The sequence below is a fragment of the Sapajus apella genome, unplaced genomic scaffold, assembly GCF_009761245.1.
Source record: "Sapajus apella isolate SASKATOON/1434 unplaced genomic scaffold, GSC_monkey_1.0 scaffold50, whole genome shotgun sequence".
In the NCBI taxonomy this organism is placed as follows: domain Eukaryota; kingdom Metazoa; phylum Chordata; class Mammalia; order Primates; family Cebidae; genus Sapajus; species Sapajus apella.
In genome coordinates, this window is record NW_022436990.1 from 14,237,374 (window position 1) to 14,381,552 (window position 144,179).

Here is a 144,179-nt window from a genome sequence, read left to right on the forward strand (position 1 = left end):
AGGATAATTGTTGAAGTTATTTTAGAGTAGAATAATCAACTGCTGACCCCAATACACACTTATTTTCAATGTTAGTGCTTAGGTAATCTGCAGAAAGCATTAAAACACCCACAAATGCTTTCTGTAGTTTAGTAGGAAGAATAATATATAAGAAAAAACTCATAGTTATATAATCTACCTATCTATATTCTTTCATTTATTTTTTCGTATTACATCTGAGTTACATTTAATGCTCCTAATTCCCAACCCATACCTAAATGTGGAAGAGAAAGACATGGGAAATAATATTTTTTGAATTCTCTCTTTTTCTCTTTCCTTTCCATAGCAATGTTCTACCATAAGCTCATTAAGGTGACTAATCCAGGGTATTCAAGGAACACTACTTGTTCATGACATCTACAGAGTCGTTAGCGTAAAGTATATGACAAGGGCAGCTTGTGGAGGGTTCTACTTAGAGCACTTCAAAATGTCTTCTATGAGCCTTGAAATTAGTGTGAAGGAAATTAACAGATTTAGGAATGATTTTGAGGCCTTACTTCCATGACTGATGACTTTTCAGTTATATTTTACATCTATCCTTATCATAAATCCTTTTTGTGTTTCTGCTAGCTTGAATCTCTATACCTTGTAACTATGTTATGTTAAGAAAACAAACCTAGCTGTGTGTGGTGGCTCATGCCTGTAATCTTTGGACTTTGGAAGGCTGAAGTGGGAAGATCACTTTAAGAGTTCAAGACCAGCCCGAGCAACATGGAAACCCTGTCCGTACAAGAAACAAAAATTAATTAGCTGATGTGGTGGCACTTGCCTATAGTCTCAGCTACTCAGAAAACTGAGGTGGGAGGATTACTTGAGCCTGGAAAGTTGGGGCTGTGGTGAGCAGTGACTGCACTACTGCACTCCAGCCTGAACAACAAAGGGAAACCCTGCCTCCAAAACATAAATAAATAAGAGAAAAGGACTCAAAAGGAAAACAAACCTAACATTATTGTGGTTTAACATTTAAGAGTTAATTTCTGTCTTACATAGGATCTGCTGCTATCTAAAATGGCTCCCTTCTAAAGGCAAACCTAGAGCTGAAGGCTGTTTTAGTTTTGTGACTTTGCCTTCTCAATAAATGTATTCCAATGTTGTCACAGCAGTGAAAAAGAGAGCAGAAGGGCTATACATTAGCTTTTAAATGCTTCAGTCTGGAATGGACACACATCATTTCTGTGCACAGTCTGTTGTCCAGAGTTAATCCAATAGTATTGCCAAACTTCAGAAGGGCTCTGAAATGTGGGAAGTGCTTAGATAGGCCACGTGTAGTAAATGTTTCTGCCACACAACTGAATGAGCCTAAATGAAACAACCCTATTAACACAGATTATAATTAGCATAAACTGTGCAATATGGAGATGGATTATAGTCCTTTGTCAATTGTGTTGAAAGATTCTGGCTCCTGATGTTGGTCAGGTTGAACATTCTTATAGAAATATAATCTCTTCCTCTAACTATGACTTGAGGTAATGAAGGGAAGATTACTTGTAGATATGGGTAAAAAATTAAAGAAATTTTCTCTTATACAGGAAGTGACATGATAACAGTTCGAGTAATAAAGGTGAAATAAGCGGTTAAGCAACATGAAATGGATGAATTAAGAGAGGATCAGTCTTATAGATTTAATTGTCTATTTACTCATAAATTTATTTTCTTCTACTAGGAGCATACCAGTGAACACTATAATTTCATACTCAATACATTTGTGTATTTACGTTCTGCTTTTTCTTTTCGCAAAGGAATTGAAGGATGTTTGTTATAATTGCTATCATAAATATTTCATTCACTGGATGTGCATCCCTGATCTAAATAAAAATTCAGAATGTTTAAAGTACTTAGATTAATATATTGGAAGATACAGTAAATAAGTGAATGTTTCAAATAATTTTTATAAAAGTAAGCATTTGGGTTATTAAAACTCTTAGTGAGGCTGGATGCAGTGGCTCATGCCTGTAATCCCAGCACTTTGGGAGGCCAAGGTGGGTGGATCACCTGAGGTCAGGAGTTTGAGACCAGCCTGACCAACACAGCAAAACCCTGTCTCTAACTAAAAATACAGAATTAGCCAGGCATGGTGGCACATGCCTGTGATCCAGCTACTCAGGAGGCTGATGCAGGAGAATTGCTTGAACCTGGGAAGCAGAGGTTGCAATGAACTGAGATCACACCATTGCCCTCCAGCCTGGGCAACAAGAGCAAAACTCCATCTCAAAACAACAACAACAAGAACAACAAACCAAACAACAACAACAAAACTCTTAATGATGTAACACTAATAGTGAAGATGACGGAGATGGTGACAGTGATGCTGATGATGAGGATGATGTTAATGATCACAGCCAACATTGACTAAGTGCTTGTTATATGCCAAATATTGTTCCAAGCACTTTCTACCTATTATCTCTTAATTTTACACTAATCCTTCTAGTCAAGTTGGTTAGTGTTTTAAAGATAAAGAACTTGAGGCACAGCCATGTTAAGTGACTTGTCCAGATAACTTGACAAATATTTTATGTCTGGAAGGGAACTAAAGTTACCTGTTCTTTTGCTGCTTCTTCTTTCCCCTTAGAGACAAGACCCAAATCAGCTCAGATTTCTAAACTGGGAATCCAGAGTTATGACATAGGTCTCCTGACTCCTAGATCAGCATAAAAATAAGCATGCTTTAAAGCCAAAAAGCTGTTATTTAATCTATCTAAAGTGTTTAAATTCCCTTTTCATCTTTGGATGTAAACCTATTGTTTTCTGGTGTTACGGTACTGCTACGGAATAAGGAGTATATAAGGAGTATATATAGGGTAAGGTAGGATTTGGTGATGCGTGGGCGCTGAAGGCAAATTGTCAGCCAAAAGGTATGCTGACTTCAGTGCAGCATTTTATTTAGAAATAATGGAGGAATAAAAGAAACCTATGATAGCCTAAACTGTTGTGAAGGCATATTTTTGAAGATAAAATAATATGTCAAATATTGCTTTATTGGTTCTCTATGTAAATGCTTTGTGCATCATATAGAGTGTCTTAAATAGAAATGTAAGTAGTGTGTTAATGTAAGTGCTAGAGAAGAGTTTCTATAAATGAGCTTATTAAAATTTCTATCACCTGTTAACATTCCTTAAGGCAGTGCCTTGGAAATATATTAGTTGGTATTAGTAGCTGGTAATTTGAATGGGTACACCAAACAGTCATTTTTTTTTAATAGTCCCATTTGCTTTCAAAATTATCTTATCATATTTTAAAAAGTTAGATATTTAAAAAATACAGAAATATACAAGAAAAAATATAACCCATACCTCTTTACTATCAGTGAGAATTAATGCAGGTAATGTCTCCATTATTTTTTTCTTAATTTATAAAACTTTACTGACAGATATGAAGTTCTCTTCAATATTATATTTTTTATGTCCTTCTGAGAGTCAATGTCTATTATAAATTTGGAGTTAGGTTCCTCCATTCTTTGATATTAAACCTTAACATCTTATGTTTGTACACATAAACAATATACATTTAAAAATGTATAAATGGAAACATACGTTTCTCCAACCTACTTTTCCCACTTATGTTTTACATCTCTTTGCTTTAATACATTTAGATATAGTTCATTCATTTTAATTGATATTTCTTTGTATTTGTCTCCCTGGAAGAAATGGAATTATGGGGTTGTAGGATTATGCTTTTAAAAAACTTTATTAGATAATGCTAAATTGTTCTTTAAAGTGGCTGTAAAAATACATATTTTCCACCAGCATATGGAGAGGTCTTATGATTTTCCCACATTCTTAGCAATATTTGATAGCAATAGATTTAAAAAATTTCTACTTCCCCCAATTTTTAATTGCTCTTCATTTTAAAAAATCAAATTACTGTAAGTCTTTAATTTTCTTGGTAACCATATAACATTGTCTACTTATTGGGCAGTATTTCTGTTACGATAAATGTACATCAAATATGTTGAAGAAAACTATTTTAAACATGCTATATTATCAGTTAATAGGATTTACAGTTGACAACTATTTCATAAATAAAATCACTATATCTGCTTAGAGTAACATACTCAAATTAATTCAATGACCTGCATTCAGTCCCAGATATAGTCTAAATAAATTATATGATTGTATATTATAAATAAGCATATAAATATGTTATTTTTATACTTACACATATTATCTATCTGTCTTTAATTTATAGTGAAAAACATAAAAGCAACACAAGCAGGTCTCACCTCCAGAGTATCTACTTCGTCCTGCTTGTACACTTTGTCACTCACAGCCGCTCTTCAAATCATTGCATTTAGCCCTGAAGATAAGTTCACAGCTTGAACTTTTCATTTAGCTAATTGGCACTTGTTTTTTACCACTGAGTTGTTCTCATTCAACTGGGTAATGGAACTGGAAATTACTTCCTCTAAGAATCTCATTTAAATGAAGACAAACCATAAACATAGAAACACTTTGCTTGAAAGCAGCAACACAAATATAAGATAGCCCTTGACTTTAGATTAAAATGTCACCTCTAAGGTGGAACTTTTAGTATGGCACAAGAAGGAGGTATACTAAAAGTTCCATCTCAGATAAAGAATGATCAGTAAATTCTGATATTTTCAAATTCTCTCTTCAAAAAGTAACTATATAATTGGACAGATTGTCAAAAACAACCATTTCATAACCAGAAATCTACCAAAGGCAGGCAAATCTACCAAAGTGAGAAGTGTGAATTCATGAAAAATTACCGACCATTGTGTAAATAACAGTGAGAATCAGTGTCATTCTTGCCAGGGGCTATTCCCTTTCAACTCAGTTTAGATGGTGCAGTAATTTTACCATTATGGGAATGGCCAGAAAACCAGAAGTTTCACCACTAGAGGTGCCTCTCTTTTTTGAAAGGAAGGTGAAAAATCCAATGTTCAGCAGTGTTGTCAGTAAAATTAGTGATCGCGATGACAAGGCACCACTGGAGGCTAACAGTTCTGTTAGTCTAAGATCATCATCTTGGCTGCAGCAAGCAGAAGACAAGTGAAGTCGACACAAATTTAGCAGTGAGATTCAAAATGTTATACGTTTTGCATCTTTAACTAACTGGTAGTCTGTAAATGTGCATGGGAGACTGAACAAGGCCTAGACTGCTCACGTATCTGAACTACATGCACAAATAAAAAGCAAGAGGGCCTGGTGGAAAGTAAAACCTGGAGTGTACCTGAAAACTTCTGAAATTTTAATGTGCTCTCCAGCCAGCACTCACATGCTTGGAAAAAAGGTGAAAGCCTTTCTTGGATAAAAGTGTTTGAGGCCGGGCGCGGTGGCTCAAGCCTGTAATCCCAGCACTTTGGGAGGCCGAGATGGGTGGATCACGAGGTCAAGAGATCAAGACCATCCTGGTCAACATGGTGAAACCCCGTCTCTACTAAAAATAAAAAAAAATCAGCTGGGCATGGTGGTGCGTGCCTGTAATCCCAGCTACTCAGGAGGCTGAGGCAGGAGAATTGCCTGAACCCAGGAGGCAGAGGTTGCGGTGAGCCGAGATCGCGCCATTGCACTCCAGCCTGGGTAACAAGAGCGAAACTCCGTCCCAAAATAAAAAAAAAAAAAAAAAAAAAAAAAAAAAAAAGTGTTTGAGCACAGCTTATGATATATAACTGCCTGACCATTAATCTATGCAAACATGGGGCCAGAGCAAGGAAGTGAATCTTAAAAATTAAAACAGAATAATAAAAAAAAAAACCTTGAATATAAGCATTAGTAGTCACACACTGCAAGTGAGACATATTTCCCAGATTTAGTCCAGGAAAGTTACTAAACAAATAAACAGCAATAACTACAGCCCTCAGGAGGGAAATATTTGAATCTGGGGTCCTTATGATATAAATATTTTTGAAATATTCACTTTCAACAAAATCATGAGAAAGGAAAAGGAATGGAAAAATACAACCATAATCAGAAAAAAGGAAGCAATTAGAGACTGTGAGTTTACCTATATGATGCATTTAGAAGACAAATGTTTTAAAGGAGCTATTATATTATGTTCAAAGAATTAAAGAAAAACAAGTTTAAAGAATTAAAGAATTGAATGACAGCATGGTGGCACTTGTTCAATAACTAGATCTTGATAAAGAGATTAAAAATTATTAAAAAATGGAAATTTTGCCTTTGAAGAGCATAATATCTAAAATGAAAACTTTACTAGAGGGGCTCAACGGCAGCTCTAAGATGGTAGAAGAAAGAGTAAATTAACTGGAGGATATATCAATAGAAATCATTGAATCTAAGGAATAAAAGAAAAATTACCATTTCAGAAAAATAGGTAGAGTTTAAATGAGTGGTGGGAAATCGTTAAGTGTATGAGAATATTGGTAATGAGAATATTGGCATGAGAGGAGAGGGGAAAAAAGGGAGAAAAATATTAGAAGATTCAATGGTCAGAAACTTTCTAAATTTGATTAAAAGTATTAACATACAGTTTTAAGCAGCTCAACAGTCTCTGAGTAGGATAAACACAAAGAAATCTTTCCTTCCTTCCTTCTGTCTTTCCTTCCTTCCTTCCTTCCTTCCTTCCTTCCTTCCTTCCTTCCTTCCTTCCCTCCCTCCCTCCCTCCCTCCCTCCTTCCTTCCTTTCTGAGCTTGCTCTGGCTGCCCAAGCTAAAGTGTAATGGTGCAATTGCAACTCACTGCAACCTATGCCTCCTGGGCTCAGGTGATTATCCTGACTCAGCCTCCCAGGTAACTGGAATTACAGGAGCCTGCCACCATGCCTATCAAATTTTTTGTAATCTTAGTAGAGATGGGGTTTTACCATGTTGACCAGGCTGGTCTTGTACTCCTGACCTCAGGTGATCCACCCACCTTGGCCTCCCAAAGTGCTGGCATTACAGGCGTGAGGCACTGTGCCCATCCAGGAATATATGTTTTAAAATAAAACTTTTGAAAAGCAAAGAGAAAGTCTTGAATACAATGGGAAAAATTAGATATAACAGTAAACTTAATGACTGATTTTCCGTCACAAACAATGAAAGCCAGAGGGCAGAGACATAGCATATTTAAAATGCAAAGAAAAAACAAAACAAGAATTTTTAGTATGGCAGAAGAAGGAGCTACTAATAAGAATTCTATATCCAGCAAAATTAATCTTAAAAATGAAGGCAAAATAAAGACATTACTAGGTAAACAAGAACAGAAATAATTTGTTACTAGTAGACCTGTCTTACAAGAAATATTAAAGGACATTACTTAGACTGAAAGGAAATGACATTACAGAACAACCAAATCCACAGGGATAAAAATTCCAGTGTAAGTGTGCACAGGAATTCCACAGCCGTGCTCCTGCCAGAACCTCACCACAGGCAATGCACGTGGTACTGACAACACACATAAGTGGGCATGGATCACAGGGCACTGCCCTGATGAAGCACTTTAGCCAGCATCACCCATTGTAGTGTTATGGCCAGAGAACTGGGAACACCTTGGCATCTCTAGTGAAGCAAGTTCCTAACCTCAAGGGGACAGAGAACAAAGCTGGTGGCCCGGTACCAACCTCCCCAGAGTTACAGCATGCAGCCCAGGAGTCCTAAGCTGAGTAGTGGCCTCTGAAAATCTTTCAGAAATGAAGCCAGTCGACTAAAACCACCTTATAATACAATCAAACTCCCAAGGGCATCAAAGAAGATAAAAGCAAAAAATCCCATCCAAAGGACATTAACCTCAAAGATTTAAGGAATATCAGCCCACAAAGATGAGATAAAATAACACAAGAGCTCTGGCAACTCAAAATGGCACAGTGTTTTCTCACCTCCAAATGACCAAACTTTTTAACTAGGCTGAAATGGTTGAAATGATAGAAATAGAATTCAGAGCATGCAGAGGAATGAAGATCATAAATTTTCAGGAGAAAGTTGAAAATTAAACCAAAGAATATAAGGAATATAAGAAAACACTGCAGGACATGAAAGGCAAAATGGCCATAGTAAGAAAGAACCAAGTTGATCTAATAAAGCTGAAAAACTCACTTGGATAATTTAATAAAACAATTGTAAGCGTTAACAGCAGAAACAATGCAGCTGAGGAAAAATACCTCAGAGCTCAAAGACCTATTCTTTGAAATAAGTCAGTCAGACAATAAAATAGAAAAAGTGATAAAGAAGAATGAACAAAACCCTGAGAAATATGGGATTATGTAAAGAGACTAAATGTATGACTCATTGGTGTCTCTGAAAGAGAGGGAGATAAAGCAAGCAACTTGGAAAACATATTTGAAGATCTCATCCATGAAATATTCCCCAAAAGGTCAACATTCAAATTCAGGAAATGTAGATAATCCCTGAGAGATACTATATAAGATATTATATAAGATGATCCTCCTAGCCTACATCTTTCTCCTGTGCTGGATGCTTTCTGCCCTCAAACATCAGACTCTAAGTTCTTCAGCTTTAGAACTCAAACTGGCTCTCCTTGCACCTCAGCTTGCAGATGGCCTATCATGAAAACTTGTGACCACGTGAGTTAATACTTAACTCCTATATATACACACACATACATATATATATATACACACACACACATATGTATGTATATATATATGTATATATATATATACACATATATATGTGTGTGTGTGTGTCTGTGTGTGTATATATATATATATTCCATTAGTTCTGTTCCTCTAGAGAACCTTGACTAATACAATGACCATCCCAAAGGGACACAAGGTCATCAGATTTCCCATGGTCAAAATAATATTTTAAAATGTTAAAGTTAGCTAGAGAGAAGGGGCAAGCCATCTACAAAGGGAACCCCATCTGCTCACAGTGAGCCTTTCTGTAGACATCCTACAATCCAGAAGTGTTGCGGACCTATATTCAACATTTTTAAATAAAATAAATTCTAACTAAGAATTTTTTATCTGCTTAAACTAAGCTTTATGAATGAAGGAGAAATATGATCCTTTTTCAGACAAGCAAGTGCTAAGAGAATTTGTTACCAAAAGACCTGACTTAAAAGAGATCCTTAAAACAGCGCTAAATATAGAAAGGAGAGCCCCTTACTGGTCACCACAAAAACACAGTTAGGTGCATATACACAACAAAGCAACAGCAAAATCAAGCCTGTATAATAAGTAGCTAACAACATGATGAAAGGATAAAATCTGCCCATATCCATATTGACCTTGAATGCAAATGGGCTAAATTCCCAATTAAAAGACACAGAGTGGAAATTTGCTTAAAGTAAAGAAAGGCACGGTAGAAAATCTACCAAGCAAATGGCAAAACATAACAAGGCAGGAGTTGCTATTCTAATTTCAGAAAACAGAAAACAAAAAACAACAGACCTTAAACCAACAAAGATTAAAAAAAAAAAAAAGACAAAGAATGGCATTACATAATGGTAAATGGCTCAATTCAAATAAACAAGAGGACCTAACCTTAATATATATGTACCAAACATAGAAGCACCCAGATTCATAAAACGAGTTCCTAGAGACCTAAGAAGATACTTAGATAATCACAAAATAGTAGTGGGAGACTTCAACACCCCACTGATGAAATTAGACAGATCATTGAGGCAGAAAACTAGCAAGGATATTCAGGCTCTGAAGTTAACACTTACCCAAATGGACCTAGCAGACATCTGCAAAATTCATGACCCAAACATAAGAGAATATACATTCTTCTCATCTGCACATGGTACATACTCAAAATTGACCAATCAGCCATAAAGCAATCCTCAGCAAATGCAAAAGAATTGAAATCATACCAAATACACTCTCAGGCCACAGTGCAATAAAAGTAGAAATCAGTACTAAGAAAATCAGTCCATAACATACAATTACGTGGGAATTAAACAATCTGCTCTGGAATGACTTTTGGGTGAATGATAAAATTAAGTCTAATAAAATTCTTTGAAACTAATGAGAACTAAGTTACAGCATGTCAGATTCTCTGGAACATGGCTAAAGCAGTGTAAAGAGGTAAGTTTATAGCACTAAACACCTACATTAAAAAGTTATAAAGATCTCAAATTAGCCACCCAACATTACATCTAGAGGTACTAGAAAACTAAGAGCAAACCAACCCCAAAGCTAGCAGAAGACAAGATAACCATAATTCTAGCTGAACTGAAGGAAATTGAGGCATGAAAAACCACACAAAAGATCAGCAAATCCAGACACTGATTATTTGAAAGAATAAATAAGGTTGATAGACCATTAGCTGGACTAACAAAGAAAAAAAAAGAGAGAAGGTCCAAATAAACACAATCAGAAATGACAAAGAGGACATTATCACTGACTCCACAGAAATGCAAAAAACCGTCAGACCTACTACGGGAACACCTCTGTGAACACAGACCAGAAAACCTAGAAAAAATGAGTAAATTCCTATAAACTTACAACCTCCCAAGATTGAATCAGATATAAGATGAATCCCCTAGTAGACCAATAACAAGTTCTAAAATTGAATCAGTAACTAAATCCTAACAACCAGAAAAAGCCCAGGATCAGATGTATTCACTGCTAAATTTTACCAGATGTATAAGGAAAAGCTGATACCATTCCTACTGAAAGTATTCCAAAAAATTGAGGAGGAGGGAATCTTCCCTAACTCATCTCAGCCAGCATCATTCTGATACCAAAACATGGCAGAGACACTACAGAAAAAGACAACAGCAGGCCAATATACTTGATAAACAGATGCAAAAAATCCTGAACAAAATACTAGCAAACCAAATCCAGCAGCATATCAAAAATCTAATCCATCATAATCAAGTAGGCTTTATGCAAGATGGTTTCAACATACGCTAATCAATAAATGTGATTCATCACATAAACAGAACTAAAAACAAAAAACACATGATCATCTCAATAGATGTAGAAGAATCTTTCAGTAAAATTAAACATTAATTCATATTAAAATCTCTTAACAAACTAGGCATTGAAGAAACATACCTTGAAAGAATAAGAGCCATCTATGACAAACCCAGAGCCAATATTCTACAGAATATGCAAAAACTGGAAGCATTCCCCTTGAAAACTGGAACAAGACAAGAATGCTCACTCTCACTACTCCTGTTCAACATAGTACTAAAAGTCCTAGCCAGAGCAATCAGGGAAGACAAAAAAATAAAATGTATCCAAATAAGGAAAGGAGATGTCAAAATATTTCTGTTTGCAGACAATATGATTTTATACCTAGAAAACCCCATAATCTCTTCCCAAAAGCTCCTAAATTTGATAAACAACTTCAGCAAAGTTTTAGAATACAAAATCAATGTACAAAAATCAGTAGCAATTCTATGCACAAACAACATCCAAGCTGACTGGTAAATCAAGAATGCAATCCCATTCACAATAGCCACATACACAAAATAAAATACCTAGGAATACAGCTAACCAGGAAGGTGAAAAATTTCCACAAGAAGAAGAGAAAACATTGCTGAAAGAAATCAGAGTTGACACAAACAAATGGAAAAACATTCTATGCTCATGGATAGGAAGAATCAATATTCTTACAATGGCCATACTGCCCAACACAATTTACAGACTCAGTGCTGTTCCTATCAAACTATCAATGACACTTTTCACAGAATTAGAAAATAAAACTATTCTAAAATTTATATACAATCAAAAAAGAGTCTTAATGGACAAAGCAATCTAAGGCAAAAGTACAAAGCTGGAGGCATAACATTACCTAACCTCAAAGTATAATACAGAGCAACAATAACCAAAACAGTATAGTTCTAGTACAAAAACAGACACATAAACTAATGGAACAGAATAGAGAGCCCAGAAATAAAGGCCCACACCTATGGCCATCTGATCTTTGACAAAGTTGACAAAAATGAGCAATGAAGAAAGGACTCCCTATTCAATAAGTGGTGCTAGGATAACTGGCTAGTCATATGCAGAAGATTGAAACTGGACCCCTTTATCACACCATATACAAAAATCATCTTAAGATGGAATGAAGACTTAAATGTAAAACCCCAAACTATAAAAACCCTGGAAGATAACTTAGAAAATATTATTATGGACATAGGACCTGGCAAAGATTCCATGATGAAGATGCCAAAGGCCAATGCAACAAAAACAAAAATTGATAAATGGGACCTAATTAAACTAAAGAGCTTCTGCATAGCAAAAGAAACTATCAAGAGAGTAAACAGATAACCTACAGAATGGGAGAAAATATTTGCAAACTAGACATCTGTATTACTCCGTTTTTATGCAACTGATAAAGACATAACTGAGACTGGGAAGAAAAAGAGTTTTAATTAGACATACAGTTCCACATGGCTTTGGAAGCCTCAGAATCAGGGCAGGAGGTGAAAGGCACTTCTTACATGATGGTGGCAAAAGAAAATGAGGAAGATGCAAAAATGGAAACCCATGATAAACCCATCAGATCTTATGAGACTTAATCACTATCACCAGAATAGCATGGGAAAGACCACCCCTCATGATTCAGTTACCTCTCCCTGGATCCCTCCCACAATACGTGGAAATTCTGGGAGAAACAATTCAAGTTGAGATTTGAGTGGGGACAGAGCCAAACCAAATCATTCCACTTTTGGTCTCTCCAAATCTCATGTCTTCACATTTCAAAACCAGTGATGCCTTCGCAACAGTCTCCCGAAGTCTTAACTCATTTCAGCATTAACCCAAAAGTCCACAGTCCAAAGTCTCATCTGAGACAAGGCAAGTCCCTTCCTCCTGTGAGCCTGTAAGTCAAATTCAAGTTAGTTATTTCCTAGATACAATGACGGTACAGGTATTGGGTAAATAAAGCCATTCCATATTGGAAAAATTGGCCAAAACAAAGGGGTTAGAGGGCCCATGTAAGTTTGAAATCCAGTGGAGCAGTAACATTTTAAGGCTCCAAAATGATCTCCTTAACTCCATATCTCATATCTAGACTACGCTGATGCAAAAGGTATGTTCCCATGGTCTTGGGAAGCTCTGCCCTTGTGGGTTTGCAGGGTTCAGCCCTCCTCCTGGCTGCTTTCACAGTCTGGCATTCAGTGTCTGTACCTTTTCCAGGTGCACAGTGCAAGCTGCCAGTAGATCTACCATTCTGGTCAGTCACTGTTTTTGTAAGTATTACTTTGTATCTTGGTTAAACCCTTTTTTTTACATAGTGGCTTTTGCAATATAGCAGCTGAGTTGAACAGCAGAGTAGTTGTGATAGAGAATGTATGGTCTGCAAAACTCAAAATATTTACTGCCTGGCCCTTTATATAAAAAATTGACTGACTCATAAAGTTCAAACATATTTCAAAGAAGTACAGTCCCAAGAGATTCTTTTGAAATGTAAAAACTAGCCAAATAGACAGTACTGAAGGTTTTTTTTTTTTTTTTACCATTTACAGAGTAGAATTATGTAAGAAATACTATTAAAGAAAAGATAAACTGTTTCAAACCAAGCATTAATGATGCCTATTCCAATTATTGCAGGAAACATGTAATGCTTTTATTAAAATTTAACGAGATTTTTAACTACTTTAAAGTTTCATTTTAACATCTGCTTCTTGGATCACACATCAGTTTTCTTGTTTATGACTACTCCTTAGCTAATTTAGCAACTCTAAGCATATAGGAAGCAACATTTGAGGTTGGTACTAAACATATTGAAAAGGAAGAAATAAAACTGTCTTTATTCTCAGATGACATGATGCCTTATGTAGAAAACTGCTCAAATAATAACTATAACTGATTAACATGTTTAGCAGGGTCTTGGGATACAAGATCAATATCAATAATTGAGTGCATTTTGTTCAAAGAAATGATAAAAGTTTCCTGAGAACGTTAATGTTCCATACTTTGGTGTCAGACCCCATCTTCTAATGGCATCTCCTTTAACTCATGCAGCCTCAGCTCTTGCAATGGTTGTGCAAACCCCTGATTCCTAAATTAAATCCTTACAGGATATATTTATAGAGTGGTTCTCATTCTGCCAAGTGCATCCTGATAGATACATCAAAAAATTTGAATTTTATTCTAGGTACAATGGGGAGATTTTGAAGAATTTAAGAATAGCCTTATTCATGGTTTTATAATATTACTTTTTATATGCAGTCAGGATTCTTGCTTTTGAAGCCTTACTGGTATGCAGACTCTATTTTTAACTAGGTGTTTGCACTATCTGTATCTTTGGATGTTGGTTCTGATTCATTGATTTAGCATCTTGGGTGTTATCTCTATCTTGGCTTGATACCTTGGATTTCAGACTCATTTCAAGCAATCATTTTGTATTTGATTTTAGATCTACCTTTTCTGATCTAGCTCCTCAATGAGTTTTGCCTACCATTGTTGATGACCAAATTTTAATATATACAGAATTATGAAATAATTTTTTCTTATGCAAATCTTAGTTCCTTTGGATCTGGTAAAAAACTTGTTTCCTGGAGAATATATTATTTGTTAAGGTCAAGAATTTTTATGATTATATGCTATTTCATATTAGATATTATTACATCTGTGACTATTTTCTGCCACTAATCAATACAAACACAACAAAAATGATGGTTTTAAAATATGATTATTTTTTAGCCACTTTGATAAGTCAAAGGATCTCTGAGTCACCATAGACCTTGAGTTTATCTAATACTTTTTCAGAAAAAAATTATTTCTGTAATTAGAAAGGAGAAAGATAGTAATAAAACAGTAAGATTTATTTTCATTTCAGGAGTAAACTAGAAATTCTTGCAATAAACAACGTATTAATATCACAGATATCTGGATAACGATTATCGGTTTTCATTTACAGATAGCACTTAGTGGAAAGGTATAGTTGTAGGCTCTATTTACACTAATCAATTAGTTTATACTGTTCTAAATCTATATACAGTACCATTTGTCATAAGGAGTCATATTGAGTATCTATAAAATTGCTTAGAAAACCATTGAGCTAGCAATAAGAGCTCAAGCTTTAGTCTAGTTGTAGCCATACATTGGAAAAACAATGAACTCTAAATCTGGGTTTAAATTACAAAGGGGAAAACTGTTATGTATAAAAATGTTAATATATCTCCAACTGACGTTATATATATCTCCAACTAAAAAGCAATTTAAAAACCACCAGAATAAAAACCAGCCCAAACAAAATTCCAATCTCTAATACTTGATAGAAGTGTATGTTTTAACAAGGCATTAACAAGGTATATGAGGAACTCTCTTATGAATAATTTGGTATAAATACCAGGATGCAGAAGATATATTAAAATTTCATTTTTACATAACACCATTGGTGATAAGCAGGAGTTTAAGAAGGCCCCTGGTGCATACACACCTTCTCCCACTTACTCAATCAAATAGTAATCTAGGTACTGTCATAAAGAAACTTTGTAGGTGCAATTAAAGCCCCAAATCAGTTGACCCTAAAATGGGGAAATTACTCATGTAGGTCAGATTTAATCAATTGAGCCCTTTAAAAGCAGAATCTTTTCTTTGGCTAGTCATAGAAGATGAAATTAGAAATACAAAGCATGAAAGATTTTGATCCACAGCTGCTGACTGGGAAGTGAAAGAGTTTATGTGGCAAGGAATGTTGGCAGGTTCAGAGAGCTGAGAATGGCCTAGCTGATAGCAAGCAGGAAAATGGGACCTGACTCTTACAACAGCAAGGAGGTGAATTTTGTCTACACAAATAATGATCATGAAATGAGATTTTTCCCAGATCCTCAGAGAAGAACTCAGTCTGGCTGATACTTTGATTTCAGCCTTGTGATATTTTGAGCAGAGAACCTAGTCATGCTGAGCAGGACCTCTGACTTATAGAACTGTGAACTAATAAACGGGTGCTGTTATAAGTCTCTAAGTTTGTGGCAATTTGTTACACAGAATAAAAACTAACACATTGTATAAATAGAAATGACAATTACTATTTCATTTTACTTCTTTCAGAGCCAGGTATGAAATAATTTCACAATATTTATGAACCTTGTATGAACTATGATCATTAAATTAAAATGTTCTGTATTACAGTTTGTTAATCAAGAGCAAATGGGGAAATGTAAACACATTTAATATCTCAACCTTTTCTTCAGGGAAGTACGCTGACATTCTGTTCTCCTGGGAAATCTATTTTAATGAAATGACCTTGAAATCAACCCTGAAAAATATGTATTTCAGTTAAGGTTTAATATACAGACTCAGAGTTTGGTCATTTGTCTATTAGAGAATAATTATGGCTATCGGAATAGAAAATACTCTCCCTATTAGGCCTAAAAGTAATGCTAAGAGCTCAACTCTTCTGATGGATATGACAACATCAATCTCATTAACCTCTGCAACTTACCACACTAGGGTGCATAGCATTGATTTTTCAGTCAGGGTCTGGGTTGGTGACTTTGACAGGCATTACTCATGATGACTGATATGAGTCACAGAGCTATGACTGATAGAGAACACTCCCAGAAAGTTTCTGAATGGATCCATAAAGCCTGTAGTTCTTGCCAAACACGTTTTCAATTTAAATTTGGAGGTGATTCATTTGAATTAGCACATAAATGCCAAAGATCTTAGAGAAGAGAACACTAGCATGGGAAAGCATGGGCCTGTCTATAATATAATTCCATCTCAATCAAAGTAACAGTTCAAATTTAGTCTCAATCAAGACAACCTTCAATGATTAGAACTTATTTCCAGGACCATGAAGTTTTGGTTTCTGGGGCTGATTTTTACAGAAGATTGCTTTGCGACCTTCAGCAACTTTTTAAGTCTCTTTTCTTTTTCTAAAATAGTAACAACAAAATTGGAATGTCCAAAGCTCTCTCCTGAAGTGTTCAGGGAATATTCTTTTTTGGAAACAGCATTGAGAGACTCAGAGTGATGGGACAAAACGCCAAATCTCATAAACAGCAAGATAAATAGCTCACCAAATATTTTTAACTTATAGTGTTAAATCAGAACTGAAAAGGAAAATTCTTGGCAAGAATTTTTTTGAATGCCTTAATAATAATAATAAATGGTAATAATAAATGGTAAAATACCTTTACCATTTATTCTCAAGAATAAATGGTAAAGGTATTTCTTAGAATAAAGTACCAAAAGAATACCTAACAGGAATCATAGCCCATTTAAAATTTTAAAGGCTTTTATAAAAATGTTCAAGCATAAATTTATGAAGTAGAGGAATGATATAATAAACCTCAAGCACGCATAAATTGCAATAATAATTATCAGCTTATTTCAAATCTTGTTGGAGTTAAAGTTCTCAAATAGAGAGATGATACAATAAACCTCAAGTACCCATGAACCACATTAATAATTATCAACTTATTTCAAATCTTGTTGGAGTTATGTTATCATCTCATATCATTTTGAAGAAAATCCCTGCATCATATTATTTCACATTAGTGTCTAAGCATTCAGATAAAATACAATCCATTTTCAAAGATATTTCAAAAAAGTTCAAATATATTTCAAAGAAGCGCAGTCCCAAAAGATTCTTTTGAAATATAAAAGCTAGCCAAATATGCAGTACTGAAGTTTTCTTCACCATTTACAATGTATAATTATGTAAGAAATATTATTAAAGATAAACTGTTTCAAACCAATCATTAATGATGCCTATTCCAATTATTTAAGGAAACATGTAATGCTTTTATTAAAATTTAACAAGAGACTTTTAATTACTTTAAAGTTTAATTTTAGCGTCTGCTTCTTGGATCACACATCAGTTTTCTTGTTTATGACTGCTCCTTACTTAATTTAGCAACTCTAAGCATTTAGATCTTTTAAAATCGTCATAGTCTTAAAGCAAATTCATCCCGTGTATGTTGATAGTAGAAGCTGTCCACTTTCTACGTTGCATTCAAAATGATCATAGCCCATGTTTAGGTGATTTTTCTATCTTTAATATGGCATATTTTAAAATGTTTTTAACTTAAACAATTAGTTACTGAATTTCTACTTATTTAAATATGCTTTTTGTCTGTTGATGTCAGTTTAAGTCTTTTTCTTACATGTGGGACATTATTAAGATTTGCAAAATATAAATTCAAATCAATATAATAAAAAATACCCAGAAGTTTTTTGGAAAGTAGACTACTGTAGGGGAGTTTGCTGTCTCATGAAATAATGCCAAAATAACATTAAACTAGAGGACGGATCATTGCCAAGACTAAACTAGCAAAATCACATGAAAGGGGAATAAAACCTGGGTTAGTGCAGGAATTAAACTTTTTTTAAGTCTTCTACAATAGTTCTACTTACTGCTTGGGGGAGAGTTAGAACAGCTGTCCTGCAATCTATTTTGCACAGGTGCAAAGAAGAAAATCTTTTGGGGAAAAGACCAGGAACAGTTGACCTGACCTAATCCAATTGGACCTATGAATAAATATACAAATGCATGTTTTTCATCTCTTAAATGCCCTTAATAGGATGTTCTTGGTTAAAGATCACAGCAAGTAGAACCCAGGATGTAAAACATGGCTTCCTGGTTAATAGCACAAAGGCTCTTTAACACTCTGGTGTGAAAAAATTGACATATTTTATGATATAAACACTTTTGCTGTGTCAGGTACTCCCTGAATCTCATGTATTCTGGGCAGGTGGCTCATGCTCTAGATGGGAAGGAAGAACCTGTGGAACTACTTTTGATTATTTACATTTCTGTTTGCTTTGCCTGACCATTTTGATTTCATATACTTAAAATTATTTACTAAAGCATGCTATTGGGTATATTTGATTAGTGTGAGTTTGTCTTGGCAATCCAATATTATGGATTAGTTCATTCTTCTCCAGAATGAGGCAAGATGTGTCGTGCGTGCAAAAGAATTCAACACACATATTCAAATCATTTACTTACTTAAAATGCCACTACTTTCAGGTTAACTCAACTTCTTTTTTTGTTAAATTCTCAGGCTTTCAGGAATCTTTTTTTTCCCTAGTTTTTCTCCCTGGACAACATGTCTCTCCTGCCAGTGTTTCTTACAGCTTCAATCATGTATTCTGCTCAGTCTTCAGGTAAAAGCCAAAGCCCACATATCTGTGGCTGGTTCTCATGTTCTGCTCGCATTTTATGATTGAACCATGGTGATTTTTCTTACTCCCCTTCAACCATTGCAGCTTGGTTGACAAAAGGTGAATAGGAACAATTCCCAGAACATCGTATTAAGTGGTTGTTATGGGTTGAATGTTTTGGACCCTTCAAAACTAATGTTGAAATTTAATCCCCAATGCAACCGTGTTGCGAGGCGGGACCTAATGGGAGGTGGGGCCTAATGGGAGTTGTTTTTATCCTGAGATTCCTCAGGATATAACATATAAACCATGTATGTACAACGTAACCTGAAAATCAATTCAGTTTAAAAAATACTTGGTTCCCTCTAACTGCACTCTTGCGTCCCCACGTGCGTGCGCCTAATCTCAGCGGGTCCGCCAGACTTGCTGAGCATCATCCTAGTTCTCCACCGAGACCCTTACGGGCTCTGACAAGATGAAAGATGCCATCATGAACCAGGAAAAACTCTCTTAACTGCAGGCATCAGTGCATACTGGTAGGAAAGGAATGGCTCACAGAAAGAAGATGGTTCATAGAACAGCCACAATAGATGATAAAAAAAACTTTAGCTCTCCTTAAAGAAGTTAGGGATAAACAATATCTATGGTATTGAAGAGGCGAATGTGTTTACAAACCAAGGAACAGTGAGCCACTTTAACAACCCTAAAGTTTAGGCATCTCTGGCAGGGAACACTTTCACCATTACAGGCCATGCTGAAGCAAAGCAGCTGACAGAAATGCTACCCAGCATCTTCAACCAGCTTGGTACAGACAGACTGACTAGTTAAGGGAGACTGGCTGGAGCTCTGCCCAAACAACCTGTGGAAGCAAAAGCAACACTTGCTACTGGAGAGGATGATAATGATGAAGTTTCAGGTTCTTGTGGAGAATTTTGATGAGGCTTCCAAAAAGGAGGCAAACTGAATTGAGTCAACTTCTGAAGCAGATAAAACTTGAAGAAGTTACTGGGAGCTGCTATTTTATTATGACTGCATTTATTTATTTATTTATTTATTTATTTATGAGATGGAGTCTTGCTCCATCACCAGGCTGGAGTACAGTGGCAGTGGCACGATCTCAGCTCACTGCAACCTCTGCCTCCTGGGTTCAAGAGATTCTCCTGCCTCAGCCTCCAGAGTAGCTGGGATGACAAGCTCACACCACCATGGCCAGCTCATTTTTTTGTATTTTTAATAGAAACGGTTTCACTGTGTTGGCCAGGATGGTTTCAATCTCTTGACCTTGTGATCCACCCACCTCAGCCTCCCAAAGTGCTGGATAATAGGCACTTTTATCCATGCCCAACCAACTGCTTTTTAAAAAAAATTGTTTATAGATCTGATAAAATCTAGACCTCTAATATTTTTAAATCTGAGCCCCTTGGACACTGAAGCTTTTTAAATTTTTGCTTATACACAATTCATCCTTTGCAGCTAGTGAAGACAAAGAGGCCTGGGAATAAAGTTTGAAACAAGGGAGAAAAAAATATTTGCTGGAGCTTAGCCAGATTCAGACATTTCTCCTTTAACTGATAGAAATGATTTTTAGAAAAATAACACCATATATTTGAAATTTCAAACAAAGTGAATAGTATGAGAAAAAATTATGTTGAAGATTAGTATTTAAGTCAGGTGTTACACTCCTACTTGTAGTGCTTATACTTCAAAACCATGGAAAGTAGACTCATGAAGGGGAGCGTGCTGTCTCAGGAAATAACGCCAAAGTAGAATTTAAATGAGAAGACAGATCATTGTCAAGATTAAACTAGCAAAATCACAGGAAATGGGAGTCAAATCCATGTTGGTGCAATTTAGTTTTGCCCGCTAATCCCCTCTCAATTGTTTTGGTAATAGTTTTCTATCTAGATGTTTTCTATCTAGATATTTTAGATCAGTATTTTATTTCTGCCCTTGTGACCTCATTGTTTTGGCTCCTCTGGTTTCTTCTTGGGAACTGCAGAAAGATGAAAGACTAATCCTCTTATTTGTTTGGATTTAGATAATCAATTGTTAAAGCTGTACTTCCCTTGTGAAAAATTCCTATAACTGAATTTTACCTTTTTCTTAAACTCTCTCTTCCCATAATATATGCATCCGAATGGACTGAGTGCTGTTTAGCCTGTACTGTTTATCCCAGAATCCACTTGTAGATATCATACCACACTATGCTTTCTCGTCTCCTACTTGTATTTTTTGCTATTTCTGCCAAACACACCCTTCTCCTATTATTGAGCTCTATTGCCATTGGGCTTTTTCTTTCTCTGTGTTCTTATCTTCTACACTAAAAGCTATTTTACTCTTTGTTTTACTATTCTACAGTGGGTGCCTAAAGGCCTTTAAGAATAAGAAAGAGTCAGTTTTTCACAGATGATCTAAGAAAACCACAATCCTTGGTTTTACAGCATTTTGCCTTTAATCCATTTTTTCATCTGAAGTGAGTTATAGAAACTCACATTCTTTAATATCAGATGGATTCAATAGGAAGGAACTATCTCCTCCTATCAGGTTTTATTTTCAGACCATCCATTAATGGTATGAAATGCATTCCTATTGTACTTTCTGCCTCCATCTCGGTCCTCATCAATCTGGAGTACTGCTAGATTAATTTTTCTATAAATTGGATACGATTTTCCCTTTCATGCTCAGAAACAAAGCAGCTTCTATACACTGAGAGAATAAAATTCATATCCTCTGGCTTGCCATTCAGGGCTCTATATTTACCTTACACTGACCTTAACTATATCTGCCCTACCAGTGTTACTTTACCCTTCCCTCTTTCATGTACCCATTCCCTGCATTGCTTGCTCTTATTTGTACACAAGATGCACTCTTTAACACAAGGGACTTAGATTACATTGTTGGCTTCTACCTGTACTGTTTTTTTTCTTATCATCTCTTAATGAATCATTTCCTTTTTATTCTGAAGGATTTATTTTAGGTATCCCTGTCTTCCTAAGCCTGGAATACTCACCTACTCACCTCTATTATCTGCAGACTCTGAAAATAAACTGTCCTCATTCTGAAAATTGGTGGCACTTCGTAAATTCTATCTTAAGCTTAATCACTTCTGTTGATTAATTAAAAATTATTGAGACTCTAACCTGCATTAAACACAGTTTTAGACTAGGAATATAGCAGTGAACAAAGCAGGTAACATCAATCTCTGCCTTCATAGTGCTCATCTTATAGTGTTAAAGCTTATAGCTTCCTAGGACAGTTTTAAAACATTGATTTATAATTACTCACACTGGTAAGTGAAGAGAGAAAAACAAGTGTCAAAATATTTACGTACTCAATGTTTTACAAAAGCAAAAATAAATTAGTTCTTATTAAGAAATGCTGACTGAAAACGTGATACTTCTTGGTAGCAGTCTATTTTGATGAAATAAGAAATACAGTTGCACTTGGGATGTTGAGAAACAGTGGTGCTTTAGGAGGGATGAATTAGTGAAGCACAAGTCCTCATTTGTGAAGACAGGAACCAGAGAGAAATACCATAAAAAGACTTCCAAACTCAACAGGAAGACTTACCATGTCTGGCGCACATCCTGCTGTTTCAGGTTATTCTGTGAGGCTTGACTCATTTCCTCAGCTCCCCTTGATGAAGCAGTTGAGATGAGGGCCCAATAGTGTTTTTACCATGACCCAAGTGGAGTCATGATGTTATCTTTATTGCCAAATCACTTCTCTTCTTGTCGTAGTACCAATGAAAAAGTTACTGAATGCTGCTACTTTTCTCTTGTTGACCGCAAGCCCAACATATACATATCTTTCTCAAGAACTTGTATGAGTATTGAAATAAACTCTCCCTTCTTCTTTTCCCTTAAGCGTCCATCAGGATCATCTATTTCTTCAGATCTTACCATGAGGTTATATTAATAATAAAAGTCAATATTTCACTTGGCTCATGCAGAGTCTCATATTGTTTGAAAAGACTCATCTCCATGTATAATTTCCTGCGGGTTCCCAGTAAATGTTTTATATATTTTCATTGACAGATTGTCCGGATGATCACATGTTACAGAGTGGACAGTCTTGTTGTGTCTACTAAATTGTACTGTATTTTCTGGATCCTGTTGTTCTCTTTGGAACCACTTTTGCTTCTTCTGAGTAGCAAAAGGCCCACCAGGCACTGCTGTTGATGACTGTTGCATTCTTGGATACCACCAAACACTCCAGGCAATATGTCCCTGTCAGGCCAGCTGCTGTTTTCTACTGGGCACCAAAGACTTCTTTCAGGCAACATTACCGTTTTTGTCTTTTGCCACTGGGCACCAAAAAGATTAAACTGGAGTCTTCATGCCACCCAAACTACTCAGTGGTCTATGGAGAAATGAGAGAAATATTGTCTCTTCTTTCACTGTATCATTCTGCAGGTAGGGAGTGGTGCAGAGCAAGTTTTCTGCTCTTGTACTCTTCCAGAATAATTTAGTTATATATACATATATTTTACTTTTTTCTGTTTTTCTCATTTGTTTCCCTTCCTTCCTCCATTTCTTCCTTTATTCACTTTCTTTTATTCTCTCCCTCTTTCTCTCTCTGTAAATCATTCACCCTCTCTTTTCCTATGAACTAAATATTAGTCTTCTGGATGTAAACAGACAGAGTTTGTTAAGTCTTCTTTCTCTTCTTATAAGTGATTTTGTAGAGACTTCTATCTCAAGTAAAAAGATTATGGAGGTCAAACTCAATTCAACAGAAAAGCTGTGAAAGGTCCTATAGTATAATAAGCACTCAGAAAGTAACTATTGAATGAAATAATAAAATCTGTTTTATTACCTATACAAATCTCAGTTTAAATGCAGTCTGAAATAACTGTACAGAGTTATTTTGGTACATGTTTTATTTCCTCCAAAGTCCTTAGAAATAAGTGTTTGCTTTTATTTATTTTTGCATCTTCTAAGGCTCCTATTTTAATATTTTATGTGTAATTGCTTAAACATGTTTTGAAGTAATGAATACTTCCTATATAGTTGGACTAAAATACACAGGTGTTTGTGTATCCTACAGTAAAATATAATGAATAACTGGTATGTAGGCTAAAGCGTCACATTTGCGTAGCCTTAGTTTTGCCTGCATATTGCAATTTAAGTTTTGCTAAATGGTTATCTTCAATCTTAAGGGCTAAAACACTGTCCTTTCTAGTCTTATAGTTTAAAATTTTATTCTTGAATTAACTACTAGGAGTAGAAATTTTGCAAAATGTGTTTATTTTATTTTATTTTATTTTGAGACGGAGTTTCGCTCTTGTTACCCAGGCTGGAGTGCAATGGCGGGATCTCGGCTCACCGCAACCTCCGCCTCCTGGGTTCAGGCAATTCTCCTGCCTCAGCCTCCTGAGTAGCTGGGATTACAGGCACGCGCCACCATGCCCAGCTAATGTTTTGTATTTTTAGTAGAGACGGGGTTTCACCATGTTGACCAGGATGGTCTCGATCTCTTGACCTCGTGATCCACCCGCCTCAGCCTCCCAAAGTGCTGGGATTACAGGCGTGAGCCACCGCGCCCAGCTGTTTATATGTTTTTTAAAAAACAAATGAAACATAGCAATTAGGTAGTGTCACAAAAGTCAATGTAACACAAAGCAATAATCACAGAATATTAACAGTGTTTTAAAAAAAATAAATTGGTCCTGTTTCATGCAAAATATTATTTATGACCTGTCTTTGTTATGATTAATTATTTATATGCTGCAAAGGTGTATTTTAACATTTTTTTCTCCCCTTAGCAATAGGTCATTGCTTGGCCTAATATTTCATCTAATAATATATGAATGCTTTTAGGATAGGCTGTAAGATCAGCAATAAAGATGCTTTAAGGAAGGTGTTCACTTAGTGACAGAAGATGCTAAAAGTAATTTAAAAATGTAGAAGAAATGAGACCCAGAAAAAGTTGAGTGTGTACCTGAAGCTGCAGTTATACTGGCAATTTAGGATGAAAAAATTTGAGATGAGACAGGAGTAACAATATTAACATAATTGTTCATAGTAATAATATAAGTGATATTATGATAGTACTAGATAACCGGAGTACCTTGGTTAGTCTTGTGTATCTAGACAGGATATGCATGGTAATGTTAAGATCAGAGGTTTTAAATGTAGAAACTAATTTTCTCTCAAGGCTTACACACTTACCAAGTACGCATTAATAAAAAAATTAGTGAATATATTATGTGCAAGTTCCTTAGTTCAGAAAATAGCACTGTCACATGCTAGTTACTGAGGCCAGAAGAAAGTGCTTTTTTTAAATCCTAAATATCAATCCATCAATAGGGTCACTTTAATTCCTCAATATTTTATAAATCTTTCTACTTCTTTCATCAAAATCACTGTACCCTAGTTTTCATCTGAACTACAGAATAGTCATTAAACTCATTTTCCTCAATACCTTTTCTTTCTACTCCAATCAGGTTTTCTGCAGTGCAATTAGTGAGCTTTTCAACGGGAAAACCTCATAATGTCAACTCCTTGCATATAATCTGTCAGTGGTTTCCATTACTTTTAGAATAAAGAGAATATCATTTTAATTCTCTCACAAGGACCAACAGAATATGGTCACTGCTTCTTTAGCATTATCTAGCTATTGATAACACCCAAAATCTGTAACTACAGTTTAACTTGTCTCATAAACTCCAGACCCATATCCAATTGCTTAAATAGTTAAAATTGATTCATTCTCCTCTGCACAGATGTTGGAGACTTTGATAAATTGTCTTTCATGGCATTTTGCAATTTTGTAGTGTTTTTTTTCATCATTGCATTGCTCATAATACTTACTTGTTGTTTTTTTTACTATCTTCAGGTTTGATATAATATTAAATACATTTTCAGAAATTACTTCAGAATACTTTTCAAGAATGTTACGGTTAAAAATCACTTATCCAATGTAGCAATCTCCTTTCATAGACAGTAGACTACAAAATATTATCAATGCTTACCTGTAGATTACAAGTAATTCTAATTTTCTTCTCATTGCATATCTATGTTTTTGAAATTCACTATAATAAATATGTTTTGTTTCTGTAATTATAATTTTAAAAAATGAGGGTTTGCAGGCCAGTCATGGTGGCTCACACCTGTAATACTAGCAGTTTGGGAGGCCAAGGCAGGTGGATCACCTGAGGTCAGGCATTTGGGACCAGCCTGGCTAATGTGGCAAAACCCTGTCTCTACTAAAAATACAAAAATTAGCTGAGAGTGTTTGGATGCACCTTTAATCCCAGTTACTTGAAAGATTGAGGCAGGAGAATCGCTTGAACCCCGGGAGCAGAGGTTGCAGTGAGCTGATGTCGCAACACTGCACTCCAGTCTGGGCAACAAAAGCGAACTCTGTTTCAAAAGAAATAAAAAAGGGCTCTTTTGAAAAAGTCAAGGTCTGAATTAAATACAGTATTAGCAGTAAAATAAACTTGTTAATACAATAACAACTGCCAAATCTTTACAAAATGTGAAAAAATATAAAGGCACTGGAAGGCATTGTATATTAGATAGAAGCTAGAGATTATGCTCTTGAAAAACTAACTGTACAGGATAAAAGTCATGAATTTGTAGCTATTTTTCTTGCAGTTTATCTTCAATCATTATGTGTAAGGCAGCAGAAAACTAGTCTTACTAGCTAGAGATGACCAAGATGCAAATAAGAACAAAACAAAACTAAAACTCAAGGCTGAAACAATAACTGGAACTTTTAGTGGGAAATAGTGTGAGACTACAGAATTATTGAGAACAAAATTGAATATATTGCTTGAATCCCTAATTGACGGCTAAACTATATGTGTACAGAACAAACCTAGAGGCTTTCCAAAACCAGGCAAATATGACAGGAAAATCACCTTGAAAGACAGAACTACATTTGTTAAGATTTGTGTATTGACGTAGTTGTTTTCCAAACTATGCCATCAGTTGTTGCCAAATGCAGAGTATACAGAGTTAACATTTTGAGTCCAGTCTAGGGAATTGCGTAATAGAACAACAACAACAATAAACATAGGAAACAAAAAAGAAAACAACAATTTAAAAACTCCTCAGAAGAAAAAACAGATTGCAATTTCCATAATGTCTAGTTTTCAGTGAAAAATCACCAGACCTGACAAGAAACAGCAGTGTGGCCCACACTTAAAAAAAAAAAAAAAAAAACAAAAAACAAGAACGATCAATAGAAAGTGACTTTGAGTGGGTTCAGAAACTGAATTTCTGATTTTCTGGATTTCTGATTTTCAAGTGGATAAAAAGCAAGAACAAGAAGCAGATGAAAATATCAAAATTTTTATTATAAATGTGCTGAACATTTAAAGGCAGATAAGTTCAAATAATTAAAGAAAATTTGGTCTCCTGGGTAAAAAGTTAGAGGAAATTAGAAGAGAAATTTGAAACTACTAAAAAAAAAAAGTATGTTAGAGCCGAAAAGTACAATACCTAAAAGGAAGCATTTATAGATAGGTTCAATGATACATTTGGGGTGGAAAAATTATAAACTTGAAATTAGATCATTATAATTTACCTAACATAAGTAACAGATAGAGAAAAGTTAGAAAAAAAATAAACAGAGGTTCAAGACCTGTGGGACAATATCAATTAGTCCAACATATATGTAGTTTATTTCTCAGAAGGGATGGAAGGAAAGATACATTAAAAATGTGAAATTATAATGGTTAAAATTTTCCCAAATTTGGTGGGAAAGTAAGTTCAGATTCAAGAATTTTAATGAAAAGTCAAGTAGGATGAAAACAAAGAAAATCACATATACATATTTTAGTAACACTACTAACAGTCAAATAATTGAGAAAAATCTTGAAAGCAGCCAGAAAATAACAACAAATTACATGCATGGTAATAGTACAATTAGTGATTGACTTGTTGTGTATACTAGAGTCCAGAATATATTAGAATGACAAATTCAAATTGTGGGAAAAATTTTCTATCTACAAAGAATACTTTATTCAATGACTCTAGCATAGCTTCTCTACAAAATTCTAAAGAAAGTTCTTAAGGTTTTATAAAGAAAAAATACAGATTAACTCATATCCAAAAGAAGAAACAAAGTATACAGGAAGAAACTCTACATCCATACTTTCAACAACTTAGATGAAATAATAAAATTTTTTGAAAGACTCCCAATGCTCTAATTTTTTGTTGAAAGCTCACATCTTGTATAGGACAATAGAGACTGAGGTAAATTGATTTTATGCCTGGAAACCGGTAAATGGGCACATATTTTCTTTTGCTAGTCCTCTGATGTGGAGGGCTGAGTCAACAAGTTAGAAATTAAATGGTGCTTGGGCTATTTTGCTGTTATGGTAAACTCCTGTGTACCACAAACTTAGAATTCCTCTGGCATTACCTTGTGATTAAGGTTGGGCTGGATTACTGCAAGGATTTTCTCAATATTTGGTTTATCCTCAGCTCTAGGTCTTTCTTTTGAACTTCTGTCCCAAAGTGGGTATTTCTTCACCACTTTGTCCCTTTCCAAGCAGAAGCCCTCTGTCACTTGGTGCTGTTGTAGTGGTGGTACAGGCTGGAAGAGAAAGACATCCTCTATTGTTCTGGTTCAATTTCCATCTTAAGTAGGCACTGTGTCCCTGGATTCTGATGGGTGGGCTTTCTTAGGGTTTCTTCCCTCCTCACCCTGTAGGTTTCAGCATGAAATTTATTTTTCTTCTCCCTTAGGGGTAAAAGGCATTTTTTGTTTTCTTCAAACCAACAGTGAACAAGGATTCCCTTTTCATCCTTGCCAACATTTAATGTCTTTTGACTTTTTGGTAACAGCCACACTAACAAGTGTGAGACAATACCTCATTTGGGTTTTGCATTTCCCTGGTGATTAGTGATACTGATTTCATATACCTGTTGGCCTTTTGTGTGTCTCCTTTGGAAATATATCTGATCAGATCCTTTGCTCATTTTAAAATCAGGTTATTATATTTTCTATTTTGTATGGTGTTCTGTGTATAGTTTGTTCATTATTATTGTTGAAGAGAATTCCATTTATCAATATACTGCTATATACTTATACATTCTATTACTATGGGTTATTTGGGATGTTTCTAGTTTGTGTCTATTATGAATAGTACTTGTGTGTGAGTTTTTACATATGAGTTTTGGTATTTTTTTTTCTATTGGGTTTGTTTGTATCTATAAAGCAAATTGTTGAATCATAAGATGTATAGAATCAGCTTTAAAAATCCTTGCCTAACATTTTTATACTGATTATACAGTTATATAGTCCTACTAGCAATGTAAGGTGGTTTCATTTCTACCAAATGCTTTCCAATACTTTTATTTTCTCACCTTTGCATTTTTGCCACTCTGGAGAATAGTGAATGTTTTAACTTTTATTTCTCTAATAACTAATGAAGTTGGTGAATTTTGCACGTTTATTGGCCATGTGGATAGGCTCTTTTGTGAAGTGCCTGGTCAAGTTATTCCTTCATATTTCCATTATGGGTATTTTGTTCATATTTCTACTACTGGTGCAGAATACAACGACCAGATTTGGACTGTACGTATACATCAACTGATTTAGGATTTTGCAGTGTGGTGAGGAGGATGGCCTTTAATAGATGTGGGTGATGGGACTATAGGTTGTGGATGACTTTAATTCATATCTTTATCTATTTTTCTAGATGTTTCACAATGAATGTGTACATAAATAACTTTAATTAGTGAAAAGCTTTGAAAACTAAAAATTATGTTCTATGATGTAAATATTGTCTGTTGATATGTGTAGACACATACTATCATTTTGACTCATGAGTGGACCAAATAGGAAAATGGTTAAAGTCTGGTTAGAGATTTTGAACTTTTTAAGTGATAAGAGGAAAGGCTTTGTCCACTTTGTTCAGCATGCTTTCTATAGTATTTATAATAGTATGAATAAATGAATACATGGATTAATAAATAAATGACTCATATCTTCTTTCATGATTGACAATTAATGTCTATATTTACGATCCATAGGTGCTACTGGAATTTTGGTTTTCCCATGTACAGGCTTTCCTTACTTACAATGGGGTTATGTCCCATAAAACCCATCATAAGTTGAAAATGTCATATGTCAAAAATGCATTTAACACACTTAACCTATAGAACACCATAGCTTAACCTAGACTATCTTAAATGTGCTCAGAACACTAATATTAGCCTATAGGTGGACAAATTTATCACAAAAGCTATTTTATAATAAAGTGTTGAATATGTCATGCAATTTATTGAACACTGTACAGAAAATAAAAAACAGAATGGTTGTGTGGGTACTCAAAGTACAGTTTCTGTTGAAAGCATATTGCTTTTGCGCCATTGTAAAGTTGAAAAATCCTAAATTGAGCCATCGTAATTTGGGGACCATCTGAACTGCTAAATTATTAGGCTCAAAACTTTGTTGGTTTAAAGGCTAAATATATAGGTTTCATAATTTTCAGGGTATTAATGGAAATGATGGTTTACTTGTTCAAAATAAGTTATATTCTTAGTGAGTTTTTGCAAATGTTATATTCAGTAAGTACAACATTTTAAAAAGAAGAGCTTGATTTGTAATTTGTAACCAATGTCTCACCGTTGTTATTAACTTTGTCACATTTTACCCTATTAATGATGTGGGCTTTTTTTTGCCTTATTTGGAACAGAATTTAAAAGGATTCATGGTAGGTATTCTGTGGAGTTTAAAAATAGTAAACATTGCCAAAACCTAAAATGCAATAAAATAAATAAATGGGAAAAAAAAATAGTAAACATTGAATGTCAATTTTACAAAATCTGAAATCTCTTTAAAACATTGTTATTAGGGGCAGGACTTATAACTTTATGTAGACTGTGATATGACTATTATATAGTTTTAAAGACAATAGTTGATATGTAATAGGGGATATATTTTCTATGATGCTCTTCCTAAAACCAATTAAAAAACCATTCAGTTTTAAAATTAGAATGTGAAAGGTCATTGGAAAGTGGTTTAATTTATCACTTATACATTATCTAAATGGAACACATTTGTACCAACCTACTGAAACAATTTCATCTAATTTAGTCACTGTTAGCATAGCTTAAAATGTAATTCACTAGGAATATGTCTGCAAACCCATTGATTGTAGACATTGTACTATGCAAAATATAAAGCTAACAGTATGTAAAGCTTTTTAGAGGTAAGGTAGCCTTTGCAAATTGTTTGGAATTAATTTGTTTTGAGTAAACGGAAATTAGTCTGTTAAATGAAGCTTATAAAAAAAAAAGGATTACAAAGAAGTAGGAGACTATCTCATCAGGATAGCCTAAAACCCACACATTTGTATGAGTCAGGAGAACACTGTCCTTTAAAAATGATCGTATTCTTTCCAGTTGCCTGAGCTTTGTGCCTCCCCATGTGATCTGGAGATCTGGCAAAGTATCTAACATATTTAGGATCTTATTCATTAGAATACTGAACTCATCCGTCAGCAGGATTGACAAGGTCTGAGACAAAGCATTTTGCCTGGCACACAACCTGTACTGGGATTTTCCTGTGGCTATAATGTAGCACACCTGACAGATGTGTAAGTCATTTAACCCAGTAGGCGGTACTCATAAACACCACAGACCGGCACTCAACATGATAGGGATTATTTTTCTTTTCTCTGCCTGAAGTTATATGGACTATAATCAATAAAGAATTGGGGCATAACTAGCTAAAACATAGGGTATGATATCATTTATATGCAACATTTCTCCTGCTTATAAAGCTTTTGAAGTGTCACAGAAGCTGAGATACTTTTTGACACAGGTGAAACATGCAAACCAAGCTTTCGTTTTTATGATCCAAACTGGTTTAGAATTGAAAAGCATCAAAGGTGTTATTTGCACAAGGAGTAAAGATAATATGTTACCTGTTTATATTCTTGACAGTTCCTTAAAGACGTAATGGGCTTTATTAAATTCATGTTAATTTTTAAATTGAACTTGGTGAAGATGAAATGCAACTGAAAGGAGAGTATTTTAAATTCCTAATGACAATGTGTCTGAACCAGAAAAAGAGAGGCAGGAATGAATATACATATGTAGTTTTTCAAATTATACTATATGTCCAAAGGGAAGGAAATAAATGCTATTAATTTAAATGTCATGTTTGCATGAGAATGAAGCACAGTAATTTTAAATTTGGCTTTATTAAAGTTTCTTTTTTAGCTCAAGTTTATCATTTGGTAAATAGCAATTGGAGCAACTGCTCATTGATAGTTTATTTAGGTCCTTTGGGGAGAGGTAACAGGCAGAGGGGGTACAGTGCTTTCAAAATTGCATTTTATTGCATTTACAAATTATTACATAATCAAAATCTTCTTGCAATCTGCAACTATGTAGGGAGTTTAGAAATGGAAAAATTAACAGTACCTTAAAGAAACATATAAATACCACAATTGAACCATGGTGCTCCCCTGGCATAAATAACACTTATTTTAGAAGCTGTTTTTTTAAGTATGAATTTCTGAGAAAAAGATTCCAGTTTTATTTTACATAGGTCATGGCTTTTTTCAGTTTGCTTTAGGGTTCAGTTATTTGTTGGGTGCAGCTGTATATGCAGATGCAGAAATTGTTTCATTTTAGAAAATAACTATAGTTTAGCACTTTTGTGCCAAAACTGTGGAAGTTAATGCAAACATTATTTCAGACTATGCCTAAACACAAAGAATAGTTAGGAATTCTGAGAAACAAATACGTATCAGAAAGGTTGAAATACTCAGTTTTCTTTTCCAGTGTTTTGTTTATGTCTGCTGCTAGTTACAGTATGCTAACTGCTTTCCTATCACTGACATTCTAAATCCTACATTTCCAGGCTAACCATCTTTGATTTTTCGTCAATTGATGGTGGTATTTTTTACAAGTTTTTTCTTAGCTAATTTCTAAATTAGATATTTTGTTATATTAGCTACTTTGGAAAGGAAATTCTTAAGTCCAAAGTGATCTATATGTGTATATCTGTGGCTTTACTTTCAGTTTAAACAAAATTATATAGACAGGGAGTGGTCATAACCTAGAAATTATTTAAATAGGACTTAAAATGTAGATGCTGAATGTATTCTAGTCCCTCCGCTGAAAAGATTTTCCTTCAGGTTTAAGCTCAATTTCCGTTCCCTTGGGAAAGACTTACCTGGCCTTGCTGACTAGGTCAAGTCCTCCCGTGATGTACTTTCAATGTACCATGTAATACTGCTTTGTAATAACTGTTACCATTGCAGCTTCACATTTATTTTTGGCTGTTTGACAAATGTTAATATCTGTCTGTCCTACTACACACCGATCTCCAAAATGATAAGAATTGTGTGTTTTACTCATTCTTACATCATTTGTGTCCAGCACATGATGGTGATTCAATAAATGCCTGAGGAATGAATGCACATTATTTAACATTACTCTATAATATTCATACAATTTCATAATGTTTAAGTATAATTTTGAAACTTTCTTAAAACAGACACTACTGTTCTGGCATTTTGCTTTGTATTATGTGGTTTTGGCAGATCAATCAATAAATTCCTACTTTGGAATCATTTGAGAGACATATCCAGAAGTTGGATATGGGTTGGAGGACTTGGCTTAGATGTGTGGCCATTGTGGGGTTACTAATTTCTCACCCTCACACAGTTAACCTCACTCCTCAATCACAGTCAGGCTCCTACTTTGGAACAAAGAGAAGCAAAAATTATTTACAATCAATGGATACCTGAGAAGTAGAAAACACCTCAAAGGGGAAAATGCTGAGAAAGGATTTAGAGACGATGCAAGGTATCTTGAAGACAAAAGCAGCAAATGGAGCGAGAACATTAAGCCTTAGTAGCATTTACATTCTTTTTACATAGAGATTAAAAAACAAGGAAAGAAGAGAAACTCTCAATTCCTGACCTGTCTCTTTATGTTAAGGCATGAAATAAGAAAATTGAACTGTTTGTGAATTTAAAATATACATCTAGAAAAATAAAACAAACTTTTCTGAACTTTGGTATCTGAATCTTTAAGAGTTTCTGATACAGTCTTTACTTTTTTGGTATCAGAACAGATAACCAGTATGTTCCCCATTTTCTCCCATCATCTTCCATGATATTAAAGTGAAAATCCTACACAAGCAATATATATAGAAACTTTAAATCTGTTTTGTCATTTTATCTGGGAGGCAGTAGAGTGTAGATATTAAGAGCAGTATAGTGTAGAGATTAAGACGTGAGTTAAATGATGCAATATACGTGGCATGTTTAATAGTACAGTGCCTGATAACATGGTTGATGTTCTGTAAAATGCTGGTCACTTTTCTCAGTGTGATTGTTACAATATAGCATGGAACATCCCATTGTCCAGTTTCCTCAAGCACTGTTCTCACTGCTGGGGTTTCCCTTCCATGGTGGTTCCAACCTTCTGCATATTAAGGACCTCCACATTAATTCTGGGAAACTTAAAATATTCTGGGCCTTCAAGAAAGAGTGTACATGAACACCCAAAAATATGAATGGAGCTCAGACAATTCTCAAGAAGGGACCTGATGACCAGAGGCCCACACCCCTCTGTGAGAAGAGGCACAGCTAGCATGACTTCTCTGTCTGCCTAAATGTTACTCTGAGTGTTGTGTCTTGGTGTTGGCTTGGCTTCCATGCAGCTCCCAGAGTGTTTCTGCATCTGTGCATGCTGACCCCACTTCTCTCCACCTACTCATCTCAGATTCAGCTTCCTTTTCTCCCACTTTTGATGTCCAATAAGGTCATACCTTATTCAACAACTCCTCCATCCCTCCCACATCAGTACAGGTGACTCACCTTGATTTCTCACGAGAGTGTGGGTGTAATGATCTAATTCTTCCCGTCTCTTTCCATATTTATTACTTTGGCTGTGAAAAGCTTTTTAAAAAAAAATTACTCTAAAAATGTCTGTTCCACAAGTAAAAAAATAAAATAAACCAAACACTGATTATATCTTGATCTTTTTAGTTTTGTTTTCTCACTATAACATTCTATTTCTCTCTAACATAATGGTGAAACTATTTATCTATTGGGGTGGGAGGGGATTCACATATAAGGAATTCAGAAAAAGAAAATAACATGGATTAATATTCCAATTTACTATTTTGCTGCATTATGATTATTAAATACCAAATTAACACTATCAAAGAAACACTATCACCCCCATTTATCCACAAAAATCTAACATAGTGGCAATGCAATTAACTTGTTCACGGCGATAGCCCCAACAAAAGACCAGGAGCTCTGGCTCCAAAGCTCACAATGCAGTGCTTCTTCAAAAAGACTATGTTCCCTCTGCCTCAGCAACTTTGCATGCCCTGCTTTCTTTGTCCAATGGCTGGACGAAGAAACATAATGGTTTCCAAAATGGGAGGGAGGCTGTGTATCATAAGGTTTTCACAGGATGATCCATCAAAAAGTGGGAAGAAAATATACGATTCTTATTTATGTATTTCTATCTATGAAGTAAGAATAAGTAAAATGTTGTAAATATTTACCCTGACTTAGTACTGATGCCATTGAGGGATTTTGAAAAAGAAAGAAAGTTCCACCATGAGGAGAGGGCATGGCAGAAGCCTCATTCTTGTTAACACTGTGCAGAGCAATGCTTGTAGTTTATGCATGCCCAGTTAAGTGGATTTATGGGTTATACTCTTATTCTAAATTAATTGATCCCCACAAAATGAGGAAAGGTCATAAAAGGTTTTCTGAATAGAAACTGTAAGCTGGAGATAATTTAATAATATTGTTGTAAGCACAAGCAAGTGACAAAAAAGAACAAAGCTGACATATCAACTATTGTATGAGTTTTTTCTAGTCACACAAAACAAAGACAATTAGACAATATATTAGCCAAGAAACTAGAAGTTCTCAAGATTATAGTATTTTACATATAATAATCTTTTTTTAACTTACAGTTTGTCTTTTTACATTTTGTGCTTTAAGATGTGGGAAAATGGTGTCATTTAGTGTGGAAAATAAGGCAGGTGTGAATATCTGTATTCATTTCCAAGCAACTGATAATTTTGTTTATGAATGCCATTCCTAAATTACCTGCAGAATGATCACATGTGTATTTGTCACTTTTTTGGTCTTGATTATACATATGGTATTCTTAACAATAAGCCTCACTATTTGTGTGTAATCTGTGCTTTCTTAACCATTAACTGTTGATAATGCATGTATATAATTCATAAATGTGTAAGTATATATTTTTTATGGATGGAGTACATGGGGTTCATGATAAAAGCTACTAATCCTTACTAATCATTTAGGATTCAGCTCATACATAGGCATACCTCTGAGATATTGTGTGTTCCATTCCAGACTACCAAAATATAAAGCAAGAGAAATGGGGGAATAGCCCTTTGGTGGGACAGTCAGAACATGCACAACATTTATCAATTAATTCACCATTTTTTATGTGTGTGGTTTGTGGCACCCCAATACAATTACAATGTTAGTATCAAAGATCCACAGATTCCAGATGACAAAAATGGATATAATGACAACAATTTTTTTGAAATATTGCAAAAATGACTAGAATGTAATGCAGACAGGAAATGAGCACATGATGTTGAAAAAAGTGGTGCCAATAGACTTGCTTAAAGCAGGGTTGCCACAAACCTTTAATCTGTAAACAGTGTGAAAGGCAATAGAGTGAAGTGCAGTAAAACAAAGTATGCCTGTATTTTTTTTTTCTATTGCAATACTTTTGCAGAATCTACGAGAATTGACTCTTTCACAGCTACCTTTCCACCAAGTCTGTGATGGCAGAGACAGTGTCTTACTCATATTTGAATTCCCATGATACAGCAATGTATTTGACAAACAGGAGTCATGTGAGGGGATTAACAAAGACATATTCACCAGAAACTACCAGAGACCTAGCTGATATCATAAAATGAACTTGGGCGAACCTAGGCATAGCTCTCTACTTTCAAGTTGTCCTTTAAAGCCCAGGCAGGGACTTTCCTCTGGTCTCCATGGTGTCCCTGCATGCCTCTTTTTGGTTGGGCTTCCCAGTGGACTCAATATTCAGCATATTGAGTACTTTCTCCACTAACTTCTGCCTGTGTCTTCTGTAAGACAGCAAAAATTAGCAAGATTTTTTTGTTACTTATACTCAGCAATGGGTCTAGCTACAGGTCTCATTGCCTTATTTGACTTTAGTTCTTCATCTTCTTAAGCAGGCCACAGCATGGATAACTGATTGATGACAGAGAGGGGTTGAGGGATGGTAAGGGTTAGAGGGACAAAGTGGACTCTCAAGCTTTCTCTAAGCAGCACTCATTACCTCCTTCAGCTGTAATGATCACATATGGAATGGCAGCAATATCAAGCAGCCACATGTGGTGGAGGTAAAGTGTTATCTCATGACACTAGAGAGAATAAGGTTAATGGCAAACGTTAGGAGGAATTGCTATAGGAATCCAAGTTGTGCTAAAGGTAACCTATAATAAAGTAGAGTCAGTGGAATTGCAGGGATGTAGATAAATTTGAGGAATATGAAGGAGGCAGAAAGTAAAGATTTGAGTCCTGGATTGTCTCATGTTTCTGGCTTAGACGGTTGCATGCTTGGTGATGCCATTCATTAAGAAAGTGATCATTTCATAGTGTTCATTGTGTATACATAGCACATTTTCTTTATCCAGATACACAGTAGACAAAATAGTCATCCCTGGTATCCATGGGGGATTGATTCCAGGAACCCCTGTGGACACCACAATCCATAGATCCTCAAATTTCTTATATAAATTGCATTAGTATTTGCATATAACCTATGCAAAGCCTCCCATAAACTTTAAATCATCTTTAGATTATTTATAATACCAAACACAATCTAAAAGCTATGTAAATTGTTGTTATCCTGTATTGTTTAAAGAATGATGACAAAGAAAGAAGATTGTACATGTTGAGTATAGATGTAACCATGTATATATATTTTCTAAATATTTTCGGTCTGTGGACTACTAAATGCACAGATGGGGAATTCACAGATATGGAGGGCCGACTGTATTGCATGATTGCATGTATATGCAAAATCTGAAATAGGAAAATTCATAGAAACACAAAGTAGAATGGTGCTTACTAGAGTCTAGAGGCAAGAGGGGGATTGAGGGGATGGGACTGAGGTGATGTTGGTCAAAGGACACAAAATTCAAGGAGGCAGGTGGTACAAAGGACACAAAATTCAAGTAGGCAGGTGGTTCTAGAGATCTATTGTATAACGTGGTGACTATAGTTAATAGCAAATGTCTTATCTATTTGAAAAATGATGAGGGTAGATTTTAAGCATTCTCACTACAAAACAATAAGTATGTGAAGGAATGATAGTTGATTTAGCCATTCTACAAAGTATACATGTATCACATCATGTTGTACATTACACTTTATGGAATTTTATTTATTAATTAAAAAATGAATCATTGAAATAAAGAGGAACATGTTTTCAAACTAAAGAAGATAAATATATGGTAAAACAAACAGACAAAAATCCTTAATTCCTTTATTGGTTCCATTCGGAATCTGGTCTCCACGTAAAATTGAGCAATGAAATTTAACCAATAGTCTTTTTGTATTTTCGTGGGGAGGCCTAGATCACATTCTTCATGATGACACTGTAAAAACTTCACTGCACTCCACAAGCCTGTGTTGGAAAACTTGCCATCCTGCTCTCCCTGCCTTTAGGATCATCCCAGAGACAAACTGTTCCCCTACTGCTCAAAGAAAGTAGACATAATCAAGCAGAGTCCACTACCCGCTCTTCCCTTTCTCTCATCCCACCTCCAATCATTCCCCATTCTGTTTCTAGATTATCTTTGGAGTCTCTCCACTTTTATTTCCCCACTATTGCTACCCAGTCCAGATTGTTAGAGGCTTTCACCTTGATTTTTGCAGCAGCCTGGCCGTGGGTCTCCAGTTTCCTCTCATTGCTCTCTCCATTCTATCCTCCACTTTGAAACCAAAGTGATATTTCAGAATTGCAAATCTAATCATGTCGCCCCTTTGCTTCAGACCGTGCAATGGTTTCTTAGCCCGACTTCACAACAGGGCTCACTTAGACTTCTCTGCCACTGTCTCTCGCCACAGCTCCCTGTTCTCTACAGACTGATTCAATTCTTAAAATGTACATCTTTTATGATGGTCAGATATTTGCACATACTGTCCCATCTGAAATGAAATATGATTTATTTTGTATTTGTATTACCGATATTTCTAATGTTGAAACTTAAAGTTTTTATTTAAATGTCATTTCCTCCTGTAAGTTTTTCTGATTCTCATTCCTTCCCTGAATAATGGAAACATGAATTAGGTTCCTCTCTTATGAGCCCACATTGCACCTTATATTTTCCTATCGTAGCACCTCATGGAGCTTAATAATTTTCTGCGGTTCTTTGGTAAGAATCCCACAGTGCACTGTGTAAAGGCAGGACCTGTTTCTGTCTCGTCACTGTCTCTTAGTATCCAATGAAGTTACGTTTATATAGTAAATGATCTATAAATACTTTTAAAGCATATTAAATGTTGAATGATTTATATGACATTCTATAAATTTCAGCAATTTTCTATGTTTATGATAACTAACCTAGATTAAATAAAAAATAAATGTCTATGAAAAAAGACTGTAACATAAGTAAATAATTAACTAAAAAGCTTGAGTTTTATCAATGTAGATATCTAGTCTTGATGATTCAACACATTGGAATCTTGCTTTTGCCCATCTGGAGTATTTTGATAATTACTTAAAACATTTTTTAATAGAGATACCATCTGCAAATTTCAGTCTTGCCATCTTTTCCTATCTATCACACAACACTGAGGTCCTAGAAAGCCTGAATTCCTGAGATTTTGATTGATGTGAATATAACTTCTAATTATATTTACTCATGAACCTCATAACATTTTAAAAGCAGGCCTCTTTTTTTAATTTAACTGTGAATAGACATTTATTACTTTTCTTCTGCAGAGCATGGTTCTCCATGCTATGTTTATCACTTGCTATTATTTCCATATAACTGAATAGTATCTCCATTCCCCTGAGGTCACTTCAAATTCTGTTGTTACCTTTGAAACTCTTCTTGTTGAATCCATCCTCCTCATAACCGTCAGATGAACTTTAACAACATCACTGATTATTAGAGAAACACAAATCAAAACTGCAAGATACCATCTAATGCCCATCAGAATGGCTTTTATTAAAAAGTCAAAAAATAACAGATGCTGGAAAGGTAGTAGAGAAATAGGAATGGCTTTATACTCTTCATGGGAGTATGAATTAGTTCAGTCATTGGGGAAGACAGTGTGGTGATTCCTCAGATACCTAAAGACAGAAATACCATTCAACCCTGTAATCCCAAACCTGGGTATGTAACCAAAGGAATAGAAATCATTCTACTATAAAGACATGTACATGTGTATATTTGTTGCAACACTATTCACAACAGCAAAGACATGGAACCAACCTAAAGGCCCATTAATGATAGACTGGAGAAAGAAAATAGGCTCATATATACCATGGAATACTATGCAGCCATAAAAAAGAACAAGATCTTGTCCTCTGCAAGGACATGGAAGGAGCTGGAGGCCATTATCCTTAGCAAACTAATGCAGGAGCAGAAAAACAAACAACACATGTCATTTATAAGTGGCAGCTAAATGATGAGAACACTTTGGCACATAAAGAGGAACAACAGACACTGGGGCCTATTGGAGGATGGAGGGTGGGAGGAGAGACAGGATAAAGAAAAATAACTAATGGGTACTTAGCTTAATATCTGGATGATGAAATAATCCATACAACTATCCCCCATGACACAAGTTTGCCTATGTAAAAAACCTGCACTTGTATCACTGAACTTAAAAGTTTTTTAAAAAAGAAAACAAACAAAATATTGTTATTATCATTGTATTTCCTGTGATGTAAAAAAGTTTAACAAATTTATTTGTTACCTAGAGAACTAGCTTTCAAAATAATTTTCAAGATAATTTACTGTTTGTAAACAATGTAGTACTCTCATGCTTCATCATTTCTTCAGGTAAAATTAATCAATATATTGAACCAACAGATCTCATGGAGTATGAATTGCATCTCTTACTACCAAAAATACACATTGAAGCTCCAATTGCAAGGTCAATAACATCAATAACAATAGAAATCACCTCAAAAATATCATTACTTTGGTCTTTCATCTTCCTTTTAATATTTATTTATAGAGGCAATTATTTCCTCTCAGGTAGTTCTGTATATTTACAGATCTATTTGGAAAAAAAATACAGTCATTTTAAATATGGCTATAATTTTGCAATTTAAAGTAGTTAGTACCATTTGATAATCAAACTTTGAACCTGATTTAAAGTTAAATTTATCCCCAGCTAGGCTGACTGCTGATAAAAAGTTGAAGAAGGGGGCTTGCTGTTTTTCTCTTTCCCAGCCTTTTGATTCCACCCTTCCTTTTGCATTTTGCTCATTTTTTCAGCCCTTTTAAAGCAGGGCAAGGAAAACTAAGAAGGGGATCAAGGATGTTCTTGGACGCTGATTTTGGCTGATGCTTCTCTGGGTGATTGCATTGGTTCTTGGAAGACTGTGCCATGGCTGGGGGCCTGCAATACCTATTTTTCTGATCAGATGGATGAACTGTCCTCTGGCTTATAGTTTATGATTGCTTCTCGCCTTTAGGAATTTCATGATTTTCTTGCAGCTTATCTTCCTCCTTCTCCTCCTCCTGCTTCTTCTTCTTCTTTCTTCCTCCTCCTGTTCTCCTTCGCCTTCTCCTCCTTTTCTTCCTCCTCCTTCTTCTTTCTTCTTACACTTCTTTGCTTGTGACTTCTTAGTGTACCCTGTGGCACACTAAAGATGATCTCAAGTTCTTTGTAACACCCCTCATCAAGAGGCAGAATCCACTTTATTATGCTATGCATCTGGGTTGGCTTTGTGGCTTGCTTACATATGATACAATGTGTTGGAAACGACATGATGTGAATACTTTTGTTATTATATAAAGAAGCCTGAGGTGAAAAACAACTTGGATGTAGAGGGGGACCAGCTCAGCCATCCTAGATCTTCTAGTCACTCCAATTAATGCTCCTGCAATGTCAGTGAGGATGTTTCACACCAACCTGCCCCATTCGAGCTGCTAGCTGACTGAGGGAGTCCTCAACTGTTGGCTCAGGTGAGATTGGCAGGTGAGCTGCCTAGTTAATTCACAAATGGGAGAAAATAAGAAACTGCTGTTTTAAGGCACAGTTTTGGGTGATTTCACAAGAGTTCACTAATATACTCCACTGGGTGATTTTACTGGTTAAAAGCTAAAAGAACCTCATGGCCACTTGTGGCCCAGGAGAACTACTCAGGCATCTTTTGTTCCGACAGACTTTAGGAGTGCAGGTGACCCTCTATGCAGCTACTTCTAGATGGCCCCTTCTTTGTCTTTCGAATTTTCCAGGCAATAGTGAGGCACCAGTTCACCATATCCGTCTAAGGAAAAGATCACCTGTCAATATCCTGAGAATACCTGTGGAAACTTCTCTCATTAGATTTTAGGAGCTATTTTTCCCATGTCTTGTGCTTCTCTTTTATAAGCAATCCTTTTTATTTTATTTTTCTTTCTCATGTAGATAGATAATATTGTGTATATGGCTTTTAGCTACTGATCTACAATCCTTTCTCTACAATTCTGAAATCTTAATAGCTCTTAGAAAATAGAACAGAATGTATGTATGTATATATGTATGCACATCTATAATATATACAGTTATATGTATACACATATATAATTACTTGGCAGCAATACCTAACATCAGGCTATTTATAATGTATCTCACTTGTTGGGAATATACATACATTTTGTTGCAGAAATCTTCCTATATAATATTCCCTAAGGGTGTGATATAACATATGGGATACCATCTTTCTAAAATTATAAAATTTGACTCATTAAATACATCTTTCCCCAAATATTTCAGAAAAGAGACTTCACAACTCCACAGGAGCTCTTTTTTCTTTTCTTTGAATATTTGTATCCTGATTAGGTATCTGATTTTGATATCTTATATCTATAGTCTATTTTCCTATTGAACCAAAATATGCATTTTGACATCTGTCAAACTAGACTAAAATCCATCAAGTCACTATATTTGCATTTATGTTACTTTTAGAAGAGTCTTGATGCATAAGGCAGGATACAAAAGGCTCATCTTATTAGACATTGTGAAGATGTGACTTATGTTCTCAAATAAACGATCTTCTTAGTGAATCAATACAGTTATATGTACTTCCCTTAAATTATAGCTTAATTTTTTCTCTTAGATGTTAAACATAGTCAAGGTGATTAACCAGTTCTCCTATTTCAGAATGGGTCTAAGTCAGTGGGTTTAAACTCTATTCAGCAGGCCTGCTTCAGGGAGTCAGTAGAGAAGACACAGTTGAAGAAGGAGGCGGCACATGCGAGTCTCAGGGTTCTCAGATGCATTTAGTCTAGTGGATTTCTTCTTTTAATCAGCTGTAAATTATGAAAGTCATGATTTTCCTTGAAGACAGAACTGACGCTGCTAATATGAGATACACAGATGGTTTTGAATTTTTGTATAACAAATTGAGTGCTCTTTTATTCCAACTTTTAGCATCAGGTTAATCCAACCAATATTTATTTTACAAACTTAATTTCTTAATTTCTATGTTTTATTCCATCATCTAAAGCTATTAATATAATTTTATTTTTATGTATTTTGTAACTTTAATTTTTAATTTTTGAGGGTACAGAATAGGTATATAATATTTATGGGTTACATGACATGTTTTGATACAGGTACGCAGTACATAATAATCACATCAGGGTAAATGGGTATCTATCACCTCAAGCATTTATCCTTTGTGTTATAAACAAACCATTTTGAACAAAAATAATAATAGATCCATGCTTTACTACTGTTGAAACCTCTTGCCGCACCTTGTAAATATTTTACTTTAGCATTTTCACATTTTTTAAATAATTTTAAAAAATATTTGTTGTCTCTTTCATTAGACTGTGAATTGTTTTAGGGAAGCTCTTAAGATTTATTTTTTTCATAATACCTTTTACCCATACCAGGTATTTGATATTTATTTAAAATAAATAAATTTATATTCTGAGCTGGCCTAATTCAACTCCACATGAAGAAAAATGTCTTACTTCAATTGACTTTACAACCCTACTTGGTCACAAATCCAGCACTGTCTTCTGCCCTATCCATATATTAATACTTTATCTTTTATTTTTAAAATAGAGCTTTACAGTTTTCAAAGTACTGTTATATATGTAATCTCATTTGACTTCACCTCTATGAGACATACAGATAAGCACAGAAAAAATATGAAGTGTGATAAATAATTTCTATTGGTCACAGAACTATCAAATATAAAGGTAAAACTAGAAATCTGTGCTTTTATTATCATTATGTAATTTTTAAAAGCATAAACTCTCATCTTACACACAAAAGATTCCTGTTCCTTTTACTTTTTGCCGCTACAGATTTTGATGTTGCTGACAAAGAAGTGTGCCATTAAAACACTTTTTTTGTTTATGAATTTTTGTGTAACCATTGAAAAAGGGAATACACTGTAGTATCCCTAAATATTTTCTATACTTTATGTTGAGTTAAAATCTCAATTTAATACATATCTATGTATTAAATATAATATAATATATATATATATATATATATATATAAATTATAAATGTAATTTCTTTGGAAAACAAGTATAATGGCCTTATAAGAATTCTTTATAACAATTGTTTGGGGAAATACGTTTAAAAATCTTTTGGAGGCTTTCTCTAAAAATACTAAAACATATTGTAATTTTCAGACTCGCCACAAGATGGAGGCAAATTACTTTGTATAGTTTAACAATGGCTATTCTTTTCCTAGGTTGAAAGATGAAGCCTATTCCTGTTTTCTTAACATTGCTGCAATAGGTGTGAGCTAGTTGGAGATTGCACATACAGCTTTAGCTTCTTCTCTTCCTTCAGCAAGAATTCCCACTTCACTGACATTTGTACCAACAAGCTCGCAGTTCTCTGTGGTTGAAACATTGGCAACATTATTTTTCTTTTTCCTTTTAAAATCTATCACTAATCCTTACCATAAAACAAATTCTTAGGTTTTGTTTGTTTGTTTTTAATGTCAAGCAGATTAGCCTTCTCCTTTCCTCTACCCCTTTCATAAATGTTGCTTTTAATTGAATTTTGATGATTACTTATTGTAATAAATTTCTACTTAGCTTCTGGAATCCAAAATACTCAACATGCAACTAAAGGAATCACTATTACTTAACAGGTAAGAACTAAGGATGACTGTAATTGTATCACTGCCTTGATTCAACCCCTCATTATCCCTAATATCAAGGCATTCTACCTTTTTGTTTTTCTCCAAGCATTATTCACAACTCATTCTCTGTTAAGGTGAGTCATTGCTTTTTACCAGCATACAGCTCATTTATTCTCATGACTGTCTGCACACATATCATTTTTAGTATTCCCTGTATTCCCTCCAGCTCTTTTATCTACTTCTCTTTCTTACAAGGTTATGGAAAACTTGCTTCCGTTAGAAAGGATGCCTTACCTCGGAGTACGGCAATGTCACCTTATTTTCTTATTCCAAACTTCCCATCTCTGTCTCTATATAGGTTTACTTAATATTTGTATACTCTTTTAAAAATGTTCTTTAATTTTTTTTGCATACCTCCTGTTTCATTAGGGTTGCGTACTTCTTACTTCCATTCCAAGAAGGCATCAATCAATTACAGAACAAATTTAAGGCTCCTATTGAGTTGCACTTAATTTGTTCTCCAAATTACATCAATAGTGTACAACGTAAGTTACTCAATACTTATTTTTGATCTATTTTTATGCACCAAAAATAATACAATAAGTTTTTAATAACAACCTATCTCAATGATTAAAGATTCAGCAGATTTTTTAAATTAATTGGCTTTTACTTTCCAGGTATGAAGTCCTGAATTTAATCCTGGTGTATCAACTGTTGCCATAAAACTAAAATTCTTATGGTTCTATAACAAAACTTATAGATATTTGATAACAATTAGTACACTGAAGATGGCTGACTAGACATAGCCAGGAAGCACCATTCCCACCAAGAGAGAGAGAAGGTTTTGAGTGTAGGAAGATAATTTGGACAGACCTTCAGAAAGAAAACACCAGGAGTGGATGGAGATATGATGTACACTCTGAGGCTGAGACAGGAGGCTGGGAAGCATGCACAGGGTACTCAAATGCTAGGCTGGTTCCAGCCTGGAATGGCTTTTGGGGAACAAGTGAGTGAAGGGCCTGTGGGACTTGCCCATTCTCTCTGCAGGCCTCTGGAATCTTGGCAACCAGAGAACTCATGTCCTCCATGGATTCTTGAGTTGATGGGGCATCTGCCTGGAGAATAGACAGATGGAGCTTCAGTCAGCACAGAACTAGGGGCCTTTTTGCATGGCGTAACTTGGGCAGGGAGTGGCTATAGGCTTCCCTCCCCGAGGGATATCCCTCTCATCCCCCAGGAAGGTTGAGCCCCTGCTGACAGCTGGACCAGGAGAAAGTGGGACTGACTTTTCCACAGGACTGGGGCATGTCTGTTCTGCAGGACTTGTTGCCTGCCAGCCCCTCCCAGGACCCATGCCCAGCCACTCTGCAAGGAGTATGTGCACAGTGCAGCCACCACTGCCCATCATGGGTGCTTTGCTTCACCTGATTACATTCCTGGTGGCTTGGGAGCACTTTGGATTGCCCAGCACACCTGGAACCTGATTGTGAAGGTCAGGATGGTGGAGCCACAAGTAATTCCCAGCACCTCAAGTCTACAATGTGCAGCCTGGGAGTGCTAAATCAAGATCTGCACCTGGCCCTTGAGCAGAAGAGAAGCCCGCACTCTTAGAGCACTGAGAGAAGTGGAATATGTATGTCATGGGAAGGAGTGGGAATAGAGTGTACCTCCCTTTACAGGGCTGGTCTGGAAAGGGTGTGGCCTATCTTTTTGCCAGTGCCTCCACCCAAGGAGCCCTGTGGCTGAAAATACCAAATAAATGCTGCCACAGTGTCAGTGATGGGGGCGGTGTCCAGGGCCAGGAGTAAACTTAGTGAAGGGATTACCTCTCTTCCTGTCACATCACAGAGCATGGCTGCAAATGTGAGGAAACATAGAGGAGCTGTTTGGCTAAGAGCCTGTCTGCCACCCATTAATCTAAGTGTCACCTACTGGATTACACACCAAACTATACCACCAAAAATATTTTAATAACATATCCCCCTATGAAACCAATGGCAAGAATTCAGCCACAAATAAAGACTATGTACAGAGGCTTGGACTTCTGAATACATCCAGAAATGAAGCCAATTAATTACACTCAAATTACACCACAGGTGAAGAACACCAAACCTTCCAGTTGAGAAAGAATCAGTGCAATAATTAGGCAATATAGAAAAGCCAGAGTGTACCCTTACTTCCAAACGAGTTTATTAATACTAGCTGTCCAGCAATGGTTCTTAACCAGCCTGAAACGACTAAAATAAGAAACATAGAATTCAGATTCTAGGTGGCAAGAAAACTCATTGAGATTCAGGAGAAAGTTAAAACCCAATCCGAGGAAACTGAGGAATCCAAGAACTAAAAGAGAAAACAGCCATTTTAAGTAAGAACCAAACTGAGCTTTTAACGCTGAAAAATTTAATACAAGAATTTTGTAATACAATTTGAAGTATTAACAACAGAATAGAACAAACTGAGGAAAGGTTCTCAGAGCTCTAAGACCTTCAAACCAAGTCAGTCAGACAAACAAAAATTTTTTTAAAAAGGGTACTATTGGATTATGTAAAGATACTAAATCTATGACTCATTGGCATTCCTGAGTGAGAAGGAGAGAGCATGAGCAACTTGGAATATATATTTGAGCCTAGAGTCCTCGAAAGTTTCCTTAATCTCACTAGAGTGGTTGACATGCAAATTCAAGAAATACAGAGAACCCTGGCTAAATACTATAGAAGACAGTCATCCTTAAGGCACACAGTCATCAGATTCACCTAAGTCAACCTAGAAGAAATAATTGTTAATGCAGCTACAGAGATGGGTGAAATAATGCACACAGGGAACCCATCAGGCTAGAAGCAGACCTTTTAGCAGAAACTACAACCCCGAAGTGATTGGAGGTCTATTTTCAGCATCCTTGAAAAAAAAGAAATTCCATCCAAGAATTTCACATCCCACAAAACTAAACTTCATACATGAAGGAGAAATAAAATTCTTCTCAGACATGCAAATGCTGAGGAAATTCATTTCAACTAGACCAGCCTTACAAAGAGATTAAAACCCTGAACAGACCAATATTGTGCTCTGAAATTGAATCAGCAATAATGTTAAAAAACATACCAATCAAGAAATGCACTGGATCAGATGGATTCACAGCCAAATTCTACCACAAGGACAAAGAAGAACTGATACCAATTCTACTGAAGCTATTCCAAAAAACTGAGGAGAATGAGCTCTTTCTTAACTCAGTCTATAAAGCCAGCATCAGTCTGATACCAAAATCTGGCAGGAACACAACAATAAAAAAGAAAACTTCAGGTCAATATCCCTTATAAACATACATGCAAAAATCTTCAACAAAATACCAGCAAGACAAATCTGGCAGCACATCAAAAAGTTAACACACCATGATCAAGTAGGCTTTATTCCTGGGATTCAAGGCTGGTTCAACACATACATGTCAATAAGTGTGTTTCATCATATAAACAGAATCAAAAGCAAAAAAATATGATGCTCTCAATAGATGTAGTAAAACATTCAATAATACCCAACATCCTTTTATAACAAGAACTCTCAACAAACTAGGTATGCAGGAAAGATTCCTCAAAATAGTGAGTCATCAGTGATAAACCAACAGCGAACATCATATTGAAAGGGTAAAAGCTGGAAATATTTCTCTTGAGAACTCACCCCAACTGAGTCAAGACAGTGGCATTGCACTTGAGCCTGGGCTACAAAGATACTCTGCATCAAAAAGAAAAAATAAAATCACTTTGTCTAGCCTGTACGCAGAACATAGGGAAAATTCTATGCAATTCATAAGCTTAATTTCAATTGCATCCTTCAGCACTTGCTGGCTGGCTGTTCTTTGCTTTTGCCCAGGGCATGTGTTTTCGTTTACATAATACTGTATTAGAATTTACACAAGGCTAAATGTGGCTTTATCTTATTATAATATCATATTTGATCAAATACCTTGACAACTTGTCTGTTTTAATACTAGGACATTTTGATTCTTGTAATGGATAATGGTTCCCTCTTTGCTTTTTGTTCTTTTGAAGTTGCAAATTTGGTTCCCCTCCAGCAATTGCACAACGTTGTATGATACTAATTTGGCATGGTATTTTTTTGTTTGGATTTATTTTTTTTCTACCCAATTCTTCCTTGTCTCTTTCCTAATTGTTCTCAATTACTTATTTTGATGTTCCCTCATATTAATACTTTCTAAGTAAATTTACTCTTTGGTATAATGATATAGGTTCTGAATAAATACCATTTGACATCTAAACAGGACATACTATGGCACTGGGGAGAAATTTCCAAGTCCCTGAGTCTAAGAGGTATTATAGATAAAATAATAGATAAAATGAAGAGGCAAAAGAATTGCTACCATAGGTAATCTACACTGAAATGGATGTAATCCTCTGCATGAAGTTTCTTTTGACAAATTAATATTCCCTTGAGAATTATATTTACTTAGCAAAAAGGATGAATATGGAAAAAATTTCACACCCCTACACTTTTTCCAAGCTACCATGTGCAAATGAACACCTATCTTCAGAATTTTGTTTCTGGCAATATGATTGACTAGACAGTCTGAAAACTTCCTGCTACAAAACATTTTAAAAATATATAACTTAACTTGAAAAAAGGAAAGGACCATAAGGCTTGAAAATGAAGAAAGAATTGGGAAGCAAATAAAAAGCTGTGGCTTTGGGCATTGCCAATCACAAGATGATTGGATTTTGGTTGCTGCACAGAAACAGGAGTCAAGGACTTTGAATTGAACAAGGTGAGACTTGCATCGAACTACTTGATTAAAGCCAGTGCCCTCGAAGTGCTGAATTCTCAACAAAAGAATTGACCAGCAAAAAATTTTTACCCTATGGGAAAAGAAACCGTTGTATGTTTGGAAATAATACACTTCTATATAACTCACAAAAGAAGTCATAATGGAAATTAGACAATATAACTGAAAAATACAGAAAATACAATATATCAAAAGTTATAGGATATGACTAAAACAATGTTCAAAATGGGATTTATTGCAAAAAAAGGCTGAAAAATATGAGCTTGGTGACCAACTTAAGAACTTAACAAGAGAACAACAGAAAAAATTCAAAGTAGTAGAATAAAAGCAAGACTGATGAAGAGAGAAGGCAGAAATGAACAATCAATAACCAAGGTGACTTAATCACACACAAAGCAGACTTTAAAAAATATTATCATCTTATTGACAATAATTTTGGGAACTTGGATGAATGGCATGATTTGTTTAAAAATGCAGCTTGTAAAAATATGACTTAAGGAATAGAGAACATTGAAAGAGCTCTAACTACTTAACTGAAACAGTCTTTAAAATGCTGCCATGCATCAACCTTCTCCCTTCTTTCTACAACAGATGCACACCATCTAGGCAAACTGATTTTACAAGCAAGCTATACCAAATATTCAAGTAACACATGACTTCAGTATCACCATACATAGAATGGACTGTTCCAGAGACTGGAATAAGCAAGAATATTGTGCAGCTTCTTAATAGAACAGTTTAACGAAAACCAGACAGCTGTAAGGAATATTGATAAAAAGAAAATTACAAGCCAGGTCACTACATCAACTTAGATTTAAAAAAAAAAATCCTAAACCAATCAATTAGCAAACAAAATCTACAATGTATAAAAAATGCATCATAATCAAGTGAGTTTTACCACAGAAATGCAAGGATAATGCACCACTGAAAAAACTATTAAAGAAATTAATCATTAACAGATTAATAAAGAAAAATCACAGGATAATCTCAAAAAAGAGAAAAAAATCAACAAGATTTAATAATCTTTTGTGATAAAATATCTTAGAAAAGTAGGAATAGAAAAAAACACTTTAATCTGCCAAACATCTCACACAGTGGTGAAATATTAGAATATCCCCATTAAAAAGAATCATAAGAAAAGGATGCCTCATTTTACATTGTACCAGCCAGAACAGTAAGCCTAGAAACTGGAGTAAGCAAATGTAAAGATAGAAAAGGAATAACCAATTTTCTCTATATTTGATGTTAATAGGTAACTCAAGAAAAATTACAACTAAATAATTTGAAATAGAAGGTTTCAACATATTTATTATGTGTAAGATCTGGTAAGAAATATTTAAAATGTAATTTTAAAAGGATAGCATTTTACAATTGCAACTAAAATGTAAAACAGTAGGAATAAATTTAACAAAAGATGAGCATGCCTTTTATGAAGAAAATTAAGAAACTATTGAATGTCATTAAAGAAGAACTAAAGAAAAGGAGAGATATATTGTGTGGAATAGAAAAAGTCAAAATATGACAGATGCACATTATCTTAAAATTTATGTATAAATTCAAAGCAATATTCCAATAAAAATTTTACCAGTATTTATATAGAACTTCACAAGATGATTTTGATATTCATATAGAAGGGCAAAGGGGAAAAAAGCTGAGACAGCATTTTTATAAAAGATTTTGTAAAATAGAACAAGTCGAAGAGACAGCCCATTCATATATCAAGACATTTTAAAGTAATAGTAATTAAGAAAAGGCAGTACTGGTATTAACATAGATTAATGAACCAATTAAAACAAATAGCCAAATATATATACAAAAAATGTTTATATACACACAACATACATAGATATGTACGCACACATACACAGACACACACATACAACTATATACATGTGAGGCAAGGTCTTTAAAATAATTGGGGAAGGATGACTTTTATTAATTATCCTTGTAAAAATTATCTTTAATTATAAACAATAATGTCAAAAATGCTCTTTTGAATAGAAAATCTAAATGAAAACAAAACGTTCATGCTTTATGAAGAAAAGAAAGAAAGATATTTCTTTAATAATGAAGGATTTCTTAAACAAGAAACAAAAGTCTAGAACAGGCTAGGGCATTTGTAATAAAATGAACTATGGTAAAATTAAACACCTCTATTCATTAAAAGGCATTGTGAAAAAGAAAAATAATGAGAACAGATTAGATTAAGATATTTGTAGTGTATAGAGATGACAAAGGATTGCTACCAAGAATATTTCAATATTTTCTGTGAATTAATAATAAAACAGTCAAATACTACAGTGGGAAATGAGCAAAGAATATAGAAAGAGTGGAAGACATGCCATTGGCCAACAAATACGTGAAATGATATGCAACTTCATTAATAGCCAAGAAAATGCTGATTATCACCTCAGTGAGATGCTATGTCACAGCTTAGCATGAAGTGAAAAGTCTAATAATGTTGACAAGTATATATAGCAAAGGGAACTTTTATACAGTGCCATTATGATTGAAAATTCGGTAAAATAATTTTAGAGAGTGTGGCTATTATCTAATAAGCTTGACAATGGACTCAACCCAGCAATTCCTAGATATGTATCCTAGGTATAATATTGGTTATGCAGAGAGCTAGGAATGCTTTACACTGTTGGGGGGAGTATAAATTAGTTTAACCATTGTGAAAGACAGTGTGGCAATTCCTCAAAGACCTAGAACCAGAAATACCATTTGACCCAGCCATCCCATTACTTGGTATATTCCCAAAGGAATATAAATTATTCTGTTATAAAGATACATGCATGTATGTGTTCACTGCAGCACTATTCACAATAGAAAGTACATGAAATCAACCCAATTGTCCATCAATGATAGACTGGATAAGGAAAATGTGGTATGTATACACCATGGAATACTATGTAGCCATTAAAAGGAATGAGATCATGTCATTTGCCAGGACATAGATGAAGCTGGAAGCCATTATCCTCAGCAAACTAACAAAGAAACAGAAAACCAAACACCACATGTTCTCACAAGTGGGAGCTGAACAATGAGAATACATGGACACAGGGAGAGGAAGAACACACACTGGGCCTGCTGCTGGGACAGGGAGATGCATGTGAGGCTTGATACCTAGGTGATGGGTTGACAGGTGCAGCAAACCACCGTGGCACACATTTACCTATATAACAAACCTGAATGTCCTGCACATGTATCCTGGAACTTTAAAACAAAATAAAGTATTTTTAAAACACAGAAAAAAGAGGTGTGCACAAGAGTGTTCATAGTTCATTGTTTGAAATGGAAATATTTGAGATAATGTAAATATTATAATCAACAGTATGAAGAGGTAAATTGTGGAAAAGTTGTATGGTAGAATGAAAGTAGTAAGAATAAATGAACTAGACTAGAACCATTTGTGTTATTATGAGTAAATCTTCCAAACATGTGTTGAGTGAAAAAGCTTCTTGGAGAATAATACACACAGGATTATTCCAAATATTTAATTGGAAATACACAAGTAGTGACAGTGTAGAGGTAGACAATGAGAATGATAAACATTTAATTTAAAATGGTGCTGTCTTCTAGGGAGAAAGAAGGATATAATTAAGAAGAGAGAGAACATTTAACTGTATTTACAATATTTCATTTCTTAAGCTGTATTGTGGGCATATGGGCAATTACTTACTACTTTTATATTTTTAGATATGTCTGAATTACTTCATTTAAGAAAATCCTCAAAACAAAATGAAAACAACTGAAATTTGTTCCAGCTGCAATGTACGTATTAAGTATATCTAGCCATTTTTAATAGTGTTTGTTTTTAATACCTATACATGATACACCAAATTAGAATAAAATTATGTTTCTAGGGAAAGATAAATGTCCCTGACTCCTTAATGCCAACTGCCTTTTTAATGAAAAATATAATATTAATAAATCTATTTGACGCCAAACAGAGGCTACATATGTTGGGAATATTGTGTGTGTGTGTGTGTGTGTGTGTGTGTGTGTGTGTGTGTGTGTGTGTGTGTATTTGAGAGAGAGAGCAAGAGCTTTGAATTTATGAATACCTGATGATTATAGTCAGAGATTTTATTTACAAAATACTAAAACGTGTTTACAAATATCACACTTAGATTGTTTTCTTTCTTTTTTCCTCCTCTGTGCCTGTTCAGCTCAAGCAATAATTTTCAACTCTGTATCCAGTGCTTTTGCACGTCAAAAATTATTGCTAGAGGCCACAATGCTTGAGGACTATCCAGCAAATCCTTCTTTCATTAACTCTTTAAATTAAATGCTATATAAATATAAACATGAAATGTCATATGGCTAGGATCACAAATGACTACTCTGTAAGTTACAAATTTGTTGTTTTTCTTCATGGCCAGGTGCATTTTTTTTCTCAGTGTTTCTTATAGTGTAGATTTAAAAAATCCATTTATTGAACAAAAATGCTATGCAGAAAAAAATAATTAGTATTTTTTTTAAGGATAGAGCTGATTGTAATTCAGCAGAAACTTTTCTGAAGATTAGCTCTATTCCTGAAGCTACAATTTTCACAGCAAATGTAGGAATAATTTATCCAACTTCTGTTATAAACATGACATTTCTTTTCTTATATATGTACCAAGGGCTTAACAAAAGCTTTTATTATCAGTTATTTTATCTAGATTCAAAAGCTTTAAAGCATGCATGATGTTAATTATTTTATATATGACTTCTCATGTATTAGATTAGGTATTTTGTATAAACATTTTTCATCTTAGTGAAGGTTAGAAAGCTGAAATGATTATAACTAAGTACTGATGTTCTCATGAATTATTTGAATATATTTAGCAAGTGCTAATTGTACCATATCATTTAAGCATAAGGGCCCTTATTCTTTTGTAATTTGTATACTAATAATGATATTATGACTAAGCCATCCTTTTCAGGTTTCTTATGAATCAACCCAGGTAAAGGTAAACAAAAAGCTCACCAAGGAGGCAAGAGGTGACCTTGCCTCTGTATTTTTCCTTTCACAACTGTGTAGGACATTTCTCTTATAATTTGACAGTTTGCCCATTGGCACTACATGTAGAAATCATGCGTGCATATCCAAATCAGATTGGTCAGTGCCTACATGGACCTTTGCCCCACGGGTCTTAGTACAAAAACATAGAAACATCTCTCTTTTTCTCAAAACTATATGCTGAAAGGCAGTCTAACAAGCAAGTCTTAAAAGTTATTATTTGAAGTAATCAATGATAAGACACTTTGCTGAAACACCTATAATTTTTGTACAAAGTCATTTTCCAGGATCCTTGGGCTAAGCATGATTTCCAGAAGAGATTTCTTAGCGAAGGATCTGCATTCCTGCATGTGACTTTTCTCTGAGACTAAAGCCATTAAAAGAATGGTAACAGAACTGCCTTTCCCTTCACAACACAACGGTGTGGTGTTCATAATCATTTCTGATGACCAAGTTGTCTTTAAATGACTTTGTTTCTGACTTTAGGTTCATTTAATGGGGGTAACAACCAGAATTCCTGATGTGGACTGGGAGTATGAATGGTATATAGGAATTTCCTGTTTGCATTTCCCCTTATGTGGAGACTTCAGGCTATTAGCATTTGGGACTACCAAGTGTCACATTCCTTTTTTCCAAACTGTTTCAGGGAGCACTGGCCATCCTCATCTTCTTCTTTGGTAACTTCACTCCAGCTCTTTGGTAGCCCGAGTAAAAGTTGTCTTTAAACCACAGCCCAATCTTCTTCTCAATCTCTTTGGGGTTATTTATAATGTCGTTTTATTGTAACCTATGTAGGTAGTTATGGACAACTTATAGACAGTTTTTATAACTTATAGATACTTGGAAATTTAATTGCCCATCCTCTCTGTGGATAACCAATATCCGTTGCCTTTCTAATAAATTCATTTCCTGATATCTGTAACTGTTAGTAAATAGACTGATGGTCTAGATATAGTTCCAACTTTGTTACTCAAATTTTTGCTAAGCTACCAGCAACTTTAAAATAAATGACTGCTGAAATATATACCTTGCGCAGAATCCCATTAAATTAGGGTATTCCACTGACTGTAATACAGTCATAGGTCGTGTCAGGCTTTCTAAGTTTGGCAACTCTACATTGTCAAAAGGAAAGCTGTCTGGAAATTTTTTTGCCTGACATGACCAAACAAAAGAGAATGAGGAAATACTCTCACTTAGGTATATGTAAAGAGAAGCAAAGAAAATAATGATAAAGCACTATGCACACACAATATATGGTATGACTGTGAATAGGTTATAGTCAGCAACTAGTGATTCCAAAACTGGCATCACAAAACAGAGAGCCTTCTCAATTGCTCTCTGATTTAGTTCCCTCTTCCACTAGGGCTTATTTGGGGGCCAACACTGTTTTAAGTTACTGCTATATTGCAAACTTTGTGCCATGTATATGCATTGCCTACTGAAATACAAAATTTGAAAATGTTGTATGGTTAATACATTATTCTTTTTGGGGAACAGAACCAGGAGAAATGAGTAATAATTCTATACAAAGAATAAATTTTAGCCTACAAGCTCAACTAAACAAGAACTATCATATTACATCATTTTCTTTAAATCAACTTAAATCTTTTCTGAAGGGAATTTTACCTTAGTTGTTACTGAAATGCTCTCTCCCTACAATGCTGTTCAAATTCCCTAGTTTTTATGAAAGACTTAAACATGGCAGAATTTCCTCCAGTTTCAGGTCCCCATCTGTCGCTTCTGCATCACCACTTGTGGAGCTGGCATGGCCTTTTCAGACCTCCCATTGGTTCCTCCCCACTGTCCAGGAGAATTTCCTTATGTGCACAGTACAGCCCTCACCTCCTGAAAACAGCCACCTCGCTAAAGTACTGCCGCAGGCTTTTCAGGGACGCTTCCCAATTTCAGGGCCATCTCTTTCTTCTGTCTCGCTCTCCCCAGCAGAATAACTCTTATACCTTCCTTGGGTAGTATTCTTGGGCTAATCTCTTCAAGAAGTTTAGATTTTTGTAAAAAGCAGTGAGAAATGTTTATTCTCAGAAGCTTCTGCATTCAGCCTGGCCAAAAATCCCTAGGCAAAATTGAACAGCCTCATCAAAAGAGAAATATATCAAGATAGCAAATACAATTTAATAGCTTAACAAATTAACCAGCTATAAGTATATCTGGGATATTTATTTTCATTATAATTCCCCCAATCAATTTGCTTTTGAAACATAGACAGGCATTTATCAAAAGTGGCGATGGTCATGATGTCCTGGTATGAGTTTCCTTGAGAAGGGCGTACGGATTGTTAACATCACTTGATGCCTGTAAAAATTCCGTTGTGGATTAAGTTTTCATTTATCTTTGGTGTCAAAGTGTAAAGTACTTGAAGGGAGGTTCAGGGAAGAATCAGTACAGTTACCTATTGTATGCACATGCCCAGTGCATGAGATAGAGAAGTCCATCTATATACTTTTTCGAAAAAAATGAATAAATTACTGGAGCTTAATAAAGTAACCTAGCCTTATTGCTTTTCAGTGCAAAACAACCTATAACACTACTATAACATCATTTTCACAATGATGAGGCAATTTCTGAGTCATCAAAGGCAGTTTCAACTATGACTGTCATAAATTGTCCATATACTGTATTTAATTCGAATTTCTTAATATTAGTTATTGATATCTGGTGGGGTTTTATGAAATTTCACTAGCACATTCAGTTAATTTTTAGTTGATTAGAACGCTTCTGTGACTGAATTATGCTCTTTTAATGGGACTTGCATCCACATATGTTCACAATTAATTTTCATTAGAATGGAACATATCAGACTGCAATGGTGAAAGGGAATTTGCATTTACAAGAGCTATTTTGTATAGGTATTATTCAAAGCTGAACTTGAATATCATGATTAGCAATGAAGTGACTTCTGTTTAATCACTGAACATCATATATTAGACTGTTCTTGCATCGCTATAAACAAACACCTAAGAATGGGTAATATATGTTGAAAAGAAGTTTAATTGGCTCATGATTCTGAAGCGCAGTGCTGGCATCTGCTCTGCTTCTGGTGAAGCATCAGGAAGCTTTCAACCGTGGCAGAAGGCAAAGCAAGAGCAGGCAGCTCACAGGGTGAAAGTGAGAGCAAGGGAGAGTGAGAGACAGGCAGAGAGAGAGACAGAGAAAGAGAAAGAGAGAGAATGAGCCGAGCAGGGGTGGAGGGGAGTGACACACACTTTTAAATGGCCAGATCTTGTGTGAAATCAAGGTGAGAGCTCACTTATCATCAAGGAGATGGCCCAAGCCATTCATGAGGGATCTGACCCCATAATCCAAACAACTCTCACCAGACCCCACCTCCAACACTGGGGATTGTATTTCCACATGCTTTTTGGAGGGTACATCCAAAGTACAACATATCACAATAGTTAACTTTTCCAGATTGTGCAAAGATCTCTAAGAAAGATTATATTTACTAGAAGAAAAGTTTACTTATGATATTCACTAATTTTACCCTCTTCTCAGAGTACTCTGCGTAAGGTCTAAGTCCACTCTACATCCTTATTCCTAAAATCATGAAGAATCTTTTAAATTATGAAAAGATCTACCCCTTCATAACCGTGAGAAATCATCTGTCATACAATCATGTATTCCATACACTCTTTCAATATCATTCTTTCTAGTATTAATCATATGATGAATTGGATTTAGTAGAGTTCTTGATTGTGTTACCACGCTTTTAAGTACATTTAGTTTTCTGAATAGGACATTATTGCTTTATGTAGATCCTTATTATTGTTAGGTGTTTGTTTTGTTTTCCTTAATATAATTATATATACGTACATATTTCTATATATACCTTAGAGATGATGGGTTAGTCAATTTCATTCAAGAGTCCAAAGTGTCTTTTGATCTCTTTCAGGGCATGTTCCATAAATCCACATTCTGTTTTCATTTCTGATTTTCTTTCAGAAATTATTTAATTTGAATGTGATATGTATTTTCCAGTAAGCTTATGTTTAAATCAGTGTTTAGTATTCCAGGCATACTTTTCCACTAGTGAATGTGAGCATGTCCTCAGTAAAAAGTAGGGCTTCTAAGTATAGTCAGGTTGTTTAAACATTAATGTGTGCATGTTTTCAAATCATGTTGAAATGTTTGCTATATATTTAGATTTAAGATACTTATCATACAAGTCAAAACCTGGGAATCCCCAAAATTTTTAAAGTAATGTGCATTTCTTACTCCTTGAGTGCCTGTTAATTATAATACTCTATGTTTAGAGGACACTACTTTTTCTTGAAAAACAGCATTTGATGGAAAGCACAGCATTGGTAAGCAGATATAATTAAAAGGTAAGGAGAGAGAGTGAATCGCAGGCTACTTTTTATTTTGTACTCTTATTAATCAAATCCTAGTACTTTTCTTTTATCACCTATGCAGGACTGCAAAAGGAAGATAGCTCTGCACTCACAATAAGGATTAGGCCAGAGCCTTGATGACTGGCGTGGGTGCCACTGCTGTGCGTAATGTGCTGCTTCCTAAGTGGGAGGAGATGGAAAGTCTTGCCATTCTGTGGCATCACTCAGCAGGTGCAAATGAAGTATGAAATGAAAAATCCCAACCCACACAATGCATAGAGAAAAAACAGATTGCACTTTGTAGTCATTGCTGTGCCAGGCTATTTACTGTCACAGACAATGCAGCTCCAGTCAGGCAAGCGCCCCAAATCTCTCTGCTCTGACACCTGCAGGAGAAATGGTGTTTCACTCTGTGCTACTTTGCTTATGGTGATTCCTCTCCACGTGTTTCTGTCCTTCAAGAGAAAACCATTTAAAGTGTTTAAGAGCTCATGACTTTCTTAACAGGAAAGAGTGATGTGAAAGGGGCTTGGGGGTTCTGTTTGGAAATGTGGGAGATTCTCAAAATGGATGATAAAATGATTTTAACAATAGGTTCCACATGGAATTAGCATGCTTTTTTTTTAATTTTATGAGAAAATATCATAGCTAATATTTTTGCTTGCTCCATTGTTTAAAGGTTAGTAGGGAACCTACTATTACTGTTGATATCTAAGGTAAGAATGAGTAAACAAAATTATGTTAGTTAATTTGGGTTAATTGATTGCACCATGCTTTTAGAATAATTTTGTCTGTCATCTGCCTCTATATCTGCCTCAGTTGATTCCAATCTTTATCTGCTATAGTCACTGCAAGCAAATATTTAATTGTTAATTTTAAATACAAATATTAATACCTTTAAGATCAGGTTTGTATTTTCTTTAGTGCATACTGCAGGAGATAAATTCTGTGTCTATTTGGGGTCTATATTCTACGAAATTTGAATGCTGGATGCCAAAAAGATGAGTAGCATGGTAATATATATAGTAAAATTTGACTAGTTTTAACAACTAGGAAGACATAAAGGAGACAATTAAGATGATAAAAACTAATCCATTTTAACCAAAACAAGAACTGTAGTTTAAAAATCAATACGGTTTTATTGCACCCAAATGGAGATGCCAATATAAAATGAGTTGGACAAATGAAAATATCAAAGTAGAGGTGAGCAATTTGGTAGGTACAGGATTGTTAGAACTTCAGATTGAACATATTTAGGGAAGCTCTTGCTTTTTCTCTGTGCCTAAGTTTCCTCATCTATATTAGAGAATAATAGTTATAAAACAATATCTAACTCACAAGGTTTTATACAGATTAAGGAAAATAATTCATGGATAGTACATGGCAAAATGTCTCGCTTGTAATAAGCGGTAGAATAATAACAGCAGCAACTGGACTCACTTATTAGTAAACTCTAGAAATGCCTTAGAGAATACATTAATCTGAGCTTTACAGTTTTTATTTGACCATAATTATACATTCTAAATGTGAATAAATTAGCATTTACAAATTTTATTTACATGTCAGTCTAACAGGAAAATTTATTTGGATAAGTTTTTAAAAACCTAAAATGGGAATTGGTCACTAATATTATTTAATTCTTCCATACAATATGAAATATAATCAAGTTTCTTCATTTTATGTGACTTCAGGGACCACCAACTTCCTTTAGTTACAAAGATACTCTTTGGCACAGAAATATGGTTTGCCCATCGCATTCACTGTTATCTGAATCTGGCAAAATTCACTCATGGAATCTGATTCCACCGGTAAGTTAAAGATTTCCCTCAAAGCTGCACCGGAAGAGGAAAAAAAGCCGCTTGCCGTCAGTTTAAAAGCCCTGTTGGCGGCTGCTGGGCCGCCGTGCGTTCCCCCACCCCCGCGGCTTTAGGTCGGTCGCTGTGTTGACCCGGTCATAACCACTTGCACTCCTGGGCCACTTCCCGGGCTACTGCCCACACAGGGACCCGTGGCCGGCAGGCACGGGAGCCTTTTTACCCTGCTGCCTGGGACTGGGGAATGCCGGGGAGGCCTGCCAGAGCCCTGCGCCAGGCTGCCACACTCCCCGGCCCTCACAGGCTCCGGTCATACCTCTCCTCTCCGGCTGTTTTCTCCAGCCCACAGCTGCACGCTCAGTTCCGCCCCGGGGCTTGGCGTGTTAACGGCCAGCAAGGAGCAAAAGGCCCCGGGGCCGTGCTTGCCCACTCAGCCCACAGGCTCCCTCAGGTTTTGGTCCCAGAGATAATATCCACAGGATAGAGAAGGAGACGGAAGGCAGAGAGAGAGCTTGAAGGTAAAAAACTTACGCTTTTAATTCTGGCTGGGCCCTCGAAGCTTAAGAGGGGCTGGGTCGTGCCTCCGAGGCGCCGCCGCTCAGGTTCCTCAGCCCTCCCTGGCTGCGACCACTTCAGGTCTTCTTAAAGAGACAGGACAGAATGGGGCTGGTTTTATTCACAATTCTGAGGTCTTCTCTGGCTGAACCTCTTTCCTGGTTGTACCCCTCTTCCAGTGTACCCCTCTCCTGGCTGGCTCTCCAAAATGTAATATTGGGGTTCAGGGATTCAGGGTGCCCTCGGCTCCCCTGAGAGGATGTTTCTCCAGGTTCTTGGCCTCCTGCCCTCTCAAGAATGAGAGAGCGGACCACGGCATAGTGCACAGTAAACGCAGAACTCAAAAGTGTTTGTAGAAAGTGATTTATTTAGAGAGAGAGAATCAGGAGAAGGAGAGAGAAAGAAACAGCTAACTCTCATATTGAGTGAGAGAACCCAGAAAGGTGGAATCCAGGAGAGGAAAGCAGCTTCCACACTGAGTGGAAGGGAACAGAGAGAGATGAATTTAGGAGGGGAAGACAGGCTTCCACAAGAGAGTGTGGAACGGGACTCCAGAGGGGAAATCCAGTAAAGAGAAAAACAGTTTCCACAACACGAGAGTGTTTGTGGAAGGGGACCCAAACATGGAGTCCGACGGGGTGTGGAAGAAGGGGACTTTTAACCTGGGAGGAACCCTCACCTTCTCCAAGACCCCTGGCCAATGAAGGGAGTTCCTTAGAACTTCCACTGGAGTGACTGACTCTTAGTTTCTTCCCGTGCCCAAGAAATTCAAACATAAACTGTTAAATCTCCCGGATGTAGAGAGATGGGAGGGGGGCATGGCACTAGGAAGTTCTTGCCCTTAAAACTACGCCCCCTTGTGGACCCTGGAAAGAGAACACATTCCCTCATTTGGACATACTGTTTTTAAAGCAAACATATGGTATACTGTATACCTAGCTGACTTCGAAAATATTGGTCTATATGTAAGATACAGGTTCTAATGACCTGGTTTAGAAATACAAGTATGGTAGTTTTTTTAATGATCAATGAATAACATATACTCAGTAACCATCAGACACATAGGCAAGAAAGGTTGTTGATGTATGTGCAATTTTTAGGCAGTGGCTCTAATTTCATTCCTTGCTTGGCAGCTCTTTCATGATACACCTTTGTGTGTTAGAAACCACAGTGTCATCAAGAAATAAGACTTTTTTCCTTTAAAGTAAGGAGAAACAGAATTCTGGTAATTACTAACATTAAAGAGGAGTGTAAGACAGATCAGCAAAGGAAACTAAGTAGAAACTATCGGAGACAAGAGAGCAGGAGAGAATGGTGTCTCAAAAGTCAAGTTAAATTGAGTTTTAAGAATGGGGCAGTCATCATTGATGGACTGGATAAAGAAAATGTGGTACATATACACATTTATGGCTGAAATACTATGCAGCCATAAAAAGAATGGGTTTATGTCCTTTGCAGGGACAAGGAGAAAGCTAGAAGCCATCATTCTCAGCAACCTAACGTAAGAACAGAAAACCAAACACTGCATGTTCTCACTCATAAGTAGGAGTTGAACAATGAGAACATATGGACACAGGGAGGGGAACATCACGCACAGGGCCTGTTGGGGGACAGGGGGGTAGGGGAGGGAGAGCATTAGGACAAATATCTAATGCATGTGGGGTTTAAAACCTAGGTAATGAGTTAATAGGTCCAGCAAACCAGCACGACACATGTATACCTATGTAACAGTGTTCTGCATAGGTATCCCAGAACTTAAATAAAATGAAATAAAGAAAAGAATGGAACAGTTAACTGTCAAATGGTATTGTCAGGTGTGGAATCTAAATGAGAACACAGGGATACACAGAGGGGAACAGTACACACTGAGGCCTCTCAGAGGCTGGGGAATGGAGGGGGGAGAGGATAAGGAAAAATAACTAATGGGTACTAGGCTTAATACCTGGGTACAGATACAGATTATGGCACAGGTTTACCTATGTAACAAACCTGCTCTTGTACCCCTGAACTTATAAGTTAAAAAAAGATTTTATATATATATATATAATTAATTGCATTTTAGGTTTTGGGGTACATATGAAGAACATACAAGATTGTTGCATATGTACACACATGGCAGTGTGATTTGCTGCTGTCTTCCGCATCACCTATACCTGGCATTTCTCCCCATGCTATCTCTCCTCAACTCCCCACCCCCCGACTGTCCCTCCCCTATTTCCCCCTGACAGACGGTTGATATTTGCCATAGTACTTTTGTTAAATTTGTGGATGGAACCTCATTGTAGTGGCCTGAGGAAGGATGAATAGCCAGGAAGTAGACACAGTAACCACAGAGTGCTCTAGAGAGGAGTGGAGCAATAGAAAGAACAACAGGAAGAGCATATGACTGGAGGGAAGTAAATTGGGAGGAGAAATTTTTTAAGATAACAAAGGCTAGTCATGCTAAAATGTTCTTCATCTCTAGAAATGATCTAGAAGAGGTTGCCAGTGTTGTGTGAGAGAGAAAGAGAGAAAGAAAAGAGACAGACTGACTACAAAGTCTTACAGGATAAAAACAGCACATGTGAGAACTGCAAAGAATTAACTTTGATTCAGAGGAAATGCACTTTTTATAGGATGAAAGAAGGTAAAAATGTAAATAGTACAGTAAAGTGAAAACTGGGCGGCTTTGCCTCTAGTAGCATTAATTTTTTTCTGAAGTAAGAGACATAATTATAACCTGATGGGGAGGCAATATAAAGAAAATAGCATGGCTTTTGCTGTTGACTGACTAATAAGGAAGACAATATTATGGAAACATACAAATAAATAAAGAAATATAAGTGCTATGAAGGAGAATAAGGTACTTTGAGAAAGAATAACAGGTTGCATAGTTCAGAGCATTAGGGAAGGCTTTCAATTCAACTGATGTCTAAAGAATGAGCAGGGATTAAGAAAAAGTTAGACAGAAAGCCTATCATATCAGTAAAAGGAACTGTAATACTTGATTATTAATAATCATTTAACTGGCATTCACTTCCTTTTGTATTAAGGGCCTACTGGAGGGTTGGGATAAAGTCTTGTTTTTCTACCTTCACAATCTACTAGTACGACTCTATTTGTTAAAGGTGCTATGTCTCTAAACCTCACTGTTCAACAGATGCTATTAGGCCAGTTTTATGTGGAAACTGAAGCTCAGTGAGGAAACATTCTCCAGTATTTCCTGGGTAGGCAGTGTTTGGATTCATCACCCAGGTCTCGCTAATGCCACTGTCAACTTGATCCCATTTTCTAGGCTGCCTCATAAATGCCTTCTTCTAGGACACAGGTACTTGGATGATTTTCTTCCCTTTCGCGTGTTTATTGTCTTCTTTTGTTCCCATTTTTAAGACTGAGCATTGCTCAGACCTCCGTTTATGGCTCTGTACTCTTCCCTCATTTTCCATACTCTTTTGATTACAGCTTTAATGATCACATATAGATTTCTGATTCCTATGAGCTGACGTCACCTCAAATTCTATGTGTCCCAAATTGAACTTGCCATCTTTTTGTGTGCCCAAATGATTCTTCTAATTTATCAGCACTCTATGCATCTTGAAAACATTTTTGTTTCTTTCCTCTTTTTTAAAAAAACAAATCTGTCATAAAGTTTCCCAGTGAAATGGAAATTGCATTTCTTCTCTCTCCTCAACACAGTAGCTCAGGCTGAAGGAATTACATGCTGCAATAACTCTCTGCTCTCTGTGCTCCTTAGAGTTGTCATTATCAAATACAAAAGTCTTTGCCTGGCTTTCATGGCAATTCATTGTGTGGGTGCCTTCTTTTTACTTGCTTTTATATTTTCTTGCCACAAAATTCTTTTGTAAATATTGGAAATTGACTTTAAGAATTTATACAAAGTCTATTTTAATAGATTTTTGATGCAGTGAGCAGTAAATGGTGTTTGTTGTATGCAATTATTCCACACCCTTGCTGAGCCTTCCTTGTAGGTGGAGCATACTTCATCAGTCCCCTAACCTGAATCCTGACCATGAGGCTTACATTGTCCAGTGAAATATAGGGAGAATTTCAGTGTGACAGTATGGAGTGGAGACTTTCAGATGCAACGAGTGTTTCTTCTCATTGTTCCATGCTACTGTCCTGCACCACAACGAGAGCATGTCCCAGGTCGTCGTGTTCTTTTGACGAGACTCCTGGAGTGAGAGACCCTTGGAGCAAACCTGAGCAGGACCTCTAGAAGCAGAGGTGCTGAGAACATCTGCAGATACATGAATAAGATATTGCCCTTATTTTTTGTAATCTACTGAGATTTTAAGGTTGTTACACAGCATCATCATAGAAATACCTGACTAATATACAACCATTCTAGAAACCAGGTCTATAATCAAAAACCAAATCATAATCACTAGCTAAAACATTTAACCCAAAGCTCACTAGCTAGGAAGAAACTAAACCTTTGGTTTAAATGTTCGGAAGAAATGTTTAATCATAGTTACAAAGGATTTCTTTCATGTGTTGGGAAAGCTGGGATTATTTATTTAAATATTAAAATGATCTCAAGTTTGTTTGTAGACATATTCCATTCTCAGTAGAATTTAAGTTAGCAGAAATTAACTAATAGAAATTAAGTCTTTTAAAAGTAGAAAATGAGTCGATATGTGTATACATTAATTTGATAGAAATTCGGTTTTGTCTGAAAAGACTTTGTGATTAAATCTTCTCTGGACAAGATTTCTGGAGATGCATCTTGAGTCACACAGACTTTTCCTTACTTACTCTTAAATTGGTTCTTTAGTTTTGGCCTTTTAAATATGAGAAACAGATTACACTTAGCTCTTTTATCAACCCTTCTATAAAAGCCATACTTATGTTTTCACAGATCATCTATTCTTCATAAGATAAAGTTAGTCTCTCGAATCCTTTTCCAAAACAGCCATTTTCTAAAGGGTTTCCAGAAGGAGTCATTTCTTGTCTGTTTTCTGTGGTCTTTCTAGGGTCCTTTTTAAGACCTCATTACTAAGGCTCCAGAAAAGACATTGACACAAAATCAAGTGACTTTTAAAAGATCCACGAAATAGTGTCACGGATTATCTTTGACAAGTGACTGTAATATGCTAGAAAATACCAATAATTTGCCTAATTCTTTTGAGCCAATTGAATTTATGCAGATACAGGGCTCTCAACTATCAAGGCCTCAACTGCAAAACATAGAAGTGGAAAAGCCAAGATTTCATGTTTGTGAATTTATCATCTTTTTTTTCCCCCCACAGTGGATTGAGCAGTCCCTGGGCCATATACTTTGCCAGAGAATGAAAGATGTCTGGTTAATAAGCTGATGAGTCTGACAAAAAAGTACTGAGGGCCAGGCCAATGCAGTATCACTGGCTGTGAAATGCTGAAGAGAATCAGTTGAAAGAGAAAGAAGGTAAATATATTAGATTTTCCAAAAAAGCATATGAAGTTGATTAAGAAAATTAATTAGAAATTATTAATCCAAAGAACTTTGAGTAGGTGAAAGTAAAATTATTTCATAAATCTTTTGGAGGCTGATGTGAAACATTGTGTTAATAAAGGTAAAATGGAAGATGGCCATCAGAGAGCATGTTAGGACACGCTCCCAAAAATGTTATATCCTCTCCCATTTTTTCAAATGCAAATCACCTTATCATTTACCTTGGAGTTTTTTGATGCCAAATTAATACATATTTTTCTTATTTGTAGAAATTCTAAGTGAGAAGAACCTCACTTCTTTTGATCATGTAGCATGTGAGCCAAGCCTACTGGATACCTGTTTTGTAAAAAAAAAAAAAAAAAAAAAAAGAAAAAAAATTATTTTTGCAACACTGCTGCCTCTGTTTGTTTGTGTACTGCCTAGTACACTAGAAAAGCAAAGTTGGGTTGTTGCAACAGAGACTATATGGCCATGAAACCTAAAATTTCTAATATCTAGTTTTCTAGGGAAAAATTTTTGCTAGCCCCTGCTCAAGCACAATGGCTTTCACATATTTTGATTATCCTAAGGAAATAAGTATATTTTACATCCTCACTAGTGCATGAGCACATGCATACAATAATATATTTGGTAAGACATTTCAATGCAATAGTTGCTACTCAACAAGCTCTTTTTCCTCTGTTTAATTCTATTCTCTTTTAGCTTTAAAAAAAAGTGCTGCTAACCCTTAACTGCTTTAAAATATTTCAGCCTCTGCCTCAGGACTATGAAAGCAATATTTTCTGCAAATGTCAATGTCATTCATCTGTTTCAAGTATTGAGTTTGGTTTAGCAGTGCATTTTACATAAAATAGAAACTTTTTTATCTTTGCTAATGTTAGCATGCAAACAACAAAAATGTTGGTCAGACATCTGACATACTGCGGTAAGGGAAAAGATTGAAGGGACAAGACACAATCTATGAGAATATTGGAATGCTACTGACTTAATGAGCTAACATTGTTTATAAGGCTTCCTCAAGAACCTAATTAATTTCAAAAGAGCATCTTACATTCTTGAGAATTTGGCTCAACTCCATTTATTATTGCTAGGTTTTTTAATTGTAGATTGAGCAAGAGCTTCGCATATAAAGCATAAAGATACAAATCCAAAATAAGATATAAACTTGAATCATGGTCAGATTGTTTAGTTTTTTCATTTATTCTTTTATTCATTTATGTATTGAACATTTATTCATTGAGGCCAATCGCTATTCTAAACACCATGCATATCTGTGTCACTCACAATATAATGATATCCTTATGAAGTGTACTGTTCAATATAAGAGACAGAAATTAAACAAATAATCACATAAAACTGTATTTGTGATAAAAAGCTATGAAAGTTGAGATACATGTGCTATGAAGCATATAATAGGGCAATTTGACCTAGTCAGAGAGGTCAGTTGACATTTCCATAGGGAATAATGATACGGATAATATCACAAGGAATTTAAGGGCTGGAGAGGACAGGGATGAGTGAACCTTCACAGTATGATAATGTATGCCCAGAAATACACTCCAGCTTTCTCTTTAAACATCGCTATTTTTTCATTTCTTCAGCCTTTTTCTTGTGGTATTTAAAATTAGTTATTTATCTCTCTTTCCACTGTCTTTCATCCACAAAATGAAGAGAATATACCTTAAAAACTCTATGTATTTAAATATTTCCATATCTGATACTTTACATTTGAGGAAATTGTTCCTGTTCATTTGGATTAATTCCTAGACAGTTTCCTTAAATAGCTCTATAAATCATCATGCAGACACGACCTTGGTTTTCAATCAGCCTATATTTATGGTTTGGAAATGCTTCCTTGTGAAGCCAATAGGTTCAGAGTCACTGACCAAAGATTTATGGTTGCACTTATTATGACGGGCTTGGACTCTAGAATGATACAAGGTAAATCCACTGTGAGAATGAATTTTCTTGGTCAGATCTAAAACTTTACATGTTTCCTTGTATCTATAGAAGTCCCATTTGGAAAAGCAACTGAAAAACAAATCATAACTTTTCTTTTTTATGCTTACTTAACAGTTACCCATCTGCTTAGTTTCTGATCCTTAATATACTGACATATCTAGGATGTTTTTCTTTTTTGCTAACATAAACAATGGACCAACAAATAGATTTCAATGTATACAGTTTGTTTTTGTAACCATACTCCCATGTGAGTAATGTAGAATAAGCAAGGCAGTTGTATGGCTGTTTTCCTAGAAATGAAGAGTAGAATTTTACTGTAGGAAAAATATTGAAAGTGCTAATTTGGTGCACAAATCCATAACTGGACTCAGTCCAAGTTGACTATATAGGTAATAGAATAAAATACTACATAAAAACAAATGTACCCGTAAGACTATATTGCAATTTTTTTCTTGATAGAATGATAAAATTTATGTATTTAAGAAGTTTAATAGATAAAAGAATTTGTGAAAAATGGGTTTTGAATATAAGAACTATTAATATCCACATGCAGAGGAAGGAGGCTCAGTAGATGTTTTTCCCCATCCTCCTGTACCCCAGTGACCTACTCTTCAAAGAAAATGCGCAGAACTATAGTTAAACAAATTAAACTTCTAAATGTCTAAAAAAGATAATAAATTCAGTGACCTAGAAATGTGCTTTACCTTGGGATTATTGCATTAGTGTATTGCTTTCCTCAGATATGATGTGAGTGTTTAAAAGTTTTTCTTTCAAAAGTCAAGACCCGTCTTTTGTGCTAAAGAGAACAACACAGGAAAACATTACAGCTCTTTTACTATTCCTCTTTGAGTCACAATGCTCGGAGTGTCATGAAGGCATTGCACCAGGAGATGGCGCTCAGCTTCCGTCTCAAAAAGAAGTGAAGTCCGTGTTTTTCAGCCCCTGCTTATTACCATTCATTTCAAGGAGTGAAAAACAGTGTTCAGAGAAAAATCTTTGTTAGCACAAAGAGTCTACATTTGTGAGAGACGAAATTATGTTTCTAGTTCATTCAAAGACTAGTTGCTAATCTCAGAATTTTGTAAGTTAACTCACAGGAACATGATAAAAAAATCCTACATTTATTGGTTAACTAGCCACACTCATTTGCTTTTTGTCAGTCCATTGGTGTTTTATGGAGAAGCATGGAAAAGGCAGGTGATATTTTCATGCATTTTGAAGGAAGAATAAAATGGCTGGTTCTTGGCTGTGCTCGTTCACAGGTTTCGTAAGCCGAGGAAATAGATACTACGGTTGTTTGTAAAACCGGACCCAAACAAAGGAAGAGAGCAAGGATGCTTTCCTGTAACATTGACACATGTACCACCCTCTAGAAAAGGATGAGGCTGCAGAAGAAGGTTTTGACTTAGCATTTCAATTCTAAAATGGATAGTCCTATTTAATTTTCCACATACAGTAACTTTCCTCGCTGAAGAATAGATTAATATTACTAATCTCACTTATGTGGCAGCCTTAAAAGGCCAAAGCAACATGGATATTTCTAAAGCAGATTGTAGTCATTTCTGCCGGTATCAACAATTCCCTTCCCACACTGAGAGTCATTGTGTTGGTAATCTCCCGCTACTGCTTCAGTCTGTGTCATTCTTTGCTCTCTGTAAGCTATAGACAGGCATAATGGATGCAGTGATGAGAAAGCGCAATGATGAATTAATATCCCATAGGTCCTTAAACTAGTCACAATGAAAGAAGGCTTTTCTGTGGCCACTGGGTTCCTGGAGTTGTGTTATGAAATGTGATTGTGGGTTGTCTGCTTACTGGTATCCCTGTAGAAGGATAGAGGAAAGAGTTCCCTCAATTGCAGGAGAAATAGAACAAGAAAAAGCAAAACATACATGTACTTGTGCTATAATGAAATGGAATCATAACAATGTATATATTTCACACACTAGATTTCTGTATAGATAAATGTGAAGTTTTCTTTTAATCAAGCATTGCACTATATAAAACATCTACACTGGTTGCAGCTTTACTATTTGTTTTTGCTTGGCATTTTGTTATAGAAATAGCATACATATTAGTGGTACATTAAGCTGCTGCTTCTAATATATGTGGATTACGCAGCAGGGATAGCTTTTCTATTCTTTGCCATCTTTGGAAGTGTTATTGTGAAAAACGAAGTCAAAGCAGGTATGATGAGCCAATGTAAATTTCGATTATACCTCATTTTATTTGTTCTTTTATGTGTTTTCAAATGCTCACTGAGTGCCACCTTATACTAGGCACAGTACTGAGGATAACAGCAGGAAATAGATGACAGTTCCTTCTCACAAAGATGCAGAAATGAACATTACTCTACCTCTAATAGTGCTGTGTTATATGAACTGTGGTGGAATTGGAACAGTGGCATTTACCTCAATCATAGTTATTAGCCTAAAAGATTTGAATTAAAGATTAACTTACTACCAAAAATATGTAAAAATCATTTTCTCTACAGGGACAGGATAAGCTAGGAGAAGTGCAAGCTTAGAAAGAAAGGGTATGAGTGTACTTCCTTTGTCTGAGAGATTATTCCCTTCTGGCCAGAAGAGGTTTGCAATGGAACTTGGAATGAGGAGTGAACAGAGAAGCTTACCAGTGTTTTGCTATTCTCGTATCGTATATTTATAATGTGCTTTTACAGTTCGGTTCGACTAATTATGTCTTTCTGGGATGAAAATATTTTCACATCAAAACACAAAAATGTAGTTAAAAGTGTTTAAGGGAAATACAAATACTTAAAACAGCCAGTTTAAACAACTCATATACTTTCTTTTCTCCATTCAAACAGATACTTGAGAATTCACCATTTTTCACAACTGATTTTCACTCCCTATATCTTGAAATAAACTCACACATATCTTAATGGCATGCTAATCTGAAAAAATGAGTCTCATATATAATATTTGTGTCCTTTAAAATGAACAAGTAACCATATGCTATAATTTTGTGGTACTCCTTGATATGTCTTTAATTTCTCAAAAATGAGGAACTAGACACCAGAATGTAAACATTAAAACAAATATATACACATACATTAATAGTGTTTAGTTCATGAGCTCGTTTGAAATTTGCTCCATGATTTTGATAGGTCATTTTTATTTGCTCTTGTGTGAAACACTTTCAATAACCCTTATTGAAGCACTTGGAGATCATTGGTTGAAAAGTGCAATTGACGTGAGTGCAGGCTTCAGAGCCTTACAATTGAGAGTCATAAATTTTATCTTTGCTGGCATAAATACAGAAATCATTTTTATGCAGAGAGGGAGCTCTTTTATTTTGTAAACATTTTTATGCTAGGTGCTTCAGTAATGAATCTTAGATCAGCGTAAAAATTGTTTGCAATAATAACCTATATGCCAATTGCTATGTGGTGTTCTTACAGCTTTCTCTGCTTGCCCCAGAATAAGAAAGCCCTAATATTTTGAAATGGTTCTTTATGTGTTATCATCTGTTTTTATGGTAATCAGAGCACAAGAGATAAAAACATTCAAGTTTATTTTGGAAAAAAAAAAAAAAAGGTGTTTACTTGAGAAATCCTTTCTGATAGCATAGATTTCAATTAGCTTTTTAAAATTAAACAGGTATTCTGGGATAATATTAAATTTATCAGTCACAGAAAGGGGAGCTTTGTAGTTGTTGGAAATCTTGTTTTATAACCTATCGCCCAGAAAGAAAAGAAATCTTAAAGGATAAAGGTAGAAGTGAATTCAATTTTCCTTGGTATCAACTTGATTTTTTCAGTCAGATGTTACCTGAGCAGGTGGAGAAAAGACACTAAAAGAATTGGAAGCTAAAATAAGAGCACTGATGAAGAATACATCATAAATGACTAACAAATTGTAAATGAAAATTGGGTGACTTTCAGGTGGGAGCTACTAACAGGCTGTGAGGCAGAATTTGACCTCTTTTAATGGAAGTTTTAAGAGAGGATTGGAGGTGATGAAGGGTCATTGAACCGGATGTCAATGGCTCCTGAGTAGTACTCCAGGTGGGCTACTAAGCTCATTCTGAAGGATGATGTAGTTTGGGGTGCATCAATCAGCCAGGCAGAAGTCAACTCCCTGACCAGCGCTTTTCTGTAGTAGTTCAGACAATGCACAGAGTACAGGAAATCAGATCATTTATTTACCTTAGGCTTTTATTAAGGTATAATAACAACTTCTTATATTTGTTTAGTGTATTATAATCTACAGCCCATTTGCTACCTCAATTCAGTAAGAATATCAAATAAAACATGTTTTAATTTTTAATCTTAATATGTATTTCTATGCTTGATGTGATTAAAAAAAAATTCACTTACAATTTACCTGGGATCGGGGCAAAAAAATATTTGATCTTTTGAAAATATAGTTTGCTCTTACATGCAGGAAAAGTTAGAGAGAATAAAAGCCATTAAAATTGTATATAAAAGATACATTAGTGTTACATTTATATCATTGATTACACTGTTTCTCAATTATACAGTTTTGAAAAAAACACAAGCAATTAATCATGGGAGATTACACTCATCTTGTATTTGGTCAGCAGTAGCAAGTAGTTATTAAGAAGTCTGAGTTCCAATTGTTTATCTAAATAATACTTTGCAATATCTTTTGCTTATGGGATTTTTGTAATACCCTTTAGTAAATGTGATTATTTATACCTAGAAAACATTTTTAAATAGCTCTCAATCTTTTTATAATTATACTTTTAAATAGATTTTAAATGTATTATATTTTTAATATGATGCCATTACCAGTCCTGCCATTTGTCTTGTTTAATCTAAATATGCATAATTACAAACCATACCAATTACAACCACTGTACATACATTATTAACTGGTAAAAATTTAGGAGTAAAAATAAGATTAAAATGTTCAGGTAAAATAATTACTCTTTCCTTATGTAAAAGAACAACAAATAAGAACTGGAAATTATTAACATTTTTATTTTATAGAAAAGCAGTAGTTATGTATAGATGACACATTTCAGTATTGGTAGAGGGTAAAATTTCTATCAATAACAATTCTTCAGATAGAATTTTCTTTAGCAATTGGAAACATTGAAAATAACTTGAGATATTGGCAAGATATATAACAATTATATGGTCTACTTCCCAGTACTGTAATGATCCACTGACAAAAAATGAAGATATAGTATTATGACTTTTACAAGAATTTAAGATACCAATATTTTATTATCTTGTTTATTTAACCAGAGAAGAAGAAGTTAAAAAATAATTAGCAAGGCCACAGAGTATTTTAGATTAAAGTGATTTGAAACACATATTTTTATTTTAGAAACTGCAGACCATTGGCAATATGGCTTGAAATGACTGGCTTAATCATGAAATGTTTCTAACCATGTCTATAACATTCTAGGCAACAAAATTTACCCATGCATTTTTGCATTAACCATGAACTTTATCAAACTGTAGTCCTTCGAATAGCGTCCTGATTTGTCCAGACTTTATCAGTCACTTGAGGATCTTAATAAGTTATTGAGTTTAGGGTTTTTAAGGTGTGACAGATGACTCTAAATGACTCCTTGGAGCTACAACTTGAACTTAAAATTTGAAGTTTTATCTTCAAATTTTAGCTACAGAGTATAGACTGGGTCTTACACCCCTAGCTTCCACCAGCATGAAACACTTTTTGTAGGGTCATAGCTATCTGAATATTGAAACAGAGTTCTTGAAATATGGCATATCCTGCAGCAGACTGAACTCTTCATTGTAAATTTGTATTTCTGTAGCTTAATACAGTGTCCTGTAACATGTAGGTTCAGAAAATATGTTCATTGAATGTTTGTATTTATACTTAATACACTGATTTGACTCAAATAAAGGTACTCAAAGGGTCAGTTTGAAAGTGACAGTAAATGTTACTAGCATTTAATTTCATCAGAGAAGAGAATAGGGATGGGAAGGAGGAAGACATGGGGAAAGAGAAAGGTGAAATGAACAAAGCTAGCTAGGTGGGAAAACCAGGGAAGTTAGCTGTGTCCTTCAGGAATAGATAAAAGTTCAGTGTGTTCAGGTGGTGGTCAGTATCAGTCTAAAGTTGGCGAACTGAAGTGTTTGAAGTTTTTAGAATAAATTCAGGGTTATTTGGTGGGTGTTCGTAGGAAATGAAACTGCTTTAATTAATGGAAGACAGTCAATAACTTTTTGTTTAGTTTTATTGTAACTTGTGATGAACAAACAACCCCTTGCCTTGTAAAGTCCTTGGTTTAACATTCATCCATATTTCATGTCCTTAGACAAAAAAAAAAAAAAAGCTTTATATTAACTACTAGAACTTATTGAGCAACTCTATAAATATTAGGTCAAGAAAAACAGACAAAGACTGATTAGACATTTAAGAAAAGCAAATGACTTAATTTTACTTCAGTTTTCTGATTTTCATCTGCTCATTTCTAGTTTTCCCAGTCCTGGAGAGGTGGATCATTGCAGTTTGACACAGTGTCAATTCTGGATTCTGTTCCCTCCTGCTTGGCTCATTCTTTCTACTCTCTGCCGGAAGTTGGTTTTATTTGAAGTTTAGTCCAAGTACTTCTGTTCTCATCTCTCTTTATACTTTCCTTTCTCACAGGATCAACTCTCACTTCCATGAAGCTGATTTCCAAGTCTATGTCAAATCAATTCTTCCTATCCTCTCAACTATATTTAGAACAAGCACTGCTGTATATTTACAGAATGGTATTGTAGGGATATAAAATTAAACCTTGTAAATGACATTCTTTTTTTAACAAAAATCTTTAAATTCTAATTTTTCTAATTCTGTTATTCTAGGCACTTAGACTCAAACTTCCGAATTACATTTTATGCAGTTAACCCTTTTGATAGCTACCATGCCTATTCCTTTCTTTTAGCCTCACAGTCACTACTTTGTGCCTGGGTTCATGGAAATCATCTTAACTTGTATTCCTTCCTCTTTCAAATACCATTCTGTGTGTCAGACAACTAGACAAGTATAGGCAACTAGTTTTTCTACAGCTTTCATCAGGACATTTTAGGTTATCTTCATTTTGGCTCCAGCTTATTTTTCTAGTCCTAAAATATATTTTAATTTCTTCACTCCAGACAGATTATCCCATTTACTTATCAATGAATTTTGCCTTCAAACCTTTATGTATATATACATAATTATTTATTTGTAATGATCCTCTCATTCTTCTCTTTAACCCTACTCATTCTTAAAAGCCTAGTAAAAATTTGAACTACTTATTGAGTTTTCTGTATTCTGCCTAGAGTTCAACCTGGAGTTATGTGTTTTCTGTATTTTGATACTTTTGACATTTTGTAGGTTGATCTGCTTACAGTTCTTGAACTATCATTTTGTAATCAGGTATCTATAAAATGTCTCAAGTTCTTTCTCCTGTCTTTATACCTCCTTCAATTTTACCAAACTCAATATCAGATCTATGAGACAATCAAGTCTAGACTTAAGTTACTTAAGTCAATGACTGTGTCTCATTTATCTTTAGATTGCTGGCATTTAGTATAGTCTCTGGCACGTCAGAAGTACTTAATGAATGCTTGTAAAATACAAGAACAAATGGATCTTCGCAATGAAACCTTCCAGAATACTCCCAATCAATACCTCTTTCCCCCATTCCAAATATCATTCGATTAGCTTTCGTATACCATTAGCTTTTTCATTAGCTTTTTTTATGTAGCCATCTTGATATGATTTGGCTGTGTCCCCACCCAAATTTTATCTTGAACTGTAGTTCCCATAATTCCCACATGTCATATGAGGACCTGTGGCAGGTAATTGAATCATGGGGTTGGGTCTTCCCTGTGCTGTTTTCATGATAGTGAACAAGTGTCACAAGATCTGATGGTTTGATAAAGACGAGTTCCCCTGCACACTCTCTCTTGCCTGCTGCCATGTAAGATAAGAATTTGCTTCTCGTTAGCCTTCCACCATGATTGTGAGGCTTCCCACGCCATGTGGAACTATGAATCAATTAAACCTCTTTCTTTTATATGTCACCCAGTCTTGGGTATGTCTTTATTAGCAGCATGAAAACTAACGCACATGTAGACTTAGTTCTTGTTTTTAAATTTTTACTGTTAGAGCTGGGATCTCACTGTGTTTCCCAGGTGGAGTACAGTGGCTATCACAGCTCATTGCAGCCTCACACTTCTGGGCTCAAGGAATCCTCCTGCCTTAGCCTCTCAAGTTACTGGGATTACAAGCATGGGCCACCACAGATGGCTGTAAGTTATTTTTTTATTTTAATATTATTTTCTTAATTGTAGGGACTTGAGGATTGATTATTATATATATCCCAACATGCATGCCTTACCTAGAGTAAGCACACAGTATATAATTTTGGAGAATTTATTTTTTATGGTGTTACTGTTTTCATGTAGCACATATTTTAGGAACATATGCACATGAAGACTTCGGTGTGTTCAAAACTTTGGAGACTCAATAATTCAGATTTATTTATTTATTTATATTTTAATGCTACTAATTCATGAAAATTACTGAGGTATCCTAAAAATAAATAAGAAATAAATAGGATGATTTACTAAGTTGAAGAGAAATCAAAACCAATGAAAGGAATCTGGGATAGCTACTATTGGACACTGTAAAATGAATTACTGTGCTTGAGATCTGAATTTAGCTTTGGTTCAGAGAGTAAGGTAAAACAAGAAAAGTAGTTAGGCATGTAGTTACTTTCTTCTGAGACCTTTAAAGTTAAAATTAAGCACACATATTCTTCTGGGTATTGAATTTTTAAGTCTGTTATTGAATTTAGGAAGATATTTATTTCATGTTTATAAAGAAGAAAAATATATAATTGTTCAAATAAACATTTCTTTTGTTGGTCCTCTAGGAAATTTGAGGGCTATTAAAAATTTCAAAAAAAAAAAAAAACAAAAAAAAACAAATGTAAAGACACTGTGGAAAAAGAATGCTACCCTAAGCAACTCTGGAAATGAATGGAAACTAAGACTGATGGCAAAAGCCTGTAAGCACGGTATCAGCTCAGAAGCTGATAAAGTTATTTTCCATGTGAAATGGATTAATGATTTTGAACCAACTAAACATGAATACTGGAATTGAAAAATTAAGTAATAGATGGCCCAAAAGAGTAAAGTGTCCTGTAACTCCGGTATTATCAGCCACGTGGTAAATATGTCTCTGCTGCTCCAAAAAATGAAGGGAGTTTTCTGACAGGCTCCAAATTTAAACAAGTGCCAGCCGTTTCCCCTTCATCCCTGCACACTGTTCCAGGTAACTCAAGGAGGCCTGTAAAACAGCTAAAACCACACTTGTTTCCAGTACTGTTAATACATTCCAAGTATCATACTTTGCTTGCCATAGTTCTTAAGTGTTTAGAAGCACATACAGAACTGCGATGTTTAGCATGTAGTCGAGAGAGCGTCATTTCCTTTCTCGTTTGCCTCTTTGATGGTATTTAGACTCCCCTAAAATCTCCTGAACCACTTTAATGTGAGCTACACATCTCAGCATGTAATCTGTTTCCAAGAGTTGTTTTCACCTTCTGCTCACATGGTTTCTGGAAGACCTTTTGTTTGTAGACCCTTGCTTTCTGTATCAAGTGCATGTCATTGAAGGAGCAAGAACCAACTTTCTTCATTTTTATAGATCGTCATTACTTTTCATTAAATGAAATCAGATGAATTTTTTTCAATCTGAATCAACTACCTTAAGCTACTGAAAATCTACCCATACTCTGTCTTTAGGCTGCTTCTCAGTCTTACTTTTTAATTGTGTGTGAGTTTTCATGATTTACGGAATTTTTATAGGCAATTTGGTCAGAAGTTGTATAGGTTGCCTTAGGTACTGCTAGTAAGATGTTGTCATGCATTCGTGGTTCTGCTAAATAGTTTTGTTTGGTTACGGATGCTTTTCTCTACAATATTTCCAAAATAGTTCATAAAGGAAATCTAATTCCAAATCCATCTCCTGCATTCTTGCCAAGTACTTTAAAAACACAAAGTCTTTACATTCTGGCCTATATTTCCCTTATTTGTGAGTTGACCCTATCTTCACCTTAGTACTCAGTCTGTTTGGCATCTTTCCCAGACCTATTTTCCTTTTGCCAGTTTGGCTTGCGATAGATCTTAGAGTATAATCCACTCCAAGAATTACTCCATCAATCTTTGAAAGTTGCTCAGTCTGCAGTTTTTCATAAGCTTGTCCCATCCTATGTTCCCACTAGGCTGTGCTTTCTGTCTGTCTTATGGGAAAAATCTATTATATCAAACAGGAAATGTGATTTAGAAAGATTCAGACCTCATTGAGGTATATGTAAGCTCCCTACTCCATGCTACTTTGCTGCAGTGCTAAGCATTGAAAATTAGGAAAAGGCCATAGATATATAAAAAACCCGGTGACCGTCTTTTATACATCCGAAGAAATCACTGTGACAACTAATTTCCAAGACATTCTACCACTTGCTTCTGCTAAGCTATCTCTTTAGCACTGAACTAAAAAGACCATATATATTTTTTTTCTTTAAAAACAATCTTTTTAGGAAGCCATAGGTCTTTGGCTTCTTGCTGCAGATTCTTATAAACTCCTTTTCACTGAATATTTCAAAATATAAATTAGAGGAAAAAATTTCAAACTGCAACTAACAACATATTCTATTCCCATGGAAGAAAATTGATTTCTATAGCAAAATATATTGGTAGTTTTTGTTTATTGCAAAATATAAAGCCCCATGGAATTATCTGTAAGTTTACTGTAAACAACGAGAAAACTGAATTGCCTACCTAAAAAACAAATTGTATATATGGGGGATTGCAAAGTTCACAAAAGGGAGGACAACTGTGAGAAAACTCATGAGGGATCAAAAGGCCACAGGAGACTGCAGAATGTTAAGAGAGAAAGTAGTCACACTGACTGTGATTGAGGGGATCTTATTTTGAAACCATGAGTGTGTATAAACCATCTTAAGTTACCTTTTGTACTGTGCAGTGATTTACTCCACTACTGAAGCCTCAGGAAAGATGTACTAGATACAATGTTTTGTGATAGGTGTTGCAGGGAATTTAAGAAAAAGAGTGACTATTTTATAATAAACACAGAAATTTTCAGAAATATTGTGGAGCATGTGAAAAAATTTTCTTAATATTTTAATGAACAGAAGCAAACTTGAAAGACTCTCCCAATGGCCAGAGATGGAACTATTTTTGCAACAAAGTAAATAGTGATTATATTGAATTATAATCCAAAGGATATGATACATACAGATAGTTCATACTTACATAAACAATAAATGAATAAATGAAGGACAAGGAACCAGTTTTCCTTATAGGTGCATTCCAGAAAAAATATGTAGATGCTCATATTCAGGAGGTAGAGCTTAATTTCATGTCTTTTGAGTGTGGACTAGACTTAAGAAATTGGTTATAAAACTTAAGAGTATGGAAAGGAAAAACAATAACTTTATGGTGTAGAAACCGGGAAGACAGCATGGGAACCAATAGATCAAGGTTAACATCACCAGTGATAAATCATGTTGATATCCTCCACCCCTTGTTTTGATGTAAGAAAAAGGGTATTGCAGCTCTGTGGTCTTCCTGAACGCCCAATCAGCCAGTGTAAGAATGAGAATACAGACAAATTCAAATTGAGTGACATTCTATCTGGCCAGAATTCTTCAAAAGTGCCAAGCTTATGAAATATAAAGCAAGGCTGAGAAACTGTTAAGAGAGTTGAGAAGGCATAGTGACATACATGTGGTAAAGGACAATGTGATATACTGGACTAGATCCTGGAAGACAGACAGGACATTAATGAAAGCGCTGGTAAGATCTGAATGAAGTCTGTCATTTAGTGGCATTCAGCCAATGTTAATTTCTTCATTTTGACAAGTGTACCATGATTATTATGTAAAATGTTAATATTAAAGAAAGCTGGGTAAAGTCTATGTGATAACTCTCCATGTTATCAAAAATAATAATCTAAAGTTTTTCCCCATTAAAAGTTTACTAAAAATATTAAAGGTCTGTGTTACTTTGCATAAACTACTTTGGACTCACTGCAAATAAAATTTTTAATTCAATACTTCAAATAAACACATATTAACTAAATGATTCTAACACGCAAGACTTCATTTTAGGTGTGTAGAATACGTGAGTGAGAAAAAGACAAAAAAGCACAGCCCTCTTGGGGTGAGGCAGACATTAAACAATAAATATAGTAAGTAAATCCATTTTATTATATGTTAGAAGGTGATGAATAATACCTATACAGTTTAGATCTGTGCCCCCACCTTAATATCATGTTGAATTGTATTTGTAATCCCCACTGTTAGCGGTATGTTCTGGTGGGAAATCATTGGATCACAGGGGAGAGTTCTCAAAAATGGTTTAGCACCACCTCCTTGATGCCGTCCTTTTGATAGCCAGTGAGTTCCTGCAAGATATGTTTGTTTAAAAGTGTGTAGCATCCCTCCACATCCTCTTGCTCTGGCCATGTGAGGTGTCTGATCCCCCTTTGCCTTCTAACATGATTGTAAGTTTCCTGAGGGGTCTCCAGAAGCCAAGGAGATGCCCCTATGCTTCCTGCACAGCCTGCAGAACCATGAGCCAATTAAACCTTTTTTCTTTATAAGTTCTTTATAAATTTTTTGCCTCAAAAAGTGACATTTATTGAAAGAAAAAAATGACAAGATGTTAATCCCTTAGCTTCCTTCTCTCCCTCTCCTCCTGTTCCTCAGCCCCCACCCTAAGAGGGAAACCTGGCTGTGGCTAGGTAGTGGGATAGTCCCTCAGATGAGGCCAGCAACATTGAGGGGCTTCTCTTCGATGGAGGTGTTGTAGAAGGTCTCGATATCTCAAAGAGTCCTCTTGTTCTTCTGTTACCATGTTAGTAGCCACATCCTTATGGCCAAAGCAGCCACTTTGACCACCTTTAAAACTGCGATTAACACAATAAAATTGTCTAAAATAAAATTTGGGGTTTGATCCAGATAAGATACTCTAAAGCCCCTAATCAAGTAGAGAGAAAGAGAAATGTAACATTTGTACATCTGTTCAATATTTAGTGTATCAGATGCAACTATATTAAAAATATAATTTACTAGACATTTCTGAGTAATTCTGTAATTCTTGCTAAAATTAGCTGTTTGGATTAGACGTTAAAATGAACTCATTTTTCAGATTAAAACCTCAAAATTAACACTGAGGCATTATGTTAATTATGAAATATGAGTTGAAAACTATTTGATAGGTTTAAAAATTAGCAAGAAGTAAACAAATATAAAGTTCCTTTCTATTTTTTAAGTAAATTTGAGGTCAGCAAAACATAAATTCTGTAGTGGTTTGATAAAATAATTTTACCTTAAAATTTCAGCAGTAACAGAAATATCTTGGTTGACACCTAAGAAAATTTTTGAATAAAATCTCATGTTATGTGCTGTTGCCCTATCAATAACATTATATTGTTCTCTCATTTTTTTCTTTGCTTTTGAAAAGCGGTATCAAATTTATTTACTGGATATTAAATAGTTACTGTATTCATGACAAATTTTCTTCCAAGTAATGTTACACATTAATCCAGTACTATTATGACTTAAATATTGAACTAGGTATTATAAAGATTATATATAGGAATGGGATATGAATTAACAGAAACTTATTTTGAGTATTCAATGTTATAGAAATGTCTATGCTTATTGACATTTTTGGTAAGAATTTTGGTAATAAAATGATTTGGGTTGCTACTTAACTGATCGTGAGTGAACAGTATTTATGTTATAGAATGAATTGGAAAAGCAAATACTTCTGTGTTCTACTGTCAAATGTGATGCATTTAAATAAGGGATGTTATGACAGCAAAAAGAAATCTTCCTTAACTTGTCCACGTCAGTTCCATTCCTTCACTTATAGGAAAGCTTAAGGAATGTTTAGTGAAATGCTGGTAAATAGACCTCAAGGGAAAATCTAATTAGTAATGTTTTTTTCTTCCAAGATAAGTAGAGAAAAAAAGGTAATTATAGAAACCCCAAGTTTAGTTCTCAAATTTAAGCCCAACTTAAATCTAGTTTAAGGCCTTTATTCCTTTAAGCTCACCTCTCTTACTACTTCGTGATTTTGTGCTAGTTCATCCATATTAATGTACCTAATGACAGACACTCTGAAAAGGTGAGAATTCTTTTACTTTGACATATCAGCTGAGGATGATGGTACAAAGCATGTCTTTCAATGTGTATCTGCATGGACTCCGGGTCTCAGAGAATGATATATACTTCTACTTTATGCCTGCAAGATTCAAAAGGCCTTTTCAAATATTCATGTCTTTTTCTTTTTCCTTTTTATTCTCTGCCAGTATGTGTTATGTGATGAGAAGAATGTCACAATCTCTGGAGTCTTATTATTAAGTTTTAGGCTTACCTGAGGGGGGAAATGTATTGGAAATTTGCTGGTCAAGCTGTTCACATTTTCTCATAACATGTCTAATAATTGCAATGCAGTTTGTTCGAATAATTTAGTCAGGATTTGTATACTTAGCATGATTGACTTTGAAGTGAGTTATTGGGCAGTGCCTGGCATTCAATCAGTAACACCTGAAGAGAACATTTCCTTTGTGTTGCAACCAAGAAGAAGTTAAAAAAAAGGCACAGAGATGAGGGGCCTTTTTTTGTAAGGGAAATTCTGATCATTCTTTGATCTTGTTTTCAACTTGTGTCTTAATTTCTTCATATCTGATACCTCAAGTTAATAGGATTTGTATTGCCATAGGCACTATTGCCATTTCATATGCTATAGTAGGGAAGTGGAGTTGCTGATTAAAAATGTGATAATGCAACTTCCTCTTCTTTTAAATTAACCTTGGAGTGGAAGGGAACTGGATTTGTGATTTTGTTGTTATACTCACTAGTGTCGGCTGTTGTTTGTCCTTTTTATTTTCTGTGGTTTTGAAAACATATACATCCATGGAGTATATTACTTAGTACCTTTTTCTTCCATCAAATTTCTGGACTAATTTTTGAAAAAATATTTTGCTTTTAATTTTCATCAGCTTCTGAGGCTTGTCTATCTCCAAATCAACCAGTTAAAAAAAGAAAAAAAAGAAGAAAATTATTGCTGGTGGGAAAGTTATTTGGAGAATGTTAGCCAGATTAACCTTTACATAATAATTATAAATTAGCAACTTTTCTCCTTCATAAAATCCACATATTTAATGAGCTTCAGAGAACACAGAAAAGGAAAGAGAAAATGACAGTGAAGTGATGTATTAGTCAGGGTTCTCTAGAGGGACAGGACTAATAAGATATATATATGTATGTGTGTGTGTATATATATATATATATATGTATATGAAAGGGAGTTTTGACTGACACAATCACAAGGTAAAGCCCCACAATAGGCTGTCTGCAAGCTGAGAAGCAAGGAAGCCAGTCCAAGTCCCCAAACCTCAAAAGCAGGGAAGCCAACAGTGGAGCCTTCAGTCTGTGGCCGAAGGCTTGAGAAACTCTAGAAAACCGCTGGTATAGGTTCAAGAGTCCAAAAGCTGAAGAACTTGGGATCCCATGTTCAAGGGTAGAAGCATCCAGCACAGGAGAAAGATGGAGGCCGGAAGACTCAGCCAGTCTAGTCCTTCCACTTTCTTCTGTCTGCTTTATTCTAGCCATGCTGGCAGCTGATTAAAGATTGTGCCTACCCAGATTGAGGGTGGATCTGTCTCTTCCAGCCCACTGATTCAAACGTTAATCTCCTTTGGCAGCACCCTCACAGACACACCCAGGAACAATAATTTGCATACTTCAATCCAATTAAGTTGACAATATTAACCATCACAAGTGATTCATCATGTTATAATAAAACAGATTTGTGTCTTCAAGGGCCTGCAGTCTTTAAAACTACCCAACACAAAGGGGAAAAGGGAACTGAAAGTATAATTTCCCAAGGATTAACAATGTAAGCTTCATTCTAAGTGAAGTAAATAACTTGTCAACCTCCTCTTCATACTGAAAGTAAACATACTGGGATATAATATGTGTTGGAAAAAGTAATTGCAAGTGATTCAAATCAATGACCTAAAATTTCAAACCAATTTTCACTATTGATACATAAAGAATCCACATTGGGATTAGCAGTATTATTCATTTATGCAAAAATATCTTTTGACATGATGTGAAAATATAACATCTGGACACACTCTGTCTTTTATGTTTTCAGTGGGAATTGTGCCTAAATGATTAGGACAGGATTTGGTCCAATAAATAAACTGAAATTTTTGTAACAAGTGGTAGAGTAATACATATTAATTCTGAATAGATTGACACTATAATTTGGGATAAAAGCCGTAATGAATACAGAACACAGTGTAAGTCAAGTCTGATGGACTGGAACAGATGTGTCCACTTGTTTAGGGTCCAGCTGTGCCTCACTTGGGCTGCATAACACTAGCTATTTGGAAGGGTATATACGCAGGTTAGGAAACAGAAAATATATTGAATTCTGTATCAATTTTTTGTTCTTCTATGTAACTATTAAGGTCAAGAAGACAGAGCACACCAAAGGCTAAAATAAAAGAAAGTCTAGAAAAGTTGTAAACATTGTTACATGCCTTTCATTGGAGATAATTTGGAAAGCTTCATAAAGGGTTTCTGAAGGTCAGGCGTGTGTAATAGATTAAAACAGTTTTCATTTTTCTAACTGATAAATCTTGTATAAATTAACTCAATCTGGTTTTTTTTAAAATGCTAAACTGAAGAAAGAAAGATGGAAAGAGACTCCAATATTATAATGTTCATGCCTATGGCACTCCATATATCCAATACCAAGTAAGATTAGGCTTTTGTGAATATTTATCACTTGTATGCCCCAGGTCTAAAGATTATACTGTACGTCATTAGGGGGTAATTTTATTATTTAAGGTAGAAGGAGATATCTATACTATAATAATAAATCTACCTTTTTGTTATAAGAAAAGTCTAATGTGCTGTTATAAACATTCTTCATTTTAAAGATGGATTGTTATAGATGTTATTATTAAAATATCCTTCCTGTCTGTACTGCTTATTCTTTCTTATGTAAATTTATTTTAAAAATTGGATATACGTGTGTCATTTTCCTTTCCCTGTTGTCTCTGTCATCCTCTGTATATTTAAGCCATCCTTAACCTAAATAGCCTTTGTCATTATAAGGATAAAACACCACTTTGTTATATCTTAACACAGAGAAACCAGTCTTGTAGCTCATTTATAATCTTCAAATGTGTTTGTTGGAGATATCTTATAATCAGAAACTTATTTGATTTTTTGCATAATAATTTTCCTCCAAATAAGGTTTTCAAATTTCATAATGAGAAAGACACAAGTTAGTTTAGAATAATGAAGATATATTCTTGGCAAAGTTATCAGCTGGGTAAAATGCTATCGGAAACACTCAAGAAGTTTAAAAAGTTTTGTTGGGCGGCATGGTGGCTCATGTCTGTAATCCAAACACTGGGAAGCTGAGGTAGGCTGATCATTTGAGGTCAGGAATTCCAGACCAGCATGCCAACTTGGTGAAATCCTATCTCTATTAAAAATACAAATATTAGCTGGGCATGGTGGCAGGCGCCTGTAATCCCAGCTACTTGGGAGGCTGAGGCAGGAGAATCACTTGAACCCTGGAGGCAGAGGTTGCAGTGAGCCAAGATCGCACCACTGCACTCTGGCCTGGGCAACAAGAGTGAAACTCTATCTCAAAAAAAAAGTTTTGTCTTCCCTGCTTGCCCTTTCTTATAATTGGAAGAAATAGGGAAACGTCTTTTCAATGCAGTCTATATGCAGTACCAGGTTTGACAGTATTTGAATAATCCAAAAATTTTACTGGGTAAATGGCATTATAGTTTATAATGAGAATAGTTTGTCATACTCCTTGTAGTCAAGGAAGCGTATAAATTTAACAGATATACAAAAAAGAAGAGACAACTAATATAAAGAGATGAGAGATATGCAACTGTTCCATTTAGAGGGCCAACACAGTGGTTGATTTCAGGGCAATTATGTATTTACTATGAATTCCTGCTTTAAGGTCAAAAAACTAAAAGTGTTCAGAAATATTCAGGGTAGATATATTAAAAAATAATAAAAGTCATGGCCTAATGACTACAGTACTGTGTAATTACACATGCAACATATTATAGTAGATGACTAAAGACTTTCTGTTGTTTAGATTCTGTAGTTACTTAAATTCAGTTGTTTTAAATTCTGACTGTGTGTCAGCTGGGAAACTTTTAAACAGTACTGATGTTTTAGTACCTAGCTCCTGTATCCCCATCCTCCCACCCATGGATTGTGATATAATTGGCCAGAGGTGGGGCCCAGGCATTAATTTTTTTTTTGAACTTTTATTTTAAGTTCATGGGTACATGTGCAGGTTCTTTACCTATGTAAACTTATGTTGTGTACATCCAACAAAGGTCTAATATTCAGCATCTATAAGGAACTTAAACAAATTTTCAAGAAAAAACAGCCTCATAAAAAAGTAGGCAAAGACATGAACAGGCATTGATTTTCTAAGAGCTCTTTTGGTCATTGTATTGTGAAGCCAGGATCGAGAAACAATAATTTTGTTATGTCTGTTTCTCAATTGGGCTAATTGGAGCCACCTCTCCTTATATTGATGAGATCTTATGAGAAAAAGTTAATAAAGTATCTTCATATACTTTGTGTAACATTTTATGGTTGTCAAAAAGAGTTTCCAATCTATTGGAGATTCACTGGTTAATTAAAGACTACAATAGAGGGAAAGACATTTTTTGGAAAGATCCCTTGACTAAATCTTAAGGGTGTCAATGAATACTTCCTGGGGAAAGAGACTTCAAATCTTTGACATGAAACACAAATAGGAGTTCAAGGTTAATCTGTGCAAAAACACATGTCAATACTTCCTTTCTTTTTGTGGTCAAATAATATTCCATGGTATGGATATTCCACAAGAATTCAGTCACAAAAGATCACATGTTATATAATTCCACAAATACGAAATGTCCAAAAGAGACAAATCTATAGAGATAGAAAGTTAATGGTTGCATAGGACTGGGCTGTAAGGAGTATGGGTAGATTGGTGAGTGACAGCTAATGAGTACAGAGTTTCACTTTGTAATGATAACAATATTCTAAAATTGACTGTGGTGATGGTTGAACTCATCTGTAAATAAACCAAAAACCATTGAATTATGCAGTTTAAATGGGCAAATTATACATCATGTGAAATATATCTCAATAAAGTTGTTCAGAAAAGCAAGTAGGCTTGCAAGGCCAGATGGGTGACACCACTGTATCTAGAGGGAGAAATTGCAGAGATCATAGAGAGTTTAGTAAATGTAAGTAGCTCGGGATGGCTGGGACACAGGGTTCAGAGAAGGGTCCCAGAGATGTTTAGAAATGAAGCTAAAGAAAATAGATGGGTCAGATCATGAAAGATATGTTTAGCCTTTAAATTTTGAAAAGTTGTGGTAAAATATATATAACATTTATCATGTTAACCATTTTTAAGTGAAAAGCTCAGCAGTGTTAAATATATTCACATTATTGTGCAATCCAATATCTGGAACTTTTTTTTAACTTGCAATACTGAAACTCTATATCCATTAAAAAATAATTCCCCATCTCCCCTGTCCTAGCCCCAGAGAAAATAACATTTTTATTTTATTCCATCAAATAAAAAAATGTCAACAAAGTGATAGAAATTGTTTAAAAGATTCAGATGGAAGTTTTAAAATTGAAAAGTGAAATAAGAGTGATTAAAAAATCACCAGATGACCTCAATAGTTGGTTTCAGTGCTAAAGAAATAATTAGTTAACTTGATGGTAAATGATTAGAAATGGTGCAATGTGTGTAGCAAAGAGAAAAAAGAATGAACACCTATTCACAGAGATACAATCATTCTACCATAAGGACAAATGCACATGTATGTTCATGACAGCACTATTCATCATAAAAAAGACAGAGAATCAACCTAAATGCCCATCAGCAGTAGACTGGATAAAGAAAAGGTGGTACATATACAGCATGAAATACTATGCAGCCACAAAAACGAATGAGATAATGTTCTTTGCAGCAACATGAATGGAGCTAGAGGTCATTGTCCCAAATGAACTAACATAGGAACAGTAAACCAAATATTCTCACTTGTAATTGCAAGCTAAACATTGAGTACATATGGACACAAAGAAGGGAACAACAGACACTGGGGTCTACTTGAGAGTGGAGGTTGGGAGGAGGGTGAGGATCGAAAAACTACCTATGAATCAGGTACTATGCTCATTTCTTGGGTAATGAAATAATCTGTACAGCAAACCCTTGTGATACAGAATTTACCTATATAACCAACCTGCACATGTACTCCTGAACCTAAAATAGAAGTTAAAAAATAAAGAAGAAATTTACAAAAATCCCACCAGAGATTCAGAGAAATATGGGATGCCCATTAAGTCAGTCCACGTACATGTAATGAGAGTACCAAAGGAGGGAGTGCGAAAGGGACAGAAGAAAACATTTTATGAAAAAATGGCTAAAAACCTCCTGAATGTGAGGAAATCTGTTAATCTACACATTCAAGAAGCTAAATAACTCCAAGTAGAATAAATGCAAAAAATAAAATTATAACTATATACAGTGCAGTGAAAATATTAAAAGTCAAAAGAAAGAGTGTATCTTTAAAGCAGTAAGAGAAAAACAACTCATCATGTACAAGAAAATCACAATAAGATTAATAGTAAATTCTTCTGAAAATAATAGCAGCCAGAGGCAATGAGATAACAAAGTGATGACATTTTTTAAAAAGCAGCAACATAAAGCTTATATTTAAAAAACTGGTTTCCAAAAATGAAGATAAAGACTTTTCAAAAACAAAAAAAAGAAAGAAACAGAATTTGCTGCTAGAAGACATGACTTATAGAAATGCAAATGAAAGTTTATCGGACTGAAAGACATTAGACAATAATTTGAATCCACATGGAAAAACATAATTAACATAAAGGTAATATAAAGATAATTACAAAAAGCTATATAATTGCATATTTCTTCTTCAATTGTCTCTTGATTAAAAATGTTAAAAGAACTAAAACAACTAAATATATCAATGTAGTAATTAGAGAACTTTCCACAAAGAAAAGCCTAGGCCCAGATGGCTTCATTGTGAATTCTACCAAATGTTCAAAGAATCAATATCTTTCCTGTACTCTTCCAAAATATGCAGAAGGAGTTTCTTTCTTAACTCATTCTACAATGTCACGTTTATTCTAATACCAAAACCAAAGACATTAAAGAAAACTACAGATCAATAAACCATCTGAATATTATAATATTCATATAAAAAAGAGCTCCTCAACACTGTCGGACTGAGTCCAGCAACATATAAAAAGCGTGTATACAGGCTGGGTGCAGTGACAAATTCCTGTAATCCCAGCACTTTAAGATGCTGAGGTGGGAGGATTGCTTGAGCACAGGAGTTTGAGACAAGCTTGGACAACATAGTGAGACCCTGTCACTGCAAAAAAAAATTAATTGCTAGGTGTGGTGGCACATACCTGTCATTCCAGCCACTCAGGAGGTGGAAGGATCACTTGAGTTTTAAAGTCTCAGGCTACAGTGTTCTGCGGTCATACCTCTGTGCTCTAGCTTGTGTGACAAAGTAAGACTCTGCCTCAGAAAAAAAGGTTATACCACATACAACATGACCAAATGGGATTTATCTGAGAAATGCAAGGTTTGTTAAATATCTGAAAATCAATTAGTATAATAAACCATATTAATAGAATAAACGATAAACTTCATATTATCATCTCAGTATAGGCAACAAACATTATAAAAATACAATACCATTTCATGATAAAAAACACTTAACAAACTGGGAATAGAAAACAACCTCCTTAACTTGGTTTAGGCCATAGGCAAGAAACCCATGGATAACTTCATATTTAACAGTGAAGGCTGAATACTTTACTTCTAAGGTCAGGAGAAAGACAAGGTTATCTGCTCTAGCCACTTGTATTTACCACTGCACTGGAGAACCAGATAGGGTAATTATGCAAGATAAAGAAATAAAAGGTATCCAGATTGTGAAGAAAGAAAGAGAACTATCTTTGTTTGCAGATTTCATGGTCTTGTATGTATCCTGATATCCTAAGAAACACATGTACTCACTCATACAACTACTGGAACTAATACATGAGTTCAGTAAGGCTTCAGAACATTAGATCAATACACAAAAATCTGTTGTTTTTTGATACATTATTAATAAACATTGTGAAAATAAAATTAAGAAAATAATTCAATTTATAATAGCATCAAAAATAATAAAGTATTTAGTTATACATTTAATAGAAGTGTAAAACTTATACACTAAAAACCATAAAATTGATTTCATTAAATTTCATTTCATGAAATTAAAGACAATCTAAATAAGTGAAAAAACATCTTTTGTTCACGGATTGGAAAACTTAATACTGTTAAGACGGCGGTACTCTAAATTGAACTATAGACAATGCAGTGTCTATCAAAATTCCAGCTGGCTTTTTTACAGAAATTATTTTCAAATCTATGTCTGATCAGAGATTTGTATTCAAAAGCCATAAAGAATGCCTCTAACTGAACAATAAAAAAATTTTAAATGAGCAAAGAATTTGAATATGCATTTCTTCAATGAAGTTGTATAAATGGCCAATAAGCAATAATTATAATAAAGATGAAGAGCATCATTAGTCATTTTTTTAGATAAATAAAAATCAAAACTACCACTTCACATCCACTAAAATGGCTATGATCAAGAAAACATGTAAGAAGCATTGTCAAGGTTGTGGAGAAAAGGGACCCTAATGCATTGCTGGTGAAAATGTAAAATGGTGTAACCACTTTGGAAAACAGCTTAGTAAACACTCAGAAGATTAAACATGAAGATATCTTATTACCAAGCATTTTCATTTCCACTAAGAGAAGTAAAAACATATATCCACAAAACACTTCTACACAAATGTTCTTAGTAGTTTTATTAATAATAATTGAAAGGTAGAAGTAACTGTTCAAATATAACATGTTGCATAACAGATAATTGAATACTATTTGCCAATAAAAAATGAAGTACCAGTGCATGCTACAACATGGATGAACCTTGACAACATTATGCAAAGTGAAGAAACTAATTACAAAAGACCACTTAGTTTATGATTCCATTGATATTAAATGCCCAGAATATGCATATCTATAGAAACAGAATATGGATGGCTTCAATCTCAGGAGACAAATGGGAGGTGACAGCTAATCGGTATGTTTTTCTTTTTCTTTTTTTTTTTTTTTTTAAGGAGGAACTAAAGCATTCTAAAATGAGACTGTGATAATAGTTATATAACCTTGTAAATACAATAAAAATACTGAATTGGATATTTTCAAACTATTAAAAAGATATGAAGTGTTTAAACAAACAAAATAACAATATATTATTGTAATATATGTATAATGCATGAAAATAAAAACAAAAGCTAGAAGGAAATATATTATTTTAAAGTTCTTATACTATTAGCCAAAAAAGGATCTAAAATTGAATTATACAAAATACAAAGATAATCCAAAAGTTGCCTGAAAAATAGGAAAAAGAGAACAAATAGTAAGATGTAACACTTTATTTCAAGATTGACTATAAAAGCTTGTGATCAAGACTGTATGCTGGTGACATTAATGCAGAGAAATACATCAGTGGAACAGGATAAGCAACTTAGAAGTAGACATAAACAAACACGTACAGCTGATTTTTAGCAAAAGTGAAAAACAATTTTGTGGAGAAATGATAGTTTTAAAAACCAAGTGATCTGGGAACAATTGGATATAAACTTTCAAAACAATGTACTTTGATATCTTGTAGCATATGCAAACGTAAGCTCAAAATGGATCACAGACCTAGAAATAAGTCTTAATGCAACAAAAATTGTAGTCGAAATCATAGGAGAAAATCTTTGTGACCTTGTATAAAAGGTCAAGATTTCTGAGACACAACAGCTAAAAGCACAATCAAAAAGGAAAAATTAATAAATTTGGTGTCATTAAAATTTAAAAGCTTCTGTTATTTGGAAGACACTGTGAGGAGAATAAAAGACAAGCTACAACTCGCAATAACAAAAGTATGGAATCAATTCAGGTGACCATCAAGGGGAATTGGATACAGAAAATGTAGTATGTATGCACCACGGAGTACTATGCAGCCATAAAAAGAACAAAATCATGTTCTTTGTAGCAACATGGATACAGCTGGAAACTATTATCCTAGGTAGATTAACACAGAAACAGAACACCAGATACCACATGTTGTCACTTATAAGTGGGAGCTAAACATTGAGTACACGTGGTCATATACATTGGAACAAGAGACACTAGACACTGAGAAATATAGGAGAGAGGACACAGAGAAGTGGGTAAGGGTTGAAAAAAAGTACCTATTGGGTACTATGCTCACTACTTGGGTGACATTCATACTCCAAACCTCAGCATCATGCAATATACTGATATAAACAACTTGTACATGTACCCCTGATACTAAAAGTTTGACAAAAGGGAAAAAAAAGGTACAAGCTACAGACTGGGAGAAAATATTTGGAAAATGTGTATCTAATAGAGTGCTTTTATCCAGAATATAATAATATAATAACTGTGTTATTAATAATAACAACAACTGAATAGAATTGGACAAAATATGTGAAAATGCTTGCCATCAAAGATGATATTGAGATAGCAATAGCAAAAAAAGAGAGGCTGAATATCATTTAGTCATTACAGAAATGCAAATCAAAACCACAGTGAGATATCATCTCACACCCATCAGAATGGCTATATTAAAAAGTTAAAAAATAACAGATACTGGTGAGGTTTCAGAGAAAAGGGAATGCTTATACCCTACTGGGTGAAAAGTACATGAGTTTAGCTATCATGGAAAGCAGTTTGGAGATTCCTCAAATAACTTAAAACTACCATTCAACCCAGCAATCCCACTACTGGGTATACAAACCCAAAAGAATATAAAACATTCTGGCATAAAGATGCCTGCATGTGTTCATTGCAACACTATTCACGAAAGCCAAAATGTGGAATCAACCTAAATGCCCAGCAATGGTAGACTGGATAAATAAATGTAGTAAATGTACACCATGGAATACTACACCACCATAAAAAGAAGGAGATCATATCCTTTGCATCAACAGGAATAGTGCTGGAGGTCGTTATCCTAGGTGAGCGCAGGTGCAGTAAACCAAATACGGCATGTTCTGACTTTAAGTGGGAGCTAAATATTGAATACACATGGACACAAAGAATGTAATAGACACTGGGGTCTACTTGAGGGGACGGTGGGAGAAGGGTAAGGATTGAAAAACTACCTTTCAGGCACTGTGCTTATTACCTGGGTGATGAAACTATTTGTATACCAAACCCCTGTGACACATGATTCACCCATATAAAAAACCTGCATGTGTACCCCTGAATCTAAACTAAAAGTTAAACAAGAAATATGATCTGCTGGATTTCTACTTTCACGTTAACCTAATTTTTAGGCATAAAACTTTTCGTTATAAATACTTTTTCTGGTGTTTGAAAATAATGTATATGCTCTGTTTATTTCCCATGAATGCTATGCATTTGTTCATCTATTTGACTCTTTAGAAATAACTTTCTAATAAAGTTATTTAACATTCAGAAAAAGTTAATTTTGTTTTTTGCATGTACACAAAAAACACAAAAATGGAAAGTATTGAAATATTTTAAAGTTTTTAGAAAATATATAAAGTATATTTGATAGAGCCTTTTGTCATCAGTAACAGAAATGAATTAAATCAAGCAAAAAATTTATATTTACATTTCAGAAGTTAAAGGACCAAAATTTAGAGGAAGAAATGAATGGGGACAGAACAAAATTCATTCTCCAATTCTCATTGAAGAAGTATTTAGAGTAATAGAATTACCGTAATTCCTGACAATTTTGTGCACCTGGAGACTCACGTTTATGGTTCTTTGGCAATCTTAACGTATGGCACTGCTGCAGCAGTATACATAAGTATCCCACTAGCCAATTCTGGCATGGGAGACATGATGAAATTGAATGGAGAGGAAGGAACATATTTCAGAATAGTTTTGAGATAAATGTGAAGCAACTATTGTGTGGAACAAAGCATGGGAAAAGATGGAACAATTTCAAAGAAATATTTTTGTGGTCTGCACAATCCCTTGCAAAGCGTTTGAGAATTTGAAATAGAGAATTGAGTTATCCTGAGTTTACTCTTTGGTATAAAAACTGTGCTTCTTTTATGTAATGTAATCTCAATGGGATTCTTCCCCTCTGAATCACAGAAAACAGAAAACACCAAAAGCATTGACAACAAAAGCCAAAATAGACAAATGGGACCTAATCAAACTCCACAGCTTCTGCACAGCAAAAGAAACAGTCATTAGAGTGAATCGGCAACCAACAGAATGGGAAAAAATTTTTGCAGTTTACCCAGCTGACAAAGGGCTGATATCCAGAATTTACAAAGAACTAAAACAGATTTACAAGAAAAAAACTAACAAGCCCATTCAAAAGTGGGCAAAGGATACGAACAGACACTTTAAAAAGAAGACATACATGAGGCCAACAAACATATGAAAAAATGCTCATCATCACTGGTCATCAGAGAAATGCAAATCAAAACAACATTGAGATACCATCTCAGGCCAGTTAGAATGGCGATCATTAAAAAATCTGGAGACAACAGATGCTGGAGAGGATGTGGAGAAATAGGAACACTTTTGCACTGTTGGTGGGAGTGTAAATTAGTTCAACCATTGTGGAAGACAGTGTGGCGATTCCTCAAGGACCTAGAAATAGAAATTCCATTTGACCCAGCAATCCCATTACTGGGTATATATCCAAAGGATTACAAATCGTTCTACTATAAGGACACGTGCACACGAATGTTCATTGCAGCACTGTTTACAATAGCAAAGACCTGGAAACAACCCAAATGCCCATCGACGATAGACTGGATAGGGAAAATGTGGCACATATACACCATGGAATATTATGCAGCCATCAAAAATGATGAGTTTGGGTCCTTTGTAGGGACATGGATGAACCTGGAAACCATCATTCTCAGCAAACTGACAGAAGAGCAGAAGATCAAACACTGCATGTTCTCACTCACAGGCGGGTGTTGAACAATGAGAACACATGGACACAGGGAGGGGAGCACTATACACTGGGGTCAGTTGGGGGGAAATAGGGGAGGGACGGTGGGGGTTGGGGAGCTGGGGAGAGATAGCAAGGGGAGAAATGCCAGATGTAGGTGATGGGGAGGAAGGCAGCAAATCACACTGCCACGAGTGTGCCTATGCAACAATTTTGCATGTTCTTCACATGTACCCCAAAACCTAAAATGCAATAAAATAAATAAATGGGGAGAAAAAAAAAGAAAATAATCTTCATGATGCTTTTCCCAGTTCTCTGAAGGATAACACATATCAATTTCATTCTAGATGCATAGGAAAATAAGTTCATTCATACATAAAATGGAGGGCTTAGTGCATTTGACTGGGGCTTAATTTTTCATGGAATCCCAGTTGAGGAAGGCCTAGAGTACATCATAGGCTTTAAACAGCACTATTTCATAGAAATCAAGGGCAAAAAAATACAACTGTTCTTTTGGAAGCTGATATTTCCTGGCCAAAGAATCAGATTAAGTTTTAATCAAGCTATGTCAAAGAATTGGTGACAAATAGCAAAAATTGGCTACTGAACAGTCTTGTTAGGGGACCAGCCAATAGGATTATTGTGGGCCAGCCAACGTCCCAGAAAGGCATAGAATAGAAAGTATGTGTGTCTGTGTGTATATGTGTATCTGAGTATAGAGGAAGGTTAGCTTTATTTCTTCCTTTTCTTGAGTTATACATGTGCTACTCATTCTCTTTATTTTTGTTTAATGTTCATCTTTGTCCCGTATGTCTCTGGACTTACATGACACATTATTTTTTCCAAGCCTCCCATTTTCTTTTGTTTTTAATACATTTCAATAGGTTTTGGAGGAACAAGTGGTGTTTGGTTATATGGATAATTTATTTGGGGTTGATTTCTGAGATTCTGGTGCATCCATCACCTGAGCAGTATATGCTATACCCAATGTATAGTCTTTTATCCCTCACCTCCCACCCACCTTTCTCCCTGAGTCCCCAAAATCCATTGTATCACTCTTACGTATGGCCCCCATTTTCAAACTGCTTATGTATTCTTAGAAGATTTGCTTTCCTTAGGCTGGCTTATGCCTGTAATCTCAGCATTTCGGAAGGCGGAGGAGGGAGAATGCCTTGAACCTAGGAGTTTGAGACCAGCTTCAACAACATGGAGAAACACTGTCTTTACAAAAAAATAGCCTAGAGTGCATGCACTGTAGTCCAAGCATGCACCTGTAGTCTGAGCTCCTTAGGAGCCTGAGGTGGGAGGATTGCTTGAGCCTGGGAAGTTCAGGCTGCCATGAGTCATGATCATGCTACTGCACTGCAGCCTGGGTGACAGAGCAAAACCCTGTTTCAGAAAACTTTGCTCTTTATTATCCTCTTGCAAAATGAGAAGTAGTAACTTTCTTTATAATCCAGGGAATGATTTTCTTCTATGTTATAGTTCTCGTCTTCTACTTTCAGCCTTTGATCCCAGTTCAGTAGTCCTTTCATCAAAGAAAAAGGCAAATTTATTTTTTGCTATTAAAATTTATTTTGGAATAGACAATTTATAAAAACAAGATGAAGTCAGAAAGTTACAAAAAGATATTTCATGGAAGTTAACTCTCAGTAATTCTTCCCCGATGTAATCAGCATTACTAATTTTTTTATGTAACCTTTCAGATATTTTATTTATATGTAAGTATATTTATAGTATATTCTTTATATCTGACAGTACAGAACATTTTAATCTTAATATCTACAGTAAAACGAACCTCCTTAGTAAAATGTAAGATAGAAAATGAGAAGAGAATTTGATTCCTTTGACATTATTATCTTCCCTGGTTGCCACAATTTCACATTTTGGCTTAACCAGAAAATGAAATATGTGTATGTATAGGTCACATGACAAAATTTTATATTAATTAAATGCATAGATTAGACAAAATGATTTATTATACAACTTTAGTATAAATTCTTGAAAATGTGTCTAAATGAACCTTTTTTGTTTTATATTTTGTCATGTAGATAAGAGTTTAGAATAGCGCTAAACTTTATTAAGAGATCAGATATAGAGATCAGCTCCAGTAGTATTTATTTTCACAAAGTTTCTGTGATTAATCACTCAAGTTTCTTGCCAACTGAGAGAGTCAGTAGTTTTTAGCATAATGATCATTTGTAAGCTTTCTTGGTTTAAGCTGGTGATTTTGATCTCTAAGAGTTTCACATTTATGCCACAAAATGTGAGAACATCAAACTATTCATTTGCTAATTTGGACATAATTTTGCATTGGAAAACAAATATTGCAGCATTAGCTTTTGTAATACAGAAAAGATAGCTTTTATATTATTTTGGAAAGAGTTGTAGGATTAAAAATATAGTTATTCTTACTTTGGCCTATTGGAATCTGACATTCATTTGTTTGTAAGGAATAACCTGGGAAATATGGCTTTATAGTACTGGCGCTTGCAAAATAGAAAATATAATTAGCTTTAGATGTAGTAAATGACTTTGTTTTTTCCATAAAGCCAACATTACACCAAATAACAATAACTCTTAGGAACATTTCTAAGTCATTCCATTTTATTTTTAGTTTTATAATATTTACTTGTAAATTAAATTTTACTTCTTAAATGAAATAGTTTTCTAAATGAATAGAATTCACCTCCTGTGGTTGTTTCTAATTTCATTTTCTGTTAACATAGCTGTTGGCACTAGAAATGCAGAACAATTTTCAGAGTACTGTCAACCATGTAATTTCTTGGCAAATACATGACAATTATTTCTATGTAATTATAGTGTCAGTCTATGGGATTCTATAGTGTAGTTTAGGAAGAGAGTTAACCGGTCATCTTGTCCATCATTCTACCTTACTTGTTTCCTATGTTGATGTCCTGGTCACACCATAATTGTGGCTCCCCTTAATACTGCAGTCTGGTCAAAGAATTTAGCTAAATTTAGAATTCAGCTAAAGGCAACTCATTTTCTTATGCTACTAGATGATTCCTTTGGATTAAGACTAAGGCTCTGTCAGTGGTTAACTTTTGTTACTTGTTAATGCTCCAGGAGCATGTAATAATGAATGTTGTGGAGTATTTTTAAAGAATCAATTGAAATATTAAACCAAAGAATTAACATAAACAGAATATAAAGAAAGAAAAATCATTTAAAAGTGTGATAATTTTAACTTTAGAAGCAAGTTACACTTGACTTTATTGTGTTATTTTACAAATTGAAGGTTTGTGGCAGCTCTGCATCAAGCAAGTCTGTCAGCACCACTTTTCCAACAGCATGTGCTCATTTTGTGTCTCTGTGACATATTTTGGTACTTCTTGGAACATTTCAAATGTTTCATTAGTATTATACCAGTTATGGTGATCTGTGATCAGTGATCTTTGATGTTACTATTATAACTGTTTTGAGGCACCATAAAGCATGCCCATATGAGCTGTTGAATTTTATCAATAAATGTTGAGTGTGATCTGACTGCCTGACCAACTGGCTATTCCCTCAACTCTTTGCCTCACTTTGGGCCTCCCCATTCCCTGAGACACAACATTGAAATTAGGCCAAATTAATAACCACGCAATGACCTGTAAATGTTCAAATAAAAGGAAGAGTCACAAATCTCTCACTTTAAATCAAAAGCTATAAATTAAGGTTATTGAGGAAAACATGTCGAAAGCTGAGGTAGGTTGAAAGCTAGTCCTGAAACACCACTCAGTTAGCCAAACTGTGGATCCAAAAGAAGAGTTCTTGAAGAAAATAAAAAATGCCATTCTAGTGAACACATGAGTGAGAAGAAATCAAAGCAGCTATGTTGCTCCTATGGAGAAAGTTTTAGCAGTGTGGATAGAAGATCAAACCAGCCACAACATTCTCTTAGGCCAAAGCCTAATCCAGAAGTAACTCTCTTCAATTCTCTGAAAGCTGACAGAGGGAAAGAAAATGTAAAGGAAAATTTGGAAGCTGGAAGAGTTCGGTTCTTAAGATCTAAGGAAAGAAGCCATCTCTATAGCATAAATACATAAGGTGAAGAAGCAAGGTGATGTAGAAGCTATAGCAAGTTCTCCAGAAGATCCAGCTTAGATAACTAATACATGTGGCTACATTAAACAATAGATTTTCAATGTAGACAAAACAGCCTTCCATGGGAAAAGGATGTTATCTAGTACTTTCATAGCTAAAAAGCAGAAGTCAGTGCTTACACTGAAGCTTCAAAGGACAAGCTGACTCTTGTAGGGGCTAATGCAGCTGATGAATTTAAGTTGAAGCCAATGCTCATTTGCATCTTGAAAATCCTCGGCCCTTAAGAATTATGCAAAATCTACTCTGCTTGTGCTCTATAAATGGAACAGCAAAGCCTAGATGACAGAATATCTGTGTACGGCATGGTTTATTGATTATTTTGAGCCCACTGTTGAAAACTGCCGCTCAGAAAAATATTTCGGAACATTGCTACTCATTGACAATGCACGTAGTCACCCAAGAGCTCTGATGGAGATGTACAGAGAGGTTACTGTTGTTTTCATGCCTGTTAACACATTCATAACAACATTAATTATGCAGCCCATTGATCAAAATTTTGACTTTCAAGTCTTATTCTTTCAGAAATGCATTTCATAAAGCTATAGTTGCCATAGATAGTGATTCCTCTGATGAATCTGGGCAAAGCAAATTAATTGAAAACCTTCTGGAAAGTATTTGCCCCACTCTAGATGTCATTCAGAACATTTGTGATTCATAGGAGGAGGTCAGTATTGTTGCAATGACAATGAAAAAATTAGAACTTTATATAAACTCATATAATAAGGCAGAGACAGGTTTAACAGGATTGACTGAAATTTTGAAAGAAGTTATGTTGGTAAAATGCTATCCAATAGTGTTTCATATTACAGAAAAATCTTTCATGAAAGTAAGAGTCAATTGGATATGGGAGGGGAGCAGGAAAGTGCTGGGTAGAGTAGGGCATGGTCTCTGGCCAAGGCTCCACCCCTGGGCCTATGCTCATGGACTTAGGTGAGGATGGGCATTTCTGCTTCCATGCCCTAATGTTGCATTTTCTAAGACCACCCTGGCTGCCCCCATCCTATGCATATAAAAACCCCAAGACCCCAGCAGGCAGACACAAGTGTCTGGACATCAGGAGGAATGTACCAGCAGAAGAGCATACAGGCAGCTGGACATGGAGAGGAGAGGAAGAACACACCGGCAGGCATCAGCAGACACCTGCAGGCAATCTACCAGTGGAACAATGCAGAGGCAGTAAAAAATGGGGTCTCTTTTCTGGTTTCTCCTGGTTGGCTTCCACCTCTGCATCCCCCTTTTTATGCTGTAGCAAACTACGTGGAGGTATGAAATCCTTAACTTCTCTGTTTTGAAGACTTTTTTTTTTACCCCCCTGGCAGGATTTATTTTATTTATTTTTTTCACAAATATATGTCTCTAAATGAAGTGGCGCAGTGGCACTTAAGTAGAGAAAAAAAAATGTGATCCGGCTCAAATTACGGAATCAGAATTAATTTCTCATTAATGGGTTATTCAAATTTCTTAGCCTGGATCAGATTCACATGACCTATGAATTTGGACCGTGCAAGCAAAAGGACTTGAATTGATCTAGACAAGAAAGCCAATAAGGAAATTAGAGATCTATAGCCAAAAGAAAAAAAAAAAGTCACTTTAACTTCACTTCATGAAATTTTTCCAAAGTAAAATCAGGGATATTCCAAAACTGAGCAAAGAAAATAAAAGTAATTTGTCAAAATCAAACACATTTAGAGTTACAAAGAAAGCACTTCTAGTTGTGACCCTTAGGACCTGTCATTACTACAAAAGGCTGTGAAAAAGGTTGGGAGAAAGGTATTAAGGGAATAGAGTCTGATAAGGTAGTAATCTTCACAGCTAATATAAAAGTAAATCTTTCTAAACCAGAACCAACTGTAAAAAGGAAAGATTTACTGCTGGCTCTCTCTGTCTCTGCTGCTGTAATGGCCATGCCATTAGCTATATGTTGTGAAAGCAGCCACTTGGTAAGATGGGAGACATTATTTTTAAATTGATTCTAGAATTCTCAGTGCTGTTTTTTTGTTGTTGTTGTTGTTTGTTTGTTTGTTTTACATTCTTGTGAAAAGTTTCTTGACAAGAGCAGACAGCTGTAGACTTAACTTTTGTGACTTAATCTTTGAGACTATATAGTGTGGTGGGCTTTATTTTCACATACATGCATGTTTGAATGACAGTTGTATTAGTTATTGTGTGTTCTGTGGTACATTGCTTACACTAAAAAATTCAATTTCACAATTGGGAAAATAATTTGGATTACGACGATGACAAATACTTATATTATTGTAAGGATCAAAACATGTTGTTATAGCTTCCTAAAATTTTTATTAAAGGACTTGGTACATAGTTCAATTTTAGCTTAAAATAGGAAGAATCAGACTGTGGGCTTTCAGAAACTGCTCTAGTCTCACATTATGAAGAAATTATCTTCATTTAACATACTTATTGAACTTTTATTTTAAGTTCAGGGGTACAAGTGCAAACATTTTAAAGATAGTTTGTGAGATAATAGATATACTAAAGGGAAAGGGAAAATAATAAAAATGATTTTAGCTCTTCGTGGCATTTAAAAATCATTCCAAAGCGCCCAATAAAGTGGGCCTTCAATAGACATTACTCACTGATTAAGCATAAAATAACAGAAACTTAAACAGAAGCAGAAATGTCATTTTGATGAAAGAAAGAGATGTTCAAGGAAGGAGGGAAACAAGCTGGAAACAAAGAAACAACAAGAACAGACTGAAAACAGTTTATTCAAAACCACTAAACTAATGACTCCAGCAGTGTGAGTCAGGTTACAGGTGAAAGGCGCAGGATGTGAAGTACCAAATTCTTGATCATGCCCTTTAGAGGCATTATTTTATTTAATTTGCATGGTAATCCTATGAAAGAAAGATTATGTTTTCATTCTACTGATAAGAAAACAAGCTTGAGATGTTCAAATATCAAAGTCCTAAAGAAGAGATGAGATGGATTTAACTAATTTTCTGAGGTTTTTTTTTTTTTTTTTTTTTTTTTAATGGGAATAATTTAGGTCAAGATCAGACAGGGGCCACGACCTTGGTTGAACTGAAAAAAGTCAAAGAATAACATATGCTGTTGAGGTCGCAGAGAAAAGTGAATGTTTATACACTGTTGGTGGGAAGGTAAATTAGTTCAGTCATTGGGTAAAGCAGGTTACAGATTTCTCAAAGACCTTGAAACAGAATTACCATTCAAATCCCATTATTGGGCATATATCCAAAGGAAAATACATTTTTCCACCCAAAAGACACATGCACCTACATGTTCATCACAGCATTTTTTACAATAGGAAAGATATATATTCAACTTGGATGCCCATCAATGGTGGGTTGTATAAAGAAAATGGTACATATACACCATAGAACATTGAACAGCAATGAAAAGTATGAAAGCATGTCCTTTGCAGCAATATGGATGCAGTTGTAGCCATTATCCTAAGCAGATTAACACAGGAACAGAAAACCAAATACCATATGTTCTCACTTACAAGTGGGAGATAAACATTGAGTACACATGCACATAAACATGGGAACAATAAACACTGTGGATTAGTAGAGTTGAAAGTGAAAGAGGGTAGTGAGGGCTGAAAAATTCCCTGTTGGGTACTATGCTGAGTACTTGGGTGATGGACTCATTCATTCCCCAAACTTTGGCATCGTGCAATACACCCATGTAAGAAATCTGCATATATACTGACAAAACCTAAAATAAAAGTTCAAATTTTAAAAAACAACATTGATGTAATGGAGAAAGCCTAGATAGAAATGATCACTTTCTCTTTCTTACAGATCCCAAGGGAATCTGGGGAGTCCCTTTTCTCTAGGAGTCAGGTGTGACTCCAAGGAGGTGGCCGGCCAATTAGACTGTAAAACAATATTGTGTCAACCTTGGGGTGTGTGTGTGTGTGTGTGTGTGTGTGTGTGTGAGAGAGAGAGAGAGAGAGAGAGAGAGAAAGATAGAGGAGGAGAGATGCAGGGAGATGAGGAGAGCATTCCCTTTTATGTAAATCACCTTTGTTCTTCTTATTCATATACTCTATAGAGTCATACACAATATATCATTTTTGATTTTCTTACTTTGATGCTTGTTCTTCCAGTTATTTTCCATTATAGGCTTGGGAAGATTTATGCTGCAGTGGATTGTTAGGTTATAGCAGTGCAAGGTGTCTGGGGTTGAGAAAATGGATTTCTTGTACTATGAAACATCTTCCAACTAGTGAGCTAAACAATTTTGGTGATGCAAAAATATGATTATCGATTTACCATGTAATAATGATTTATCTCATGGCAATTCACATATTCACATTACAAAGAACACAAAATGTTATGAATGTCTCCTTGGCAGAGGTGATGTGCTCCTATCACTACATATATTAGAAAAGCATCATCTTAAATGACCAGCTCCAGGCTTTCCAAAATTAGTATAAAAATATATTTCAAATGGTAAGCTAAGGATATCTAGTAGTTATTACTCTTGTTTAATGGGACATTTTCTTCTTAGTAGCCATCTTAATAATCAATTTATAGTCTTCCTGCATCTTTAAATGTTCTACATGTGTTTAAAAAATACTTTTTTATTAGAGGCCCAGCTTCTTTTTGTGGAAGTCAGAAAAAAATTTCTTCGCTTTCCCTACAGCTAGAGCACAGTTATATGACCTAGGTTCCACTAATTGGAATGTACTTAATTCAGAAGGCGATGACTCAAATAGGCAGTGTCTTAGTCTGTTTTGCGTTGCTGTAACAGAATACCTGAAACTTAGTATTCGTAAACAACAGAAGTTTATTTGGCTCACAGTTTTGGAGGTTCCAGAGCCTGATGCTGGAACCTAGCGAGGGCCTTCTTTCCGCTTCATTCCATGGGAGAGGTGAAAGGGCAAGAAACCACAAGAACAAGGGGGAGCAAGAAAGGGCTTACCACGCTTTTATAACAAATCTGCAGTGAGATAATGTATCCATTTGCATGAGAACAACATTAATCCATTCATGGGGGCAGAGCCCTCATGACCTCATCACCTCTTAAAGGGAGGACATACCTCTCACCACTGTTGCATTAGTCATTAAGTTCCCAACACATGAACTATGGAGAACACATTCAAACCATAGGAGGCAACTTCTGCAAAGAGTCCATAACAGCAGAAATATCCAACTTCCAGTGGTAACAGTGGTGGAGTCAAAGAAAGGGTCCAGTACCTGGTATTTGTGGAGTCCAGCTGTAACAGAAACTATACTCAAAGGTGGCAGCTATGCTATCTTTTTGCATTTTAAAATTCATAACAATGATTGTGCAACTATCAGAAAACCTTCATTCTCTCACAATGCCAAATTCTAGTTCTTTGAGCTCAAGAACCCTCAGTATTCCATAGATTTCTATAGTAAACTATTTTTCCAACCTGTGATCATTTGCCTTGAGATAGTTCTTTTATTTTTATTAATAGACTATTTTTATAAATGAGCTTATATCACATTGAGCAGATAGTACTGAGTGCCCACATTAACTACCCACAGCCACATATCTTACATTAATATGATTAGCATGGTACATATGTTATAACCATAAACCAATATGATACATTATTAACTAAACTCCACAACTGACTCTCATTTATTTAGTTTTCATGTTCCATCCAGGATTCCACACTACATTTAGTTGTCATGCCTCCTTGGGCTCTTCTTGACTGAAAGTTTCTCAGATATTCCTGTTTTCTTGTTTTTAATGAACTTCCTTTACAATTATAAAGAGTACTGGTCATGATATTGTAGGATGTCTTTCTACTAAAAATTTTTTATGGCTAGATTGGGGTTATGGGTTTTCAGGAGGAAAATCCCAGAGATAAAGCACCATTTTCATCATATTGCATGATTATAACCATGCTATCAACTTGATTTCTGATTGTTGATGTTGGCCTTGGTCACCCAGTTGAAGTAGAGTTTGTTAGGCTTCTTCACTGTAGAGTTACTCCCTGTATTCTACTCTTTGAAAGACAGTAACTACATGCAGTATAATTTTAAGAAGTAGGAAGTTATGCTACCCCCTGTCTTAGGGCGGATTATCTATATAATTTATTTGGAATTCCTCTCTATGGGAGATTTGTCTCTTCTACATTTACTAATTTATTTGATCATTTATTTATATCAGTATAGACTCATTGATATTTATTTTATATTTCAGATTTTAATATAATATTACTTTCATTATTTTGTTGCTGAAATCATTCTGGTTTAGGCTGGTGGCAGTTCCTGGCTGGCTCCTGTGCCCTTTGACATACTTATTAAGATATGTATGAATTTTTTCATGCTTACTTAACTTCTGACACTGCAAGATGTTTCATGCCTATCTTTAAAAAAATTAAATTGAAATATAAAAAACATACAAAATGCTGTACATATTTAAGATATATACATCTTGCCTCTTTAACACATTTTTAAGTATACAACCAGTATTATCAACTGTATGCACTATGCTGTACAGTAGTTCTCTAGGACTTGCTCATCTTGCATAACTGAAACTATGTATTCTGAACAAAATCTCCCTGATTCCCTCTCTTCCCACTCACTGGTAACCACCATTCTACTCTCTGCAGCTATAAAATTGACTATGTTAAATTCCTAATACAACTTGTATAATTTGTTATTTGTTCTTCTGTCTTGTTTCACCTAGTGTAATGTCTCCAATTGCCTCTTTATCTGATATTTTCTTTATCTGTTTAACTGTCAATGAACACTTTAGTTGTTTTCATGTCTTTCTTTTAATAAACAATGCTCTAATGAATACAGAAATGAAGAAAATATTTTTATGATATTGATTTCAATTATTTTGGGTATATACCCAGAAGTAGGATTGCTGGTATCATATGATAGTTCTATTTAAAAATACTTAGGAACCTCTATACAGTTTTCTATAATGGCTATATTTATTTACATGTCCACCAACAGTAAAAAAGAGTTTCAGTTTCCTTTTCTCTACGTGCTCACAAACATATGCTATTTTTAGTGTTTTTGTTTTTAATAATTAGCCATCCTTAAATGTGTGAGGTGATATGTTATTGTGGTTTTGATGTGCCTCTTGTTGATGATTTGTGATGCTGAGCACATTTTCCTGTATCTGTTGAACATCTGTACATCTTCTTTGGAGAAATGTTTATTCAGGTCTTTTGGCGTTTTAAAAAATCAGGTTACTTGTTTCTATGGCTATTGAATTATTGGAGTTCCTTATATATTTTGCATGTTAATTCTTTATCAGATATATTATTTGTATAGGCTTATCTTGTTATAATCTCTGTCCAGTGATGAAATCAGGTATTTCTCCATATGCTCCTGAATCTTATAATTGAAGAATGGTATTAAACTCATGATCTGGGTGCCAGGTTTGCTTTTTGCTACTGAGATCTTCCTTCTTTCCTTCCTTCCTTCCTTCCTTCCTTCCTTCCTTCCCTCCTTCCTTCCTTCCTTCCTTCCTTCCTTCATTTTTTTGATGGAGTCTCGCTTTGTTGCTCAGGCTGTAGTGCAGTGGTGTGATCTCAGCTCACTGCAACCTCCATCTCCCAGGTTCAAGTAATACTCTGCCTCAGCCTCTGGAGTAGCTGGGATTACAGATGCCTGGCTAATTTTTTGTATTTTTAGTAAAGATGGGGTTTCACCATCTTGGCCAGACTGGTCTTGAAATCCTGGCCTCATGATCCACCCACCTGAGGTCTGAGCTCCCAGCAAGTGTTACTGCTTTCATTTGTTCCCGTTGCTTCCGTGAATGGGGGTGTGTCACAGTTCGTTTGGTCCTGCTACCCACAGGTGAGTGAACGAGGGCTTGTATTCACTCACCTGTGGGTAGCAGGACCAAACCCACTGTTTTTTTTCTTACCCATTGCTTGGTGAGCAGGAGGGAGGGTTAGAGTGTTAAAGCTCTTTTCGCACTCGCTGTTCCCTTGGGTCTGGGTTCTTGTCCTGCAACCAAGAAGAATGAGGTACTCAAACACTGGAGTGTGAGCAAGGCAGTGAAGAATGTTATTGAGCAACAGAAAAGCTATCAACACTGAGAAGGGACCTAGGAAGGTAGCCCTCTGTATAAGAGAGGGCCTGAAGGCAGGTAATTGCCTCTGTGACTGAATCTGGGCTTTTATGGGCTCAGAATGGGGGAGTACATGCTAATTGGTCCATGGGTGGGTGGGCCTTGTAAAAGCACCATTTGATTGGCTAAAAGGTATGAAGGAAATTCTCACTCTGGTCGTGAACTCTATCCAGAGCTGGCAGCTCAGTTTTCAGGCTTCAGGCTGTCTTTGGCTTGAAAGTCGGGTTTCACCTGTGACCCATCCCTGTCTGTCTAGGAATGTCTGTCTCCTGTTGCTAGCACATGTTAAAAACAATCTACATGTTTTTAATTATTTCCTCCTATGCATTTACATATATGTAGCTGATTCATGTCTATTATTTACAAAAATGTATTATTTTAGTTATTGCATCATGTTTTTATTCTCAACAGTATCTCACAGAAAGGGCGCTAAGTAAGTTAATTTAGTTATAAATCATCCCTTCAATGGCTGCATGATATTACATTTTGTGGATGTAAAGTAATTTATTCTGTACTCCTAAATGCTTAGTATTCACTTTATAGCAACTGTTTTCCCAGTATTAAAATCTGCATTATTATACATATTTCCCCTACTGATAATGATTTATTAGTATGAAGTAGATTCTCTGTGAGTTTACTGGGTCAAAGGATCTTTGAGTTTTTTATTTTAATAGGTGCTTTTAGATTATATTGATAGTGCAATAAAAGCATTATTATACATATTTCCCCTACTGTTAATGATTTATTAGTATGGAATAGATTCTCAACGAGTTTACTGGGTCAAAATGTCTTTGAATTTTTTATTTTAATAGGTGTTTTTAGATTACATTGACAGTGCAATAAAAATTTATATTGTCTTCAGTAATATATGAGGATATGGTCTCTCCACATTCCCACAGCAATATATACTATCACACTTTAACATTATAGTCAGGGTAATGTGTGCAAATGTTTCTTATTGTTACTTAATTTGTGTTTCACTGATTAATGGAATGCTAAAGCATCTTGTTTTTCCCTATGTTTTTGGCTTCTTGAGTATACACTTCCATTTGCCTCATTGTATAATTTGGCCATTCATTTATTGTGAATTTTATTTTTTTCAATAGTAATTTCTCATTTATTTAAATTTAAAAAAAAAAACATTTTTTCTTTGATAGAACAGTGTCTCACTATGTTACTCAAACTCCTGGGCTCAAGTGATCTTTCCCCCTTGGCTTCCAAAAATGTTGGGATTACAGACGTAAGCCACAATGCCTGGCCTCTTATTTTTTTCTATTCTTTTTCTTTTTATTTTTTTAAAATTGTACTTTAGGTTCTGGGGTACATGTGCAGATCATGCAGGCTTGTGGCATAGGTACATACAGGGCAATGTGGTTTGCTGCCTCCATGCCCCCATCACCTATATCTGGCATTTCTCCCATGCTATCCCTCCCCAATCTCCCTATCTCCCCGCTGTCCCTCCCCTGCCCCACTAGCAGACCCCAGTGTGTGATGCTCCCCTCCCTGTGTCCATGTGTTCTCATTGTTCAACATCTGCCTACAAGTGAGAACATGTGGTGTTTGTTTTTCTGTTCTTGTATTGGTTTGCTGAGAATGATGGTTTCCAGATTCATCCATCTCCCTACAAAGGACACAAACTCATTGTTTTTTATGGCTACATAGTATTCCATGGTGTATATGTGCCACATTTTCAGTGTCCAGTCTATCATTAATGGGTATTTGGGTTGGTTCTAGGTCTTTGCTATTGTAAACAGTGCCGCTATGAACATACGTGTTGAACAATGAGAGTACATGGACACAGGGAGGGGAACATCACAATCTGGGGTCTGTTTGGGGGGGACTAGGGGAGGGACAGTGACAGGTAGGGAGTTTGGGAGGGATAACGTGGAGAAATGCCAGATATAGGTGAAGGGGGGATGGAGGCAGCAAGCCACATTGCCATGTATGTACCTATGCAATAATCCTGCATGTTCTGCACATGTACCCTAGAACCTAAAATGTGTCTATATATATATATGTATATATACACACACACACAATGAAAACTTTGAGTGTAAAATCCTAAATACATAGAGATAGAGGAGGAAGAGGTGTTATTCTGTTTCCTTTACGAAAGGAGCTCTTCCTCCATTGAAAGGACGATGAGTATACTTTAAGACACTGAGTACTTTTATTTAAAAAACTTGCTCCAGACTGCTATAGGGAGAAGGTGGTAGACAACAGTCTTAAAAATTCTCAAGCCATTTACAAGGGTTATTTTGCTTCTGAGAAAAACATGAAAGTGTGTTTTTCATGTCTTTAGGATAGAGATTGTCTATCTTCCTTATGTCTTTGCCATGATAGATATTTATTTTTTAGGAGAATTATCTACTTACTTCCTTTCTGCATTGGTTTATGTCTAACATTTAATATTCCCCTTTTCACATTTCCTCCTTTAGCAAATTGATTTAGTCAACAATGGCATAAAGATAATTATTATATCTCGTGGCTTTAACATTTAAGATCTAACTGTACAGAGAATCTAATCATAGAGTCTCAAGAAAATTGGGCACACCAAGGCTGAATTAATTAAAAAGAGATAGAGCCGGGGTAGCTATCTGAAAGGCCGTTTGGAGGAGATTGCAGCCATTAGCAGGTTAATGATTTAGGATTAGCATTTGTAGGTATTTACTTCTCTCACATCAGTCTTTATATCCACAATTCTAGAGAGACCTTGAGATGAAACGACCACTTTTCCAGGGAAACTAAGTTGAGAGAAGAGATTTACTAAAGCTGCACCTAAAAAGTCAATGTGTCAAGCCCTTCCTTTTATAATGTTGTAAAAGATAACTTTTGTGGGAAGAGGCTTTGAAATCAATAAAAGAGTTTTTTGTACCCATTAACTATCCCCACTTTCCCAGCTTCTGGTAAGCATCATTCTACCCTCTATCTCCATGAGTTCAGTTATTCTAATTTTTGGCACCCACAAATGAGTGAGAACATGCACAATTTTTAACATAATGTCCTTTAGTTCTATCTGTTAATGCAAATGACAGGATCTAATTCTTCTAATGTTTTTTGTATTTTCATAATGTATAAAAACTTTAATTGTAAATACAATAATTTAAAGAGAGTTTAAAAAAATAATACTTTCCTTCCTGCTGTGCCATTTCTAGCACCAACAGTTAAAACAATTACTTTGTTTTTGAAGAATAAATGGAAATAAATTTGTTGTGGTAGATGAACATCTGTAGTTAATATGACCCCTTTGACTATGAGCACTCTAGCTGAAAGCTTAATTTCTGTAGGTAGTATATGCTATAAAGTTACCAGTTTACTAACATACAAGGGAACACCTAAGCACTGGTATAGGCAAGATAAAGATTTAGTTACTTCCACAGTTTTGCTTCAGTTAAAAAGTGAGTAATCTTCACAAAACCCCAAAGTTGGGGCAAGATGGGAGTTATAAGATCTCTTTACATGAGAAGATTTAGGATCAGTATTTATTATATGTTTACATCAGAGTAATTTTGGAAATAGAATGCCATCTTAGCAATGTTCCTGTTAGAGGGCATTGTATAAAGAAACTGACATACATAGACTTCAAGACCAGAGGCTAATAGGGCTTCTAAATCTCTTCTAAAATGTATCTTATCACAGTTTCTTCCCAAAACTTGCTCATTAATCAGGCTCAGGATATGGAAGCTACACTGTTAAAAGCTTGCTCATTCTTGCAAAAATTAACTCTTTTAGCTTCACAAGTTTCTAAAGACCCATTTAATGTGCATGAGTAAAGCACTATTACTTTCATTTGGTAACTTGGAACTTTAATCAGTGTCAGATATTAAACATTATTTTATACACTTAGATTTGCATGCAGGAAAGATTATAGAACAGTTCACCAATTAATTAGGAAGTCCTGTTTTACTTCTTTGTTTAATTTGCTCCTAATTTCTGGTCTCATCAACAAATTTTTGTTCTGTGAATGTTACATGCTGCAGCGTCATCAATAAAACAAATGCACCATTTCAGTATGTCACTCCAAAAATGTCACTATTTTCTCTCCAAGAAAAAAAAAGTGCACACTGATGACAATAATTAGGAAGACAAAGTAGAAAAGGGGTGGTTGAGAAAAAAATGTTATTAAGCCCCAAGCCTGATTTAAGAGTGTGGGTAGCATTTTACTCTCAGCTCGTTACAAAACCCTGCTGGAGAATAGCAAAAAACACTATTAAAGTAGGTAGTTAGAAGTATCAGGTCATTAGGATTTATGTCAGCACTGCTTTGAAAGGAAGGCATATTTTTCCCTCTGAGTCTGAAGTGTTGTTTTGGCCCATTGTCAGCTGGAAAACAGATGTCTTGTAGGTGAGATGTTTGTTGCACTATATCACCTAATGGAAGGTGGTGCTTCATTCTACCTAGGGGAATAGGGAATTGTGTTTCGGATTCAACCAACTAGGGATGACTTTTTCTAGAGTAGAATACAATTCACTGTATGCAAGCTGTTTATTTAGGACATAGGTACACTGAGTGCAATGCCATGTAATTTAAACTTAAATTGGTTTGTGTTAGTACTACGAAATCCTGCATATGTAACAATATACAATTTGTGCTTTTAGGAAATCAGTGAGTGAGATTTAACAATTACTGATTGTCATAAATGCCAACTAAAAATTTACTCATTTTGAAAATTTTGTTTTCATAATATTTTGTGTTTTAGGTACTGTTTTCATGTGTGTTTCCCTTACAGTGTTAACAGTCAGGGATTACTCTTTCACTGGAATCTCTGAGGGTTTTTTTTTTTTTTTTTTAGAAGTTAGTTTAGATGTTTGCATAGTGAAAAACATTCAACCCAATGTAGAAGTTCTAACAGATGGCCATATAACCTGTGTTTGAAAATATTCTGTGACAGTGTGTTAATTATATCACCATACATTTTAGCTTAAAACTTCATGCTGTTTTCTTCTTTTTACACAAGAAAAATATAGAACTTTTATAATATATAATCTATTTTGTAGCCTAGGAAAACTGACAGTCAGGAATTTCTGGTAATGAACATCACAATTAAGATGAAGTAAGAAAAATACCAGTGCACTTTATTTCTCATCATTGACGGGAATCTTTCTGCAGATTTTAAATTTGGGTGATGAATAAACCAGATGGAATCTAATAGCAGTACTTGGCAAAGAAGTTATGAACTGATAGAAGACAGACAAATATTTAATGTGATAATAAAATCCTAAATTTATTCCTTTTGTGTGATGCTTAAGTCCTAAGACCAAAGACAGTGAAAATGTTTAACAAATAAATGATAATTCAGCAACTGGTAAATATCAATTTTCTTAACTATGCCTATTTATTACTTTTAAAAAAATTCAGTGGCATAAGTTTATTTCACATTCTTTGATGTAAAAGGAAGTATTGATGAATTTTGCTGGTATTACACAGGAAGTTTAGAAAGCCATGTTTTAGTTAAAGCAGAAAACAAAAATTCATGGCTCATATATTTGGCTAAATTACGATTATATTTTATTTCCTAGTGAACTGTAACTCATAGTACTCACCAGAATCTAAATCAATCTTGAATACCCCAAAAGAGCTTTCTAAAGCAATGTTCTTATCCATTGACAACTGAAAATAAAAGTGTTAGTGAAAAAGAGGACTTAAAAAAATGTTATAACAACATTAATCTGTCTTGAATGTATGGATTACCTGAGAAATAGTCTTTGCTAGTTTCCTATTATAGTTATGAATTAAATTTAGAAAATTAATTTTAAATGATTTCTGTAAAAGAGAATGACCATTTAAGACTGGTTACCTCTTGTAATAAGTTTAAATTCTACAAACACTCAATATTTGCCTAATTAAAATATGTATTTATTGGTTTTAATAACCAATCCCAAATCCAGTATGTGCCTTTTGAGTGGTAGTGAGTGAGGTTAGTAGTAAAAGCTTGCCAAAAAGTTTTTATTGTTTAAATGGAAAGAAATCAACATGTTGAAAAAAAAGTCTTAATTATTTTACAAACTTGGGCATGAGATGATAAAGAGCATTTTTATAACGTTGATTTATTGACAAGTCAGAGAACTTAGGAATTTCTGTAATAAATACTAGACATTTCATATGGAATGGAGATTACTAGCTTGAGAACCAATGAGTATTTAATGCTGCAATTGCATTTACATTTCTCAAATGCTGAAGTAACTCTCCAATTTCCACTTGAAAAATAAATAAATTACAAAAGAAAAATCTTTGCTCTGAAATTAGCATGCTGGCTTCTTTGACTACAAATGCTTCATTTATTTGTCATTAGTTTTAAAGATAGAAAACAGTGCACAATTTCATGACTTTCTAGAGTGCATTACGATAAATTTAATATTAGTGATAAAGGTTTCCTGTCTAAGGCTAAGATGAAAAATTTTAAAGATGCTAAATAAATATTGATGCCTTATAGATATTTGGGGTATTCTGTTATAATAATAAAATAAAGAATACTGTAGGGGTCAGGAACAGTGGCTCACACCTGTAATTCCAGAACTTTGGGAGGCCATGGAAGGTAAATCACTTGAGCTTAGGAGTTTGAGACCAGCCTGAGCAGTATAGCGAAACCCAACCTCTACAAAAAATACAAAAATTAGCTGGGTCTGGTGGCAAGTGTATGTAGGTAGTCTCAGCTACTCGGTAGGCTAAGGTAGGAAGGTTGCTTGAGTCTAAGGAGGTTGAGCCTACACAGTGAGCTGTGATCATGCCACTGCACTCCAGTCTGGGTGACAGAATGAGACCCTATCTCAAAAAACAAAACAAAAGAGTAGATGTGAGATTAAGTCAGAAAGTTAAATTTATTCTCTCTTATCTAGAAGTTAAAGACATTGTGGAAGACTCAAAAAACATTGCATTTGTGTATTTCTATTAATTATTAATCCTAATAGAAGAAATAACTGTCCTCCTTGTTAGGCACCCATACCTTAAACATTTTGGAAAGGCAATTAATGATTCTTGCAATACTGCTACTCGTAAAAAAAAAAAATTCACTAAGAAATATTCATTGCTTATTTGACAAGGTATTAAGAAGAAAACAGGAGAATCATTGTACACAGAAAAATTGATTATCCTTCCATAGCTTTGCCCCTCAGTTGTCTTACATGTGTATATCACCTTAGCTAATAGCACATCATCTTGAGTACTCTCCTTCTAGAGCTATATTCATTTTATCATTTGCTTCCAACGAACCTGCTTGATATATAGATTTCTGCTGTAACAATCGATCTGATAATACATGTTTGCCATACAAAAGTTTCCAACTGCTGTGAAACTATTGATTGGCCGTCTTTAAGAACGTACTGACTTTAGCAACAACATTACAGATTTATTTAAAAAGCCCAAATAGTCTTTCATATCCTGTACTAGAAAAAGAGTTTCTACTATTTTTATTTTCATTTTAAAACAGAGATTAGGGTTCATTCAGCTACACTCAGACCCACTTATGTTTCCTCTGCTGCAAAACCTTAAGCTATTTCTTTTTTCTGGTGTATGTTCTTCTCTTGAATACGATATCAATCTGCAATGTACACACAAATTCAATTATCCTGAACACATGGGCCTAATTATATAGTCATCACAGTTACACACAGTTTTGGTTTTCACACAAGATTTAACATTAGGAGATATTAAATTTATAATTAAGTCATCTCAAATAATTTCTTTGTTTCCTTAAAAATAAAATTATTAAGACAAATTGCCTTAATAGAAATTTGCTGTTGACTGAAGCTTCAATAGCAATTTGCTATTGAAGCATGATGACTGACCTATCATATTTTCAAAGACATTCTCAGGTATAGCTTTGAAAGATAAAATATTTTTATTCTAGGGTAATTCTAATTTATATGTTCACTGAAGGTACTATAAAAAGTGCTGAAAATAAACAGACATGGCACCATGTAGTAATTTTGTAAATAAAATTCTAAGAAACTACACTAGGGCTGCAATTTACCATGATATTATATTACAGGATCACAGAATCTTGTGGCAAAACACATAAAGAGAGAGCCAATTTAAACAATTTTAATCTGTAAACTCAGCAACATTTAAAAACTGTTTTGTACGAGTCAGAAATATCTTTTCCAAAATTTTACTGGCCATAGAGGATTTTTTAGCATCATATTAATTATCACCCATTTTTACTTAGTGTTGGGTTCTTAAACATTACACATATTTAGGACTTCCCTGAATCTATACCATGGTGAATATTTGGGTGCTTATTATGGTCATTAAAAAGTTTAAGTTTTCTCCATTTATAAAATCCTCTTTTTTTCCCTGCTGAAATACATATTCTTCTGAACTAAATTTTCTTTCCCTTTTTAAACAATTTTTATGACTACTTTCTCTTTTTCCATAAGCCCTATATAAAGATTTTACTCATATCTATAAAAAACAGGCTTTTTAATGTTGCCTTAGGGAAGATTAGGAAGTATTCAGACATAATGGCTTCTATAGTTATTAACATATTTTATAAAATATTGCCTTAAAATTCACATGAAAAGGACAGATAATTTGCAATATGAAATGGTCTATTTCAGTTTTTTAGCAAATGAGTTTGGATTAATATAAACATCTTGCTTATTCCTAGACATGAATCTTAACTTATTCTAAAAGCTAAGCAGTACTTTCTTGTATATAAAGGAATGAATGCAGTCCGTGTCTAAAAATAAAGTATATTTATCTCTCTGCATTCCATATTTGTTATTATCTTCCCACATAACACAGGTCATAAGGGCAAGCAGAACCTTATGAGGGAGGAAGCAACCTATTCCTCAAAATTTAAATCTTCCCCACTCAGGTTGCCAATGAAATCACCAATGGATAACATGGGAAAAGTTTATGTTTGCCCTTGAATCTAGGAGAACTTGCAACTCACAGATGGGAAACATCAAGAATAACTGTTATACCCTGAAGATATAAGAACACATTAAAGACCAATTTTCAAATATGCTACAAACCACAAATAGTGCAGATTCTGGGAAAACATGTAATTCTATAAAGGGTTAGAATGTGACACTAGCAATTAATATAACATTTAGACTGCCTTTATTTAACAAAAATCAGTGACATTCCTAAACAACTTCAGTATAGGTTCATTAGTATTGTATGTCATCTAATTGGTTCTAACAAAGAAGTAATAAATTTAAAAACACAAATCTATAAATAAAAGAAATGCTTTAAAAATAATGTGATACATTTCTAATTGGCTTAGAAGCATAACTTTTACAAATATCAACATAAAAATTCTATCTATACATAGTAGTGAAAAGTAAGTTTTTTTGTACTAAAATCAGCAACAAGGAAAGAATAAATTTCTCACCACTCTTATTCAACAATGTATCAGAAGTCCTGGCAAACACAATAAGACATAAAAAGAAAATGAAAGCTATACATATTGAGAAGGAAGAAATAAAATTGCTTTTGTTTATAGGCTGCATTATTGCCTATGTAGAATATCTAAACACTTAACAAAAACTCCTGAAACTAATAAAGAATTTCAGCATATTGCAAGATAACATAAAAAAATACAAGATAATATACCAGGTTAATATATAAAAATCAATTGCTTTTCTGCACAGCAGGAATGAATAATTAGATATTGATGTTAATAACTAACAGCATTTACATTGGCATCAAAAATGAAATATATAAATATATAAATCTAACAAAACATGTATAATATATATATATGGAAATATATATATTTATATGTACTATATATTAAATATATATTTTTTATTATGGAATATTTTAGTTTTTCAAATATATATTATATATATATAATATGTATATATATATAATATGTGTGTATATATATATACATATATATTTCCAGATATGTATATCTAATTAGACATATATTTATTAGATATTTGAGTCTCTTTTAGCTATGTATAAATTTTAGAATCAGTTTGTTCATATCCACAAAATAACTCCTTGGGATTTTGTTTGTTGAGATTTTATTTGAACCTGTAGATCAAGTTGGGAAGAACTAGATTATTAGATACATTAAATTATTGGATCTAACAGATATATATCTAATTACATACACACACACACACACACACACATATATATATCTGGAAATATATATATATCTGGAAATACATATATATCTGGAAAACTAAAAAATTTCTGATATAAATTAAAGAAAATCTAAATAAATGGAGAGGTATTCATGTTTGTGGATAAGAAAATCCAATATTGTTAACATGTCAGTTCTTCCCAACTTTATCTACAGGTTCAAATAAAATCTCAACAAACAAAATTCCAAGAAGTCATTTTGTGGATATGAACAAACTGACTCTAAAGTTTATATATATATATATATGTATGTGTGTGTGTGTGTGTTTATATATATATATATATATATATATATATAAAGACTCAAAATGGCCAAGACAAAAATAGCAGAACAAAGAGGACTGATACCACCTGACTTCAACATGTACTACCATAAAGCTATAATAATCAAGGCAATGTATGGAAAGTAGACCAGTAAACCAGGGCCTTTAATGGAAAAAGGATAGTTTTTTAACAAATGGTACCAGAACAACTGGACATCCACATACAAAAAATAAATCTAGACACAGACTTTCTACTTTTCACAAAAATTAACTGAAAGTAGAACATAGGCCTAAATGCAAAACACAAAACTATAAAACTCCTAGAAGGTAAGATAGTAGTAAATCTAGATGACCTTGGGTACAGTGATGATTTTTTAGACACAATCATAAAAAAGAAAGAAATGCAGCCATTTGCGAAAGTGTAGATGGACCTGAAGGGCATTATGCCGAGTAAACAAGCCGGGCACAAAAATACAACTACTGAATGATCTCTCTTATATGTGGACTCTAAAAGTACTCCTTGGTATATACTACCAAAGGAAAATTTTTGTTCATGCAAAACCTGTACCCAGATATATATTGCAGTGTTAGTCATCTTTCTTTAGGTAAATAGATATTTATTTAGCTAAAAAAAATACGAGCAAGAATGCCAAAGACAAGTATAGAGAAACCCTAAGTACATATCACTAAGTGAAAGAAGCCATCTGAGAAGGCCACATATTGTGTGACTTTAATTAATTATATATCACACTCTAAAAGTAAGAACTATTGAAACAATAAAAAGATCACTGGCTGTCAATAGTTTGGGTGGAGAAAGGGTAGGATGAATAGGTGGAAAACGAGTGATTTTTAGGGCAGTGACACTATTTTATATGATGTTTTAATGGTGAATACATGTCATTATATGTTTGTCAAAACTCATAGAATGTACAACATAAAGAGTGTACCCAAATGTAAATTCAGGACTTTAATTCAAAATAATGTCTAAATCTTGTGTCATTGATTATAGAAATATACCACACTAATTCACAATGTTAATGATAGGGGAAACTATGTGTGTGTAAAAGGGGTATTTGGAAACTATAATTTTCATATAATTTTTCTAAGAATAGCCTATTGTATGTATAAGAAATAAATTAGTAACCTCAACTAAATGTTTGTGTGAAATATATAAATGTGACTCCAATTGAAGAAAAATAACAATCATGAAAATAATGAAAAAAGTGTACAATAATTACCTCCAAAGAAGTTGCTAGAATAACGAAATTTGTTGATATAATCATTCCATCATGAATCAGATAACTTATAAACTATATACAATATGAGCTGTATTAAAGGAAAAGTTACAAAATAATTGTATGAATCTAGAAAACTTCAGATTTCAAAATACATTAAATACAGCAAAATAGAAAAAATATATTTTATTTATACACTTTTTTGGAAAAATCTTAAATTATTAGCATATCAAATTTGATAGCAGTAAACTATTAAAATTTTATCAAAATAGTATAAATTGTCTTAAAATTATATTACTTTTTTAAAAAGTTACTATAATATGAATATTACCAAATGCAAATTGCTCCATTAATCTAAGAATATTTCAATATATAAATTCACATAATTCATTATATTATTGAAGATTATATCATAAAAGATAATAGAAGATGAGGGGATCATTTTGATAGATGCAGAAATAATATTTGCTGAAAATCACAACTGTATTTTTAAAATCTTTTGGTAAAACAGAAATAGGAGGTGTACTTTATATCATCAATGATATCTATAACAATCACCAGTAAAAGTCAAATTAAATGATCATAAAACAGTGCAGGAGTTTCATTAAATTAACAACACTATGATTTTACCTAGTTCTGTCAAAAAGCAAGTAAAAGTTACAATGTATAAATCTGGAAAGGAGGAAAAACTATAAATCTTTGAAATAACTAAGCTCAGCAGTTTCTATAGACAAAGATGGTAATCAATCAATAGATTTCATGTTGATAAACAACCAGCCCTTCACACATGAAAAATATTTTTATTCATAGTAGCAACAAAATAAATGTGTTTATTTGAGACAGGATCTTACTCCTGTTGCCCAGGCTGGAGTGCACTGGTGCCATCATGGCTTACTGCAGCCTCCACCTCTCAGGATTAGGTGATTCTCCTATGTCAGCCTCCCAGTAGCTGAGACTACAGTTGTGTGTCACCACTCCTGACTAATATTTTTGTATTTTTTGTAGAGACAAGTTTTCACCACATTTCCCAGGCTGGTCTCAAACTCCTGACTTCAAGTGATATGACCTTTCTTAGCTTCCCAAAGTGTTGGGATTACAGACATGAGCCACTGCACCCAGCTCAAAATACATTTAAAAAATAGAACATTAACAAAGTAAGGACAAGAAAAAAAGCAGAAAAAAAAAAACTGTGTGGAAAAACACAAAACATATTTTGATAGATATAAAATATTTGAAGAAATAATTAGATAGCTTATTCTTACAAGCTTGTCAGTTTTACTGAAATTGCCGCCTTGTTGCAATTCCCATCAAAATCTTTTGGGAATGTTATTAAATCTTATTAGAACATGGAAATAATATTCTAATATTCACCTGAACACTGAATATCTTAACAGTTCCCCTTGCATATGAGTAGTCTGAAGAATTATAACAATAGGCAATTTGTGCATTTAAATATTTAAGTGTAACATAAATCTACTAGAATTAAAATCATAGGCCAGATGTGGTGGCTCACACTTCTAATCCCAGCACTCTGGGCAGCCAAGGAGCAAGGATCACTTGAACCCAAGAGTTTGATACTAGCCTGGGCAATATAGGGAGAGCCTATATCTATAAAAAATTTCACAATTAGCTGGGCATAGTGGTACATGCCTGTAGTTCCAACTACTAGGAAGGCTGAGGTGGACTATCACTTGAGGCAAGGAGGCAAAGGTTGCAGTGAGCCTAGATTTTGTTAGTACACTCCAGCTTGAGCAAAGATTATATGGTTCTGGACTATTAAAAAAAGAAGTGCACCTACTTCTATGCATAAAGGAGTAACAGAGACTAGATTTACTCTGTTACTTAAACAAATGAAAGAATCAGACAGAATATATGAGGTAAAGTTTCTTAGACTTTGGACAATAGGTAACACAAAATGAAGTTTGCTAAAGGAAGGAAAACAAACGAAATGCTCCTTAAAATTGCCCAGCGTATTACTGGAGAGTTTCCAGGAAGCACCACATGAGGGAAAGTCAGACGGAATGCACTGGTCTCTCTGACATGAAGAGACATAGTTGTGAAATTGGGAGGTTTGGGTAGTTAGAATTTTTAGGGTATGATACAGGAAAGCATTACATGGAGAGAAGAGAGGTGGAAAGAGAGACAGTGAGCTCTGATAATCTGTACAAGACCTTGACATCTGTAGCATAGACATCTACATTTGAAACCCAGCTCATGGCAGGTTTCTGAGACCTGGTACAGATGGCACAGATGGGCCATTAGATACCTGAATATGCAACCAGAACTGCTCTCCTTGTCTCTGGGTGTTATCAGAATCACAAAGTCTTTTTCTATTGTTATTCCTTTTAAAAATAAACATTTATTTTACCTCTACCATATGACTAACACTGTTATAAGTACTTACACTTAAACTATCTTACTTATCCTCTAAGATGACACCTCTGATCTATGATCCTCATTTTTTTTTCTTATCAACCTTAGTTTCCTTCCTAAGCATTCTGCTGTTGTCTCTTTCCTTCCCATCATTTCTTTTATTCGCTACTTATTGGACTTCTATGCCATGAGAGGCAGTGTGCTAGATTCTTTAAGGCAAACTCTTTTTTGGCAAAGGTCTAGGTAGTAAATATTTTTGGCTTAGCAGGTCAATGGTGTCAGTTGCAACTACTCACTTCCACCGTTGTAGTATAAAAGCAGGCATTACAATATGGGAATGGTTGTGTAATAAAACATTGCAAAAGGGGCAGCTGGATAGAACTGGCCCATGGACCTGATTTGTTAACCTCTGAATTAAGAGACTGAAGCATCCCATGCCCTCAAGAAGCTTGCAGTATATACTAAAAGATAATTATGTGTAAAGACACACTTCATTGCAAAGCATAATGAAATGGGTATAAGAACAGGATTTCAAATGATGTGTTAGAAGAATAAAGAGAAAAAACATAGGTTAACAAACAAGGACTTCAGATAAGAGTTTTCATGTGAGTGACCTTAAACAATGGAGAGGAAAAAGGAATGTTGCAGTTAAAATATTTGGCTATAACACAAAAGGAACAAAATTGTGAAATTTTACTTATTCTCACATTCATTTGATGAATTCATCGCTCAGAACAGCTTCTGATTATAAATTTGGAATCTAATGCCAAGTCATTTGTTACAGGGTTAGGTGAGCATGTGTCAACTTCTTGTTGCTTTTAAAGTCTTATTTATAATAGAAACCTACAAATGAATGAAATATTCTTATCTAAATTATAAGACAATTTATTATTTTTCAGATGATGTTTGAAACAATTCAGCATCTTATAATGTACTGACAATAACTAGGTAAAATCATTTATTACTCTGATAGTAAATTAGCCATTTATAAATAATATAATAAATGATAACATAGAATCAAGTGTCATCTGAATGCCAGTAAAGATATTCAGACATTAGCTGATAGAGTATATAAAGGTATAATAATTCTATACACAAGACTATATTGAATTAATTTCCATAACAAAAGGTAAAAAACTAGGATAGAGTATTAGTCCATTCTCAAACTTCTAATGAGGATATACCCAAGACTGGGTAATTTATAAAGGAAAGAGGTTTAATTGACTCACAGTTCAGCATAGCTAGGGAGGCCTCACAATCACGGTGGAAGGCAAGAGAGGAGCAAAGGCACATCTTGCATGGCAGCAGGCAAGAGAGTGTTTGCAGGGGAACTGCCCTTTAGAAAACCACCAGATCTCTTGAGACTTATTCACTGTCATGAGAACAGCACGAGAAAAACACACCCCCGTGATTAAATTACCTCCCACCAGGTCTCTGCCATGACACGTGGGGATTATGAGAGCCACAATTTGAGATGTGATTTGGGGGAGGACACAGCCAAGCCATATCTTTCCACCCTGGCCCCTCCCAAATCTCATGTCCTCACATTTTGAAACCAATCATGTTTCCCAACAGTCCCCAAAGTCTTAACTCATTTCAGCATTAATGCAAAAATCCATATTCCAAAGATTCATCTGAGAGAAGTCAAGTCCTTTCCGTTTATGAGCCTATAAAATCAAAAGTAAGTCAGTTACTTCCTAGAAACAATGGGGGGTACAGCCATTGGGTAAATACACCCATTCCAGATGAAATAAATTGGCCAAATTGAAGGAGCAACAGGTCCCATGCAAGTTTGAAATCCAGCGGAGCAGTCAAATCTTAAAACTCCAAAATGATCTCTGAGTCCATGTCTCACATCCAGGGCACATTGATGTAAGAGGTGGGCTCCTACAGCCTTGGGCAGCTCCATCTTTGTTGCTTTGCAGGGCACAGCCCCCCACCTAGCTGCTTTCATGGGCTGCCATTGAGTGTCTGAGGCTTTTTCAGGCTCATAGTGCAAGTGGTCAGCGAATCTACCATTCTGGGGTCTGGAGGATCGTAGCCCACTTCTCAAAGCTCCACTAGGCAGTACCCCAGTGGGGACTCTGTTTGGAGGCTCCAAGCCCACATTCCCCTTCCTTACTGCCCTAACAGAGGTTCTCCATGAAGGCGCTTCACCTGAAGCACACCTCTACTTAGACGCCAGGCATTCTTGTACATCATCTGAAATCTAGGCGGAAGTTCCCAAACTTCAATTTTTGACTTCTGTTCACTTGCAGGCTCCACACCATGTGGAAGCTGCCAAGGCTTAGGGCTTGCACCCTATGAAGCTATGGTCTGAGCTGTACCTTGGCCCCTTTTATCCATGACTGTAGTGGCTGGGCTGCAGGGCACCAAGTCCCAAGGCTGCACACAATAGGGTGTCCCTGGACCCAGCTCAGAAAACCATTTTTCCCCCCTAGGCAGCCTACCGGCCTGTGATAAGAAGAGCTGCTGCAAAGGTATCTGACATGTCCAGGAGACATTAGGCTCCTTGCTACTTATGCAAATTTATGCAGCAGGCTTGAATTTCTCCCCTGAAAAAGTGTTTTTTTTTTTTCTATTGCACCATCAGGCTGTAAATTTTCCAAACTTTCATGTTCTGCTTCCTCTTGAATGCTTTGTTGCTTAGACATTTTTTCATCAGATACCCCAAATTATCTCTCTCAAGTTCAAAGTTCCACAGATCTCTAGGACAGGAGCAAAATGCCACCAGTCTTTTTGCTAAAGCATTAACAAGAGTCATCTTTGCTCCAGTTCCCAACTACTTCCTCAACTCCATCTGAGACCACTTAGCCTGGACTTTTTGTCCATATCGCTATCTGCCTTTCAGTCAAAGTCATGCAACAAGTCTCTAGGAAGTTCCAAATGTTCCCACATCTTCCTGTCTTCTGAACCCTCCAAGTCTCTAGGAAGTTCCAAACTTTCCCACATTTGTCTATCTTCCTCTAAGCCTTCCAAACTATTCCAATCTCTGCGTGTTACCCAGTTCCAAAGTTACTTTCACATGTTCAGGTATCTTTACAGCAGTACCCCACTCTACCAGTACCAACTTACTGTATTAGTCTGTTCTCATGCAGCTAATAAAGATATAACCAAGACTACATAATTTATAGAGGAAAGAGATTTAAATGACTCACAGTTCCACGTGGCTGGGGAGGCCTCACAATTATGATGGAAGACAAAGAAGGAGCAAAGGCAGATCTTATATGGCTGAATGCAAGAGAATGTGTGCAGGGGAATGGCCCTTTATAAAACCATCAGATCTCCTGAGACATATTCACTATCAGGAGAACAGCATGAGAAAAGCCAGCCCCCATGATTCAATTACCTTCCACTGGGTCCCTTCCACAAAATGTGAAGTATGGTAGCTACAATTTAAGATAAAATTTGGATTGGGATATAGCCAAACCAGATCAGATAGAATCATAGAGATTAATTTGATTCTATAAATTGTTAATTAGTAGGAGCTAAAATTTAAGTTGATAGAATTTAAAAATTATAAAAATGCTAAATGCTACTTACCTTGCCCAACTGGTTTTAAAGATTAAAAATCTAAGAAATATTAGACAAATAGCTCAAGGTCACTATACTAAGAAACAAAGGCAGTGAGGGCCGGGCACAGTGGCTCCAGTCTGTAATCCCAGAACTTTGGGAGGCTGAGATAGGTGAATCCCTGAGGTCAGGAGTTCGAGACTAGCCTGGCCAAAGTGGTGAAACCCATCTTTGCTAAAATACAAAAATTAGCGGGGAGTTTTGACACATTCCTGTAATTCCAGCTACTTGGGAGGCTGAGGCAGGAGAATTGCTTTAACCTGCAGAGGTGGTTGCAGTAAGCTGAGATGGTGCCATTGTACTCTAGCCTGGGCAACAGTGAGACTCTTGTCTCAAAAAAAAAAAAAAAAAAAAAAGAAAGAAAGAAAGAAAGAAAGAAAGAAAGAGAAAAAAAAAAGGAACAAAAGCAGTGAGATCTTGGGCTTCCATCTTATTTTGCAATTTTTTGATCCTGTACTCAAAGCTTGAATAATGGCTTTGATTTATCAGTACTATCAGTGACTCAGTAATTAACAGAAGGAGGACTATTTGACTATGAAGTCTCAATATTTGTTTTTATTATAATACATTTTAAATGGTAATTTTTCCTTTTAGAATTTATTGAAAATTTTCTATTTTCTTCAATATCAAATTGAGCTCCATTATCTTAAAAAAAATTCCATAGCTAAATAATTTGCTGTGTTTAATAATTACTGGAACTCATTATTTACATTCCAGTTCCTCCTTGGGCCTCTGGCAATTCTAAGTGCAGCTGAATTGCCTGTCTCATAATACACTACAGCCTATCATGTTTGTCCCTTGAAGAGCTCTACATGGAAATGAGAGCAGGCAAAAGGGAGATAAGTGGTCAACACTCAAAGCTCATAGGCAGACATTGACCAGGTGTATCTTTAAAAGAGAAAGGGCACATATTTAAAGATATCATCTTTGACCACCATATCTTAGAATCAGGCACTTCTCTCTGTAAAATTAATAAGGCTTTAAATAAATATAAAGAATATTCTTATCATATGCATATATTCAGTTATTTCATTTTTGAGTAATATTTTTCATTTAGATTTTTCTGATAAATAATTTAGGATTATATAAATTATAGAATTTTAGAAAGGTGAACAAACACAAAAACTTTCAAGAGTTAAACCAACAGGAAATCTGCAATTTTCAGCATAGGGAGGGTAGGTATAAGGAAATAAAATTGTAATGATGGAGGGGAAAAAGCCAAGATGGCTAACTAGATGCAGCCAGGAAGAGCTTCTCCCATGGAGACCAGACCATTAAGTAGAGTGGTATACTCTGAACAGATCTTCAAAAAGAAGAAATTGAAAGTGGACCAAGGGAGGTTACAGACCCTAGACTGAAAGAGGAGAAAGCTGGGTACCCTGCATGGGATTGCCTAGCACCAGGAATGATTCCAGGTGCCAAGTAGTTCCTGGGGAAGAGGTGAGTGAAATAGACATGAAGTTAGCCACTCTTGCCACATACCTCTCCTCTGGGATCCTAGCTGGGAGAGACCCTATGACTCCCACAGATATTTGAGGTGGCAGGGGGAACTGCCCAGAGAGTTGGTGAGACAGAACTTCCAGCCTGCACTGAGTCCAGAGGATTTGGTGTGGGAACTATAGCGGTGGAGCATGGCTATGGGTCTCCATCCACTAAGGCTCACCACACTCCTCTAGGAAGGTTTAGCCTTTGTTAGCTGCCATATCTGGACAGAGCAGGACTGTCTTGCCTGTGGATAGGGCCAGTTTGATCTGAATGTCCTCCAGTCTGCTAGCATCTCCCAGGGTCCTGTCTGGCCATATTCACTTACAGTGCAGCCTCAGCTGCCCAGCCAGGTGTTTGCCAGCAGTCACTGTCATAGCTCTTTCACTGATGCATCCTTTTGGAGCACTTGTGCAGACAGATCCCTATAAGTATGCCCAAGCCCACAGCCTTCCCTCATCTGTGTGTACAAAAAAGTGCACTCATCTGTAATCTCCCCACTGTCCCACAGGCACACCTGCACACAGGGACCCACCATCACCATCCTGGAGCACTTGTTCCAGCAGCCCCCATTGGAGTTTTGCTGTGAGTAGACTGGGAACACCTTGGACCCTCCAGTGCATGAAGCAATTAACATCAGGGGGCTAGAGAATAAAGCTCCAGGCCTGGTCCCAGCCTTTCGAGGTTAGAGCATGCAGACTGGGAGTGCTGACCCTCAGGTCAGCACTAGGAAGAAAGCATCTAGGAAGCAAAGCCAATTGACTAAACCCAATTTATACCACAGTCAAACCCCCAAGGGCATCAAAGAATATAAAAGCAAAAAGCCCCGTCCAAACCATCCAAAAGACAGTAACTTCAAAGATGAAAGAAATATCAACCCACGCAGATAAGACAGAACCAGCATAAGAACTCAGGCAACTCTAAAAGCCAGAATGTCTTCTTACCTCCAAATGACCATACTAGCTCCACAGCAGTGGTTCTTAACCAGACTGAAACTTTCTGAAATGACAGACATGGAATTCAGTATGGTTGGTAAGGAATTTTTTGGGAGAAGGTTGAAAACCAATCCAAGGCAAACAGTAAAATGGTCCAAGAGCTGAAAAATGACGTAGTCATTTGAATAAATAACCAAACTGAACTTCTGGAAATGAAAAAAATACTACAGAATTTTCAGAATACAGTTGGAAGCATTAATAACAGAGGAGACCAAGCTCAGGAAAGATTGGCAAAGCTCTAAGTCACAGCTTTGAAGCAATTCAGACAGATAAAAATAAAGAAAAAATAATTTAAAAAGGAATAAAACCTTTGAGAAATATGGGATTATAAAATGGCTAAAGCTATGGTTCATTGGCATTCCTGAGATGGAGAAAGAGCAAGTAACTTGGAAAACATATTTACGAATATTGTCCACAAAAATGTTCCCAACCTCACTAGAGAGGTTGACATGCAAATTCAAGAAATTCAAAGAACACTTGTGAGATATTGAATAAGATGGCCATCCTCAAAACATAGTCATCAGATTCTCCAAAGTCAGCATGAAAGAAAAAAATCTTAAAGGCAGTTAGAGAAGGGGCAAGCCATGTACAAAGGAAATCTCATCAGGCTAGCAGTTGGCTTTTCAGCAGAAATCTTACAAGCCAGAAGAGATTGAGGGACTATATTTAGTGTCATTAAAGAAAAGAAATTCCAACCAAGAGTTTCATATCTAGGCAAACAAAGCTTCAAATGTGAAGGGGATGTAGTCTTTTTCAAACAAGCAAATGCTGTTGCTACCACCAGACCTCCCTTAGGAGGAGTACTTAAGGGAGTGCTAAACATGAAAATGAAAGATCACCATGAGACCTGCCACCAAAACAAAACAAACAAACAAACAAACAAACAAACAAAAACCACACTTAAGTGCACAACCCAATGACACTACAAAGCAACTATACAACAAGCCTACATAAACAACCGGCTAATAACATAATGACAGGATCAAGTCCTCACATATCAATATTAACCTTAAATGGAAATTGGCTAAACTCCCCACTTAAAAGACACAGAGTGGCAAGTTAGCTAAAGAAATATGCTTGCTTCGATAGACCCGTTTCACATGCAATGACACCTACAGGCTCAAAGTAAAGGGATGGAGAAATGTCTTTCAAGCAAATGGTTAACAAAAAAGAGCGGGAGTGGCTATTCTTATTTCAGATAAAATAGACTTTAAATCAACAAGGATTAAAAAGGGCAAAGAGGGGCATTACATAATGATAAAGTGCTCAATACAACAAGACTTAACTATCCTAAATATATATACACTTAACATTGAAGCACACAGATTTGTAAAACAAGTTCTTACAGAACTACAAGGAAACTTAGATAACCACACAGTAATAGTGGAAAACGTCAATATCCCACTGACAGTGTTAGACAGAGCATCAAGGCAGAAAAGTAACAAAGATATTTGGGATCTAAACTCTACACTAAACCATATGATCCAAACAGACATCTACAGAATACTTCACCCAACAATTATAGAATATATGTTCTTCTCATCTGCACATGGTACATACTCTAAGATCAATTACCATAAAGAAATTCTCAACAAATTTAAAATAACTGAAATCACACCAACCACACAGTCATATCACAGCACAAAAAAAGTAGAAATAAATACCAAAAATATCTCTCAAAACCATACAATTATATGGAAGTTAAACAACCAGTTCCTGAATGACTTTTGGGTTAGGAATGAAATTAGGCAGAAATCTAAATATTTGTTAAAACTAATGAAAATAAATATAAAACATACCAGAACCTCTGAGACACAACTAAAGCAGTTTTATGAGGAAAGTTTGTACCACTAAATGCCTACATCAAGAATTTAGACAGATCTCAAAGAAACAATATCAGGCATTAAGGAACTAGAAAAATAAGAGCAAACCAACCCAAAGCCAGCAGGAGACAAGGAATTACCAAAATCAGAGATTATCTAAACAATATTGATTTTAAAAATCCATACAAAAGTTCAGTGAAACCAGAAGCTGGTTTATTAAAGAATAAATATGATTGATAGACATCTAGCTAGAATAACAAAGAAAAAAAGAGGTCCAAATCAACACAATCAGAAAAAACAAAGGTGACTTTACCACTTTCCCCAAAGAATTAAAAAAAAAATCCTCACAGATGATAATGAACACTTTTATGTACACAAATTGGAGAACCTAGAAGAAATAGATAAATTCCTAGAAACATACAACCTCCCAAGAATTAACCAGGATGAAGTTGAAATCCTGAATAGATCAATAAGAGTTCCAAAACTGAATCAGTAATAAAACACTTACAAACCAGAAAAAGCCCTGGGCCAGATGCATCACTGCCAAATTCTACCGGATGTATAAAGAAAAGCTGGTACCAATGCTACTGGTATTTTTCCAAAATATTGAGGAAGAGGGAATCATTTGATGAGGCCAGCATCATTCTTATACCTCAACCTGACAGAAACACAATGAATAAAGAAAGCTTCATGCCAATATCCCTGAAGAACACAGACACAGAAAATTTTAACAAAATGCTAGCAAATTGATTCCAGCAGCACATCTAAATGCTAATCCACCACAATCAAGTAGGCTTGATTCTTTGAATGCAAGATTAGTGCAGCATATGCAAATCAATAAATATAATTCCTTATATAAACAGAACTAAAAACAAGAAACACATGATGATCTCAATAAATGGAAAAAAGGCTATCAATATAATTCAACATCCCTTCATGTTAAAAACTCAACAGATCAGACATTAAAGAACATACCTTAAAATACTAAGAGCCATCTCTTGAAAGCCTGCAGCCAACATCATACTGAACAGGCAAAAGCTTGAACAATTCCCCTTGAGGACCAGAACAAGATGAGGATGCCCTCTCTTACTATTCGTATTCAACATAGTATTGGAAGTCCTAGCCAGAGCTATCAGACAAGAGAAAGAAATAAAAGGCATCCAAATAGGAAAGGAGGAAGTCAAACTATCTATCTTCCCAGGTGATACGACTGTACACCTTGAAAACCACATAGTTTCTGCCTAAAGTTGCTTTGAACCAGTAAACAACATCAGTAACATTTAAGGATATAAAATCAATGTGCAGAAATCAGTAGAATTTCTATAAGAATGTCTAAGCCGAGAGTCAAATCAAGAATGTAATCCCATTCACAATAGCCACAAAAAGAAAAAATGACTAGAATTATAGTAGACCAGGGAGGTGAAAGATCTCTATAACAAGAATTACAAAACACTGATGACAGAAATCAGAGATGACACAAACAAATGAATAAACTTTCCACACACATGGATAGGAAGAATCAATATTGTTAAAACGACAATACTTCCCAAGCAATTTATAGATTCTATGCTGTTCCTATTAAACTATCAATATCACTTTTCGCAGAATAAAAATATAAAAACTATTCTAAAATTCATATGAAACCAGAAAAGAGGCCAAATGGCCAAAACAAACCTGAGCAAAAGTAACAAATCTGGAGCCAAAACACTACCTGAATTCAAAATGTACTATTAGGTTACACTAACCAAAACAGTGTGGTACTAGTACACAAATAGACACATAAACCAAAGGAACAGAATAGATAACTCAGAAGTAAGACCACACACCTACAGCCACGTGATCTTTGATAAAGTGGATAATAACAACCAATGCAGGAAGGACTTCAAATTCAATAAATGGTGCTGGGATAACTGGCTAGTCATCTAGAAGATTGATGCTGGGGCCCTTCCTTCTACCACATACAAAAATCAACTAAAGATGGATTAAAGAGTTAAACACAAAACCTAAAACTATAAAATTCCCAGAAGAAAACATAGGAAATACTATTCTGGACATAGGCTATGGCAAAGATTACATGATGAAGATGCCAAAAGCAGTTGCAAGAAAAACAAGAAGTGACAAATGAGACCTAATTAAACTAAAGTGTTTCTGCACAGCAAAAGCAACTATCACCAGTGTAAACGACCTACAGAATGGGAGAAAATATTTGCAAACTATGCATCTGACAAAGGTCTAATATTCAGAATCTATAATTAACTTACACAAATCAACAAGCAAAGAACAAATAACCCCATGAACACATGGGAAATGGCGTGAACAGATACTTCTCAAAAGAAGACATACAAGCAGCCAACAAACATGAAAAAAGGCTCATCATGATTAATCATCAGAGAAATGCAAATCAAAATAGCAATGAGATGCCATCTCACACTAGGCAATTATTAAAAATAAAACAATAACAGATGTTGGCAAGGTAGTGGAGAAAAAGGAATGCTTATACACTGTTGGTAGGAATGTAAATTAGTCCCTGTGGAAAGCACTTTGAAGATTTCTCAAAGAACTTAGAACTACCATTCAACCCAACAGTCTCATTACTGGGTATATACCCAAAGGAATATAAATAAGTCTAGTAAAAAGACACATGCACATATAGATTCATCATAATAGCAAAGAAATTGAATCAACCTAGATATGCATCAAACTGTGGACCGAATGGAAAGATGGTACATATACACCATATAACACTACACAGGCATAAAAAAGAATAAAATCATGTCCTTTGCAGCACCATGGATGTAGCTAGAGGGCATTATCCTAAGTGAATTAACACAGGAACAAAAAACCAAACACCACACATTCTCACACTTACATGTGGGAGTTAAACATTGAGTAGACATGGACCCAAAGAGGGAAATGAGAGATACTAGGGCCTAGCTGAGGGCTAGGGTCTGTGAGGATAGTGAGGATTAAAAACTACCTATGTGAGGAAATTATTTGCATACCAGACCTCAGTGACACACAATTTACCCACAGAACAAACTTGAATATATACTCCCTAAACTTAAAATCAAAGTTGAAAAATGAAAATAATTGTGATGTCTTTATGTCCAATTTTGTCTGTTTAAAAAAAAAAAAACCGTATATACCAGTTTTCCTTCATTTTGAAAAAACTAAATACAATTAGATTGTTAACTGTTCTTTTTGTCTATTTTTCTAAGATTCTGTGGTGGGTACTTTTTTGGTCTAATGAATTAGCCTAATGATAGTTAAGAGGAAGCATGTTTCTTTTTTGGTCAATTTTGTAGGTTTTATCTATTTTTGCATTTAAATGATATCATTTTCTTCTTAGCAAAGCAAATTATAACCGTTTACTTTTTTACAATTCAAAACATTTGTTGGAGTGTAGCAAACTTAAACCCATTTTACCAGAAACGTTGGGTTTTTAAATATTTTATCCAGTATTTTTGGTAAATGAAGTAAAGGCATTTAAAATTAATTTGCTATGGTGCTGGAAGTGGAATTTCAGATGTAAAGCTTTTTTCTTTTTAATTTAAAAGAGTTTATTTAATTTTGAAAGCAAAACTTCTGTTTGGTTGAGAGTGGAGAAAGATTTGTGGTATTAGATTAATACCCTATTTTCTGGTACTTCTCAGAGCTACCAATAAGTTTGTAAGATGCAGTTTATTATTTCTTTTGCAACTTCAAAAAGTATATTTGTCTTATTTTATTTTCTTCATATATTGTGTAGATTACGTGGGACAAACAGTATTATTTCCAATTGGCCAAGGAGAAAGCTGATGCAGAATAAGAGGCTTTGCCTAAAATTCCTTAACAAACCTAAAAATAAATTTGAGATTTAAATATAGGCCTTCTGAATCTCAGCAAAGTGTGTATCCTATTAATATTATCTAAAATGCCAATTCAGGAATGGCGTACATATACTTGATTTTTAAATGCTCTACTTATTTGAAATATGTGACCACAGAAGATAAATGGTGAAATAAAAAGTAAACAATGCTATTACTTAAAATATTTTTTATCATATTTTTGTTCAAATCCTTATAATATATTCTGAGTGAGCAGCATTGAGGGATCAGTTATTTTATTTTTGTTTTTTGCTAATCTCTAATTTTTTTCTTTTTTTTTTCTAGATTCATTCCACAATGCTCAAGCCACTTAATTACTAAAAGAGTAAGAGATCCAATGCCCACTCAATTGAGGAGATGGAAACCATTCCATCTTAGTTTCTCTGTACCTTTACTTATCCCTTTCTCCTTTTCCTTTCCTCTAGGAGAACAATATCCTGGTTATCTAGTTACTGCAAGTAATTTTCCACTTCAGTTGTCCCCTTTCTGCCTTTGAATACTTCCATCCACAAATTCTTTTATTCCCCATATGCTCAATTCTTTTGTATCCTAAAAAGTTTTTCTAGAACCATTTTTTCCCTCAAACTACCACCCCATATATTTTATTTATTTTACTATCAAAATGTCAAGGGTAGGCCACTCTCTTGCATTCTTTTCATATACACACCCTTAAATTTAATTCCTTAAATTAAGTACTTTGAGTTGCAGACCTCTTCTAGCTTTTAGAAACTTAGTCAATTAGCCCTAGGAAAATGAAAATGCCTACAACATTTTTCCATAACATTTCATGGCATTAGATATAACAAACTCATCATTGACCCTGTAGAGAAGCTGTTTTCAAGTTTTATTCCGAAAATAATTGCCTATAGGACTTATTAAAGTGTAGACCCGTGTCTTATTCTCAGCTTTTTAAAACAGACTTTCATGGGAGATGCCTTGAGAATGAGTATTATTAGCAAGTGTCTCTGATGTGATTGTATTCTATAGCTATCACTCCTGCCCTAAGTTTCCTATGCCCTGTTTATTCAATTAAACATTATCCTATGCACTGCTATGAAGACGCTCTGCAGATAGAAGTATGGTTACTAGTCAGCTGAACCTAATTTTTTTTCTCCCTCTTCCCTTCCCTTCCTCCCTCCCTCCTTCCCTTCCACTTCCCCTCCCTCCCTCCCTCCCTCCCTCCCCCCCTCCCTCCCTCCCTCCCTTCCTTCCTTCCTTCCTTCCTTCCTTCCTTCCTTCCTTTCTTTGCGGGGCACAGGTTCTTGCTCTGTGACCCAGTCTGGAGTGCAGTGCCACAAACATGGCTCACTGCAGCCTCAACTTCCTTGGCTCAAGTGATCCTCCCACCTCAGCTTCCTAACAGGTACTATAGGTACATGCCAACACGTCTAGCTAATTAAAAAAAATAGTAGAGATGTTGATCTCATTCTGTTGCCCAGGCTGGTCTTGAACTCCTGGGCTCAAACGATTCTCCCATCTTGGCCTCCCAAAATGCTGGAATTATAAGTCTCAGCCACTACACCCAGCCAGCTGATGTTAAAATAAGAATATTATGTTAGATTATTGGAGTGAGTCTGTGTAATCACATGAGCCTCTAAAAGCAAAAAAGGAAAGCAGAAGTGTCAATTAGAGAGTTGGGGCAGAGGAATAAGGGAAAAGAGATACAAAAGAAGGGGAATTGAGATAAATTCCTATAGTAAGAAGCTTTGGATGTACCTTGCCGGTTCTAAGTGAAGAGTCATGTGAAAGGACGAGAGGTCTTTAGGAGCTATTGGCAGTCTCTAACTGACAGGAAGAAAATGGCATTCTAACTCATACAGCTGTAAGAAAATGAATTTGACTAATATCCTGAATAAGCTTGGGAGTGGCTTCTTTGTGAGAACCTCCAGTAAGCAACACAACCCTGTTGACACCTATATTTTAGCCTGATGAGACTTGTGTCAGGTTTCTGACCACTTGAAACTATAAAATAATAGATGTGTGCTGTTATAAACTGCTAAGATTGTAGCAATTTATTATAATAGGAATAGAAAATCAATACACTTGATGATTCATATTCATGTAATTCACAATTCCCTCCTAAAGGATTCTTGTACTAAGTTAAGGACCTCTGTCTTATCTTTAAATCTTAGTCCTCATATATGCCAAACAGTTTTCGAGAAAAATAATGAATGGTTTCCGGATTTCTAAGATCAGTAACCTTTTCTTAATTTCTTATCTCTCATTATTTTAATTTTTCTTCAATATTTGATATTGTAGATTGTTTTCTCCTTATTGAAATTCCTTTCTGTACTGACTATACCACCATTAAAATTTTGATTTCTTTTCTTTTTCTTAGTTCTCCTTTCTATTTCCTCATACTCTATATATTCCTCAAATGGAGACTTCTCAAGACATTTTCATGGATATTTACACTCAATTCCGAAATACATAATCAACCCATGGCTTTATATGTCACATGATGAGTAAGAAAGAGAGTGATGTAGTATGCTGTGCATGAACTTTAAAGCAAGATAGAACTTACTTTGAATCTAACCTCCATAAGTGACCACCGCATTAGTTGACTGTCATTAAATTATGGTACATTAAAAAAAACTTCCAGGTCTTAGAGAGTTGTAACATTGAAGTTTTATTTCTTGCTTATATATTTTTCTTCATGTCAAGTATGGTCTGCTATGTCTCACATAGCTTTATTTTATCCAGGCAAACCTTGTTTCCTGGAAAAATGAAGAGGACAATGTTATATCCAGGTGAGGGTTCTTGAAGTTTCTGATTGGATATAGCATACATAAATGTCTAGAGGGAGTCATATAGACAAGCATGATGCCAGTGATCTGTTGAACTATATTCCTTCACCTGGGGAGACACAGAAAGCCATATGGCAAGGGACAGGGACATATAGTATTTCTACTGGGAAAGAGGCATAGACTTGCGAGAAATAATATAATCTATCTAAAAAAATTGCTTTTATAACAGTAATAACTTAATTGTACATTTTCTTAGCTCCAGTTGACTAGTTGATAAATAGAAGATAGCAATATTTATTCCACAGGTTGTTTTTAAGATTAAATGAGTACATGTATTTAAAGAGCTTGTCCCATCATCTGATACATGTAAATGTTTAAAGAATACTGACTAATTCCATTCTCCATTTTCTATTTACTATTAATGATTTTTTTTTTTGCACTCCAGGACCCAGATTTTTTGTTGTTTAAGGAACATTTTACACAGTCCTAACACATCATACTCTACATGTTTTAATTTCTCATTATTGTCCCTGAAAAACATACTTTCCTCCTGTACTTTCAATCTTTGATAAAAGTAACTTTGATTTATCAGCTACCTACGAATAAAAACTATAATTTTTATTCTTCAACCATTGTTTCCAACCAGTATGTTAATAGGTCCTGTTACTAGGCTTTTTTAGTACTCACTCTAATTGCTCCAAACATAATTCAAGAGCCTATTATGTTTTCTTTGTGATATTTAAAAATCCTCTTAAGTTGAGAAATGACATAATGATCAATTATAAAATTTGTAATTTATGATTAACAACAAAAAACTATTTCTCTAAAACTTTCCCCCCTTTTTATACATGGGCTGCTTCAATAGCCTTTGAGCATTTTTTTTTAAATTGTGTTTTATTTTTGCTACTTCATTGCAGCAAATCAGTCATAGTGTTTCCATTCTTTGCGTTTATTACTTTTATAAAAAAGAAATAATATTTTAAAGTCAGATCTTAAGTATATCTCATATAACAAGAACTTGATTAACAATGAAGCGGGTTGTTTCACTTTCATCATATTTTCAATCCAATGCCTTGATGGTTCAGCTTCTGTTTATGGGAGTTCAGTTCAATGGAAACTAGTTTTATGTATGTTCCAAAATTCATACACTGAGCACTACTCTAATGATCAACATTTTTTTTCTGAAAATGGGATAAGCTTTCCCTTAAGTACAGTTTGTTATCTTCTCAATTTTTGTAACATACATCTACATTTGTCTATAGTAGCTACATGAACAATGTATCTAATTTATATTATAACTTCCTTGGTTAAAGAACTTGCAATTGCAAAATGAACATGCACATAGCTGACAAATCTAAAATATTGTTAAGTAAAAATAGCTAATGAATATTATTTATAGAACATATTATTATATATATTATTTCATGCATGTGGTACTGAGTGCTATCGCAGATAATTCCTGAAATAAAAAGGAACACATGAAAAATTCATTTGATAGACCCATATAAAAATCTGTATATTAAGAAAGGGGAGAAAGATAACATATGAATTAAAATATCTAGAAGAGATAGACCCACTTTGTTGTTTAGAATAAGAGTCTCTAATTATGGAAAAGGTAGAAATTTACTTTGTATCTACTGTTCTGATGCAATGGCTGGGACAAAATCTCATCTTTGGTGAAAAAAGTTTGCAAAGACTGTTGAAATACTCCAGTGCAACAAAAATTGCTTTATATTTTGTAAGAAATCAGTAAAATCCAGGTTTTCTTGCGGGAGGTTTGGGAAAGTAAAGTGATTTGGTATTTTGATCATTTGTTGGAATTAGTCATTAAGTAAATCGGTTACTTTGCAAACTATATTTTGTTATGTCCCCAAAAGTGACCTGTAACAAAATATGTTTCAGAGATTAGTCTGTTCTTTGAAATGACCATTGTGTGTTTAATCTCTTGCTCATCACATTTATTCTACTTAGTATTGCTATTTTCCATTCATAAACATTTACTCAGCCCACTATCATCTCTAAAATTCTTGTAAATGAGATTCATATTCTTATGGAGTATGAACCAAATCTCCCATTCACTTATACCTTCCATACATAGTGTGTGCTCTGTCTCACCCTGCTCTTATCAATACCATGCCACCATCAGACACTTACCAGCACCATACATTATTTTCCATGCTGTTTTCCAGAGAGTATATTGATAGACACTCTTCTTATCCAACACCAATTCAGTCCAGTTCAGATGTTCTCTCTTAAATGTGCTTTTTCTCATTTTCATAATCAAACCGATAACTTTATTTTACTTAATGGCCATAGTTGGTTTGTTTTGTAATATATCAAAGTCTTAATATGAGAGAATGATAGGGCAAAGGAAGACTAAGACTGATCTGGTCAAGCTCCAAAAGTCACTAGTGCTTGGATGAAACTATCACAAGGCTTGGATGAAGCTATCAATAGATTTAGCGAGCTGCTTTTCCAGAAATAAATTTTTTTTAAAGAAAAATTTACCCAGAATTAGTCTGACTGGATGTATCTGACTATACTAAATACTTTCATAAGCAACTGATGTTTTGTAAATCAGAAATAAATTTATTTTCATAGAGAATGAAATACTTGCCTCGAAAATGCAGGATAGCATTTAGCATTCAGGATTTGGCACATCGTCCTAAGGAAAATGTCTACTCTAGTGTTGTTACGTGAAGGCAGGGACCATGTGTATAATATTCACTAGATGTCCCAGAGATGAGCACAATACCTTGCATGGAGCAAGTGCTCAAAAATATTTGTTGAATAAATTAATAAATAAAAAGGATGAAAAAGGCATTACTATGGCCCTTGTGCAAACCAATTTTTGCTATATGTAGTGGTGAGAGTTTGAGAATAAAGGGGTTGAAAGTTATAAAGTTTGCTGCTATTTTGTCCTCCTCTTCCTCTTCTGCCTCCTTCTTCTTTTCTTCTTCCCTCCTCCGCCTCCTTCTTTCTCCATTCCTTCCTCCTACTCTTACTTCTCCTTCTTTCTCTTTCCTTTTCTCCTCCTGTTCCTTTTCCTCTACACTGGCATATATTTGGTCCTCTTTATCTTTATTTTATCTTTATTTATCCTCCCCATCTTTATTTTCTTGGGTTACATATAAACCACTAGTTAACTATTATTCCTTCAATACAAATGATGGTTCACAATAAAGAAGAAAAATCTAAGCGTGCTACAATTTCTTTAAATCAGAAATGACAGATTGGTAGCCCTATCCATGCTGTCGATTATGTCTAAATGTGGTTTCCTTCTTATATTTGATTTGGTCTGAAATGTGTCTTCAAAAGCAATATATATTGGGAGTCACTATGTCCAATCGAACTTCAAGCTGTTTTATGTTTATTGTTTTATATTACATATTATTTAATGCTATATATGTTATATAATATTTAATATATCATAATATATAATAACCTAATATCATATAATTAATAATAATTATTTATTATTTTGCATGTTAGACCTCATTGTTTTGAGATTGTGATCATACGTCTCAATAATTACATTCTAGGGATATATTTCAGGAAACGCACATATATTAATAGTATCATTCTCAAAGTTAGTATATGACAATGGTGGGAAGATCCCTTACACATTTTTAAGTTAGAAAATAAACTCTTTGAAAGTGAGACTGTATCTTTTTATTATTATTATTACAGAATATCTAGCACAGTGATTTTAGAGAATAGCAACAAAATAAATGTTTGTTAATTCTTTTGAATTTAAAGTACCAGGAAAGATGTACCCATTGAACTGTAGATTCTGAATTAAAAATGTAAATATGAAACTTTTCTGAAGAGACCACAGTAGGTATAGAATAACATACCTAAACAAAATTACAATAAAATATTTATAAGTATTATTTACACATAAATGACTTAATCAGCAAATATTTACTGAGCACTGAATTAGTCCAGTCTCATGTGGTTAATAAATAAATGCCCAAGACTGGATAATTTAAAAAAAGAGGTTTAATGAACTGATAGTTCCACAGGGCTGGGGAAGCCTCACAATCATGGCAGAAGGCAAAGGAGGAGCAAAGCCATGTCTTACATGGTGGCAGAAAAGAGAGCGTGTGCAGGAGAACTATCTTTTATAAAACCATCAGATCTCTTGAGATTTATTGACTATCATGAGAACATCATGGGAAAAAAAACCACCCCCATGATTCAATTACCTCCCACCAGGTCTCTCCCATGACACGTGGGGATTGTGGGCTAAAATTCAAAATGATATTTGGGTGGAAACACAGCCAAACACATCATTTTGCCCCTGCCTCTTCCCAAATCTCATGTCTTCACATTTAAAAACCAATCATGCCTTCCTAACCATACCCCAAAGTTTTAACTCATTTCAGCATTAACTTAAAAGTCCATAGTCCAAAGTCTCATCTGAGACAAAGCAAGTCCCTTCTGCCTATGAACCTATAAAATCAAAAGCAAGTTTGTTACTTCCTAGATATAGTGTGGCTACAGGCATTGGGTAAATACAGCTGTCCTAAATGGGGGAAATTGACCCCAAAAAAGTGGCTACAAGCCCCATGCAAATCAGAAATCCAGCAGGGCAGTCAAATCCTGAAACTCCAAAATGATCTCCTTTGACTCCATTTCTCATATTCAGGTCATGCTGATATAAGGGGTGGGTTCACATGGTCTTGAGCAGCTTCACTCTTGTGGCTTTGCAGGGTACAGACCCTTTCCTGGCTGCTTTTATTAGAACTGGCATAGTGTATCTGTGGCTTTCCCAGGTGCATGGTGCAAGCTGTTGGTGAATCTGCCTTTATGGAATCTGGATGACTGAGGCCCTCTTTTCATAGCTCTACTAGGCAGTGCCCCAGTGACCTTGTGTTGGGGATCTAACCCTACATTACCCTTCTACATTGCCATAGCAGAGATTCTCCATGAGGGCTCTGCCCCTGCAGCACACTTCTCTCTGGACATCCAGGCATTTCCATACATCCTCTGAAATCTAGGTGGAGGTTCCCAAACCTCAGTTCTTGACTTTTGTGCACCTGCAGTCTCATTACCCTGTGGAAGCTGCCAATGCCTGTGGCTTGCACCCTCTGAAACAATGGCCTGAGCTGTACATTGACCCCTTTTAGCCATAGCTGGGATACAAGGTACCAAGCTCCTAGACTTCATAGAACAGAAAGGGCTTGGGCCCAGCCCATAATACCATTTTTTTTCCTCCTAGGCTTCCCAGCTTGTGATAGGAGGGGATGCCATGAAGACCTCTGGCATGCCCTGGAGATATTTTCCACATTGTATTGAAGATTAATATTGGGCTTCTTATTAGGCAAATTCTTGCAGCTAGTTTGAATTTCTCCTCAGAAAATGGGTTTTTCTTTTCCATTGCATTGCCAGGTTGCAAATTTTCTTAATCTTTATGCTCTGCTTCCCTTTTAAACATAAGTTCCAATTCCAAATCATAATTTTCAGAATGAATAAAACTGAAAGCTTTTAAGAGCACCTAAGTCATCTGTTGAATGCTTTGCTGCTTAGAAGTTTCTTGCACCAGATACCCTAAATCATCTTTCTCAAATTCAAATTTCCACAGATCTCTAGGGCAGGGGTAAAATGCTTCATCTCTTTGCTAAAGCATAGCAAGAATCACCTTTGCTCCAGTTCTGAATAAGTTCTTTATCTACATCTCATACTATCTCAGCCTGGACTTTATAGTCCATATCACTATCAGCCTTTTGGTCAACGTCCTGCAACAAGTCTCTAGCAAGTTCCAAACCTTCCCACATCTTCCTGACTTCTGAGTCCTCAAGTATCTAGAAAGTTTCCAACTTTCCCACATTTTCCTATATTCTTCTCAGCCCTCCAATCTGTTCCAACCTCTACCTGTTGCCTAGTTCCAAAGTCACTTCCACGTTTTTGGATATCTTTTCAGCAGGGCCCCACTCCTGGTACCAATTTACTGTAATAGTCCATTCTCACACTACTAATAAAGACATACCTGAGACTGTGTAATTTTTAAAGGAAAGAGAGGTTTAATGGACTCTCAGTTCCACATGGCTGAAGAGACCTTACAATCATGGGGAAAGGTGAATGAGGAGCAAAGTCATGTCTTACATGGTGGCAGGCAAGAGAGCATGTGCAGGGGAACTACCCTTAACAAAACCATCAGATCACATGAAATTTATTCCTTGTCATGAGAACAGCATGGGTAAACACCCCAGGGTTTACCTCCCACTGGGTCCCTCCCATGATACATGGGAATTGTGGGAGCTACAGTTCAAAATGAGATTTTGGTAGGGATATAGCCAAACCATATCGAGCACCCTGTATGGCTATGCTTTGTTAGAGGAACTAGGGGTAGAATGGTAAGTAAAAGAATAAAATTTATGCCCTTATGAAACTTGTATTTTAGAGTGGAAAACAGAGAGTAAAAAAGAAAAGTAATTATATAATATAATAAGTACTATAATAATATCACCTGAAACCTCTTAGGATTGTGATTATCAAAAAGCTAAAAGACAGCAAGTATTGATGAACATATAGAGAAAAGGAAATCCCTGAACATTGTTTGTGAGAATGTAAATTAATACAGCCATTATGGGAAACTATATGGAGGTTTCTCCATAGATTAAAAATAGAATTACCACGTGTTTCAGAAACCCCACTTTAGAGCATGTAACATTCACTATATCAAAGAGATCTGCACCTCCATTTTCATTGCTGTATTATGGAAATAAGTGTCCACTTCAGATAAATAATTAAAAAATTTGTGGGTATATAGACACAATAGAATATTATTCAGCCTTAAAAAACAAGGAGATCTACAGTAACAAAAACAGCATGGTATTGGTACAAGGGCAGACACATAAACCAATGGAACAGAATAGAGAACTCAGAAATAAGACCACACACCTATAACCATCTGATCTTTGACAAACCTGACAAAAACAAGCAATGGGGAAAGAATTCCTTGTTTAACAAATGGTGGTAGGAGAACTGGATAGCCATATGCAGAAAATTGAAACTGGACTGTTTCCTTATGCCATATACAAAAACTAACTCAAGATGGATTAAAGACAACTGTAAAACCCGAAACTATAAAAACCTTTGAAGAAATCTAGGCAGGATCATTCAGGATATAGGCACTGGCAAGGATTTCATGATGATAATGCCAAAAGCAACTGCAACAAAAAAG